General features: G+C 39.1%; 5 protein-coding genes across 5 annotated transcripts; 3 read left to right on the top strand and 2 right to left on the bottom strand.

The window, feature by feature from the left end:
* Positions 1-4,262: 4,262 nt before the first annotated feature.
* On the bottom strand, positions 4,263-11,848 carry srp19 (signal recognition particle 19). The gene is made up of 5 exons (XM_041787906.1): positions 11,656-11,848; positions 8,669-8,744; positions 7,692-7,763; positions 7,489-7,597; positions 4,263-4,772 (listed from the first exon to the last, which is right to left on the bottom strand). Exons 1-5 carry the CDS (start codon positions 11,691-11,693, stop codon positions 4,642-4,644), a joined length of 426 nt encoding a protein of 141 aa, XP_041643840.1. The 5' UTR covers positions 11,694-11,848; the 3' UTR covers positions 4,263-4,641.
* Positions 11,849-14,244: 2,396 nt separating this feature from the next.
* On the top strand, positions 14,245-34,978 carry LOC121509686 (serine/threonine-protein phosphatase 2A catalytic subunit beta isoform). Its single transcript, XM_041787265.1, has 8 exons — positions 14,245-14,682; positions 19,824-19,862; positions 23,328-23,498; positions 29,827-30,000; positions 31,134-31,223; positions 31,353-31,514; positions 34,022-34,140; positions 34,234-34,978. The coding sequence occupies exons 1-8, from the start codon at positions 14,581-14,583 to the stop codon at positions 34,304-34,306; spliced, it is 930 nt and encodes a 309-aa protein (XP_041643199.1). The 5' UTR covers positions 14,245-14,580; the 3' UTR covers positions 34,307-34,978.
* A 1,494-nt stretch (positions 34,979-36,472) lies between these two features.
* On the top strand, positions 36,473-49,310 carry zgc:101664 (uncharacterized protein LOC450064 homolog). Its single transcript, XM_041786471.1, has 3 exons — positions 36,473-36,555; positions 39,853-40,539; positions 46,438-49,310. Exons 2-3 carry the CDS (start codon positions 39,919-39,921, stop codon positions 46,642-46,644), a joined length of 828 nt encoding a protein of 275 aa, XP_041642405.1. The 5' UTR covers positions 36,473-36,555; positions 39,853-39,918; the 3' UTR covers positions 46,645-49,310.
* Positions 49,311-50,825: 1,515 nt separating this feature from the next.
* LOC121509697 (phosphatidylinositol 3-kinase regulatory subunit alpha-like) lies at positions 50,826-86,763 on the top strand. The gene is made up of 17 exons (XM_041787286.1): positions 50,826-51,002; positions 56,581-57,063; positions 57,471-57,600; positions 61,408-61,500; positions 61,735-61,806; positions 62,263-62,379; positions 62,472-62,670; positions 63,085-63,167; positions 73,816-73,921; positions 74,271-74,369; positions 77,293-77,473; positions 77,561-77,686; positions 79,688-79,830; positions 80,476-80,652; positions 80,732-80,806; positions 83,274-83,447; positions 83,677-86,763. The coding sequence occupies exons 2-17, from the start codon at positions 56,872-56,874 to the stop codon at positions 83,864-83,866; spliced, it is 2,157 nt and encodes a 718-aa protein (XP_041643220.1). The 5' UTR covers positions 50,826-51,002; positions 56,581-56,871; the 3' UTR covers positions 83,867-86,763.
* Positions 86,764-88,444: 1,681 nt separating this feature from the next.
* On the bottom strand, positions 88,445-118,964 carry LOC121509852 (protein mono-ADP-ribosyltransferase PARP14-like). Its single transcript, XM_041787580.1, has 23 exons — positions 118,760-118,964; positions 115,753-115,835; positions 114,566-114,596; positions 113,327-113,410; positions 113,057-113,224; positions 110,535-110,660; positions 110,340-110,441; positions 107,953-110,128; positions 104,520-104,759; positions 104,128-104,203; positions 101,715-101,951; positions 99,779-100,000; positions 99,540-99,654; positions 99,284-99,433; positions 99,106-99,168; positions 98,796-98,981; positions 96,695-96,898; positions 95,469-95,587; positions 92,290-92,525; positions 91,917-92,188; positions 91,491-91,633; positions 90,483-90,657; positions 88,445-89,066 (listed from the first exon to the last, which is right to left on the bottom strand). Exons 1-23 carry the CDS (start codon positions 118,944-118,946, stop codon positions 88,786-88,788), a joined length of 5,676 nt encoding a protein of 1,891 aa, XP_041643514.1. The 5' UTR covers positions 118,947-118,964; the 3' UTR covers positions 88,445-88,785.
* Between the last annotated feature and the right edge of the window lie 2,932 nt (positions 118,965-121,896).

Genomic DNA, 121,896 nt, shown 5'->3' with positions numbered 1-121,896 from the left:
ATATTTTTAAGGAGCAGGGGCCCCCCAGTATTGTATTTTACTCTATTTTATACTAATTTCAGTCTTTTGACTGATTCATTTAGTGACTTTTGATTCAATAATGACAATAAATGCTAAGGAAAAATAAATCAACAATGGTTGATTTATCAACAATGGGTTAAAATTGGTTTAAAAGTTGCAAAACATGTTGAAAAAAGTAATAAAAAAGGGGTTAAAAAGGGAAAAATATCGATAAAAGTGTGGCAAAAATTGATGAGTGGCACAAAGGGGATAAAACATGCAGGAAAAGTGGTTTAAAGGGGGTTCAAATCTTTCAAAAATTGGGTTCAAGAGGCTAAAGGCGGCAAAAAGTATCCAAAAAATAAAAAGGGTTAAAAGTGTCAAAAATGGGTTAATATTGGTGCTAAATGACAACTGGGGAGGGCCCATTCTCTGTGATTTTCAGGCCTGCTGTGTTATAGATAATAGGGATAGATCTCACTGGTAATGCCTAAAATAATATAAAACATTTCTTTAATTTTTGTGTATTTGAAAGTCAGGCCCCCAGAGTTTCTGTTGAGACTAAATCTGGCCCCTGTGCAGATGTACTTGATGACCCCTGATCTATAGGTACTATCTGATTTATTCCTTTCTGACCCACTCTGCTCTCTCATTCCCTCCCTTTCTCTGTTTGCTCCTCTCTTTTACTCCTGGATGGAAGTTTGCTCCACTGAAAGAAAGAAAAGTAAGGTCAGACTACATCACCCTAACACAAAAACGAACCATCTGTTAGAGTCTAAAAGCCACAGTATATATTTCTGTATACGATCTCTGATAAATGAGAGAACACATCCAGGCATATTTTTATAATAGCCAATATTTGAAAGAGTCAAAAAGTGAGTGTTTCTATCTGATTTGAACCTCTCCAGTCTACAGTCAGAAACACAGTAAAGCACAGGTGTCAAACTCAAGGCCCGGGGGCCAAATCTGGCCCTTGGAACAGTTAAATCCGGCCTGAAAGATGATCTCATATTTCTGTTTTAACTGTCCCATCAGTCTGAGGTCTGCAGATTTCCTCAAGTATGAAAATGTGATGAGTTAAGATATCCTTGTTAAGTCACAAAATCTGAAAAAGTAAGGAGTAAAATTATTTAGATAAGAAGTAAGGAATGTGGGAAAAGAAATTAATTTGTGGTTTAATTTCACATTTTCAATTTAGCATCTCACAATTTGGACTCAAACTTAGGATTTTGGCTTTTTATTTCATACTTTGAGCATTAAAATTCATAATTTTGACTTTTTACATATTTTGAGCTTTAAGGTTCAGAATTATAATTTTTAAGTGATATTTTGACATTTTTAACTCCAAAGTTTGACTTCATAATCCCATTGTTTGACCTTTTAGACTCACAATTTAAAATTTTGATTGATATTCTGACTCTTAATTTCATGATTACAAATTTTATTTCATGTTTTGACCTTTTAAACACATGGTTTTCACTTTCTTTATATATTATATATATTTGCCATTAAAAAATATTATTTTTCAATTTCCATTTCATGTTTTGACCTTTTGAATTTACTTTTCTCAGATTGTGAGCCTTTAAACTTATCTTTTTAACCTTTTAAAAGTCAAAATCATATATCATCGTCACCTTTTTAAAAAAAAAAATTTAATATGTTTAATTACCAGTGAAACAAGGTTGACAGTTTGTGGTTAAAAAGGTGACTCTGCTAGGCCCTCGGGTTAGTCCTGAATCTGCTGCGGTTGAGTTTGACACCCCTGCAGTAAAGGGTGGACCCAGGCTCAATCATGAGTAGAAGTTCCACTTCTTCTCTTTTAGATCATCTTTTATTCCACATGTTTCATGTTTTAAACACAGCTGTAACCAAATGTTAAAGTATATGCACATGAGCGTGTTCAAAATGACAAGAGAGTTCTGTTTTTTTCTTCTTCTTGTTTGTTTGGGGGTTTTCTGAGACAGAATGAGATTCTTCCCCCCAAAATGAGTGAGACAGTATTTAACACCTCTGCTGTGCAAAGTGTGCGATTGACAGACTGACCCAGGGTCATCAGCAGCATCACTGCGCAGACTCACAGGATCAGATCCCTGTTTATCATAAATATTCAGAGCTCAGAGGAAAACTTGAAGAAAAGAGTGTTGTCTGAAACGTGGAAGATGTTCTTTATTTTCTCAGTTATAATCTAACTGGTTCATGTGACGGACGTGTCTGTGTGTTTAGATGTCTGCTAAATCAGAAACTACCTGTATTCTGAACCTTCATTCAGCTTTGGTTTCACTACTGCAGCCTCGGCATTTATCAAAGATTGCATATTACCGACAAGAGCACACACTTCATCCCCAATTAATGCACAATCATTAACTTAACGGAGGAGGGGGTCGCTCTGACACCAAAAAGGTTCGGGGTTTTCATGAAAACATCGAACATCGATCTTCGAATCAAACGTCACGGATGTTACCATGGCAAAAAGTGACGCACGTGCATGTGAGTGCGCGAAACACAGAACATAAAAAAAAATAAAAAAATTTAAAAATCTATATTCAGAAAATGAATTTGAATAATTGGGTTATCCACCTTATTCCTGGGGCCGCTACTGCAAATCCGAATATGGGCGAAACTTCCGGTGCTAAAGCGGAAGTATATTAAATACATGTATACTAGTACAGTAGCCAACGCTCGATGCTAGCAAACAACAACAGTTGTATCGATATGATTTCACCTTGAATTTGTAAATATTGATGTATTTTTGTAATCACATGTTCACATTGTTTGTGTTGTAAGCTCTGAATAAGTAAATAAGGTGTATACCACGTTATTCCTGGGGGGTCTACTGTAGCTAAAACTGTATAGAACTAAACTAAAATAAAAATAGGGACAAAATATCCTTTGCTTTAGTCTTTGACACAGCCATACTGACTGGCACCTACACCTAAGTCTGGGGAATGTAAAATTGCCTGAATTGATTGGGTAAGACTTCACAAAGTGGTAGTTTTATGTCTGGAGTTGTATCCAAACATCATCTTTAACCAATAAAATGATAAGTGAAGAGTAGCCTGTTAGAGTATGTTTCTAAAAATATATGATGTTCACTCAGCCCTGACCTCTAGCCAAAAGACTCAAACTGACACTAAAACTAATAAAAATTAAACTAAAAGCATTTTTGCAAAATAAAAACTAAACTACAAAACTGGCAGTAAGAATTAAACTGAAATCGAACACAGAAAGTGAAAACGAAAAAACAAACTAATGAATAATCCAAAACGATTATAACCTTGTTCTCGACCAACTCAAAATTCAGACCACACAAATTTAAACAGCGTATGAAAAATGATTCCTGATAAAGTAACATAAAAATCTACCATCAGAGGGAAAAAACATATTTTGACCATTCCATAAATCAAAAACGTTAAGGGTCTTGAAATCATGCCTTGTAGGACCCCTCATTCAATATTATCACAGGAAATGTTCAATGAAATTTAGCAGTTTGCTGCAATTCTAGTGTTAAAAAAGTAGACTGTAATTGAAAGGTTTTAACTCTGATTAAGGGACATGAAATCCATGAAGAGGTCACTGTTGACTCTTGTTCATTGTAAACTTTTCTCACTGTTTTCAGAATAATCAGTTTATGGAGATAAAATGAGCAAATATACAGCTTCAGTACTACACACACAGGCTTAAAATAACCCCTAATCAAGTAAAAATGTGCTTCTTTATCATGCGTTCCAATCACATTTTTAAAACATATTTGTACGCTTACACTGGGAAGACGTGGGTCTATAAAATGGGAGTTTTAGCTGGGAGCCAGGACCAGTCCTAAGGATGTTTTGCTACTTTTGTTTTTTTGCAAGTTAGCCCATACTTTCTCATTTGGACTGGTTTGGTTTGAAAAATAAAGTGGAAGGGGAGTTTGGCCCCACAGAACCAAATGGTCCCAAGTTCAGACTATTTTTTCAACATGTAGTGGCCCAAGAAATTATCCAACTAGAAATACCAGTGAACTAAAAGCAACAAAAAACGTCCTGAGAGATGGTCCTGACTCCGGGCCTCTATTGTGACGTACCCGTAACATCACTGTATTTCCAATGATCTAAAGGGACACCTTAATAGCTCTCTGTGATAATGTTGGACATAACTTAACAATCAAAGCAGCGTATATTAAACTGTGATATAAACCTTCATTTACTGAAACTTCACCTAGGATGCTTCTGACAAAAAACTGACTTTTTCTTCAGTTTGTGTGAATGAAACAACTCAAAAAGTGAGAAAATGAACTATTTATTCATCTTGTTTTGATGGAAAAACAATGATGTAATCTTGTTTTTTAATATAACAGAAATCAGTTCCTTTCTCTGCTTCTGCTGCTGGAGGAGTTTTTAGAAACTACATGATGAGCTGTGTGCAGCTTCCACAGATCTCCAATCAGCCAGTGAGGTCAAAATATATGAAGAAATAAAGGAGAACGGATGTTTCACTTCGGTAAGCCTACAGTTGAATCAGTTCTGAGGTCACAGTGTCATCAAACCCTTAAAAAACAAAAACATCTCCTGTGTACGCTCAGGGTTTGATTCTGGCCGACACACACGATGACCTAAAATTAAAAATGTATTTGAAAAAAAAAAAAAGTCTACATCTGTGGTTCTACTTCTTCTTTTTCTTGCTCTTCTTTCCTCCTTCTCCCTGCTGAGAGCTTGTTTCTCCTCCGCCACTCTTCTGGGTCCGAGTCTTTAGTTTAGGAATCATCTCTGCTACGTAGAACATCACGTCTTTACCTGAGGGAATCAGGGGGACAGGAAACATGTAAAAAACTACAATTAATACACAGACATTACAAGAGGGAAGCAGGTTCTTCAGAGATAACATGTTATGCTGCAAAAGGAGATGGTTTACTTAAGTACAACCTCAATTCAAAAAAAAAAAAAATAGGGCATTATAAATGAAAATTAAAATAGAATGCGAAAAGTTTTTAATCTCATAAACCCATATTTAGACCATAGACCATCAACAACATATCAGATGTTGAAACTGAGACATTTTACCATTTCATGGAAATATTAGCATTAACACATCTCAAAAAGTAGGGATAGGGCTATGTTTACCATCCAGTAGCATCTTCTCTTCTTTTAACAACAGCCTGTAAACATCTGGGAAGTGAGGAGTAACTAATGTTTTCTATTGGTGAAAGGTCTGGACTGCAGGCAGACCAGTTCAGCAGCAGGACTCTTCTATTGTGAAGCCATGCTGTTGTGATGGATGTGGTATGTGGTTTAGTATTGTCTTGCTGAAATAGTCAAGGCCTTCCCTGACAGAGACGTTGCCTGGATGGGAGCATATGCTGGTCTAAAACCTCTCTCCACTTTTCAACATTGATAGTTCCTTTCCAGATGTTAGAGCTGCCCACATCATAGGCCCTAATGCAACCCCACACCATCAGAGATGCAGGCTTTAGAACAGAGCCGGGATAACAAGCTGGATGCTCCCTCTCCTCTCCCCTCATCCTAAAAGATTGTCAAATTTTGATTAATTTGACCACAGAACAGTTTTCCATTTTGCCTCAGCCCATCTTAGATGCTGCCCTCAGGATCTCTGGATCCTGTTCACATATGGCTTCTTCTCTCCATGATCCAGCTTGAACTGTCATTTGCGGATAGCGCAGCTAACTGTGTGTAGACAGATGATGATTTCAGGAAGTGTTCCTGACAGTGTTCCAGGGCAGAATTATGCCTGTATTTAATGCAGTGGCCCCTGAGAGACTGAAGATCCCCAGCATCTAATACTGACCTTTAGCCTTGTCCCTTGCTCATAGAGACTTCTCCAGATTCTCTGAATCTGTTGATGATTTGATGGACTGTAGAGGGTGGGAATCAAAGTCTTTGCAATTTTACATTAAACATTTTTCTGAAATTGTTCCACAATTTTACACACAATTCTTCTCAGATTGGTGAACCTGTGAACATTTTTACTTCTGAGAGGCTCTGTCTTTCTAAAATGCTCCTCTTATACCCAGTCATGTTACTGACCTTTCGCCAATTGACCTAATTAAACTTTAAACAAAAAGTAGGCAATTTGTGTTTGGTACATTATTTCTTTGTTGTAACAATGCTTCTTGGTAATAAATCTTATATCGTTGGAAAGCCTGTTTATTACCCTTTTAAATGGTGCCACATTTGTAAGGAACATGAAAAATGTGCCAAATCTTCTCTGCCAATACTAAACAGCTGATTCTGCCATTGACTCTTGTTTGGTGTTTGGTGGATTGGATGATTGAAGTTTGAAGAAACAAGACATATTGACAATTTAACAATTAATTCATTTAACAATCAGGAGCCTCAGTAGTGTGTGGAAGAACCATACACAGCCACAGCAGCCTGGCTCCTCCTCCTCATGCTGGTCACCAGCCTGGTCACACACTGCTGTGGGATGGCATCACATTCTTCAACCAGCATTTGTCTCAAGTCAGCCAACATGGTTGTGTAGGTCACTCTGGCACCAACAGCACACCCAAGCTAATCCCATAAGTGTTCAGTGGGGTTAAGGTCAGGACTGCTGGCAGGCCATTCCATCCTCTCCACTCCCAAATTCTGGAGGTAGTCTCTGATAAACCCCGCTCTGTGGGGGCGAGCGTTGCCACCTTCGAGGATAGAGTTCTTGCTGACAGGGTGAGAAAACAGTATTCTTGGGGTGTGGTCTTCCTGGGACGCCCACTTCGCGGCCTGTCTCTGACATTCCCCGTTATATGGAACTTGGCCTTCAGTTTGGAGTTGGTACTAGGGCTCACTCCAAACAATACCGCATCTTGGTTTTGTGGAACACCAGCTTAAAGTTGCCCAACTGACGGGCGCTATCCAGATCAGTCAAACATGGCATGCCGATTCTTGAAGCCGACATCTACTGACCACTGTAGCAGGGCCCATGCTCACAGGTGCTGCCAATCAGGCACCTGATTGGCAGCACCTGGGGGTACCAGAAGCTCAAAACAAGAGTCAATAGCAACAGCAAAATAAGCTGTTTGGCATTGGCAGAGAAGATTTGGCACATTTTTCATGGGTGCAACCCACATACTCAGCTCTGCTGCTCATCCCACAAATGCATGATCCTTACAAATGTGGCACCATTTAAAAGGGTAATAAACAGGCTTTCCAACGTTGCCCCGTCCCTACTTTTTTGAGATGTGTTGCTTCCATCAAATTCAAAATGAGCTATTATTTTTCCTGAAATGGTAAAATGTCTCAGTTACATTACCTGATTTGTTGTTTATGTTCTATTGTGAATAAAAATATGGGTTAATGGGATTATTAAAACGGCATTCTGATTTTTATTTATATTTTACACAGTGCCCCAACTTTTTTGGAATTGTACATTATAAAGTATACCCTTTGTTGTACTGGACTTTGGTATCCAGTACATTTATTTCCCATGCCTCTGGCATCTTTTTAAAATAATTTCCTCACACATAGCAGTGTGTGATTAAGTATGCGTCAGACTTACGGGAGGTGAATTTCTCCTGACACAAGCTCCCGTCCGCCTGCTTGATCTGGACTCTGACTCGGCCTCTGAACTGGACGTCCCTGTTCCACTCCCTGGGGTGCATCTTGTTCTGTAACACATCCAGAGATTCACACATTTGTAGACTGATATGAAGTGTTTTCAGGTTCTGATAAATTGTGGATTTGTGTTGTTGTTGTGAATACCTCCAAATAAACATTAAGCCCAGCGGCTGTCAGGACGTCTCTGATCTCAGTGCAGGATGGATTCTCCACAGCCTGCAGACACAACATGACACCATTAGTTTATTCATCTCATCAGTTAAATTAAGACATATTCTCAATACTCTCGTGGTGTTTTGAAACCTTGTCTTGAAAATACATAGGATGAACATTTCACCACAAGGGGGCTCTCAATCAAAAGACTAACAAAAGATAACTTCTACAGTAGAGGGGAATCACTACCCCTCAAAACAAACTACAACTGGACCGTAGTCAAGATGTAGGGTTAGGGTCAGCTCATCTTCAGGTTTGTATGTTATGGGAAGAGCTTGGGTGACAGCACAACCAGCTGATGGCAGAGAATAATCTTGATTCTTTATAATAAGAAGCGCACACAGCAACTTCACGGCAGCTTCAGTTTCTGCTTCCTTCTTTAGCAGACTTTGTTGTTCTGTGGTTCAACAGAACCAAATAGTTTAGGAGCTGTGTTGCTGAATTTGTTTCGCATAAATGGTAGGTGTAAAACTTCAGCCTTTTGATTGGCTCAATATCTTACTGGATTTTATTTGTAATGAAGTTTAATTAATTTCACTGGGGGTTAAATATGCAGTAAATTCTAACTAAAATAAAACTACTACTACTCTGATGTAACACCCAGTGTTGCCACAGCAACGGTGAACATGCCCCTTAGATATAATTTGGCTGTCCCTGGTATTTACTGATTAACAGCAGAAAAGAGAAACAAACTTAAGGCCATTTATCCTATAAATATAGAAAACAACTACAGCACTGTGCTGGTAGAGAATGTAGTGTAAGCCAGAGTTTGAGTGTGTGTGACATCAGTTAAATTTTTTTATTGCCAAGGAATGGGAACGTTTGCCAAAAAATAGAGCTGCTAAAAACAGATCTTTTAACAAACTGAAGAAGAAGAAGAAGAAGAGGAGGACAGTTAAATGTGTCACCTTTTCTGTGGGGATTCTTCTTCCCTCAGCCAAAGTCTTCTTACTGTTGATGTAGACCGGATACAGGCAGATGAACCTGAAACACATCCAGCACATGATGGAGTCACTGCAGCACTCACAGCAAGAGCTGAGCATTAAACCAAAATATTATCAGAATATAATCACTGCTAACACTGTCTAAATATTTTTGGTATTCTGGCTTGTGCAGATCAGAAACATCCCAAACAGAAAACACGTGGGATTTTTGTTGATAGTCCACCAGAGGGATTTATCATTTGCAAACAAGCCAAATAAAGTGTCAGCTATTTCATGTGAACCACAGAAGTGTAGCTCATTTTAGAGCCTTTCTCCTTTTCTTGATATTTGATAGACAGAATAAAGGGTTGACCTTTTCCTCCACACCGCTTCCCCACAAGCACTCTACACTCGTTTTAGAGCAGGTGTGTCATACAGTTGAACCAGCGAGCCAGTTTCATACAGCCTGCAAAATGTTTTGGGGAGATTGAATGTTTTCAGGGATGCATGATTTTATCGGCATTATATCAGTATCAGCAGATGGGAACATTTCTGCTGATATTTACAACCCATATTTTTTCTGTAAAAGTCTGCCTATGCCTGCTGTAAATATTGGCCATATGAACAAATAAATCAATGGAGTTTCAGGCTAGCTCAACAGACCTACAGCAGCTGAAGTCTTTTTTCTTTATTCATCATCATTCCTTCCACCACAGGCGTCAAACTCAAGGCCCAGTGCCAAATTTGGCCAGTGGTACAGTTGTATGTTGAAGTTCGGGGAGATATTTTACTTGTTTATTAGTCATGGACAGCTTGCTACAGCTCTAAAAAAAAGTTTAAATATATATAGAGACAGGGTTAAAGCACTTTTTGGTGTCTATTATAAACTCTGGTTAACAGTCTGTACAGGACACACGAGGCAAATGTCACCTGCAAAATGTGACGTGCACAACACTGCATTTTTGTATGAACTTTAGAAGCAAAATTTCACTGCATATTTTAATTTCTGCAGCAGTGCAGATTTTCATGTTTTCCTTCAGAAATGTCTGTAAATTCAAGTGCATTACAGAATTCACTCATCCTGTGTGAATGAGCCACACCTAACACTGACATCAGGGAGTAATTCACAAATTATCAGAGCATTTTTAGTCATAGTTTTAGTCGACAAAATTGGTGGTCACAAATGTAGAATAGTTACCAATAGTTCAAAAAATCATCCTCCTCCATGGCAATGACTTCTCTCGCTAGGCTGCTCTCTTGAAAAGTTTATAAGTCACACTCTTGGCAAAGGCCATTATGCTACAAGGGTAGGATTGTATGATCTCTTCAACTGAGGATGTTGGTGATTTTACCAGATCAGCATCATGACGAGCTGAGTGAGGCAAAAAAAAAAAAAAAAGACTAAGGCCATTATTTTAAGAAGATGGCGGTATAAAAATGAATGACCCCATCCCTCCTGTGAACTGACAGCTTGAATCCAAAGATGGACAGTGACTAAAAACCTTTACTTCAATTACTGTAATTGAGTAGCTTTTTGTTTACTTGTACTTTTTAAAACAGTAATTTTACTTTTACTTCATTATATTTTGAAGTAAGTATTGTACTTACCTAATTTTTTAAATCCACCAAGTACTGAGTAAAAAAATCAAAAGCCAAAACAAGGAGGTCCAAGCTTTCTCAAACTGGACAGTTGTTTGACTTTGACAGCACATGATGTTCAGTAGCAGCATGTTTTCACACTTAATCACAAAACAGCTGTTGCTTTTCACTTTGGGTTAAGGTGCAATTTATAATACACAACCTGGTTAAAGATTAATATTGTCTAGTTGTTATTGTGCATAAAGAAAAGATCATATTTTACTGTACATTCCCCTGGGTATCAAATCTAACCTCCCTGTACTCTGACTAAACTCTGAATGATCTACTTTATACTTTTACAGGAGTAGATTTATAGACAAGTACTTTTACTTCTATTGAATAAATATCAACCAAAGTGACTGTATTTTTTTCTTGAGTATGATGGTCTTAAGTTCTTCCACTTGTGCTTGAATCCATCTCTAAATCAATGAAAACAATCACCTGGCTTGCCCTTTATACCACCTTTCTAATAAACCATATGCTTAACATTAAAGGACATTTAAACACCTGCCAGCAGCTGCAAAAGTTGCCATGTATTTGTTGATTTAGTCAGTCAACAATAGTCACTTTTCGACCCTGAATTAGAAGTAAAAACAACCCTGGCCTGAATGAATGGCTGGCCCTCTATATCTGCACTAGTCCAACCTAACTGAACAGTAAACCTAGCGTTAACTCCGTTTATATCCCTTTATATAAAATGATACCAAACATCAATTATTCCTCGTGTTCATTTGCCTTAACTTCGCTTTGAAAAAGTTGATAGGATCAGTATTTGAATGGGAAAAAAACTCGATTAAAAGGCCGTTTTCATACACGTCATGCTAAAGCGTTAGCGATACTACGCCACTGTCGTACAGACAGAAAGGAGGACCAAACTTCATGGAAAAATTGCGCAAATTTTACATATGCTACAGTTTCTTCGAAATGTTCCTTAAAACGTTGGAGCCCGTTGGAAAATGAGTTTCTAGTGTGCCACAATACTTCACAGGATTGTTAAAGTAGACATTTACGTCGGGTTTGTGATAGTTGAATGCTCACATAATTTATATTTTCAGAGCCGTTAATGTAAAACTACCGAGGTTTGTCGTGTGCAGTGTAAACAAAAAAAAGTCGTTTATTTCTTCATCAGAAGCGTAAGACTGTTTTAAATGTAAGCCGAAGTGTACAGTGGTGTTTCAATTTTAACATTCACAAAAAAGAAAATTATAAATCTAACCAGGTTTTCATATTTTCGCGTTTTCCTTAATTTTCCAAAACATCTATGGGGTTTTTACGCTGCACGAGCTATGCTTGTTTGAGGCTAGGCTAACATGCTAGCTTTAATGTGAACTTACCTCTCTTTGTCGGCAGGGTTTTCAGTTAAATGAGCCATTATTTACTGGTTTTGTTGTTCATTTGACTGCAGACAATCGGATCTTGGTTGGATAAAGCGACAGGCTCACAAGACGGGTTGATTTGTGCCGTAAAACAGGAAATCATACGGCTGATCCACATGCACGGTGACTATTGACAACCGAGAGGTGCGTTTGATTGAATGTACCAAGTGTGCCGGTGTCCCAGTGGACCGTGCTCTGTAGGCAGAGATGGAAAAAGTACATGAATGTTGTACTCAAGTAAAAGTACAGTTACTCTGTTTAAAATTTACTGCAGTAAAAGTAAGAGCGCTGGTCTATAAATCTACCTTTGTACAAATAAAAAATATTTAATTTAAAGTTTACTTCAAGCACTGAGTTAGCTACTGAGGAGATGTACGGTAAAATATGATCTTTCCTTATTGGTAATTACAACTAAAGAATAGATCTCAGGCCAGGCTGTTAAGGTTACACCTCTACAATAAAGTTAAATTCACAGGAAAAAATGACCCCATTAATCAAACTCACATAGGATTAAATTTAGCACTTAAAACTAGTCTATATTGGACCACCACTGTAGTGAACCTATGTTTTTGAAAGTGTTTAATATTTTACACTATGACAGAGCTGCAGTAATGCTTGAAAATCTATGGCAAGGTTAGTTGCCTCTGGCAAGAACAAAGCAGAGTCAACTTCATAGTCAACAATGCATAGTGAATAATGCTTTATGTCTGTCAGGAAAACTTTAAGTCAGACTTTAACTCAGTGAATAACTTCACTCATGGTGTAGATGTTTCTCATGTCAAAAACAACAACAATCCACCAGAAAACATCATCAAAAGAACCTCAGCAAGGATCACTGCACAAAACAGGCAATATTCAGACACAACTCAACACATCTAAACACTCTGCCCAAGGGCATGATGGGGAACTCTGCCCACACACCCCAGATTTGAGATCACAGAGTTTAGATCAGTTTGACTCTACAGAGTTGAACTAACACTGGTGGATCAGCACTAACACTCCTGAATTACTCCTGAAGACCATTTCACTCAGAATGGAGTTAAAATTACACTTTGAGAGTAAAAATCTTGCACAAAATGTTTGACCCTGAGATATCAATGCTCCAGTTTTTACAGCTGTTTTGCGATGTGGAATCAATCTCTCTTTATGTGCTACTGTGCAGTCAGCAGAGGTAGAAAAGGTACATGAGTACGGTATTCTAGTAAAAGTACAGCTACTCTGGTTAAAACTTACTTCAGCAGAAGGAGGTTACCACTGCTTGGGTTTTTTGCACATTTGTACGAGATGGTCTGTCAGATTTACAGGACACTGATGGAAATCCTTTAAGTTTTGAACAATTTTGAATTAAATATAGTTTAAATCTTTCAAAGTCAGACTTCATCAAATGGCATCAGGCAATTGAGATTATGTTTCTCTTGACAAATGCTCTAACAGATAGAACCACACAACCATATTTGACTCCCCCATCAATGAAAGGGATTTTACTACTCAAAATAAAAAAAAATAAAATAAAATTAAAAATAAATAAATAAAAAAAACTTTATGACTTGTCTCACTGATATTTTTTTCTTTGGAAGACATAATAAAAATAATATCCTACACAAATTTGATAAAAACTCAACATGCAAACTAATGACAGTGTACTTAAGGTTCCCTGCACACCTAACGCAAAGGAGACACACTTTAAAATCTTTAACATTTGCCCTACAAGGAATTACTCAGAATATGTTTTAATGTTGCTAATGAAACTACAACATGTTTTTTTCTCATGCAAAGTTGTCCATGCACTTTGAGTAGATATTTACAAATGGATTTAAACACAAGATAATATCATTCTCGGCTTGTGTTTTCAAAGACGATTAAATATATGATATGATCTTTAAAAAACAAACCAGATGAACTTTGCTGTAATTCAACGACTCCAAAATTAATGCTCACAAGAGTCGAGTTTTGAAGTCATCTCCATTTCAAATGTTTAAATTATATCTGAAATCCTTACAACTATTAAAACGAGTCAAAGTACTAAAGATATGTTATTCTGTTTATTTTTCACGTTTATATGATTGCTGCTTTTTTCGTAATTTTTTCCTCTTTCTCTCTTTCAATTTATGTTGCATGTCAAAAATAAACCACAACAAAGAAGCAAAAACAATTAACTCTTTCTTTCTTTCTTTCTTTCTTTCTCCATTCTGCAGGATCACCTGGCTTTTAACTGGAGGTCGCCACACATGAACTCATGGAAACATCTATTCAAAAACAGCTATTCAGTACCTCGAGTAAACTCGAGTAGCCCTTACCCTCACTTTTGACATTTGATTGAGTTGATTAAGCAGTGATTTTACTTCTACATAAGTACATATTAATCCCAGTAACCAGTTGTACTTAAGTGCACCAGATGAACTAAACCAGATGACCTGACTGGCTGTACAGAGCTACGTTTCCCATCACTGCTGTCTTTCTGCATCGGTACATTACGGTTTCTGTCCAGGCGGTGTCATTGGTGCGCTGAGTCTGCGCGCTACTGAAATTCCCGGATGTTGTTGTAGCTAGCTCTTTTAGCAAGTCGGCTAGTCGCTGCGACGCCGCTGCCTTTTGCCGCTACGGTCTGTCGCATCGGGGACATTCGACCCTTTTGACTCCCCCGGCCTGTATTTACTATTTTTTAACGTCGGTATCTTAACAACAGTAGTTTAACATGGTAGAACTTGAGTGAGAGACTCGTAAATTGTAGGTCTTACCCTTGATTTTCCAACCGATTTGGCGGGACTAGATCGGGTTAACAATACGACGAGCTAACAGCTAAAGCAGCTAGCATTCAGACACAGGCCAGTTTGTTTTTTCAGGTAGCTAACACAGCTAGCTTAGCAAGCTACCGCGGCTGTCATGGAAGACAAATCTTTTACTAAAGAATTAGACCAATGGATCGAACAGCTAAATGAGTGTAAGCAGCTAACGGAAAACCAAGTCAGGACACTGTGTGAGAAGGTAAGTCTGCTCCCGTATTCAGTGTTTTATGAACACACCGGCCTCGCGTTCACTCTGGCCTAAATTGCAAAAGCGGCACCGACTACTTTCTGGGATGAAGTTACGGCAAGGTGCCTATTTTCGCCCCGTTTTCGACCAGTCATCCCGATGTTGACGGTTTTCGGCAATATTGTTATAGGTTAACAAATCAATGTCATGTTTTATCAGGTGTAACATACCACTGGTCAAAACTGTGATGCCATTTACGGGTTTATTCAAACGTTTCAGGACTGAAAGGCCGAAAATTTACATCTTCCCTAACGGCACCAGCAAGTAGACGGAGCCCATTTTACTCCCAGTTCATTAACGCGGATTCATTCTGTGCACAGCTCTGGCTTTTGGAGTAATTAATCTCCATATGTGTGCTCTTGTTCTTAAATAAGAACGTATAATTGTTGTTATAATTGTATGTAATGTGATTTTTCACCGCACCCTGTCTTTATCGATCAACCGTTTTATTGCATAAACCTGTCAACGCGTTTTCAGACGTCACTGCAGGTTTGTAGCATTATAAAAATAACCTTCACTCTTTCTGCTCAGTCGACCCCCTTTCATGTCAAGAAACGCGTATTTAACATGAATTTACTATTAACCTTTTATGAACATAAACCTCCATGCTCCCTATTTGTGTAGAGCTGTAATAGAGCTTCATTGTGAGGTGAATGAATGAAAATACCGAATTAAAACCCCACTAAGAGCAGCAGTGCTTTGTTAGGGGTGAATGAGGGGAAAAGCAATAGTTGGCCACAGCTCATGTGAGCTTCATCCTGCAACAGATCTGCAAATAACTAGTACTTCAACTGGAGAATGTATTTTATGAGCAGTAATCCGCATAGCAAAGTCATGTGAACTTAATTCGTATAGCACACAAAACTACCAAGGATAACCAAGCTGTTTTATAGAGTAAAAAGTTAAGTATGGCCTAAAGTCAGTATTGGCAGAGGACAGATAAAATAGATGATTATTGTCTTAGATATAAGCATTTCCCTATACATTTGGCTGATTGCTGCGTTAGAGGAATGCATGATTGCAGTGTAATGTTTAACTTTTATAAAATTAAGTTTGAAGTTTGTGGAGTAAAGCAGAGCCTACAGACATACGGACAAATGTGATCAAAGGATTGTTTTAAGATTAAGAGCTACAGCTAATGCTGTACAATTTGGCAAAAATGTGCGATTGCGGTTATACGAGACAAAACTGTGATTTGCGATTGCAATGGAATATATTAACAGTATCATTAGACTGCTTGTTTGGTTATCAAGGAAAATGCAGAGAAAAAATGTGTGTTTCTCAACTCCAAACATTCAAATATTGAGTAACTGAAATAAGAAACCTGAAGTTTTTTCTGCACTGCCCAAAAAATAAAAGTGGGAACTTATACAAAATGCATATGCAGTGGCACTGTTGTGACATCAAATGCACTCCTGCTTACATTTTTCTTAATGTTTTAAGTGCAGCTTCATACAAGAATAATTGAGGCCTTTCTTGCAATTATGAAATTACACAGCCTGACATCACAAATGTGATTGCAAGCAGATTAATTGTACAGCACTTACTACATATAGTTTCATTGTTTTGCTCTTGGGGAGAGTATGTTTTCTGTGTAACTTCAAACACTTTGTTGGGATTGTCCTAGGACATCACCTTGCAAATCTGTTTCAAATGTAATTAATTAAATCATACATTTTAAGATACATTAAAACAAGCACAGTTTATTTTGTGCAGTACAAAGCTAATTTTCAAGCAGCATGTTTTTATAGTGCTGTTTGTAGTTTTTTACAAGACTGATGATGCTCTGTTTTACTTTGGGATTTTTGTTGATATCCTTTATGCCGAAATTTTCAAACTTATTTTAGCCAGTACCGATATATTCACGTCTTCTTGCATTGTTAAGAACACCAAGTGTCTCCTGTTCAAAGAGAGGTTGAGTCAAGTGGAGCTGAAAGAGAAGTGGGGAATTAGCCAGTCTGGTAGCTCTTAACTTAATTCAAAATGTTTGAGGCTCACAGTCGGTCTTCTTCAGTGTGTTGGGCCCTGGACAACTTTGTATACCCAATGATACACTTTTACATTGTACCAACATTTAGGGCTGATAGGATTTATACTACTCTTATGTACAGCCAGTATATCAGCTGTAGATATCAACAGAAATGTTCATATCTGCTAGCGTTGATATGCCAATAATATCATGCACCCCCAGTTTTACTGTTAGTGTTAGAATAAATTTTACATATAGCAGTGTTAATTTTGTTGACTAAAACTATGACTAAAAATGTTTGTTGACAGCCTTTTTTCCCATGACAAAAATTAGACTAAGACTAACAAAAATAGATCTGTGATGACTAAAACTGACAAAAACCTAAGTCTAGTTTTTGTCAAGATGACTAAAACTAGATAAAATGTAATGTAGTTCTTGTCAGACACTCAAAACCCAAGATATTTCTCCACTGTAGGTAAATCTGTCAAAAAACAATGCATCTGTATTTATTCTGTCTCTCAGCTGTAGAAAGCAGGGACCTCAGGGTTGGCAGAGTGTAGAGAAAACACTACCATGATTTGGTACCAGATTTAGGCTAGAGAATAAATGCTTGAACTAAAAGTAAAAACTAAAATGTGAGGACTTTTTATTGACTAAAACTAGACTAAAACTAAAAAGGATAGAAATGACTAAATGGGGACTAAACTAAAATGCATTTCATTTAAAGACTAAAACTAAGACTAAAATTTAAAATAGCTGCCAAAATTAACACTGACACATAGTGAACAGTCTTCCAAACAAACATTGTTCAATTTTATTACTGATTGTCTATGAAAAAGAATACATGCAGCATTTATGGTAGAACCGTATTGTATTTGTCTTGCCCCTCCCACCCCACCCCTGCTGTGATTGCAATTTAACATGCAATTTTTTTGTTCCTCATCTTGTGTATTTCTCAGCAAACAAGCAAGAAATTATTTGACTCATTAAAAATTAGATTTTAATTGTTGTAGTGAAAGGAATGATGATTTTATGTCTTTGCCTCATTTTTGATAAGACCAGTATATACAAAAATGACAAAAGTAGCCTTTTTTGCAAACTATTCTGGATAATAATGAACTTAAATGTTGTCATGATGCAGCAGCATGCAAACGTGTTCTCTGCCTCAAAAGATGTTTAAAACGAGTTATGACACACATTTGAGGTCAAAGAATGTTGCACCTTCTGTGATTTGAAAATTGTACTAGGGTAATTTGTGATTTATCTAAACGTTGAATTAATTGCCAAGCCCTAATTGTAATCAGCAAAGATGAGTTTTTGAAATATCAGCCACTGGCAAAAATCCAGTGTCATGCATCCCTATCAACACATTAAAATTTGAATTACCTTCATATGGAGAGGGATTTATGAAAATACACTGAGATGTGTCACCCTGCTGCTGAGCATATCAAGTTGACTCACCCTCATACTAAGCATTCTGTACTGTGTTCAAGAATTTTGTTTGACAAGTACCAGTGCTTCAGGTGTTGGTACACTTCCTTACTCCTGGCATGGATGGAAGAAGCGTTCTTCTGGACAGTTTGGTTGCTAGGTATGAGCAGGAACTCAATCCGTCCTACGATTCTCTGCTATCCTCAGCATCATCTTTTGTTATTGTTGTGATTGAGAGCACCTTTATGGTAAAATTGACATACTGGGTGTTTGAACAAGTAAAAAAAGCAATAACTTGCAAGTAGTGAAAAGACAATATACATTTTCAAAACAAATGTAATTATTGCCATCACGAGTTTATTTAATGGTTGTGTTTATTGTGCATGTTAACCTCACAATAACAATGATTATCAGTTATCAGAGTCCTTAGCCTCTGATAAACAGTCTTTAAGACTCAGTGGATTTGTGAATTTTAATGGACTATACATAACACTAAAATAAACTTGGTTCATAAATGATAAAGCTGTACTACGCCTATTAGTGAATTTTCTACATTTTTCTATAAAAATAGAAAATTGCACCGAGCTCAATTTATTGTTATATAAAGCTAGTTTTAAAACTTGAACTTTTTAAAAATTGTGCAGATTTTTCTTTCATATTTTTGGAATTTTGTTTTATTTTAAGTTATTGATTGAACTCTCTGATTAGGGCTGTTTGATATTGGATATTTGCTTATATCAGAGGTAGTTATAAAGTAATCTTAGCTAATATATGATATATAAAATTTAGTTCAAAATTAAAATTTCAGTCCTTAAAACACACTTTAAGAAGGAAGGATGATTACAACCAAGAAAAAGATCTCAGCTGACATGGCTCTGTTGGTCTAAACTACTGTAACTTATTTGTTTCAATCAGCCAATATTTAGAGATGATAAAGGCGGGTATTTAGAGCCAAAACATTGGTTGTAAATATAGCAGAAAATTTCCTATCTGCTCATACTAATAATTCACTTTTCATTTAATTTGGTACCTGTAGATACCAATATCATGCCGGTGATAATGTGCATTCCCCTGATTAAACATATCAGAAGTAAAATAGGATGTTTCCTGTAAAACTGGGGCTGCTTTATTTATAATTTTATCACAGAGGGGCTCACTCACATCTATTTGCCAGTCAAATGACTTTTATTGTGAAACATGTATTCATGCATTTCTGAATACTTAAACTTCAGTTTTAGAAGTATTTTACTTGTTTTAAACATCCAAACTTGTAGAAAAGAAATCAGGAAAGCTACAACACCTGCAAATGGCTATCTGCAGAGTCTTTGACTTTTGAATTTGTCAGTGGTAAATGAATTCAGTTTGATCTTCTGTTTGAAATCTTCAACAACAAGATGAAACATTAAAAAGACATCTAACACAAAGCTCAGGAGAAATTAAAAAATGAGGACACTAACAAACATTTTCCACATTTGAGAAACGCTCTGCTTGAGTATCATTGCCCCAAGTCATTTGACGCTCCATGGTGGCCTGTAAGGCCATGCTGTCTCCACACCTCAAAATAACTGTCACTGCGGTGACACGTAGATACGTCTGACCTGATGTACGGCTTGTCTGTTGGTTTGACGAGTTTTATTTATCTGCATTATTAAAAAAATGACTAAAATAATTTGTGTACTTTTCTTCTCTCCAGGCCAAGGAGATCCTGACCAAGGAGTCCAACGTTCAGGAGGTGAGATTTCCTATGGTGTCTTGATAGATTAAACCACTGCTAATTGATTTCCAGTAGGGCACAGCTGTCAGAGTGTCACACACAAGCCTTTATTTAATTAATCTCATTATAGAGCCGGAGGACATAAAAATCTTTAAATCTTTAAGACAGTGAGAGAGAGGGTATCTGCTAAATTGATGGTTCTTTTGCAAATTTTCTAATGGAAGCAACAAAGACATTTAACAAAAACACATAAGATAAAATTCAGAAATTATTTAGCATAATTTCTCATCATGTAAAGTGAACTGATTTCCACTTTTATCCCTCAACATGCTCCTCTATCAGTCCTTATTGAAAGCAGTTGACACGATTTTTTTGTATAGTAAGATAAAACTGCAACGCAGTGGCTGTACGTAACAAAATGGTGACAAAGAAGGTAAAGTAAACTTTCATGTAAGAGTGGTTGCATATTGGGAACCCAGACTAGGATCCGAGTACACATTACCCCTCTGTCTAGTTCTGTTTGGTCTGTGTGAATGTAAAGTGGGGTACACAATCAGGCTAGAACGGTTTTGATCGTACTGTGTGTGGTGTGCTCCGATAATCTCAACACAGCACACCACACACATCATGGTTCTGTCCCACCACCAATCTAGAATCTCGTCCTCCAAGCCAGAAATCTCGCGTGATCACACGTGATCTAACAAAAATGAAGAAGAAGAAACATAGCAACAACCAGAGAACACAACACACAACATGGATGAGGACATACAAGAGGAGGGAATGATGGTGTTCTTGGGACTATTTTTAACGGAAAAATCCCGAACTAAAAAAACGAACTTTATGATGCCTCAGCAGGTCAGTCATGCTTGGTTTTTATTTACGCCTGCTTCCTTGTTCCTCAGTCAGCTCGCTTCTTGATTGGCTACATTCTGCCCCATGTCACAATTCACGATGTCATGACTCAGGAGCCGTCAGCTTGCCTCACACACACACAAAGATTTTTGGTCGTAAATATTGAACAAGTTTAATATTTACAATCGTTGGCCCCGACCGTTTGTGGAGCCGATTATCGGGACAAATTCACTTTGACACACCTCAGACCACAGGATAATCTTATAAGGCATAAGATAATCGGGCGTTGGACGTCCTTGGTTGGGAAGGGGGAAAATTGGGACAAAAACAGCCCAATTATCTTTATGTGTGTACCCCGCTTAAGTGTGCCAAATTTAGGCACTAGGCTTGAGTCTGCTGCAGAGCGATTCATGTGTACACAGAAATGGTATGAATGCATCAGGACCTGAGTGCTGAGTACTTGTCAGCAAGTAGATTGGAAATTTAATTCTAAACATCTCGTGTCACCTCAAAAGACATTATACCTGCACAGCCCACAGCTGCACAGTAAATGTGAAGCTGGAAGATGGTCATTCTTGGCTTTCTAAAACGAATTAAAAAAAAAAAAAAAAAAATTAATGGTAGCCTGCAGGAGGAACTCCATTGTCCATTAAAACGTCAACCTGAGTGGTTGCCTTGATTTTCTCTTTTTTTTTTCCTTCTTAGCAGAGTTTCAAACCAACAATCACATGCTACCACTCACTGTATCACACACAATATGTAGACAGGTGTGCTTCCAGGGATGGTACAAAGCATTTGTGCCCAATTTGAAAACGGCCTAAGGTGTAGTTGAGCTTGGTTTATACTTTTGCAATGATTCTACGTCAGAGCTTTGCTATAGTGGGATATGTTGTTGTGAGCATTACATACTTGTGAGTTGGTGTGTCTGTGTGGCTCTGCAACACTAGCTAGCTGTGTAATTTCTATGCTGGATAAATCACCAGTGTCTGGTCCTGCTGCAGTCGTTACTTGTTTGTGTATAGAAAACAATGGTAAATGAAACTGGGGTGTTATGTTGGAGTTGGAGCTGATCAAAGATGAGCAGCAGTTGATTATAATGCAACACTTGCAAAAAGGAAAGGAGTCAATACATCAAGGAGTTGAGATGAAATGAACAGCTCCAGAATCAGTTTAGGAAGAGGACGAAGAAGTGATTTCATGTGATACTTGAAGTATTGTAAATGCAGGTAATAAGATCCTACCCAGCTGACCAACCAGGACTTGCGATCTGCATCATTTCAAAGACTCGTTTCAACACATGGTTGGGTTTTTGAGGAGGCACACTCTAGGCTCTGCACATAGGCTTTAGTAGAGGTTCAGGAAACAAGAGCCTATGAACTGTGGAGATTTGATGCTGAAGTATAACTCAGGTTTAGGCGCTTTCAAGCAAATATTTTGGAGGAGAAACTTTTGACTGTAACAGTCGCTATGGTAACCCAATCTTTAACTTGCTTATGCCCTCTTCAACCAAATTCTTTTTTCATGGGAATGATAACACTGCTAATAATGCTTATAATAATAGCAATAATAATAGTAGTAATAATACATTTGATTCATGAAGGGCATTTCAAGAACTCAGACACTGTACAGTAGCTAAAAAAGACACATGAAGAGCAACATTTCACACAGAGGCAGCCAATGCAACAAACAACATTAAATCTCATAATAAAAGCCTGTTTGAAAAGGTCAGTCTTGAGCAGTGATTTAAATGTATGTCAGTGCAGTCTTGTATATGTTTTGAGAATGAGTTCCAGAGGGAGGGGGCAGCTATGGAAAAGGCAGCCCCCTCCTCAGTATAAAAAGTGTGAGGAACAAGCAGCAGAACAAGAGTGGTGTAGAAATGTTGGGCTGCTGGCAGGTTTCCAAACAGAGAGGGAACTCAGAAAGTAGAAGCTTTGATCTGTGAACACCCACAGGTGAACATGAGAGCTGTTCCCTCTTCTGACGAGAACATCTGATGCTTCAGTATTCACTGGGTAGCATTGAGTAGAGGTTATTTTTTGACTACAGTTGTTCTCTATAATGGAGGTCTTTATTACATTGAGGGGGAAGTAGCAACTTTATCAGGATGCTGACTCTCTCTGTGTGTTGTCCCCTTTGGCTGCATAACTTGAACTTCAGCCGCCTGAACAATATAAAACCTTGTTTACACTGCAAACTGTGCGTCTGCTGAGCAGCAGGCTCTCTCTCTCACACATACACACCCATCTTAAAATACCACAGAGTCTCTTAAGAAACAAAAACGTTGGAAAAGCACAAATCATAAAGTCAACAATGCTCTTAGATACCTGCTGAAAAGACATTTTAAAGCTCAGTGTGTTCAGCGTTTGGAACAAATGAGAATTCACAGAAGAACATTGTTTTCTGTGTGACTGCACAGTATCCTCTTTTGATGATGGTGGAACATCTTTTCTAAGCTGTTAAACGTGGAAGAACCACATGTGGTTGAGGCCCAGATAAAGCTGTCTTTTAAAGGAAATCTGTAATATGATTGACATTTTAATTTGTACAGCATATAATAAAAGCAAACAACAATTTTATAATCCTCTCTGTTGCTTTGTGCATCTCAGTGACATTGTTTTCTGTGTTTAGGTGCGATGCCCGGTGACGGTGTGCGGCGATGTCCACGGTCAGTTCCACGACCTGATGGAGCTGTTTAAGATCGGAGGAAAGTCTCCTGACACCAACTACCTGTTCATGGGAGACTACGTTGACAGAGGCTACTACTCTGTGGAGACGGTCACGCTGCTCGTCACGTTAAAGGTAACTGAGCTGTCAGTGTTTGTATGCAGTGAGATCTCTGTGTGCTCTAAGAACTTATTTCTGAAAATGTTTCAAAAATTAGATTTCACACATCAAATGTTGAATCTTTCCTCTTAAAAGCTGACATTATTTGGACTTTATTGAAAGATGCTGGTACTCACTCTCATTCAGAGTTCCAAGGATTTACTGTCTTGAAATTTGTGAAAAAATGGCTCAGAGATGAAACATTTATTCTCATTTGTATCATTTAGAAGAAGTACAGACTGATGTCTCTTTAAATCTTGGCAAACAAACTTTTCTTTAAAAGTGTTTACAGCAGTCGTGCATCTTGAGTCATGCTGACACAATATGCCTTTGTCCCAATTTTAGAACCATTCTTAGGAGCTGATTTGTTTTATATTGGGATTCTGAGGTTCTCATCCGTGCTTTTTCTTTTCCCTTTTTAAACCAAAGCAATAATGAAATCATACAGAGAAAAGGTTATCAACAGTAATATTTCCAAAAGCAGTACATATGACATGCCAGTCGGTCAGACTTTGCGTTTTGATCCTTCATTTTTTTTCTTATCTATCAAACGCTGTGTTATAGCTGCCTTGCTTGTGTTTGACCTTGTCAGTACCTCAGAACAAATCAATTAGGGACCAGTAGGTAATTACAGGGGTTGTGCACAACTAGCTGACAAAATGATGAAACATCATCATCCTGGCTAGTGGACACCAGAGTTACTGGCTGGCTAGAATAATTATTTGGGCTCAAGTCAACCAAAGAAAATTTTGTTTTGATTAAATGACAACAGAATTATGAACCAACGGATTGATTTTTGGGTTTAGGTAACAGCCTTCTCCACTCTGGTACCAGTGACGTGTGATAACAGTCCCTTATGAGTCGCATGTCGTTTTAGAGTTACTGAAACCGTTATCAAAGCAGTTCTTGATGTGATCTGGCTCCCAGTGCTAAAAAACCCAGAGCCAAGGCTTTAGAAGTTATACCCCTGCTTACAGTTTCTCACTTTCTTACTTGTTTACATTCTTCACAGAATATATAATTAGTAAGTTCAAGTTGACATGTAACGCTAAATCAAAGTGTTGTAGCTTAAAATGGCACGTTTGCAAGTAACACTGTGCAAATGAAGATGCCCACTATATCTCTAATGTAAGAGACATCAGGTATGCATGTAATCATTAAACTGGAGCAATGTGTAACCACATTCAGCACAGGCATTTGGATTTTAACTTTTTAACGAGGACTACAGTTGAGTATCGTTTGGATTTTTCCAATTCCAGTACTAAATTGATACTTCTAAATAGTGATGCATGATCAGTATTTCTTTGAACCGATATCGATAACTATTGATTTCCTACTCCTGGCCAATAACTGATCAGAGCCGATAATTTTTTTTCAGTTGTTGATTTAACAAAAGAAGTTTATTTGATGTATTTATGCTCATTTGGGGGTAAGAAGGGGTTAATCTGTAGTGAGCACAGATATTTCTAACTAATTCTAACTAATATCACTCTTGTTTTTCAAAAAACAAAGAACTATTCTGACTTTCTAACTGTTATTATAGTTAACTTTTCTAATTAAACATCTGTGTACCAAGTACAACATACACAAACAGCTGACAGGTTTTCCCCCTTTTCCCTTGAAATGAATTAAAGTATCTTGACAAGTGGTCAAATCTGACATTTCAGTAAACTAAAAAAAAGAATTCAGCAGACTCATGTCAAATCAGACATAAAACCAAATGATAACAAGCTAGAGCTGGGCAATTAAATCGAAAAGAATCGAAACCGACATTTAGAGCCTCTAACCAACAAAAACCTGCCATGTCTATTATTTCAATTTTTTCCCTCTTTCTTTGAAAACTTTGACTTTTTACAAAAACATTTTCATTTTAGTGTTTGTTTTGATTTCAGATGTTTCAATAAATACACGTAAATTGTTAATCTGTTCCTGTCAGTTTCAGTTGTTTTAAAATGATACAAATATTTACAGAACAAACAGAGTCAAAGGTTGGGGGTAGAATAATCATTCATTAATCATAATCGAGGTAAAAAGTTCAATTAACCGTGATTTGATTTTTGCCATAATTGGCCAGCCCTATAACAGGCTGTCATGCTTAACAAATGGAGATAATGGGGGTCTGTTTTTTGTTTTTGTTTTTTTGTGCTGCTTAAGTCAGAATCAAAGAGAGCTGATTTTTTACATAAAGATTAAAAGTATGCGCTGACATAAGTCATATCAGAAATAGGTTAAAAATGTTAAGGACACCGTGGTTTGTGGCTAAACTTCTGTTCCTAACGTCGATCAGACTGAATGAAACCACATCATCAGAGCAGGCAGGGATACGTCTATGAAAGTAGCGGTGGAACAGGAGACTCAGACTGGTTTTGTTATTATAACATTGCCTTTTGGCTCTGGCAAACTTTCTGCAGTTTCCAATGCCTGCTGAATCCACAATCTGCCTGGTATCAGCCTTTGGCTTGGTCCTAATTCCCGCGGCTGAGGCTAGTGGCTACCGCCGCTTCATTTTAACATCGTTAGGATGATGACTTTTAAGGAACTTTTAAGATTCGTCGAGGACTTCTTTCCGCTCTTTGGGCAAATTCTATAAACACTGTCATGTCATCCTCCCTGTAAATACTGAAAAACTCCACGGTGTTGTTAGCCTCTTATCACTGAGGATGTTTCCTCTTCTTCTCTGGTGCTTAACAGCGGGTCATCTACCGCGGCGCCCCCTACTGTTTCAGAATGTGTAGTCTCGTGAGAAAGAAAACAAATGCCTCTCTTATCAGATTTTATTGGTTATTATTTTGTTATCGGGATAATAAAAATATGTAAAATATATAGAGTATTGGCCAATAATTTATCGGTACTGATGATTATCGTAATCCCTACTTCTAAATGGTGCTGTGCTTAAAGGTACCTGAATCAATACTTTTTAGAGAAGGAGAAGTTATTTAAGTCACTTAATGAGTAAAGTCTGTCTCTGATTCAAATAAATATCTAATAAATATGCCACTAGAGTGTAAGGATAAGAAAAAGAAACAGGCGTTATCTATTTATGTATAAGGCTCAAGCAAAACTCGTATACTGGCATTTAGTCAATAACAAAGTAAATGTGTCAGCCAGTGTGGCTGAGTTCTCTGTAGGAAAACACAGGCAGCCAACAGATGTTCATGCTCTGCTGAAACTATTCAAGTTACATAAATCACACATATTCCATAATGTATTTTCGACCCTTTCATCTGACGTGGCAAAGGGTTATTGGGGTGTTGAGGTATCAGAAAAAAGCGTGAAAGTCTGTTTATTATTTAATTCCAGTAGGTACAGAGGAGGTGTGGCGAGAATAGATCAGATTAGATGGATATTTTATTGATCCTGAAGGGCTAGAACTGCTGATGTTTGCAAACTTAAAAGGCCAGTTGATAACATTTACCTGCAGATGCCTTGATCTCAAGTGTAGCTGTGTTGAATATATAATGCTTGATTCTGCCTTTTTCCTGAGCATTTAATTAACCTTAGACTAGTTTACTAATCCTGGTTTAGATGGGCTCTTAAGGAACAAGGAAATAGCCGCTAAGAACATCCGTATCAATTACCAGTCTGCTCTAACCTTACCTCCCTCACAATGAGCACATTTGTTTACAGACTGAGGTCCTTTTCACAGCCGGTCATCTGTACCAACTCTGCATGCTTTTTGTGTATTATAATGGAAATAGTTGCCTACCAGAGTGAAAAATAGTCTGAAAAACAAACAAACCATGGTTCAGTTTGTTCTTTTCATCAGAGTTTTGTCTTGGCCCTGGTCTGAAGGAGGTCCCATGTCTAATATTCTAGCCCACATGAAACTGAAAAGTTTTGACCAGTCAGTGTAGGTGTGTTCAGGGCTGTTCTGGAGCAGAGTCCTTTTTCTTCAAGGCCACAACCCTGCTGACATTTTATTACTTTGTCATGATATGTCTGATAAGGAGGAGACCAGAACTGAGCCTGGAGATACAGAAACAAGGAAAGCACTCCGCTTGCTCTTCACTCAACCAAATAAAATCAATCTTTTTCTGTGTTTGTATCAAAAATGCTGCGAGGATTTAGACCTCAGTGTTTTTGTGTTGAAAGTTTTACCGTTTTCCTCTTAAAGTTTTATTGCATCATAAACATGCTGGTAGTAACATGACTCCATGATGTGTGAGCTTGCATCAGCTGACTGTGAGGTCTGGTTAATCGTTGGTTCCCACACCTCACTGACTCGGTGACTATATTAACGACACTGAGATATTCCAGTGTAACACCAGAAGGTTGAGCTGTTAAACCATTAAACACAAACACACATGAAATATATCTGATTAAAACACTAACGGGACATGGAGTTTAAATTGATTTCAGCCCAGATTCAGCTGATGTTTGATGCTAGCTTTCAGTTCTTAGAATTAGTAATAAAAAAGCAATAGAGGTTTAATACTTCAACCCAGTCTACATTTTTGACTCCATCTAGATCAAAATTGCAGTATTTAATATTTTATCCAATAAACCTTTTTTCCTAAACAATGAAACATATTAATTATCCATCTTATATAACAAGTAAGTTGTTTGAATTGAATTCTATACCTATAACATTACAAGCTGCAACAATGCATGCAACATTACCTCAAATGGAGCAATACTAATTGCTTTTATTGTAATGGATGTGTCTCCTCATGGTAGCTGCCATGGGCTACAAGTTCATTTGCTCAAACTCACCCCAAAACGCCACTGTTACTGTTACTACTTATGTTCTGCATCACACCCTTTCTCATGCATCTGCTACCAGTCGGCTGCCTTGAGCATCATGCCAGTGTATCTGTGATGGCAGCAGCATCACCTATAGCCTGTACGTTTCTACATGCAGGGGGCATACGTTACCCTTTACTTTGACTACCAGTGCTGATATCAGACAGATTTTTTATTTTGGATTAGTCAGAGAAACCAAAGATTGCTGGTTTCTGTATCCATTAAACAAGACAAGCTGTCAGCATTACCTGCTTTACATCCTGCAATGTAACAATCATGCACAAGCAGAAGGAGTAAGTTTGATAGTGAACATCAAAACAGTCAGAGTATGAGATGGTTTGTTATTTAATTTATAGATGACATAAATATTATAATGGTAATAAATAAGTAGTTTTGAGTAAATGTGTCAAAAAGCCCTGTTTGTTTAAAAAAATAAAACCCAGATAAATGCCAGAAGCACAACCACTATCCAGGGAAAAAAACATGTTTTGCAGCTGCAGTTGTGTTCATACAGTTGGCATTCAGCAGTTCTTCAGGGAAAGTTTTCCTCTGTAAATCTTTCACCTTGTTTTTGCTCCATGTGAACTTGATCTATCAGCTGATTCAGAGACTTTATGACCGCAACAGAAGCTAACCAAGAAACACTGTGTACTTCCTCTTTTGTATATTTTTACTGCTGTGATCTCTGTGACTCAGCCGTGTTTTACTAAGCTCAGCCTGTTGCGTTTTGAAGATCATGTTTTACTGGCATTACACGAAAAACCAGCCAGCCAGCCAGTGCTAAACACTCAGTATTAGAAGCTATGCTTAAGTTTTGAATTTATCAGAGTTAAAACAAGTAAAACTAAAATTAACCTTTGGTTATTCAGATACACGTAATGTGTTTTTAATTAACATTACTACATTACATCACTGCTGCATTACATTTAGAGCTTGTTAATGTTTGCAGATTTTTAGGATATCTTTATGCTTTGGATTTTTTAAGGATATGTTTGGGGTATTTTTATGCCTTTATTAAAAGTGAAGGACAGTGGATGGAGTCAGAAGTAGGGAAGAGTGATAGGGGTGAGACATGCTGGAATGAAGCCACAGACCAGACTTGAACCCAGGCTGTGTAAACATGGGGCAGGACCTAGCCTCAAGGCCATCTGAGTCCTAGGATTATTTTAGGAGAGTCATAAAAATAGTTTTTCTTAAAATTTATTGTAACATATTTTACAGACTGATTTTTCAGTGAAGACAAATGAAACATTCATAGCTGTGGGAAGTAAGGCATCCTCTAACCCCTGATGTTATGAATTTGTCCTACATTCCCTCAGTCTTCTGTCAGCAAAGACAAAAATGAAGTGAAATATCTGTAGAATTTTCTGAACTATAATGTGCTGTCTTTAGATATTTTGTTGTTTGAGCATCATCACAAACAACAAAATATCTTCTGTATTGATTGATATTTACTTGTATTTAGAAACTAATTTTTTGGGCTTAAATGAGAATAATCATAGTTTGTAAATAGTTCCTGTCTGATGAATGATTGTTTTCCCCTCTTTTTTTTTTCCCCTAGGTTCGTTTCCAGGAGCGAATCACCATCCTGCGAGGGAACCACGAGTCACGGCAGATCACGCAGGTCTACGGCTTCTACGATGAGTGCCTGAGGAAGTATGGCAATGCCAATGTGTGGAAGTACTTCACAGATCTGTTCGACTACCTGCCTCTCACTGCGCTGGTGGATGGACAGGTGGGACACTATATTGAGGGAGCACAGTCAGACTCTTCTAAAGAAATGGGGATACAATTTGTGTTTACTTTATGTGCTGATTTTATTCCTCTGATGTTGAATTTCCCAAAAGCACGTTACTCAGTATGCTTGCATGCAGTTAAAGGCTGGCTCAGACTATACGAATTCGGCCAGATCTAAGCCAGACTGCAGCGTCGCAGCTCATTGTCAAAACTCTGGCCCAATTTAGCGTGTCGAGGACAAGCAGTCTTGTAGTGTAACATAGTTAACAACGAGTCCAAGACCACAATTGAAAAAGACTTGCATGTCAGAATTTTTTTTACATTGTCGTCTAGTCTGACACCCTGGCCTGACGTTAATGACGTGAATCCTGACATCTACCAACAGGAGGGCATTTGATCCTTATCTTTGCATCATCATTTACAAGATTTACCACTTTTATCCCCTTTAATTCCCTAAAATGAATGTGTACATTTTATTTTATTATTTAATTACATGCATACCCTCAGTCCTATCTGAAGGAGAGCCACTCCATATCTTATTTTTCTTTCTACAAGCAAAAGTCCGCCACAATCACATATAGCGCTTCTGTTGTAGTGTGATGGACACTCTTTGACCCCCCCCCCCAGGTCAGGATCCCTCTTGTAGTGTGGCCAGGTTGACAGCCTAGACGGGACAAGATTTTTTTGAATAGTCTGACATGGTGCTGTCGTGAGCGACCAAAAAGATCGTGTAGTCTGAGCCGGTCTTTAGTTGAGCTAGTGGTTTTAGGTGATTCAGAAGGACTACTTTCCTTGTCCATGTATATTTTTTCAAAGGAAAAAGTGATTAATTGATGAGAGCAAGTACGACACCGATTTTGGAGGTGGCGATGTGCCCCTTTCAGCTGGTTGTTTTTGACCTTTTTCCAGTTCACCTTGTTAGCAAAGGTGGTAGTGATATGATGTTCGTGAACGTGCCGACTATTTCTGCTGGATCTTTTATGTGAATGAAGGAAGTTCTGGGACATCTGACTATTTCTAATTGCTTTAAAACAGTCTGAGGGGAAATGCTCTCACAGAGTGTGGATTGTTTGAATAATGAATATGACAACATAAACTTAGTTAAATATAAGTTTGTTGTTCTTATTTCAGATCTTCTGTCTCCACGGAGGTTTGTCTCCTTCCATAGACACTCTGGATCACATACGAGCTCTGGACCGCCTGCAAGAAGTCCCACATGAGGTAAACAAACACAAGCCAACACAAACAAACTTTTAAGTTTTAGGAACAGGAACTTCTCTGACTCCTTGTATGTGCCTTTCTTTGCTCTAAGCCTTTTGGTTAACAACCCTCTTTACCTGTTTCCATCAGGGTCCGATGTGCGACCTGCTGTGGTCGGACCCTGATGACCGTGGTGGGTGGGGCATCTCCCCCCGAGGTGCCGGTTACACCTTCGGACAGGATATCTCTGAAACCTTCAACCACGCCAACGGCCTCACTCTGGTGTCCCGCGCCCATCAGCTGGTCATGGAGGTAGGAGATCCAGATAGTTGATAAATGACCAATTATGCCCTTTGATTAATAAATAACCTATCATGCTTTCTAATTAATGATCACAGCACAAAACTTCATTTTAAAGTACACAGTACAGACTCGTTTAAAGAAATGAATATGTCAGGAGAACATTCTGAGTCCAACTCTGCTAAATTTTAGTTAATTCATTTTTTTTAGTCAATTTTTCTACTTAAGTTAGAGATAGCTGACCTGTCTGTATGTACAGAGGGCATCTTTTATCTGGTTGTTGTTTTCTAGTTTGTTACTACACAGGCCTTGAGCTTTCTGAAGCCCATGGACAATATATTAGCTCTACCTGAAAACTGTATTAGCTTCTAACAAGAGCAGAATTCGTTATTGTCATCCTTCATAAATCATTAATTTTTAAGATGTAATGAGTAGAAATAAACAGCCAATTTTTTTTACTTTTACTTTCAAATCCAGAATTCATTTAATGGAAATACTCCTGTTCAAATCAGCTTCTGGTGGTTTCAGGGCCACAGTTTATTGAAGTTAACCTAATTTTCAGTGAGCATTTTTCCACTTCTGTCATGGTCAGGAATTACAAAGGCTAGGATTGGAAAGAGTTGAAAGTTAGGGATGCATCTGCAAATAATGTTGCATGAATGGATGCCAGTGTTTGCCTGTTGTCCACATGAGAAAATGTTGGAACAGCAGTGTGCACCAAAAGAAGTATTTTTAAAAATCTGTGGTTTTGGCCCTGATTTTCACGATTGCATCGCTCATAAAAGTTTTAATGTCATTTAAACATGTTAGGAGACTATTGGTCTGCACAGTGTCAGAGTCAAAGAAAGGGACTCTCAAAGGCCTCTGAAGAATGAAACCTATAACTGATAGATGAATTAAATGGCACTGCTCAATAACGAACATTTCTAGATTATTTACAAGCTCAGCAGTTGTGACTTGTGTCCACATGTGGGGTTGTTTTTGTGCTGGCGGCACCAACAACCTTGACTTTGGGCATTTCTCACTGTTAACAAACAGTGACTTCCGCTTTCTTTGGTAGTATCTGTAATGTTTTGAAATGGCTCAGTACACTCAATGTTTTCCTTTTTTTGAGGAAATATCACAGAAAAACTGAACTGTAGAGCTGGGGACTTAAACCTTAAAAAGAAGAGTGTGATCATTTTCTCCTCCATGATTGCTGTTGATCAGACTGGTATAATCAGCCCTGCCTATTCTTTGTTTGATTGGCCAGTGAGGGATTTAGAATGAGGCAAAAGTATAGCTGATGGTGAGGGTGTTGCCGCATCATGGGGTAAAAACTAAACCAACATAATGCTTAATTACAACATTGGTTTTGTATTGAAAAAGAGTTTGCCAGCAAAAAAAGGCACACAGGCCTCTAATGTTTGAAAAATGTTAGTATCAGAGAAAATCTACAGCTTTAAGCCTAAAGATAGCCCCTGGCACCTGCAGCAGGTGTGTCAAATCCTATGGACCTGCATGGATTCTGACAATCCATGTTAAATGTTTCAAACCAGTACATCCAAGAAAACTTCTGAGAGATATCAAGGACAATTGGAGCAACAGTGTGGCATGCAGATTGAGACAGACAGACAGACAGATAAGCTGCACCTTTAAACACATTTCAAACACCAAACGTTCAGAGGCCTTATGAGAAATTTGGACCTGTGATGAAGCTCTATATTCAGTGTTAGACTGGTGTACAGTGTTCTTTAGTTTGATCTCATTTAGAAGTTGGACCCTGTATCTCAAGTTTGATGGTCATTTAAAAGGCAAATATCAGTCTGAGCCTTGACATCAGAATTTCATATTTCACTATATTCAAGGTGCCATACTGCACCATAATGCACATTCCAAATAAAGGTATTAAAGAATTTAAATGCTCTTCAAGTGAGGGAAGTTTTCGGTAAGAAAAATATGTTACTCAAAGATAGCTTTGAATTAAGGGAGCAAAATGGACACGCAGGGAATTAGTGGAGCCTTTTATTCACTTTTGCTCAGATTGTCTTACAAACAAATGTAAACAGATGCTTGAATCATCAGAAATGTAGCCATAAAAATTGTTACATTTCTTTTCCCCCATTTTTTCTGATTTTAAGCTTCAGTTTTTCTTGCTGTTTTTCATCACATGTGCTGAGACACAAGTGGACTGAGGCATCCTACAAAAATCCTCATGTCTCCATGGCAACAAAATAGAAAGTAACTGTAAGGGTCCCTGCACCCGCTTCACTCCCACTGTTGTTCTCTCTGAGAGTCTCTTCACCTCACACACTCACACTGTTAAAATTCTGCAGCAAACAAAATGAATATTTTAACCTACTTCACAGTAAAAATTGAGTAAAATCTCTTTATAACCAGATGAGACCAGTGTTAATTTTGCCGACTAAAACTAAGACTAAAAATGTTCGTTGATGGCCTTTTTTTTCCATGACAAAAACTAGACTAAAACTAACAAAAATAGATGTGTGAAGTGTAACTTGTGTGTTGTTGGTCTTCAGGGCTACAACTGGGGCCATGATAAGAATGTGGTGACCATCTTTAGTGCTCCAAACTACTGCTACCGCTGTGGAAACCAGGCAGCCATCATGGAACTGGACGACACTCTGAAATACTCGTTGTAAGTACAAAAGAAACCACAGAAGTAAAATTTTAATTTCATTCAACAATCGGTTGGACTCATAACAATAACAAACCTGCTCTGCCTCCTCAGCCTTCAGTTTGACCCCGCCCCCCGCCGTGGTGAGCCCCATGTGACCAGACGCACTCCTGACTACTTCCTGTGAATGTCCAAAGCCACACCTGTCAATCATCCACGAAGCTTCACCCTCTTACCCCCCGCCCCCACCCCCACCTCACCCCTCTCATCTTGGATGGAAAGAAGATAAGAATAATATTACTGTACCAGGGAGAATAGAAACAAACGATTGGCTTTTAACAAAAAGAGAGAAACGTAAAGAGCTGCCCCCTCTACAGTCTTGTTTTCGATATGCTGTCTTTAATGCTGTGCTTCTGGGGAAAAACAACACGTACAACTATGATCTGTTTTCTTTATTTTCTTTTTTTGTTTCTTACATGTTTGAAAACGAGATAATAAAACTACCAACGTGGACCAAATGTGCCATATTCTGATCCTTTTACAACATGTACAACGCATTGCAATGTTTCTTTCTTTTGTTTTTTTTTTCTGTTTTTGTTTTGTTTTTTAGACCAGCACTATAACCCTACCTACCTGACGTCACCACCACACCACACATCTCATGGCATATGTGCTTTTTTCTGTTGCAAGATAATTTTAAAAAAGACGAAAAAAAGAGGAAAAAAAGTTTGCTTCAAGTAGTACAGCTGTCAGTTTTAGCTGTCCAGGCTGCAGCCGGTGGTCATCTCAGCAAGTATATTACTGTAATTTGAATAAAGACAACAGACGTATGAAATAAAAATGTCCTATTGACAAACTACTGGGCTGCGTCAGTGTCATTTCTTCAGTGAATTAATGTAGATTAATGTGCATTCAAACACCCTTTACAAAAGCAAGAAAAGCCTCTGTACCAGGGTGGTAAATTGGCAACGGCCACCAGCTAGATGCAGGTACTTTTGAATGTTTATTTATTCAACTTACTAGACACTGGGGCGGTCAAATAAAAAGTAACATAACCTAATGGAGGGATTTTGTTACAGTAAATGGCATAAATGAGACCCCATTTTTCTGTTTGTTCCTACTTACAAAGGCTGAGTGGATCTACACACTCACTGACTATGCCCATTAATTTACAGTGCCCCAGTAGCAAGCACAGCAAATATTTGCATGACCTGATAAAGGACAAAGTGGTCATTTGGATAATTTATGCACCAAATTAAATAGCCTATCCCTTGAATACTGTAAGTCTTGATTAATATTTTATACTTAACTTAAACAATGCTGCGTGTTAAACCAGAGTGACTGGTAAAAATGTTTGCGAACCCACCAGCTAAAGTGGCAGGTAGACGAAAAAGTTAAATTCTAACCCACAAAGAAGAAAGTTTAAAAAAACAGCTTTTTTTTTTTTAGAGGTTGGCCTTTTTTTCAGTGTATTTACATCAGCTTTTATTTTACTGATTGGCAGTAAAATCAGTAGATTTAAAAGTGTGCTACTTGGCCTTCACTGCAATGTGAATCCTGAAGAAGCTCGATATTATCACTATGATTTTGGTATCTGCAGAAATCAGCTTAGAAGATGAATTTTTTAAGTGGATGGGAACATATCAATATTGATATACCAATATTAATGTTACCAATATTAACAACTGATATTCTGGCTATAAAATCTGCCTATATTAGCTGTAAATATTGGCCGTAGGAACAAATAAATGGAGAAATACTTCTAGGGTTTAGGCTGGACCAACTGACATACTGACTGAGATCTTTTCTTTATTCTGCATACTTTCTTACACATTAAAGTCCATTTTAAGGACTGAAATTTGATCATTTGTTCAGCCTCAAACTTTAAATTGTGTGTTTTAAGGACTTAAGTTTCAGGTTTGAGCTACATTCAAACATTGGTATTGATGTCGTATCTGCAAGAATTATTTTGTAATATCAGCGTATTGTATATCAGCAAAAATCCAATATGTGCATAGTGCCCTCCCCCCTAGCTCTATTTTCAGTCTCCACTTTCTCATCTAATGCCTGTCTATTATCTGACTGGACAGATGCTGCAAGGAGTCTGTAATCAACTCTAAAGCCATGACGCAGAAAAATCAACATTGTTCAACACCCACTTTTTAGCTTGTGTAGTTATAAATTGTTGAAAATAAAACAGCTAAAAGAAAACGTTTAATGTAAATCTAAATGTACCCAGAATGTTTGGGATCAGCTTCTGGCCTAAACAAGACTAACCCGTAGGACCAACCTCAGAAAATTACCTGGCTCTGATCATCCCAACTATCGCGAGACTCTCCGTGAAGCGCTGAGCTTTACGTTAGCTTGAAAGTTGTTACCTACCGGTTGGTCCTCGCTGGCTGTTATGAAAGGGGACCGCATTTCGCGGACACAAAGGTAAGTTGTCTGTTTGTTCGGGCTCTTTCTGAATGATTGTTTTATCTTTGCTTGTTAGTCGTACCTGTTTTGTTAAACGTGTAGTTACCAAATCATCAGTGTTTAGCTAACGAGAGTTAGCAAGGAGTCGCTAGCAAATGAAGCTAAAAACATTAGCTTTACGTGTTACGATTAAGCAAGTGACCGTGTTCATTGGTGACCTTCAGCCTGAAGCTTCTGTTTGCCGTTGTTATAAAAGATGTAAAAATCGCAAAGCATCCTAACAAAAGTATCTTTGTTTTTAATCTTTATTCGGAAAAGTGATGATGTTCGTTATTCGGTTGTAAATCTGCAGTGACCACGACACCAACAGACGCTGATCAAAGTCTCTAGTTAACACGGTAACATTTCAAAGCAGTGCACCAGTGGTTGTTAGAAAACAATGGCTCTTCAGACTCAATTTATCGAGTAATCTTTTTTTTTTTTAAATTCATAACTGAGGAATAAACTTTATCAGGTAAACATGAACTAAAGGCCAGGTAGGTAATGAATGTAACGTACTGAATGATCTTTCTTAGCTACATAAAATAAACTTTCCAGTGGTGTTTCCCGTACATCCCCCCACACACTTACGGTTATTTTACATTCTCAGTTACTGGAATTATTGAACAAACTTGCTAGTTGTATGTTAAACTGCATGGAATTGCTATTTCCTTCTTTATAATCTGATAGGCATTAGTAGATGACAAAAATCTGATTCCTCCTAAACTTTCGGTTGCATCTCAGTCTCAAGGTGGCAGCAGTTACCTGCAGACTGACTGTTTGACACTATAGATATAGAAGTAAAATTATTTGATTTAAATTAAGACAGTATTTCAGTCTTCAAGTTGTCTTGACTCGTAAGTCCAGACCAGGGGCGGGACGTAACTTAGTACATGTTCTCAACTTACTGTAATTGAGTAGCTTTTAGTGTGCTTGTAATTTTTTTTGAGTCATTTTAAAGTATATAATTTTAGTTTTACTCAGGTTAAATATTTCAGGGGAAGAATTGTAATTCACTACAATTTAAACAGCATAAAGTTGAGTAGAAAAATAATCACTTAAATTCAAAACAAGCTTTCTGTCAACAACATAATAGACTGTCATGTATAATCTATGTTTGGCTTAGATTACACGTGACAGACAGAAGCAAACAACAAAAGAGGGAGAATGATTCCACATTTCCCAAAACAGCTGTTGTGTTTCACTTATGTTAAGTCACACCTTGTAATAAACAACTTGGTTGGAGATTCATATTCTCTTGTTTTTGCACATTAAAGAAAGATTATATTTCACTGTAAAAGCCCCTTGTGTATCAAAAGTAGTCACCCAGTACTGATTTTTCACAAAGCAACTATACTTTACTTGAGCATGATAGTCTTGTACTTCTTCTCTGGTTCAGACCTTTGAGTATCCAGTGTGGACCCTTGGGCAAGGTCCTTAACACCATGAATACCTGTCCCAGATGTATGGCACTTTGTACAGAGCGCCTGCTAAATGACATTCTAACATTGCAATTTATTTTGCACCATTAGATTGTTTTATACAGTTAGATTGGCAATATAATATTTGATAATTGAACAAAGAAATAAAGTTGTATTTGGAACCTGGAACTTATATTCGCTGTTGCATAGAAACAGGTATTATTGAAATTTAAATTCTGCAAGAGTATTATAAAATTTAAATTTCATCTGACATGACAAGCCTGTTCTTTACATTATAATACAACATTGACTGATGGTAAATTTCACAAGGTCTGCATTTATGGGAAATAAAGACAGAAAATAGCGCTAATTGCGCTCATTTGTTCCTGCGCCATCTTTTGGTCCGGTTTAGAAAGCACATAGCTCTAATCGTCTTTAAGTACCCTCACCACTATAAAGTTACACAGTTTCCTGCAGTTTGCTCTTGTTTTGAGCCTGAATGTGGAGATGAGCTGTCACCGTGGAAGATACATCTTTTCATCCCAGGCAGGGGTGGATCTAGAGGGGAAGGCCCCCTGAATTCTGAGTGGCAATCCCAAAATCCTTAACAGTTATGAGCTTTTTATTTTAAAAAGCTTTTAATGGAAAGCTGTGGTGTAGGATATTTTTCTATAAATATTTTAACGTTGTATTCACTGTCTTTAACACATTATAAGTAGACTTTCTCAATGTGGCCCAGCCAGCCCTCAATTACTCCACATGCGGCCCTCCATGGAAAAAGTTTGGACACCCCTGCCCTACAAGGGCTGCTGAGGATAAGAATGAATGGGGGGATTTACCATTAGCTCAGAGGCTAAAAGTGCGTCTTTAAAAGCGTTTCTCCCTTATTTTGACATAAATGAAAACTCAGGGGCTCTTTGTGTGAGTGACATGAGTGGGTTCACGTATAAGAGACATTTTCCCCTTGTTTTTACGTTTTATTGTTGATTTGAAGACATAAATAATGAAAAATGTTACCAAATGAGAATCCATTTGGGATATGAAATACCGACTCTTATATTTTGAAACAAACGCAAGATACTTATGCTCTACAGAATGGATAAGTGCTCAGCGAAGAGCCCTGAACCCAGTTAAATCCTGACTGTTCCCCTCCACGAGTCAGCCGGGCCAACAGATGGGCAGCAAGAAGCCAACACTTTGCCAGGGTTGTTGGGTGGAAACCCCCCTTTTCCATTGTTTTGTTCAGTTAGTCCTATGAAGCCTCCATAGGGCTGAGCAGTGATCTCCAGCATCCCAGAGCCACCCCCCTCCATGCCAGCTCTCACTGCCCACCATGCCAGTAGAGGACATTGTCTTACCTACCCTACCGCATGGCCATCACAGCCCGAACAGCATTGCTAACTCATAGTTACAGTTGTTACTGAGCTGAGGCAATAATCCTGATCTCTTTAAAGAGCTGTAGTTCCCATCATTCCAAGGAAGGCTGACTGGACATAAATAAAGCCTTGCTTTTGTTTGGAAGTGTAGAAAACTTCAGTTGTCTCTAATGCGTGCTAGCATGCATTGCGCCTACACAACTGATGCAAACAATCTGAAGTGATCCAAATGCAGTCTGAGCTAACATTTAAAAACATTTTCAGTATGCATGAAGGTGCATCCAAACAAAGATTCTAGGATTATCACTTTGTCTCTCAAAGCCCAAATTGTTTACAAATCCCACTTAATGCATTGCAACTGGATGTTACATTAATATTACACATCAAACAAATCAAGATGTTTAGCTGTAGGCTAGTGTTCATTTTTATTGCTGTTAGATTACGTGAATTGTCTTTTTATCATCCTCTTCATTGTCTAGCTAAAGCAGCCTCAGGATGCGTAGCAGGACGAGAAGGAGGAGGAGGGTGATGGAGTTGGTCCTCTGATGGAGGATGTTGTCCTACACTACAAGCCTGGATCAGCTGCTGGGCTCAGCTCTCTGATAGAGACCACTGAGAAGCTTCTGGAGCCTTTTCCCTGTCGGACTCCTCCAGTATTCACACCCTGGTTTCCTGCGGTTGCAGACCGCCACCTGCCCATCAGACCAGCCAAACCAGCTCCTATCATCACCTGCTCTGGTGGTTTACTCTTCTCTGGCAGCAGGCCTCACACTCACTCTACACAAAAACAAGAGGCTGAAGTTCTTGATGAAAAACCTAATGAGAGATCGACGACAACATCACAAGTAGATCCACAGATACTTGAAGATGGCATCTGCATCTCAGAAACCCCACACAACCTCCTCCCGGTGTCGCTCTGTACCAAACCAGAGAGAGGCATCAGCAGCTTGTCTCCTAAAAAACACAAAGATGGCGTCACCTTTACAGATTCACCACGTAAACGGTCCTGGAGCGTCTTCACGCAGAGAGGATTTCCTCTGCAGAGCTCCCCATCACTGTCCAAACAGTTTCATCACACAGTGTCCAAACACCAGCTCCACCTCCGCCAGAGGGCCAAATGGGTGATCAGTCAACACAACTGTGGGGGGGACAGAGACATTGAACAAGTAAGTGTTTATTTAACTTAAGTTACCTTTAACTGGAACATTTTATTTGAGGATTAAGGATCATTTAACCTGTGTATGCAGATATTTTAGTTATTCACACTGCTGCTTTATCTGATGTCATTATGGATCGTTAGGGTCTGTTGTGGGGCTTCTTTATTATGGCAAAATCATAATCACATTTCTTTCTGTTGACATTGAGGTCCTTGTTCTAGGTCTGACTCTTCAAAACCAGAGATGTTCCATATGACAGAAGACATTACTATTTATTTATTTATTTAACCAGATAATATTTATTAAGATGGAGATCACTTTTAACAAGGGTGACCTGACCAAGAAGTCAGCAGCACACGTCACAATTGATAATACATTTCAGAGACAGATTACAACAATAAGTAAAAACGGACAATAATTTGGAAAGTGCATAGGTAACTGCAGATAAAGTGCTCGAAAACTGACTCACAATAACAAGGTTATAAACACAGGCACTGTTCCGTGGTCTCATGATGTCTGTCATTAAGGAAAGAACAAAAGGCTCCAAGTGAAATGAGTTCAGACAGTTTCAAATCAGTCTGGAGAGTTTTCCATGCAGAGAGGGCAGCAAAACGAAACACTTTTGTCACCCAACTCAGTCCTGACACAAGGAACAAGCAGATGAACAATTTCACTAGAGTGCAAGGCATATAGGCTTTCAGTTCTTTGAAGGAGGGTAGAGAGGTAAAAAGGAGTTAAGCACTAAAGAAGAGCCTGGTAAAGTCAGAGTCAGCCAGTGAGTATACCTGCGAACACTCAGAGAAGGCTTGCCAGATCTTGTGTGAACCAACAGCTGCCTTTCTGTCATCTTCTTTAGCTCTCTCACTTTGTAAACTTGTTGGACTATGTAATGTGGCTCCCTCTGCTCCTCACTTAAATTAAAGTGAGAGCTGTTTTTGTGGGAGGAACAGAGCACCAGTGTAAATTTTGGCAGCTATTTTTAATTTTAGTCTTAGTTTTAGTCTTTAAATGAAATGCATTTTAGTTTTAGTCACATTTTAGTCATTTCTGTGCTTTTTAGTTTTAGTCTAGTTTTAGTCCATAAAAAGTCCTCACATTTTAGTTTTTACTTTAGTCCAAACATTTATTTTCTTGCCTAAATCTGGTACCAAATCATGGTAGTGTGGTCTCTGCTGAACCTGGGGTCCCTGCTTTCTACAGCTGAGAGACAGAATAGATACAGATGCATTGTTTTTTGACAGATTTACCTACAGTGGAGAAATATCTTGGATTTTGAATGTATGACGAAAACTAAATTACATTTTAGTCTAGTTTTAGTCATTTTGACAGTTTTAGTCATCACAGGTCTATTTTTGTTAGTCTTGGTTTACTCTTTGTCATGGAAAAAAGGCTGTTGACAAATAGTTATGGTCATAGTTTTAGTCGACGAAATTAACACTTTAGAGCACACGCTGTGCTGTTAAAAAAGTAAAGGTTTGCCTCATTTACCACGCATGACAAAATGAGCGCAACACAGCACGAGGCACAGTTACTGTTTGGTCTAGATTACACTGTTCTTACACTGTTAGATTAAACTGTAGAAAAATGAAAACGTAATTGCAGTTACAGCAGGATTGATTCTTCTGCACAACTCTGCTCACATCTAAAACATTAGAATATCATGGAAAAGTTCATTTCCCTTGTAATTAAACTCTAAATGTTAAACTCACACAAATTCTGTATTTAGCATATACAAGGTGAATTTTTAAAGTGTTTTTTTCTAATCTTGATTAGAGTTTACAGCCATGAAAATCAAAAAATGCTGTAGCAAAATATTGAAATATTGTGAAAAAATCCAATTTCATCATGGAGAAGACTGCTGACTCACCAATTTTAGTTACGTATGAAAATACTAACAACCAAAGATTTCATAAACCAAAGATTGATGTTTAGAAAGAAACTGGCTGCATAAGATTTAAGTATTTAGTTAATTCAAATGACCATGACTTAAGGCAAGTAAACTCTAAAGAGAACTTCAAAGAAAGTCTAGAACCTTCTCTGGGTTCATGCAGGTTTGATTCTCAGTTTGAAGGACGATTTATTGATTTAGTTAAAAGCCTGACTGCAGAGTTCTCTATTGATTGTATTTAATGTTGGTATGGTCACTTCAGTTCATGTGTAGTGAACTCAAACTGCAGCTGAGGCTGATGGGAATGCCATTTATTTTATTCTCCAGTCAATGGTTATGGACCAAAATATTGGACACAAAAATGTTAACCTGACGATGGATCTAGGTAAACCTGAGGAAAACCAAAGTTAATGGATTAACATCAAGAAAAACACCAAGACTCTCCCATTAAACAACTAAAGGCCTTTATTTTAATAACATGGGTCTGTAGACCAGTGGTCCCCAACCTTTTTCCCAAGGCCCCCCTTACATCTATCTAAGAAAAGTCAAGCCCCCCCAGGACAAACTCAGAAATTGCAAATTGTTCTTATGAATTTCCAACTTTTAACCTCTGAAATTCTGACTTTGTAAATAAACAACTTTATAATCTAAAAAAAAATGTATTTTCTTTCCTTAAAATGTTAACCTTTTTGCTCAAAAATGAACCATTTCTCTTCATTTTTCAATCTTTTACATTGACCCTAATGTTTCTCATCAGGTTTTTATACATACATATCTAATTTTGACAACGTCCAGGCAGACAGGGTTCCATGCCCCCCTTGGGGTGTCCAGGTTGGGAATCAGTGCTGTAGACCTTAAAACACATTCACGTGTTTCAGTAAGGCTACGTTCACACTGCAGTTACCAGTGACCTGAATCAGATTTTTTGTGTGACTCATATCTGTTTTTTTTTCTGACAGTGTGAACAGCCCAAGTCACATCGAATCTGACCTTTTCGAATCAGATTAGGCCACTTTCGTTTGTGGGTCTAAATCAGATATGTATCTGATCTTTTGGATGTTGGCTGCAGTGTGAACAGACAAACAAAAAATCAGATCTGAGAAAAGATCAAAATTGAGCGTTAAGGCCTGCAGCCTAAGTCAAATAAACACGCTAGGAAACATTAGGTTCTTTTAAAGTGGTACTCCACCTATGGGGATCCGTTGTTCAGCATGAGAGTGCAGGCCTGCAAAAGGTGTCGGTATACAAAACCTCCAGCAGATGGGGCTATACAGAATGGAGGAACAAACTTTTGTACCACGTTAAAAGAAGCGACTGTTTCCTGGCACCTGTTTGTTTGACTTCCTGATGGAGGCTTGATGCTGAAACGTGTCAGTGTGTTTTTAAGGTCTACATGACGATGCAATGAAAATAAAAGAATTTAATTGTTAAAAGAGTGTGTGTTGGGTTTATTTGTGTTAATTCATGGACTACACGAATCCCATTCTAAAGAGCAACTCAGACACTCCTTTTTGATCCCATTAAGCACTACTTTTATCACTAAAATTGTTTTAATTCATCATAAAGGGAAGATGGCTGTGTGGGACATGGGAACATCTTTATCTCCCTCATCAGAGTTTACTCAGCTCATGGGAAATGCTGACACTTTGTAGTTTGTGTTGATGTTTCTGTGAATGTTGATCTTTATCTGAGCCACCATCGTTTACTGTGTTTTTCCACTCAGTCAGTCCGACCACCACTGTCCATCGCCAGATTTTCACTGCCTAGAGAAGAGCTACATTAACTAAGTTTTTATTTATTTATTTGTGTTACGCAACTACAAAACCCAATTCCACACCTATGCTCAACTGAATACAGCACAAAGAAAAGATATTTAATGCTTAATTGCTTGCAGCTTTTTCCACAAATATTTAGACAGGGCAAGAAAAGACTAGGAAAGTTGGAGGGTGCAAACAAAACACACAGATCGGGTAAGAAGGTTGATTGGTAGCTGGTGATAGTACCATGATTGGGTATAAAAGACTGTGGGTCAAATGGTCCTAAAGTTTATGGTCAATGTTGTACAACTGCAAAGAATTTAGAGATTTGACCATCTTCAGTCCATGAAATCACTGCACGTAGAGGGAAGGGCTGAAAACCAACATTGAATGCCAGTTGACCTTTGACCCCCCAGAACGCCTTTCATTAAAAACCATCACCACTCTGTGATGAATAATACAACAGGCTCAGGAACACTTTAGAAAACCACTTTCTGTTAACACATTATGTTACTGAATCTTTAAATGTGAGTTAAAACTCTACCATGTAAAGCTAAAGCGCACACTCGCTGCCTGATCTCACCTGAGGTGGCAAAGTGATCTGACAAGTCCGCATTTCAAATTGTTTTTGGAATTAATTGGTGTCCAGAGAGGAAAAGGCCATCCAGATTGTTGTCCTTGTTCAGCTTGCCAGCATCAGTGCTGGTGTGGTGGGTCACATGAACATCTGTAAAGGCACCATTAATACTCAGATATACTGTACATACAGGTTTTTGAGCATCATGTGCTTCCATCAAGATAATGTATTTGTAGGTACATACCTTTTTTTTTTTCCAGAGATACAAGGTCAAGCCACATTCTGCATAGATTACAACAGCATGGCTTCACAGTGAAAGGGGGGAGGGCCTAGACTGGCCAAGAATGCAGCCATTGATCAGTGATATCCATTGAGGGCCCACATACAGTAATATGTCAAGATGGTGGGGCCACTTTCATACACCTCACTACCAGGGTATTTAAGTTAGTAAAACTTGTCTAATGTAGGTTAAGATATGCTTAGTGACTGGGTATGCTGAAATGGCTAATTCATGACTGACAAAGGATATAGCCAATCATTTTCATGATCAGATTGCTGGGCCCTGGTTGGCCCTGGAACGTCACTGGTGCTGCTATTTGCTGCTTTAATCCATTAGAGTGTTATAAATGAAGATATTTTTATTAATTTGATGGCCAGTTTGTTTACCATGTACAGTTTTGTCTCAATTTAGTAACAAAAAAAAAAACAAAATCAGGAAATTCTTCTTGTCAAAATGTTTGTTTACAGAATCAGAATGGTAGCACATCCTTGTGCTGATACTAAGAAGAATAAGCACAAGTTTCATGCTCTAATGTGGGCCATATTTCATTTCAGTTTGATATTATTTGGTTGTGTGACGATCAAAAGAAGATTGCGGACCGCATTTGGCCCCTGGGCCATAGTTTTGACACCTCTGCCTGTCCTAAATGTTTATGCAGTATTATGAAGTACAAAATATAGCACCAGAAACCCTGCACTGTTTAGCAATTTAGATATAAATCAAGCAAAAATGTGAAGTAATTTCACTTTCAGTAGTGTAATAGTTCGTATCTTCAGTCCCCAGACACTTAAAAAATGTTGTTAAAAGAAAAGGAGATGTAACACAGTGGCCAACATGGCACCAATAAACCTACTTGTGGAATTTTACAGGTGTTTTTGGTTGTATTGATTGTGTTTTATTTTACAAATTTTCTAGTAATTTGTTCCATGAATGTATGCCTCAAACAAACCCATTTAAAACTTTAACAGCGTGTTTAAAACTTTATAAACTAGACAAACATTTGGAACTTTTGGCATCTTTTAAAATTTTAAAGGTAAGCTTATTTATGAAGGTTTCTTTACAAAAATGAGACTTTCTTCTTGAAGAGGGACCTGATGAACATGACAGTGAACAGATTATTGGTTTTGGACTTGTGTGTTCTATCTGCTTTAAAGTTATGCTGTTTGTTTCTTACACATTGACAAAGAAGATGTAAAAACTAGAGATTTGGCCCCCACTTTTCCCCCCATGAGGTGGTATCATTTTCTTCTTATCAAAAACTTAAGGCAGATATTTGAATTAATCTCTGCATCTTTTCAGTGCTCTCTTCCTTTTCTCCATCATAATTTTTGTCTAATTTTCTTACCTCTCTTTGTTTTCTGTCTCTTCCTCACCTTTCCCATCCATCACTGCTCCTCCTCTTTAGGTGTGGCGAGCTCTGAGCCGGTGTGTCCGCAGCTCCTCCACTCTGCCAAGCTGTAACGCCAACATCCAGAGGGAGCAGGCGGAGATCTGGGTGTTCTGTGACGTTCTCCAGGCCGAGCAGGTGGGCCAATTCCTGAAGGATGAGCTGCAGCTGTCAGGGAAGATCAGCCTGACGGTTCGCAGGCTGGGAAACATCTTCAGTATGTAGAAGAACTCCAGGACAAAAGGAAACAAGCAGCAGTCTGACTTCAGACGACAAAGACTCAGGGTTTTATAAACATGTTCACACGTCCAGGTGTTGGACCAGATTAACATCAACAAAATATACGTTTATTTAAGATGATTTCTAAATCTTTAATGATGGGCCTCTTTGCCCATCCATGTCCACAAAAAGTTTTTATTTATTGTGAAGAATTTGAACTTTGATGTCATACTAGTAACAGTCAAACAACTTAAATACCTGTTTTTATTCCATGGCAACAAAAGGAGACGATCTCAGCCCAAAATGTTGAAAACTCCTTTTTTTTTTTTTTTTCTTTTTCTTTAATCATCAAAAACCAAGGGTGTCTATTTTTGTTGAAGTCATAATTGTAAGATGGACTCTGGGGACAGATAGCAGAAGAAAATTATGTGGCTGAGTCACTGAGGGAAGACTTTTGCTCCCAGAACTTTTCACATAAATAAGAGTATGATGGAAGCAGGTTCAGTAAAACCTTATAAATAAGGATATGCTAATGATTTAGCCTAGGTGTTGTCAGTGAAGGCCACCCACCTTGGTCACTTAAGATTCATTATAAATATCAGTGCCCCATAGTAAACAGTATCCATGATTTAATACATTGAGAAGATGCATGCATGTTCAGAGCATCACTGTAAACAATCGGAGGCATAAAAATGGCAGCAAGAAGTCTTTTTTAAGCAGTAAACAAAAAACAAGAAATATAAACCCAGTCACAGCTTTAACGTCTTTACAGCGTGTTCAATATAAAGCTTAAAAGACAAAAGACAGAGACTCATCAATCAGATACCAAAGGTATTTATAAGAAGACAGATTTAGTCACCCTGAGTTGTAGTAGCAGAAAGCCTGGGTACAGCTACAGCAGCGGTTCTGTCAGAACTGGACTACATTTCTTTATTAAAAGAAGAGCAGAGAACCAAACTAGAAGATTTTCTTGGTGGAAAAGATGTTTTTGCTCTTCTCCTGACCGGCTCCAGTCAGAGTTTAATTTACCAACTGGCTCCACTGATAGTGAACAATCATGGGTTGACACAACAGCTTCCTGTAGAGCATGCGTGATTTAGTTACCCCTCAGCATTGGCACACACCTACTACGTTGTATGTTTCTTTGCTCTGATTGGCCTGTAAAGAATGTGATGGACAGAATATTCGTCCAGTCATCCTCCATGTTTCTCTTTCAGAAGATTTATCCTTCGTGAACACCGTCTATGGGGTGATGCCTGGATGAATGTGAATTGTATCTGTGCATAACCAGTCCATCTGGTATAAATAAGCCAACTTTAGCTGCATTTGACCCTTTTTTGGTTTAAAAGTTATCATGTTTGATTTTACTAGTATGAGATCAAAGTTTGACATTCTGGTGTTGTATCAGTCCTTCTCTGTAGGTCATTTATGTCATTTTTATTTGCAGAACACAAAAGTTACTCAACTACTAATATGTCAGTTGGCCAGTTTTAGTTTTTGTGCAGATTTTAGACCCATCCAGCAAAATGATCTTTTTGTTCATTGGTTCCAAGCTTTGGGTCCAGGACTCCCTTTGGGGCGCCTAAAGATCTCAGGCTTTGTCTGCTCTGAGAATGTCAAAGTAAGATTTGCACAAAAGAACTAAAATCACAATAAAACACTTCCTAAATTTTTCATATAAATATCTTTGGTAGGAAAAAGCTTTTCTTAGATACACATAGAGGGCTCAGAGGCAAAAAGATGAGGAACCGCTGTTGTAACTCACAAATTTCTTAACAAATAACTAGAAATGGAAGGTATAGGATTTCTGCCAATTTGCAAATGCTTCCAGATTTATTGAAGTCGATACTGTTATTGATCAGGATATCAAAATGAGGTTCAGACCTAAGACTTCAATCTTTTAAACATGCTTCAGATTTTTAGGATTAACAGATATTGTGCAGTGCACAGGAATATTTTAGTCCATATATTTAGTGCACAGTGTGCACCCCCAAATCTAATTATGCCTGATACAGCATGTCATTTACCAGAAGCTTCTATGTTTAAATGAATTGCTTTTGTCACTGGAATCTGGTGCATTTAAAGACAGCAATGTAACAGCTTTTTTGACTCCACAGGGCCAGGGTTTAAGAATACAGAAGTAACCTTTTCATATGAATTAATTTACATATTTAACCTCAGCTTGGAGCAATTAATGGTCTATTTTCCATTACATTTACCGTGTATTTTTGGACCCCTAGAGCATGAATCTTAATTTTAATGATCGTTTGATGCTTTCCTTGAATTTGTGCTTCTTGACTACTGGGCCTTTCTGTGGAACTAGGTCATAAGACTGATAATGCTTGGAGAACTTCTGTGTCTGTGTCGCAGTACTGGCTTTAAACATGATGAAACATTTCATCATCAGAAATTCATTTTAAAGAGTTTTAAGTTAGAGAATACACTATGAATTATACTACATTCTCTAGAGCTTTTTGTATTTGATATTCTGTTTTTAAACTGCAGAGCTTCATTAATATTTTATTCAAATCTGCTTCATTAATGAGGTGAGCTGAGGGGGATTGAACCAGTAAACACTTGCTGTGCCAAATTTCTGCCTAAATTGTACTTTTATGAATTTATTGACACAATGATGCCGATTGTATTTTCATTTTTGTGTATTTTTTTGTCAATCTCTGGTGTCAATAAAGGTTTAATATATTTTTTAATAAGCTGTTTGTGGTGGTGGATGGTGGGTGGATGGTGGATTTACAGCCTTGCATTTGATGTTCAACTTGTTCTGGAAAAGCCTCAGCAGCAGTCACGTGATGCGGGAGTCACCCTGCTTTTGCTTTTAACTCATAGGCACATACTCTTTTTTTAAATGGGCCTCCATCAGACGCAGACTCATTATACTTTCAGACGATGCTGCTTGTGTAAGAGCTGAAAAAGGAGGACAGGGTGAATACAGTACACCCCCACCACACACACACACACTCACTCACACACATCCTTTTGTTGCTATGGTAGTCTGCCTTGACAGCTCTCTGCACTACTAAAATCTAGGTTACCGGATGTGACGTCATTGTCCTGCACGTCTGCTCGGCTGTAATCAGTAGTATTCCTCTAAAACCGTCTTGTCTACCTGTCAGCGACACGAAAATGTGAAAGAACGAGAGAAAATAAACATAGGAAGAAGCTGCGTTTCTGTTACCTCTCAAAACCCCGTTAGTCAGTGGTGCTGTACAGCGCATTAATTTTGCATCACATGTGCTTTGGTAGTTTTATTTTGGAAACCACCCGGAAGTTTCCACGTCTGTGCTCTACTGTTATATAACGTGCTGTAGGTAGATGGATAGGTATACTTCTTTCAACCCAAAAGAAATTGACGTTTCAGGTACTCCACGAACGCATATAACTTAGCCAAGAAGTGTGACTAAAAGTCAAGATAAGATAAATCTTTAATGATACCCCATTGGCGGATAGTTGGTTATTATAGCAGCTCAACTGGGGATAGAAAAGTTATTTGCAATACATAAAAGTCGAAGAGAAAATGGGCCAACAATACTTGTAATACATTACAACAGAGTAAATTTCCAGATAGCTTCTCATCTGAATATGATTATAACATTAAACACTGAATATGCAGTTAAAGGGCAAAGAAAATGCCTACTTACTTGATTACAAAAAGAATATCTATTTAAAAGAACGACATTTAGATATACCTGAGCAGAAAATAAAACAACAAGACTGTAATTTTTAAAAAAGAAAGAACTGAGGAGTGTCAGAAAAGATTTTAACGACTGCAAAGGAATATAATCTTGATTTAAAGCACAAATTATCCCATAAATCACAGTCATAAAACTGACCTTTACACCTACCTTTGAATAAAATCAAACAAAGTAATTATTGGTTGTTCAAACGGGTTAATTATGAGACATGATTTGGGGATTTTTCATACTTGGAAAAATGATAGAATTGAAGAAAGTGTGGGTGACCACTGTGGACTGAGTTGATGCGTTCTAGCATTTTCTATTTGTGTATTTATGGCTTATTGTAATATTTAAATGTAGCTTTAAATCTATTTAACATTTTTTTCCTTTAAATTTAAACATTATTTGAGATTTCTTTGTGCTCCCCTCCTGTAAAGCATATTTTACTTTGAAAGTCTATACCGGAAGTGCTATTCATAATCGCTAACCTAACAGAGAGCCATCACTAGGATTCAGACGGCCGATCCACGAGTGTCTTAATTTTGGAAATAGTCGAATTAAATCGTGATATTTTCTATCAGGAGGACACATGGACGTCGCACTGGCCTCTCCATCAGTAATGGCGCCCACTGTTTGCTGCTCTCGAGGCTTTACCTGGTGAAAAACTGTAAGGTGAGACGTTTGAGCGACTGACACAAGCTAACATGCTAAAGCTAGCGCTGGCATGCATTGTCGTTTCCCGTTTCCTGGAGGGATTCAATGCGACTGTGTGACAAGTCTGTGCTTTTATTACATTATTAAACAACATATTTTATTCATAGCGCACTGGACTACTGTGAGAGTTAGTATCAGGATGAATGCTAACTTTTAACTCGTGTTTTTAAGGCATTTAGTTTGAAAGTGCTTCAAATTTGATTCAGATAAGCTCCTCATCCTATTTAATCGCTTACTAAAATGGGTTTTTTGTCAGCTATAAATCTCACATTTCTAATCTACAGTCCAAAAATTAACGCCCACCACGACATTAAGGCCTTACTAACATTAATACATTATACACATCAATGCTTTTCCAAACAAATGCCTGGATGGTTAAATACCAAACAACAAAGTGTTAAAAAAAACATTTCAATTTTGCACATTTTTCTCAAACGACTGTAAGATTATTTTCAAACCCTGGAATTTGTTTCCAACATTTCATTTGTTCGTGAAGAATGGAAATAATCGCTGATTTAAATTCATTCCCCCATTTTAAAACTGTTTATGAAATAAATGTAATAATATAAGGCGCGTTTTGCAGACATTGTAGTTTTAATGTTGATGCTTTAGCTGCATTAATGCTTACTGTATCTTTCAGTGGTATAATTTAGTATTAAAACGCATTATTTGTCTCCCCGTTGACTGTCAGATACCAGAAATCTGAAAAGATGTGTGCTGAATGTATTCTCCCTAAACAGTTAGTTTAATAATTTAAGCCTCAGACATTTGGTGTACAGACAGTTTTATTATTCTTTTTAATTATGAATTGAAAGATTTAACATCTGTTAACTAATTTAAACGGTTTTGGATTTATACTGGCTTCCACATTCAGCCTAGTTTAGATAGTCTTAAAATACTCAGAATAACATAAAATTCACTTCATCGCTACTACAGCCTTCACACAGGGATCGATGGTTCAGTTACATATCAAATGTTTGAAACATTATTCCTTCACAAAGTTGAATATATCAAGTCACAAAAAGGATTTTTTGACATTTAAGTTGTTTTACACTGGTGAATGGAAAGTTCTAGGGATGCACGGTATTATCGGCAAAACAAGCTAAATATCGGTTTCAGCAAATATCAAACTTTTTGCAGATATTTCCATCCGATATTTTGGTGGTCCATATCAACATGTATTAACTGTAATTTTTGACCATGTATACTAATAAATTAGTGGAGTTTTAGGTTGGACCAACAGACCAATGTAAGATGAGATCCTTTTCTTTTTTCATCCTCAAACCTTAAATTGTGTTCAAAGGACTGAATTTTTAGTTACGTAAAATATATTTAAATATCGGTATCATTATCGGCTAATACAAATCTGTAAATATCGGCGTATCAGATATCGGCAGAAATCAAATATCATGTGTCCCTAGTAGGGATGGGTGTTTGGAAGAAACCTGGCAACTCAAGCATCTATAATGTTAACGATCAATTAATCGATTAATCATTCTGTATGTATAAAAACATACATAGAGAAGCGTGGTCTCTGAGACAAATATGACAGGTGGTCTAATAAATTTGTTAAGCACTGTGTGTTTATATATGTGTGTGTGTATATATATATATATATATGTGTGTGTGTGTGTGTGTGTGTATATAACATTTCCCTACATAACAAAAACAGGCAACTAATGAGTGTGTTTCTCAATGATTAAAACCCATTCACAATGTCATGACAGTAGATATTGTTGTACAGTGCAGAGTAAGACGTGTTTAGTCTCTTTATTAAATCAGATCGACTAAATTCCCTGTGATCAGCCAAATTCTTAACGACCAATTATTCAATTATCGATTAATTGTTCCCATCCCTAGTCCCTAGAAAGTTCTTTAAGAAATTAATCTTTGTATTCAAATAGAGGAATGCAATGTTAGCTCTTAACTTCTATTTGAGATGCATCTACAGTTAGAAAGTCAGAGGTGTAGCACAGCAGTATTTTTACTCTTTGTATGTTTTTGCCTGATTGATAAAGTCTGAAAATGCTTGATTCGACATAAGATACACCTCAATGATTGAATATCAGTGAAGCTTAAAATAAATATCAGATTGAAACGTATGACTTTTGCTTTTGTAATGCTGAACAAACTATTTTTGAGTAATTAGATTATTTCAGCTAATTTGTTGAATGGAGATTTTTGGTCTGTTTTGCGATTGTTTCTTGTCATTTCCCCCGGTTTTTAACTCCTTACTCATCAGAAGCCGGTCAGAAACTGAGTACAGCATTAGGGATGCACAATTATTGATTTTGCCAATACCTGAAATGCTGATATTTACAAAACTATTTTAGCTGATACCCAAATTGCTACCAATAGACCCAAAATGTCTGTCCTTGAAACACATTTTAAAGATTAAGGAATGAGGATGGATTAAAAAAAGACTGAACCTGACAGAGGTTTGTCAGTTCAGCCTAAAACTCTACTGACTTGTGTGGTCAAATGTCCACATAAAAGGAAATATTGGTGCTGATACTGATTTTTTCTCCCAAGCTAATATCTGCTGATACCAATATTATACCAGTTATATCGTGCATCCCCGTATATTTTATGTGCATTTGACCTTAAGTCTGCAGACTATGCATACTTTTAAAACACAAATGGTGTTGCCTGTAAGGCCCTGTGTAGATATAGGCTATTTGAAATCTTGTTAAGAAAGTCAGAAAATGATTGGAATTAGTGTTTTTACCCTGGATTTGGTCAGATTTCATTACTCTTTTTGTCTGTTTTTTTTTTTCTATTTTTAAGTTACCTCTTATTTAAAACAGAGCATGTCCTGTTAGGATTTTTGTTCAAATCTTTAAAACACACCTCGCTAAATATATCAGTCAATTAATAAATAGATAAATCTACTGTACATTGCACTAAACATCATGACTTTACCTTCAGTTTTATTATTTAGAGTCCTTAGATAATTTAGATCAATGTTTTTGCCTCATTAATATCTTTATATTCATGTCTTTGTTGAATAAAAGTATCCAGATTATTTGGTCTATCTTATTATATTATTGATGTTTTTCTCTCAGATAAATCTTTAAGGGATCACTGATGGCTTGATAGTATAAAATGCTGTTTATTGATCTGCTGTTGTGGGTTATTTGGTTGTAAAAATAGCTCACCATAGAGGTACAGGTAATCAAAACAGTAGATGATTGTTTTCTGTTTTATCTGATATTTATCACATTTCAGAAAATAGTGATAACTGAAAAAACGTCACAGCTAGAAAAGCAGAAATCACATTTGCTCCAAAACAAAGAGTACCAGACTGAGATGAACAAACACATAAATGTTTAATGTTTCATGAAGGCAGCTTCCCCTCTGGGTTTTACAGCAAGGGAGAGACAAAACATGACAAAAATACACAGTAGTTCCTTCTGTAATTCATTTATACCTGAGAGTTTCAGAGTTGATTCAAACGTTTAAGATTCTTTGGTTCATTTTAGTTTCCTAATGAAGGTCACTTAAACGTCACTCAGTCTAACTGCTGCATTAGTTTTGTCTCTTGTGTGTGCATGTTTATAACTATTTTAATAACTATTCAACTATTTATAACTGTAACTAATGAAAATACTGCAAAACCCCATTTCACGGTAGAAGTTATCAGGACTGAAGTAAACAACAGAAAAACTTGGTTGACTCAAGTTACACCCATGTACCGACAAGTGGAAAAAAAGGGAAAAAACTTTAGTTATCATTTTATCAACCTAGAAGGTGTTGTCATCTTAACATAAAGCTTAACACCAGCTAGTTTTTTGCATCATAATAAATAATATTTAACCTTTTTATGTTGCACCGATATAACAACTGATTCAGAGCAGACCAGAGGGCTCCAGTCTGTGATCATATGATTTCTGTGAGCATAATAACTATTTAGAGTTATGGACAAATACCTTAAGGTAGTTGTTTTTGTCTTATTTTGAAATGATAACAGGTAACAGGACCCACTTGTTCCAGTCTGTGCAGCAAAATTTACCAATTTAAACACTGTCCAGACAGCATGCAAGGTATATCTACCAAGGTGATGTAAAGGAAAACCTTTAGGAGACATCCAGGAGACATTGCTGTTTCTCTCCCCTGCTCTCTATCAGTCTGTAGCAGACAGTAATACTAACATCCATGGTTTACTAAGATGATAAATGGGCTTAATTAAAAATGTATTTGCCAAGTGATGAATGAAACAGGTAGCATGGGTAAAGGATGTGATGGAGGTAAGGTTATCAAAAAACTCGGTTCTATGATACTTCATTCATTACAAAGTTCTTTAGATGGTGCAGCATCAATTATTTTTACATTTAACTTGAATCCAGTGGACTAGGGGAGCAAATTAAGAGGCTAAATGTATGAAAAAATGTTTTTTCTCTTTTTAACAGTTTTGTGCTCTTGTACTTAAACCAAAGATGCAGCAGTTTCAATTCAATCTTCCGATTCTAACGTCCAACTGTTTCCTGGTCTGACCTCCTGATAGAGATTTTGGATGATGTCAGGTTTTGTCCTTAGTAACATCAAAAAGCCCCCCCATCTTTAATGGATGTTAAATTTATGTCCACAATAAAACACTCAATATGAACTTTTCATTGAAAAATCCTAAAATCTGTCCATGAAGGTCATGTGAGCTAGATGACCACTGCATGTAGTGCACTCTGGAGCTGTTTACTAGTTGCGTGTGCAGCATGCAAACTTAAGCATGCGTGTGTATGGTTTTGGCCTTATGAAAGTGTAATTTTAATGGAGCCAGTTAGACTTTTCAGGGGGGAATTAAACTTTGGTGAGGCACCATCATTTATGTAATTAATGGGAAACTCTATAAAGTGTTCACTATTTGAGAAGACACTGCTATAAAGCCATAAAACACAACAACTTGACACTGATAGGATTTAATGCTCATTTAGGAGAAACTGGACATGCTTTGATACAACAGAAACATTATTACCTGTTTGATTATCCATGAAACACCACCGTGAAATATGTAAGCATCTGTTGTAGGAAAGTTGTGGTTCTTTTCTTCCTCTTGGCAGTTTTGGCAGCGACCCTGATGCACTGTTGCTGATTCTGCACCCACACATTGGTGCAATACTGCAATTGCAGTTAAAAAGGACGTCCATCCTAGTGCAATGCTTGTGACGAAAGAAAAATATATATACATTTGTATTTTACCTCAAAGATACCATTGAGAAAGAGAGAGAAAGAAGTTAAAAAGAATGAAATGTATGAAAATAAAGATAGTATTATGTATAATTATATGTAAATAAACATAGATAAACCATGTTTTTGAAGTAGTCTCATTATACTCTTGGGGTTAAAATATTCCAGCATAAACTTTGAAACATTGACCACACATGACAAAACCCATGGTAAAAAATAAAGCACAACATGGCACGTAGTAAAGTAATTGCTTAATCTTGATTTTTTTCATTTATGGTTTTATTCTGAGGTGTTTCTGTCTCCAGCTGCTGTCAGTGCCCTCTTTGGTTAAACTTTCTCTCCTCTGGTCTCACAGGTTGACCTGTCACCTCCCCAGATGTGGCCGCTACCTCTGTTGAGACTTCTGTTTATGAACAGCGAAGATGCTCTGATTGGACGTCTGTGGCTGGGCCTGGAGGGATGACAGGACTTTAGCAGACATGGAGACAGGAGAGACACACCAACAGCTGGAGTATTCACGTAGTCTAGACTCTGCACGTTAATCCACTCAGGATAAGAGAGAAAAAAAACTATTTTTATATATTTTATTTGAGCAGTTTTTGTTAGTTATTGTTAAGCCATACAGCTGTCAGCAGCAGACGTCAGGATGAGCTCTGAGGGCTTTCAGTACCGAGCGCTCTACGACTACAAGAAGGAGCGGGACGAGGACATCGACCTGCATGTAGGAGACATGCTGCTGGTCAGTAAAGGAGCGCTGCTGGCGCTTGGCTGCAGCAACGGAGCCGAAGAACGGCCATCAGAGATTGGCTGGCTGCCTGGCTTCAATGAGACAACACAGGTAGGACCGATCTCACCTGGATTTAAAAGTTTGTTCATCCTGGGCACATGCTCAGTCTAATAGTATTACACAAGACCAACAAAAAGGGTTTATAATTCTGACATGTTTATTCCCTAAGAAGGGTGTTTATTTATACACTCAGTACTTGGTCGTGGCTCCTTTTGCAATAATTAATGCTTCAATGTGACACGGTTTGAAGGCAGTCAGTTGCTGAGTTGTAATGAAGCCCAGTTTGCTTTGATAGCAGCCTTTAGCTTGCTGGGATTTTCTGATACTCACACAGCCATACAAACACATTAACAACATTTACAAATGTCTTTTAATTAGCTGTGATCATTGTCGTCATCATACAGTTTTGTGATATTTCTTTGTCTGACACTGCTGAATCTTTCCCCTCTGGCTGACAGGAGAAAGGCGACTTCCCGGGGACGTATGTGGAGTTTGTCGGCAGAAAGAGGATGTCACCGCCTACTCCAAAGCCCCGCCCACCGAGGCCTCCTTCTGCAGCGTCAGTTAGGACCGACTCAGAGTCAGAGGGTGAGTGTGGAAACATAGATCTTGAAACCTTGAGCCTCCAAACTAACTCTGATTGGCTAAATCTTGAACGGAGATCCCCATGCACAGCCGAGGTAGTCAGGTGCTGGTCAGGAGCAGGTCCGAAGTAAACAAAAAGAAATGATCCGCCGCAGTTTGTTGTTTTATTCTTGTAACTCTGTTGTACTATATATTCCATGTTTGTTGTTTAACTGAGTGGTTTGGTTGTTTATTGGTCACATGACCATCGGTATTAAACACACCTGTGTATGCCTGTTTAATTATGCTGGGCGAACCTGAGTAAGCTACAGGCGAAACCCGTTGTTCGCTCTCAGTAAACAGTAAAGTCTATCTCAGTGTCCGGCAGATCATTTCTTTTTGTTAACTCTGATTGGCTGTTTGATTCAGACGAGATACAGTTTAATGTAAAATAGAAATGATTTTATTGAAAACTGTGCCCCCTTTTTGCTCTGGCAGCACTGGTTATCAATACAAAGCCAGTGCAGTGTTCAGCGTTCGGTGTCTTAGTTATAAAAAACACCCATGACATGGTGGTGTTTTTTGTTGCAGCACTTTAAATTTCTATTAATTTCCCAGCCCTAGTGAGAAGTGCTCTGAAGTGGAGGTTGTGCAAAAAGTGCCGTCCGTGAACACAGAACTAAAATAGACTAAAGCCTGACTTTTTGTGAAGAAACTGAGCTCAGAGTGACTCACGTCTCAGCTTCCTCAGCAGCAGCATAATGTACAGAGGCACGCGCAGAAACAAACACAGAGGGGCAAAAACTCAAGTGAAATGTGTTTTTTTTTCTTTGTATTTTCTAGAAGTTGAACCGCAGGATGGAAAACACATTACAGAGAAAACATTAAACGCTCATGCTGCAGACAACACACACACTCACAGAGCCGGTGTTTGGTTGGCGCTGTGGTTGCTGACTGATCAGATCTCAGCCTCGCTCTGCTGCCACCAGAGAACACAGGAAGTCTGTGTGTGTGTGTGATTTTCACTTGTGTGTGTGTGTGTGTTGGTTGTTACCTGTGTGTTTGACACCTCTTTTTTTAAAACCCTGTTTTCTTCTGCACCTTCACATAAAACCCCCTGAGCTCGGTTAGACCCTCGGAGAAATGACGTGAAATCACTGGAGCTGCTGGATCCTGGTAGATTTCAACATAGCAGTTGTCTCTTCATTATCTCCTTCATATTCATCATCATAAGCTTCTCTCTGGTCAGAATCCCTTTACTTTAAGCTGACAGCTCTCTGCACGTTTTCACACCTATTTAATCCCCTGAATCATGTTTACTGAAAAGCTTTACCTTTCTAAACTCATGGTTTGGACTTTAAACATCCCTGAAACTCTGAACATGGCACAAGAGAGATAAAGGTGTCCTATTATAACTAAATTAACTCTCAGATAAGGCTGTCTTAATTTTTGACACAGTCTGTTGTGTAAAGATCCATATCATTATAAGATTTTATAGCTTTTTGGTTATTTTTATTCTTATTTTTTTTTAATAAAAGCTCCCATGAAAAACACAGCCAACATTTTCATTCCTTGCTGCTGTTTTGTGCAATTCAGACAGTCACCACATATGCACATAAAGAACATGGTCAGTTAAGTTTCACGTTTCAAGTTATCTCTAAATATATTCCCTGGATCCTTCACACTTAAAGTAGAGAATTTCAGCCTCACATGGGGGGAAATAAAAATGCTGTTAAAAAGAATTTAAGTTAGCACATTATTAACATGTGAACTTTGGCAGCCCTAAAAAAAAAAAAAATATATATATATGTATTAGTCAACTTCTAGATGAAGTCTGACCTCCACACCTCCACCTCTGTAGATGGCGCCAAAGAGCCACTTCGCTATGTTGCGCTGCAGTATTTCCTGCGGAGTCAGTTAAAATGGCAGAGGTAAACAGAAGTGAACATGGCTGACAAAACAACAATGCCTGTACAATTCAAAGCTGATGTTTGGAAGCACTTTGGCTTCAAAGTTAAAAGAGGGAGTACAAACAGCGAGTTAAGAGAAAGGAAGAGAGAAACGATGCTGAAATATTGGCACATAACTGAGACAAACTCAACTTTGCTGGATAACTTTCTTCCGTCTTTATCTTTATCACAGTATCGCCATATGGTCTATTGCAATTTTCAAATGCAATTGGTGCAATATTTCATTAACCTTAACTGTGTATCAAATACCAGTTTTAATGCTTTTTTTGCAGCAGAGATGGCATTAATAACTCATTTTGCATACAATCTAAATAAGGGTCTTTTTCAGAATAGTTACCAAAAAATCCTACTTTTGTTGTTTTTTTACGTTTGTCTTTATCACATTAAGAATAACATTAAATGATCATTCCCCTCAATACCATCCATATAAAATATTCAATATGAGTCAAAATAATCACAATTAGACCTAGTTTGATCAAATATTGTGCTGGATATTATCTAGAATAATTTATTGCTCATGGTCTTTGAAAAATACACAAGATGAGGAACTGAGGAAAAATAATTGCACATTAAATCACAATCGCAATATTGGGAATCAAGAATGCAATTAGATTATTTTCTTAAATGGTTCAGCCCTGGTGCACAGGGGATCAGAGTTAATAGTTCATTTCATTTTTAAAGATTGATGTTTTTATACATCGCTGCGTCAATAATTTTGCCCCAGGTTAGGATGCTTTCAAGTGAGTTTTTCAAGGCAAAAAAATTATAATAACTTTGAAACCTTAGTTTAATGTCACAGGAGTTAGTGACAAACCTGATGCACTTTGTGTTTTCAATTCCAGTGTGTAACGCTGCATTTTATTTCCATAATAACAATAAAATGGTTAAAGTTGTTTTCCATCAAATAGTTTCAATTTGTTCTTTGGATAATCAGTATTGTGTGGTGTACATATAAAATAATCTTTAAGTTAATTTAAGTCTCAGTTTTAGTCTTTAAATGAAATGTATTTTAGTTTTAGTCACATTTTAGTCATTTCTACCTTTTTTAGTTTTAGTCTAGTTTTAGTCGACAAGAACTCAAAATATTTTAGTCTAGTTTTAGTCCATTGAAAGTCCCCACATTTTAGTCTTTACTTTTAGTCCAAGCATTTATTTTCTTGCCTAGATCTGGTACCAAATCATGGTAGTGTGTTCTCTGCACTCTGCCAAACCCGGGGTCTCTGCTTTCTACAGCTGAGAGGCTGAATAGATTCAGATGCTTTGCTTTTTTTGACAGATTGACCCACAGTGGAGAAATATCATGGACTTTGTATGTCCAATGAAAACTAAATTACATTTTAGTCTAGTTTTAGTCATCTTGACAAAAACAAAACTTAGTTTTTGTCGGTTTTAGTCATCACGGATCTATTTTTGTTAGTCTTGGTCTAGTTTTTGTCATAGAAAAAAGGCTTTCAATTAACATATTTAGTCATAGTTTTAGTTGACAAAATTAACACTGGTTGAAATAATAAGTAAAAGCATGTTTTTTTCCACCAGGAAAAGCTTTCAGTGGGGTTCTCTGCTCCCCTTTTCCCAGCATCTTTTCACATCTCTACCAACATGATTTTTTTCCAGTGTCAGAGTTTTTGGCTCCTTCCAGAATTGAATGTGTGTATCTATGAAAGTTAAAGAGAGGGAGAAAAAGCTACTTGGTGCATTTCCAACCTGCTTGCCTGCACTCAATCGTGCCACCTTTAAGGGACGCCACAGAGGAAGTTCAAGAGAAAATCAAGATTTTTAATTTTCCACAAAAATGATTTATCGATTAGATTGATTTAATGCCCTGATCTAAACACTTGATATTTATTGTGGTTGTTTACAGGCTTCGTGCTGCCTGATCTCCCAGAGCAGTTTGGACCCCCGGACACGGCCCCTCCACTCCTCAGCAGACTGATGGAGGCTGTAGAGACCAAAGGTACCAAATACAGACAGAAAATACACAGCAGCTGCCATCTCAGTGAACATGATTTAGCTTTAATGTCAGTGTTTCATGAGAGTAACCTTGCCACTGCTCATTTTTAACATGTATATTCTTGATTCTTTCCTATAAAGCAGCAGATTTTTAATGCTTTAATCAGGATATCTGCTGTCTAAGATCGTGCTGCTTTTGAGTGACTGCTCATAGGTTGTGTTGTTGGTGTTGCTGCAGGTCAGGATAGTCCAGGTGTGTATCGCAGTATGAGCGGAGGAGGGTTGGACACCCGGCAGTTGGCCGACACCGGTAAGGAGGCTGCTTCATCTTGGTTTTGTTCTTTGTCTTTGTCTTCCTGTTCATCATCCCCTTCCTTATCTCCATCTTTGGCATTTTCGTCTTCACTTTTTCATCTTTATATCGATCTTCTATTTGAGTTATTTGACCTTTAGTGTTTGAATCAGAGAGAACAGTTGCAGAGGTTGTGGCAGGAAGTGGTGAATGAGAGAGAGAGAGAGAAGGAGGGAGGGAGAACGTGGATTAGTTCTTGAATTTTTCTAAGAAAAGCCCAGGGTTTATACAAGGAACTAACAACCCAAAAAACCCCTTTTAAGCAGCATCAGTTCACTCGGAGATTTGGTTATTCTTTGTCTAAAATAGTGAAGGGAAATCATGATGATCCTTGTTATTAAAATTTTCATCCATTCCAGCAGAGAGTCATTCTTTTAGTCCAGCTCTTTAAATGTGAGGTGTTTTTATTCTCAGACCTGGAGCAGCTAGAGGTGTCGTCCCTGTGTGATGGGGTCGTCCGGTTTCTGCAGGATCTCCCTGGTCCAGTTCTCCCCACATCCCTGCAGGCAGACATGATGCAGGCAGTACAAGGTCAGACTCGCCCTTATTATAGCTAAAAATTCCTCTCATGAAGTTTTCTGACTCCAGCGTTAACATGTTTCTCCTCCCCTGCCGGTCTGCAGAGGTGCGGGACCTGGAGGACTGTGCTCAGGTGCTGCGGGGGGTGGCTAGCTCTCCATCCTGCCCGGCTCAGTACGGTCTGACCCTCCTCAGCGTGGTCCGACACCTGGCCCGGCTCTGTCTGCATGGCTCCAGGAACCAGCTGAGCCCCCGAGTCCTGGCTGAGAGCTTCAGCCCGCTGCTGTTCAGGCAGACTGCAGGGTCAGTAACAACAACACATTTGTCTTTTTTATGTCTGTTAAGACCCCATTTGAAATGAGTTATCCTTCTTCAAATCAGTCATAATCATACTGGGACGTTTAAACCCAGGGTGCATGTTCTTGCAAACTTTAATCTTTTCGATGTATTTGCCCAAGGGTTATAATAATACCACTGTTTGAGACTTTGATGTGATTCTTGTAAAAACCAAATGATATCAGTATGCTTTACTACCACCACAACAAAAACAGAAGTTCTAGGCCCTCTAAACTGGGTTATTGCTTTTATATTTTTAGCTCCCAAAAGATGCAAACTAACTTTAAACAGTCTAAAATGTACAAATGTATTAACAAGGTTTCTGCGCCAAAATGCAGCCAATAATATTGGATTTGATGTTGTCTTTCTACTCCTGTTCAGGTCAGACTCCAGCCTGGATCCTCTGGTTCAGGTTCTAGAGGTTTTGATAACCAGTGAGCTTAACATGAACCAGGCTGCGCCAGGTAAGAGAGTTGTTTTATTTTTATTTGTTCAAAAAGTACAAGTGTACTATGTACCAAAACTTTGATCAGGTTTATCAATCTAAAATAAACTTTTTAAAACATGAGATGCCTCAAGAACCATGCACAGCTACAAAAACTGAACACCTAAACTTAGGGCACATTCACACCAGAGCTGTTTGGTCCACTTTAAACAAACTCTGACCCGTTTCCCCAGATAGTCCGGTTTGTTTTGAGTGGTGTGAAAGCTCACACGAACTCTGGTGCAGACCAAACAAGCGGACTCTGGTCCGCTTGAAACAGGGGTCTCGGTCCGCTTCCTAACGAATCCTGGTGCAGTTCATTAGAGGTGTGAAAGCAAAGCAGACCAACTTGTGAACCAAAGGCAGGAAGAGGCATAAACCGTAATGATATACGGGTTTATTTGTGGTTTAATATGCTCAAATACATGTCAGTACCTCGCTTCGTGTCTGTGTATCCATGGCAACACGTCGTAGTCCGTGCTGATTTATTCGTCTCGTGTAAAGGACGACATGCTGGACAGCTCACCACCTTGCTGGCTGCTCATAATGCTGAAATGCAAGAGCGGAAACCACACGACAACGTAAACTCTGTGTTTTTTCATTGTTTATGTGGAAGAAAAGACCGGCGGAAGGAGTTTCGTCTTCTTCTACGCCTTCTTTTCTTCTTGGTCGCCATTTGTTTGTGGCGACAGTGCCCCTAGCGTGCAGAGGTTGTAGGTGTTCAGACGGTTTGGTCTGTTTGACCAAAGAGAGCAGTGTGAATGCGAGCCAAACCAAAGGAAAGTGCAACAATTTTGACATTTCTCTTCCAAAACGGACTGAGTCCCTGGACTCTCAGGTGTAAAAACGACCTTAGTAAACATGTTTGAAAGCTGTAAAACGTCTCCTTTGTGAAGACCAGAGGATCTAGTCTGTTATATCTTGCAGAAAAACTTTTATTCATGGAAACACATTCAGTTTAAATACATTCAGTTCACCCAGAATTAACATTTCAGTTCAGTTATAAAAAGGATAAATATAGTGTTTTTGCTCCTGTGAGTTGTACAATCCACATTTAAGACAGCATGATTAGTTATGATGAATAGAGTTGTCATAATAGGTTGTTTGCAAGTACCTGATCCCAAATTTCCATTGAGGGTCAGGAAATGGGAACAGCCATAAAGGATGAATGGGAACGGAGGAAGTTTATCACACAGTTTTACTGATTTACCTGAGATAGAGGTGATCAATATAAGAAATTACTCTGCTGAACCTCCTTAAGTCTATTGTTGTCGTTCCAGATGAAGGGAGACGAGTCTAGAGGAGTCTTATACTGAGCTAAGAGGCTAGCTTAGTCCATTTAATACATTAAAAAAATCCTCATTATGTCCCAAACATGCTTTGAATTGAAACGGTGATGCACTATCAACCGAGTGAACCTTATAGGTGAGCAACTGAGTAAAGATTTGCCATTTACGAATGAGCCTGTTCCACCTATGGCTCTTTAATGTGAGCTACAGTAGCTGTACCATTTGAATGTCAGTTTCCCTTCCTTCATCTTTTGTCGTCATTTAATCCATATTAAAAAGCTGAACTGGTACCAAATGAAGAGCCATTTGGGAGCCAAAACAACCAGCTCTCCTGAGCGGAACCAAATGAGCTGGATCTCTCAAAAGAGACCGATTTCACGCCACAGCAGAAGAGAGGAAACAGAAATCAGATGAGGAAGCACAGGCAAGATCAGAGTTTAATGTACTAAACTGTGGCAAACCTTACTGAAGCAAACCAGACTGCTTTGCAAGTAGGTTTTTTCATTCAATATTAATTGACAAACATAGGACACCCTACATTTATCTGCTATGATTTCTATTTTAAAAAGCATTTAATTGTCTGTTTTATTTCTCAGAATGGTGCTGCTCTGACTGAAAATAGCAGTTGCAGTTGTTAAAGCTGACTCTTGATCTTTCAAAAGCAAAAATCAAATGTTGAAGGTTCATCGTCAGTATGACTCATGAAATTACACGCCTCTGTTTTATCCATTACTTCATATTAATCAGGATGATTCAGGTCAGTTTTCTGCTGCTGTAAACCCTCAAAGATCACTTTCATTTCCTTAAACAGCCGTGAAACGACGTCAACCATGATCTGTGTCACTCTCACAAGTCACAGCTGTTGCTCAACTCAGAGGGTTAAATGTGAAATATTTCCAAACATTAAGGTCATGAAGAGATGAAAGAACGAATGGAAAAAAAGGCAGGGTGAAATATTTTAGGATGTACATATATGTCCCTGTCCTATTTTATAGTCCGACTATGTATAAAGAGATTAAATTGTGTGACTTCTCAAGATTGTATGTCTAAAATATCATGGCTATTTAAAGTGTTTACACAGAAACTTGTTTTTATTTTTGGGGCATGTCTGTTTATTGTTAAAGACGAAGAAAAAACGTCATCAGGTTTGAGACCTTGATCTCGACAAAAATATTGAAAAACTTTTTAATTAAAACCAAGAACATTTGTGTTTTTTACAGAGACAAATATATTTATTTCGATAGTTTGAATTATGGGTGCAAATTATTATTTTGACACTCAACAAGCCATGGGTTACTGGACTGGTTGACTAACCCAGTCATATTTCTTGAAGCATGATACTGTTTTAATGTGGAGCCTGTGATGATATATGATATGTTTGCTCTGCTGCTTTGTGGAATGAGTGAAAGATCTTTTTCTAAAGATGGACATCCATCCAGCCTTTTATTTAAATGCTAGAACATCAGTGACATGCTCTCATACATTGAAGATTTTTTTTTCTCTAACTCCACCCCTGAAAGCACAACATGTACCTTCACGGCATGTTAAAGTCCTTTGCACCTCATTTTGCCATCAATTTTTCTCATCAACATCAACAAATCATTGAACTTCTAGCTTTAGATATGTTTTTTTCTCCTGCATCCTCATGTTTGGTTTGACTAAAAATAAATGAACATTTACTGGATGGATTAGCATCAATCCTTAGAAGCACTGGTTAACTTCCATCTTCAATGTTTGCCTAAAGGTTTGATTTCAGACAGCAGCAGCAGGAATCTCCAGCCAAATTTAACCTTTTTATTGATTCAAATTTCAGGATTTTATGTTCTTGTTTACCAGAGTTGGCTCTCACTGTAGAGCCTCCTGAAATCTGGTTGTAGTTTGGCCAAAATGTTGCTGGAATATAAAATAGGTTAGCTCTTTTTGAAGCCAGATCTAGTGAATATGAGCTGCAGATTTACCACAGGGGAAAAATTCCTCTGACATTGCTTTAGTCAGACAGAGATACACTAGAAATGGGTGTTCATGCTCACAGTGACTCCTCAGAGTCATAACTCAAGTATGTATCAGGCTCAGTCTGGTTGTATGTAAGTCTAGTTTGGTCTTTTCCTCATTGATCTAAATAAATTTGGTATTTGCAGCAGATTAACAGGTGATAGCAGATAAAGCAGAAGCCTTGAGGCTGAAATATGAAGATGCAAAATTGTAGATTCCTTAAATAGTCACTTGAAGCTAAGTAAGAATGTGGCAAATTTTACTCTTCAATATGTAGAGATATTAATCAAAAGACTAATACTTTATTATTTACATTTATGTACTTTTATATTAGTTGAGATTTTACTAGGGATGTTGCTAAACAAATCATTTCCCATTCGAATAAATGCAAATTATAATTCTGTTTAGCCAGCTGGTTTAAAGTCTAGGCTGTAACAGTTCACAAAGGTCTAGGCTCAGTTTGTATCTTGGTTTTGGGTTCATGGTTCTGTATGGGTTTGTTTCATCAGTTACTGTACGATACTGCCTGTAAGGGGAAAACAGGAGAAACAATATGCAACATTAAAAAAAATCCTGACTCATGAATGTCAGTGAGGGAATACAGACTGGCTCATGTAAACACAGGAAGGGAAGTTGGAACGGAGTCTGAGCAAAGTGCTTAAAAACACATTTGTGGTTGTTGTTCTCTACTTGTATCGGTTCGTGAATGGTCTTTAAAATGTATGAACATTGGTAAAATCTTTGACTTGGAGGCTTTTTAAAAACAGCGCAGAGATGAAGAGGTGAGGAAAGTGCAGCGAGACTCGCTGCTCTGCCTCGCTTGCGGCAGGAGCCTGGAGAAAACGTCCCTTCTCTGTGTGTTTTGATACGCCTGCTGCTTCATCTTCTTCGCTGGTGGTTTAATAGCAGTTAGCAAACACTTACCAGGATAACTGCTACCAAGATTAGTGGGTAAATACTGTCATATTTTTTTTCCATTTCTTTTATTTTTTAATGGTTTGGACGTATTCTTCGTGGGACTACGTGCACTGAGCCATGACCTTTCATATACAATAAAACATTACACCCCTACTAAAGTCACATAAATCCTACTTCACACTACAATTAAAAAAAAAAAGTCACACTACAAAGTTGTTTTACAGAATGTTGTTAACAACATCGTTAGCACTGCCCGCTTTTAATTCTTTTTGCAGGAAAAGGTCCTCCACTCTCCTGAGCTAAGTACATTCATGATGGGCCATTCAGAGTTACAAGACAAAAGGAGGCAGGAGACATGCTCTGCCCTAGTGCTAACCTCAGCTATAAACAATAGTGCTGCCATAGAGAATGGCAGAGCTTATCTGTGGCTGAAATTCATGCTGAAAGCTATCAGGAGATATGCATAAACATCTTCTTTACCAAGAGAAGCTTTCAGTGTGGCTCTTTGCTCTTGTTTCATAAAAAAATACGGTCTCTGTCTGATTAAAATGCCACTTTTCTACAACTAGATCCAAGCTAATGGCTTACCGGTTTACAGTACAAGTCAATCCCCTGTCACGATCCCAAACACACCTCAAGCAGGCTGGTAGAAGGCCCAGTTCTGATAAACCTGCTGCTATACTAAAGCTACAGTGCTTAACAAATTTATTAGACCACTTGTCATATTTGTCTCAGAGACCATCCAGCATCATGAAGTGCTTTAATGCGGACTCTCTCATTTTCAGTGAGCTCTCCACGTTTTACCATTTTGAACAGGAATGAGGGATTTCAAACTGACTTCACCCAAATTTGAGCCGGCTCACTGGGCTTCTCTGAGAAGTCAGAAATGCATCAAGCATGACATTCAACCACTGAAACTCATTTTTCTGTTCAGGAATGCATGTAAATAACTTTAATTTGACATATTCATCAAGAAATATTAATGTGCTTTACTATTTTTTCAGTTCTTTTGTAAATCAGTACATTTGAAAATTCATGGACAACAATAATAATTATATTTTAGCATTAAAATATCGTTTATGTTAAAGAGCTCCTACATATTGGTGTATTAACCATTGCAGAAACATAAAAAATGCTTTTGGTAGTTGCCAATGCTGTTAATTTAGGGCAGCTGTGGCATAAACCTTACTTTGGTTAGGGTTAGGGTGGTCTAATAAATTTGTTAAGCACTGTACATCCAAGCTAATTGCTCCACCAGCAGCCATTGCAGGCTCATTCTTCAATCCCAAGTAGCTATCGCAAACTCATGCTGAAGCAGGTCGGCAGAAGAGTGAACATGTTTTCTGTCATGGAAGCTTTGACCGTTGTTTTTTGCTCTTTATTTGATAAAGAAATGTGGCCCGGTTCAGTTAAAACTGCTGCTGTACTATAGTGATGGCAGCCATTGCCAGTTGGTGCTTTTCAAGATGGATTTGCCTGACGACTGACAGGGCGACCCATCTGCTTTGCAAGGTGAAGTTGTGCTAATTATCAGGCAACTCTAAATTCGGGCTTTAAAGCAGTGTTTTGAATACACTGTTCCTCGCCTGACTGATGTGTTGATTTGTGAAATAATGAGATTTTAAGAATACCCACACTGAAATATGTGATGATACTTTTCTAAGTATCCACGCTAAAATTTATGCTGAGCTTTTACTAAATCCGTTTTGAGACAGAAACCAGTGAGCCATGTTAGCCGTCTGTGTGTTTTTTTGTTTTGTTTTGTTTTTTGCAGTCTTTGCCTGTACGTCACAGTACAATGCACCATTAGCCACCAGTGACCAGTGCAGCTAACGGTACTGAAACATGAACCCAGGTGTGGTGCTGTGAGATGTTAAGGCTCTTTCTGGCTCTAAATCGGCTTTAAAGTCAACATATGTGTGTCCCAACTTTTTTAAAGATATGGAGCTGATAAAGTTAGCTACATATGCTTGTGTACGTTATCTATAGCCAATTCTTTATTTGTTCTCTCATGCCTTGATAGTAGAAGGCAGAGGCATAATTGCATTATCCATTTTAATCTCTGAATAGCTCTAATAGTCAGGATTATTGTTTTTGAAAATGCTGGCCTGACAGAGGGCACCTAAAGTCACACCCAGAAATCATGCAAGGTATCATGGGGGCTAGGAATGAGGTGGGACAGCCTAAGCAGTATACCTGCTACACATGCAAGCATTGTTCTCAAAAACATGTTAGCATTTAGCGCCAAGAATTTATGTTTCTAGGTGCAGCGATGCAACGCTAACAGCATGGTTGCAAACTCTCTGTTTGGTTGATATTAAATTTGCCAAATTACTAAATTAACACATTGTTGTAAATCAGCAGTTTTTTCTATTACAGGACAGCTGTTAATCATCCATCCATCCATCCATTCACTCATCCATCCATCCATTCATTCATTCACTTACCCAGCCAATTTTTCATTCATTCATTCATTGGCTGTTCAGGCTGTGAGTCAGTGTGTTCATCAGTCACTTGGTCAGGCTGAAACGATGACATCATCCATCCACACGCTCAGAGATGCAGCAGAGGAGACGAGGGGAGGGGAGGGGGGGTGTTGCCTCGGTGATATCACTGCCATCGCAGGATTGGCTGGGGGCAACGCTGATGTCACACATCTCCAAGCTGCTCTCCTGAGCTTTGAACCGAGGCTGGTGCTCAGAGAGGGAGAGAGACGAGGAGAAAGTTGCGTCGTTTTAAATCTTCGACACTGAAGGCGGCTGCAGATTTGGATAAATGAGAGAGAGAGAGAGGAGTTTCTTCAGGCTGCGAGTTTCTCTGTGGATGAGTCTGAGCGGGGATGAAAGTGTGAAAGAGCCGAATTCAGGTGCAGAGAGAGCAAAAACAGACCACATCCTGCTGCTCTCTGTTATCCGTGCATCTTTAAAATGAAGTGACAGCCGAAAAAAAGAGAGAAAAATTCCAGATCTGTAAGGAGCATGTAGGCCGGACCCGTTTCTCTCCGGATGACGTCAGTTTTTTCGAGGCAGAATCGGAGCCTTCAGCTGTAGGCAAGGACATCATGAGATCCGAAAAGGGAGGTCTGGTTTCACCTCTGAAGTGTCACTGAGGTGCGTGAAGGTTTAGAGGCAGACATGGAGCGAGAGGAGGGAGGCCGGGCCGAGGCCGAGCCACTGAGAGGACGAGACAAGATCCTGTGCTACATTAACATGCAGAGTCCAGGTAGGAGCTCAGGAATCTCACCTGCTGGGACTCTGCAGGGGGTCTGTAGTATCGATTTGATGCACTTTGCAAAACCGTGTTTTGATAACTACTGATTTTCAAACAATCGCTTGTTTGGGCTCCTCTTTTTTATATAAGCTGGCTTCTTTTAAAACATACATTGTAATACCTGAGCGTTTTTGCGCTGAGTGCTTCAGCAGAAATGTGCAAAGGGTCTGCACTGGCTGCAATCTATTTTGGGGAATGCGACAGGTAGAATCAAGCCAATAAAAGTGGTTTCTTTTGTCACCTTTACACTCTAATTGTTATTCAAAGTATCTGGCAACATTACATAAAGCATCCCTACAGTGATGGACATTTTTCTTTAAGAGAAAAAGGCTCTCTTTGGTACAGTAATGCAAAAAGGTTAACCTACTGATGCAGATTTAGGAGAGTATAGTTGTCTTATCCTATTTGTCCGATTCAGTTCATTTTAATGACGTTTATCAAAGTGATGCACATAAATAAAAACAACATGCATTCGATTTTAGAAAACACCATGAGTATAATACATGTAAAATAAAAAAAACTAAACAACATAGATGGAATTAAGAAATCTAAATAAAAAGTGAAAGCCACTATGAGGGAAATAAAAACATTTTAAAAGCTGGTAAGGTCAGAAACATTCTGATTTCAGGAGGTAGCTCATTCCAAAATCTCAGTGCCTCTGCGGAGACTGTTGCATGCATTTTTTAGTTGAGTTCCTCATTACCTCACAGTTTCACAAGTCAGATGAATTCTTGATTTTATAGTTGAAACAGGATGTGTCTTGTTACGGTGGCTCTCATGACAGAGCTTTGCTGCCTGCTTGTGATGGACGATGATTGTTCTCTGCCATCAGTAGCGAGTTTAATTGCCAAAGCTCAACCCCATAAAAGCAGAACTTAAACCCCCAACCCATAATATTCTGGCTCCACTAGGCTTTTCCAGGTTGAATAGAGACCAGGCTCTCCTCCCAGCCCCATTTACCTCCATGGCTTAATTCTTGTTTTGAATATAGTAAAAGGCTCTCCATGTTTACCAAACCGTTAACAAATTTGTTTTCAACTATGAATTTCACATAGTGAGGGCAAAAAAACTGTTAAAGGGGCCCTCCTGGTCTGTGCTGCAAGCCGTCTCAAAAATGCCTGGTGAGTAGTTTGCATTGCACACCAGGGAGACCACTTTTAACAGATTTTCTCCCTCAGTATGTGAAATTCATCCGTGAAACCAAAACATTGATTTACTGTTAAAGGGATGTTTCCTGATTTTTGAAGTTGGGTGGTATGAGGTACTTGCCTAGAGTAGTGGTGTTAGCCTCCAGTGATTTCTGAGAAAGTTGCTCCTTTGGTTATTACGAGCTTAGAGAGATATGGAGTATAGTGGCTGTAGATGGGAACATTTTATCTACGTAGTTTGAGTTTTACGTAAAAATGGGCAAAGAATATATGTTGGCTCACCTGTACGTTGTGTAAAAAAAAAACATAGCATGCACTTATTTTCTTCCCCAAAAAACCCTCTGTGTCAGGTACTAGTTTACGATGCAGCTTTTGCCATTTTGTCTCCTTCCGCCGCGCACTGATATCCTCTGATCAGCTGTGTGGGTCTGCGGACTTCTACAGGAATAATAACACTACACCAAGCTACAACAACCGAAAGCTGCTTTGTAAACTAGTGCCTGACAGAGAGAGGTTTTTTTGGGGAGAAATGAAGTGCTTTGTACGTTTTTGACACAGCGTACAGGCAAGCCAACATATTTTCTTCGCCAATTTTTACACAAAACTCATTAAACTACGCAGATAAAAGGTTCCCATCTACAGCCACTGTGCTGCGGATCTCTCTGAGCTCGTAATAGCCACAGGATCAACCGTCTCAGAAATCACTGGAGGCGAATGCCACTACTATAGCCAGGTACCTCATACCACCCAACTTCAAAAATCACGAAATACCACTTTAAGTAGGGATGAGCTTGAAACCTGGATATGTAAAGACCCTGGTTTTTGCCCATGAATACCACAATCAAGTTGTGGGTTCACTGATATAACGCCATTTACTCTTTCGCTGGTGGAAAACTATAAATCAGTTCTCACAGAGGGAACAGAAGCTCATGCACATCATCATTGCACATAAGTTAAAACCAGTGTTGAACCTTCAGCTGACAATTTGGTGAAGAAAAATTACTCCAGCTGTGCTGCAGTCATATCACTGGCTTCAACCGTTACAGGACAGTTATTCTCCTCATCAGCTCTTATCAACACATGAAGTTCTCCCTAACTTTGTAAGAAGTCCCTTTAGTTTTATAATAATCCACTGATGAAATCTGTTTTGAAATCATCAAAATTAAAGTTAATTTATTTACTTTGAATGTGTTGATGGTCAGTTAGCAAAAATGGCGATTAGTCAAATGTGAGTAAAGACAAAGAACCTGAATAATGATAGTTGTGAAGATAAAAGCGTCTGTTTTTTAGCAGTGTAAACGAGACCTAACAGAAAGAATTGTGACTTTTTTGATTTTATATCTCAAGCTCTGTGCCCTTTATTCCACTTCTGTTAAACATGTGTTGCCATTTAGTCGTTCCAATAAACAACAGAAAACTATTGGTATTGATAAGATCTGTGATTGATACCCTTATCCCAGTTGATAACAGTATCAATAACATTAAAAATTGATGATTTCCATCCCATTTAGTAAATGTCTTGTATAATGGCATTTTTGCTAAGTTGAGTCCTCGACTCAAAACGAGCCTGTAGCATTGGACAGAGCTGGGCAGCGTATCTTTACTCACCATCTTCTGTTATTGTTTTGGCTGAGAGACTCTTGGCTGCAGAAGTAACGCACTGTGCATTTGGAGATCTCGATGGAGGTAGAGTGTATGAGTGTAGTTGAGCATTTTGGGCTAACTGTAAGGTATTTCTACCTGATGTGGTGCACATTTCCTTGTTCAATGCAAGCTTCTTGAGCTACTGTTTTGTTTCTGGATGATGTATTCTCTTGAACGTAATCAATAAAAAATAATTCCCCCTCTGGCTTTAGTTCCATTTGATGAATGTCGGCTGTAATTTGAATGGTTGACTCAGATGTACAGCAGTCAGGATCTTAATTTAGTCTTCATGATGTCATTTGGTTAAAAAAAAAAAAAAAAAAAAAAACATTTATAGTGACATTTAAAATTTCTCTCTCTGTTGCAGCGTTGCCTCCTAAACCCGTCAAACCTCCGACTCCAGCTCCTTCCTGCAGCTTTAACAACAGCATCTCCCTGCAGGACGCCGAGTGGTACTGGGGAGACATCTCAAGGTAACACATCAACAAAAGCTAATGTAAGACCAAAATATTTGCTTTTCATGAGCATTTTGTAGGCGTGTAACATTTCCTATTTTCATCCTGAACTGTCATGATGCAGACGTCACGGTTTGGTGCATAGACGCACCACAAATATGAGTAAGTGGAGAAAAAAAGGCAGAATTAAGCAGTGCTGATTTTGGTAACTGTTTGCTAACTTCTTAAAAAAATCAAAGAAAAAGACAGAACAGAACATTCAAAGACGCGTTATTTGGTACTTTAATGGAGGCTCTGTTGGATCCAATATAATTATTACAGTGATATGGTGCTCAGATTTATAATGTGTTTTTATCTGTTTGTGCAGAGAGGAGGTGAACGAGAAGCTGAGAGACACTGCTGATGGTACATTCCTGGTCCGAGACGCCTCCACGAAAATGCACGGAGATTACACCCTGACTCTGAGGTAAATCACCAGTTGGATTAAACTGCAGAAACCTCATAAACCCATATTTTATTCACAGTAGAACATAAACAACATAACAGATGTTAAAGCTGAGATATTTTACCATGCCATGAAAAATACTAGCTCACTTTAAATTTGATAGCAGCAGCACATCAGAGTAAAGTAGGGACAGGGCACAAAAAAACTGGAAACTAATGAAAAGGAGCTGGAGGAGCATTTTGCAACTTATTAGGTTAATTTGGAGATTCTCTTAGGAGTAAGGATAGACAGAGACTCACCAATCTGTGAAAAACTGCATCTAAAAACTCAACTTCACAGTATTACATTGAGGAAAAGAATTCTTAAGACTTTGAATATCCCACCATCTGCACTCCATAATATCATCAAAAGAGTCATAGAGTTTGGAGAAATCTCTGTGTGAAGGGACAAGGCTGAAGGTCAGTATTAGATGCTGGTGATCTTGGGGCCCTCAGGGACCACTGCATTAAAAAAGGCATTATTCTGTACTGGAAATCATTGAATGGGCTCAGGAACACTTCCAGAAATCATTGTCTTTCAACACAGTTGGCTGTGCCATCCACAAAATAGTTAAAACCGTCCAGCCTGTTATTCTGGCACAGTTCAAAAGCCTGCATCTTTGATGGTATGGGCTTGCATTAGTGCCTGTAGTATTTTACAGCAGGGGTTCTCAGACTTTTTGGGGCTAGGGACCCCTTACAGGGCAGAAAATATTCCAAGGACCCCTTCATAACACTCACGCTGATTAAACATATGGTAACTGTTGGGGCGTGACGAGACACTTACCTCATGAGACGAGACAAGATTTTACACTTTTTTCAATTTTGGAAAAAAAATACGTGGGTGGTTAACATGTCCTTTATACAACTGAAAGGCATAATTGCAACACATTCAGGTCTATTCAAAAATGTTTGAATTAAGTACTAAATAGGCTATTAATGCTCCCAAAGAGTATGTTTTGTCTTACTTTGACTCAAACTGTACATTTTAATGCTCTTCAAATCAAACTTTTCATTTTAACAGTCAACAAAATCTTTAATTTACTACACTGTGTTCTCATCGCTACAATTACAATAACTATTTTTTAATATTATGCTTAATTATATATAATAAAAGCATTTAGATTATTTTAAAAGTATTTTAAGCACTGTTTACAACAGACTGAAATATAGAGAGCTGCATCAGTAAAATCAAACTATTTTTCATCCTCTTTAAGGACATCCATATTTTAAACACTCAAAATAAATCTTTAAGTCAATAACACGTAATTTAAAGAAATAGATTATTGTATCGTTTTGTGGTCTTTTTTCTCATATGAGCTTTAACAGAGTTGGACATGACGCACAGATGAGCGCGTGTGTTACTGTGTGTGCATTGGTGAGTGAGTGTGTGTCTCTGTCTGCTGTCATACAACAAACAGGGCGCGTTTAACTGAAGCTCTAACTTCGCTTTTTGGAGCTAACAGTGGACTATGGCACTCAAACAGAGTTTGTTTTGCTAAGTTTACCGCTGCAGTATGCAGACCCGTTGCGCTACAGGCGTTATGCTTCTGACTGCTGATAGCACAGCCAACAGCTGATGGATGTGTGACTGACAGACAGTGAGATGAGAAGGAGACATGATAAAGCCGCGACTTAAAGTTACAAAGTCACAAATAGCGGCACTACGAGCGAGTCTGCGCGCATACACAAACTAAATAAACGCTATATTCTCCTCATGGAGACTGCACAGGCTTTCACCAGCAGCATTTCATCAATTCACACCGCTATGATGATGCATAGGTGGATCATGTGCGGCCCAAGTAGCGCACGCGAGGGGGGTGGTTGGAGCGGTCATCTTAATGGATACCGGACAAGCTCCGTTTACTCATTTGCTCTCTCACCAACAGTTTTATAGTGTCCAGGGCACACATTTTGGTCTTCTGTCACTGTTCTCAGTAAAACCAAACTCCAGATAGCTGTCATCATATTTTCTCAGTTTTGCTGGTTTGGGCCAAGCATCACTTGATGAAGTGGATGTGCTTAAATATTCATCCATTGTTGCTAGCTGGACCTGTACACCAAATGCGTCCCGAGCAAAGTGACTGATGTGTGGCGAGTTATAGATTTACGTGATATCTCACAATCATATCTGAGTTTTTTTTTATTTTAAAGCTGACTTAGGTTGGAGTCATTGGTTTAGTTTGTTTGTTTTATGGTGCGGTGGTCCCTGTATGTATTTTTTTATTTTGAATGACATGGCAATACATTAATAATTTATTTTAGATTTTTTTGCGGACCCCCAGTTTGAGAACCACTGTTTTAGAGCAACATGGAAAACTGTTCTGTGGCCATATGAATCAAAGTTTGAAATTCTCTCCTGAAACCATGTGTCCTGTGGACTAGAGAGGAGAGGGAGCATCCAGCTTGGTCTCCTGGCTCTGTTCTAAAGCCTGCTTCTCTGATGGTATGGGGTTCAACTGGCCTCCTCACTTCCCAGACGTTTACAGACTGTTGTTAAAAGAAGAGGGGATGCTTTACAATGGAGAGCATGGCCCTGTCCCTACTTTTTTGAGATATGTTGCTGCCATTAAAACTCAAAATATTCCCATGAAATGATAAAATGTCTCAGTTTCAACATCCGCTGTTGTTTATGTTCTATTGTGAATAAAATATGGGTTATGAGATATGAAAGTCATTGCTTTATGTCTTTATTTACACTTTACACTGCACCTCAGATTTTTTGGAATTGGGGCTGTTGTATGGAAAATTGTGAGGAAAAGAAATAATAGTGTATGGATGTATTGAGACAATGAATAGTTTATCCACTGAGTCTGTAGACTCTTCCAGTCATCTGTGCGGCCTCTTGCATGTTTTCATGTGAATCTGCTTCAGTTTAATGGACTTCGTTCTCTGATCCCTTACAGGAAAGGAGGTAACAACAAACTGATAAAGATTTTTCACCGGGAGGGGAAGTATGGCTTCTCTGACCCTCTGACCTTCAGCTCAGTGGTTGAGCTCATCAACCATTACCGCCACGAGTCGCTCGCTCAGTACAACCCCAAACTGGACGTCAAGCTGCTGTACCCGGTCTCCAAACACCAGCAGGTCCGTAGGCGGGATTTCTCACCACAGTGCAAAGACTATTAGGACATCGGATTAGTTGTTTATGATGTTTTTGCTGTTGCCTCTCAGGACCAGGTGGTGAAGGAGGACAGTATCGAAGCTGTGGGGAAGAAGCTCCACGAATATCACCTTCAGTACCAGGAGAAGAATCGAGAGTATGACCGACTGTACGAGGAGTACACCAGGACCTCACAGGTACACTGTGATAAGCACAGTCTTACATTAAATCGTTCATCATCACCTCAGCTGTCGAGGCAACACTGCAGCTGTGAGGGGCTGCCACTGTCTCTTCCTTGTTGCTTTATTACTTAAAGTGGAGCAGCAGTAGCTGAGGTGTGATTCAGGACACTTCTTTAAAAAGAAATTACCATAAAAAACATGCAAAAATACATTTAAATTACCGAAAAGACCATTTAAGTTGTAAATGAAATATGTGACATTAAAGATTTAAATTTTCATCCAAAAGGCAACTGGACGTGGTCAGGGTTCATGAAGACATTTTGAGAGTCAGAAACATTTACTTCATCCCGCTGGATTAAGCTTTGAATTACTTTGACTAAGAATCTTCACATATTTAAGTATGTATAATCCAGTGTCTATTACAGCTAAGTATCAGGTCAGGTCAGATATGGGAGCATTCTGGCTGAGCACTTGGCCACATCAACCTTGGTCCCGTACCGCTCTGGCCTCCTGATGGTCATCCCCCAGGCCTATGCCCCATCTCTCCATGTTTCCTCTCAGCTGACCCCTGCATGACCCGTTTTCTGGACCAGCCCACCAGGTCCTGGGCACCAAGGAGCAGTAGGCTGGATTTGGCTGAGGGAAGTGCGTAACAGTGCAGCTTAACCCATATCAAGGGGCTCACCCTTCCCATCCCCGTACTCAAAAAACGCACCGAAGAGAAGTCGTCATAAAGGAGTTCAGCCAGCGCCTCTGGCCTGAAGCAAGTTATGATGGCTGTAAAACTGATAAAGATCTGAATAATCAGACTTTAACAGTCATAAATGTACAGGAAAAACTAAAAGATTTACGTTTAAAAAGTTGTAAATTTACAAGAACCAAAACTTAACATTTCTGAGATTTTGACATCAAAATTAGCCAATTGCATGGAAGAGAATCACACCAGATGAAGCTTTTTCCTTGAAAAAGTATTGCAGTTGAGAGCCTCATCAAATTATAATCTAGACTTAGACTATCCAGTAAAATTTAATTGTGATGTTAGCCCAGAAAAAATCCATCCATCTGTCTTCTTCCACTCATCTGAAGCCAGATCGCAGTGGCAGCAGGCTAAGCAAATCAACCCAGACGTTTCTCCCCCCAGCAATGTTTTCCAACTCCTCCTGGGGGATACTAAGGCGTTCCTAGACCAGACAGGGTACATATATAATCCCTCCAGCACCTTCTGGGTTTTCCCTGAGGCTCCCAGCTGAACATGCCTGAAAGACCTCCAAAGGGAGGCACCTTGGGGGCATTATGATGAGATGCCTGAACCACATCAGCTGGCTCCTACAGGTTTTAAAGGGCAGTGTCTCTACTCCTAGTCCCCTCTGGATCTCTGAACTCGTCCGATCTCTAAGGCTGAGCCCCGCCTCCCTCCAGAGAAGCTCATGTTGGCTGTTTGCATTCACAGTCTCATTCTTCTGGTCTTTACCCAGAGATTATGACCGTAGGTGAGAGTGAGGAGATAGATCGACCAGAAAATCAAAAGCCTTGCCTTCTGGCTCAGCACCTTCTTCACCTGACCGGCCCAACGCCTGCAATACTGCTGATTCTGCACCAGTCCGTCTGTCAGTCTCACGCTCCAATTTACCCTCAGAAAAATCACATTATCATTCTGATCTGATTTTAAAAAAGGCTTTTCTTTAAACCACTGTTTTCAGTCTGGTTTCAAGTACATTTTGACCTTTTAACTTTATAAACTTTTACATACATTTATAACATTTTGAACTTTAAAAAAATCTGATTTTAGTTTCCTACAGATATAAGACTTTATAATCTCAAAAGTTTTGTCTTTTTTCAAAACTTAACTGGTCCTCTCTATTTCTCGTATTTTAGGGTGGCCCAAGCACACCATTGTAGGTTTCTAAGATGCACTTTTAATATAAAATGTTCTTTAGTCTATAAAGATGACAGGTGCACCGGCATTAACACTGAGACATTCTCCTCTTTTCTCTCTTCCTCCTCTTCATCCTTCAGGAGATCCAGATGAAGAGGACGGCCATCGAGGCGTTTAACGAGACCATAAAGATCTTCGAGGAGCAGTGTCAGACCCAGGAGCGGTTCAGCAAAGAGTACATCGAGAAGTTTCGTCGAGAGGGCAACGACAAGGAGATCCAGAGGTAGGCTGTTGCCACGGCAACTATGGTGGAGACACACTCACACACAGATATGAAGGGGCCTCAGTTGCCATGGTACCAGAGTCTGCAGGAAAAACCCACCTGATGGTAAATTTAGGTTTGGTGTTCAGGCTGGTGCACTGATGTCATCCTGAATAGCAGGGGTCATTTTCACTGATATTTAATCAACTTCTAACAAAAATTGTCTTTTAAGAGCAACTTTTAAAAATGTATCTGTTAATTCTTAGAATTTGTGTTTGTTTTTGAAGACTTTAATCACCAAATTCTGCCTGTAATTTGGGTCAGGACTTTCAAACCATAAAAGCCCTCACTTTTATTTGTTTTCATATATGAAATAAGCCTGTCTCCCTTTGCTTATTGAGAGTTGTGCTGTTGCTGAATGTTTATTTTAAAAGTCCTCAGCGTTTGGTTTATCATCAGGGTTGGGTATCTTGTAAATTTTTATGACACTGGTGTGAAATCAATACTTTAAAACCATAAACACCCAAAGCAGTGTTCTGATTCGGCTCCTTGATTTGGTCATCACACCTGGGCTTTTCAAGGAGACTAGAAGACTCTCAGCAGATGTTTAACTCCAACGGCTCTGTGTTTAAAGAAACACTGAATAGTGTTATTTTATTTTGAAAGGATCATGGAGAACTACGACAAGCTGAAGTCTCGGATCAGCGAGATCGTAGACAGTAAGAGACACCTGGAGGTGGACCTGAAGAAACAAGCGGCCGACTACAGAGAGATTGACAAGAAGATGAACAGCATCAAACCAGACCTGATCCAGCTCCGCAAGACCAGGGACCAGTACCTCATGTAAGGAACCAGGAACAAAAACACAATCAGGCCGTCTGATGCTGACACACCACACTGATGTTTGTGTTTGATGTTTCAGGTGGTTGACGCAGAAAGGAGTCCGTCAGAGGAAGCTGAACGAGTGGCTCGGCCTGAAGAACGAAACCACAGAGGAGTAAGTGTGTTTCTAAATGTGTCTAGAGACTCCTGGCTTTGCTGCCCCCCTGTGGTAGCGAGAAGAACTACACTCTTACATTTCAGATGCATTTCCACCAGGTGCTCCAGTTTGATTAAGTATGGTTTGGTTTGGTGATCCCAAAAACAGTGTGTGTTTCCACTGAAAGCCGTACCCTCTATCGGCGGTCTATTTTAGGCTCTGCTGCATGTACATTAAATCAGGTCCACATGAATGTCTGAAACATCATCATTATCATCATTTATTTTATTTAAATCCTCGGAAACATTAAGGGACAACCCTCTTTTTCAGTGGTGCTGAGGTTTAGAACAGAGCAGATACAGAAAACACACAAAAACAGATAAGGCCTGGAAATTATGAATAAGAACTGGTTAAAATCATTTATGGATGAAAATATTTAAATGCTAAAAATAAAGACAGGACTAGCTTAACATTAAAAGCAAAAACGGCTCAAAACAAAATACTTAAAGAAAAGACGATTAAAATTGATAGGGTCTGAAATTAAAACCTGGTTAACCCTCTGAGACTGACATTGTTATATACAACTAGAAGAGACACATGTTTTTCAAAGTTGAATAGCTTGTACCATAAATGGTAGCAACTTGCTTGTTTTTTCCTCTGAAAGCCCATTCTTTTGTCTTTCCAATGACGCTGCACGCCTCTGTAGCTCTTAGAGAACGTTGTCTAGTGAGCTCGAGTCTAAAGATTAACTCCACACTATTAAATCCGTCATTAGATGTCTTTTTTTATCCATTTATTATCCATTTCTTAATAGTTCCTGCAGTTAGCCAGTTAGCCTGCTGCCATATTGCCTGTTTGTATCCCAGAATACATTGCAACTGGGCTGTGACAACCAATGGCAGGCTGTTCTATTGCACATCATGCTTTGCTGAACAGAACAGACATTGAAACTGAAGCAGAGAGCCTGAATGATTTATAATAGAGAAAGGGACACAGAGAGGCTTTGACGGGTCCCTCAGAATCCCTGCACTTTAAACAATGAGTCAAATTTCCCAAAACACAAGGGCTTTTTTTGTAAAAATATTAGTATTTTTAAGTGTTTTTGACACAGAATGACTATTTTTTAATTCTTTAGTCCCAAAGAGATGGGAAAGCAAATTTGTGCAAAAGAACTCATAGCCATTAATGTTTACTGTGTTAAATACATAAAAGTCTTTGAGTTTTCATTTCCAATTTTTTTTTCTTTTGTCTTAATAGTCCTCTAAACTTTTTTTTCTTTTTGTTTCCTTTTTTTTTTTTTTTTTTTTTTTAAAATTTAAGTGGCATTACTGCAGCTCCTTCAATATTTTTATAGCCCAGGTTGTCCTGTAGACAAAAGACTTAAGACAAAAGGTCTAGACGAGACACAATGGTTAAAAAATAGCCGAGGGCTCAGGATTAATTTTGGGAACCTTTAGGGGTAAGCCATGGGAACAAGTTTGGTGGTTTCCTTTGTTATTGGAGAGATTGAGATTGAGGACAGTATTTAAAAGGGATTTATAAATAAATGTTGATATGTGGTTGACTTATGACCATATATAAATGTCCACGGTCCAGGAAACAGCATGGATCTCTGTCAGGTCCACAACTCCCTAATTTAAGTAGATATTTGTCTGTTTTTTAGCCATTTTCACGAATTCATCATAGAGCAAAAAGCTGTGTATTGGAGCCTGGCTGAGCAGCCATGTTGCCACTGAAAGTGACATCTTTGTGTGTAGCTCCACCCTTTAGGGACAGACAGGTAAGCTTGGCACCCCTACAGAGGGTGCCAAATGAGTAGGGCGGTACAGGTCAGTAATTTGGGGACCTTTCCAATGTTTGATAATGGAAACACATACCATTCCATACCAGACTGAACCGGACCATTCTGTGGAAATTACCTATTTGAAAAGAAAACACAGCTTTAAACGTCTGTGTGGCGATTTTATAAAAGGAGGGAAAACAGTTTTTTAGTTTATATTGCCATAATAGTTACTGAAAGACTCATGAGACAAACTATTTTCTCCAATAACTAAAATTTGTCAGGCTAAAATAAAAAAGGGCTTTGGCCACCAGGGGGCGTCATCAGCCTCTAACATGAATGTTTTCTAAGGCCCTGATAGTTACTGGAAGTTTTTAGATGCTTATGTGTGTTTAGGCTGAGATATTAATTTAAAATTAGATTAAACTGAAATCTGACTTACTGCCGTTTAAAATCATAGAAGGTGCAATAATATTTAACCTGAAATGTGTCAAAATACCAGTTCATTATTATTATACTGCAACAGAGATGTAATGCTCTGCAAATCAACAGAACAGTTAAAAACAACATAAAAATAATGATTCCTTCAACGCAGTAATTCTGAATTTGCGATATCAGTCAGAATAATTTGAATCAGATATTTTTCACAGTCATTCAGTCCTTTTGTGTTTTATCCTCTGCTGATGTCCTCTGTGTCATCCTCAGTGAGTACAGCATGGTGGAGGATGAGGAGGACCTTCCTCATCACGACGAGCGTCTGTGGCGTCTGGGGAACATTAAAAGGGACCAGGCGGAGGCTATGCTCCGCGGGAAGAGGGATGGGACGTTCCTGGTCCGAGACAGCAGCAAGCCGGGCTGCTACGCTGCCTGCTCTGTGGTGTAAGAGTCGCCTGTTTGTCTTCATTATGGCCTGTTTTGTAGGGCAAATTTTCTTTTTTAAATATTTAAGTCTAAATTGTGCAGAAAGCTACAAGAAAATTTGGTCTTGCATCAGTAGATTTTAAAAGCTGCTTCCTGGAGTGATTGCAAAATTTAAGTTCTTTTTTACATTTTTTTTTGGCTGTTTTTAAATAACTTAAATAACCTTTCTCCTCTCCTTCTCTCTCAGGGTCGATGGCGAGGTGAAACACTGCGTCATCAACAAGACCAGCACCGGTTTTGGTTTTGCCGAGCCCTACAACCTTTACAGCTCTCTGAAGGAGCTGGTGCTGCACTACCAGCACACCTCGCTGGTCCAACACAACGACTCACTCAACGTCACACTGGCCTATCCCGTCCACAGCCAGCAGAGACGGTGACTCCAGCGCTGCCTCCTGTTTCAGCGTGGACCAGATCTCGTTTACACACTCGACCCCCCAGAGAAAAACACGACTCACCGTCACCGACTCTCTTTACTGATCACGTGAGCTGCTCAGGTGCTGCAGATCAAAAACACAAACCATCACGCTGAAAACAAAGCTTTATGTTGTGTTAGATGTTTCTCATATCACAGAGGAGTTGACGCCATATTTCACTGTGGAGGGCACGGCGTGGAGCTTTACCTTGCTCTGAGGAGACAAACTTTAAAGATGGCTGAGATTAAAGCCTAGTATTTAAAGACTGACATGTTCTACTCACAGCAGAGATGAGGAGACACTTCAGGACAGGATCACATGGGAAATCCTCTTTTTTTTCCTAAAAGATTTGAGCATTTCTATGACAGAAGAAGCTGACTCAGCTTATAAAGCACCTTTAATCCTTGAAAAGCATGCAGCCTTCACAAAGCAAATAAAAGAAAGTAAAAGCCACAGTTTAAAAAAGTAAAGAAAATGCAATAAGGATTAAATTAGCAACAATGAAAAATACAGTAAATAACTATAAGTTCACTTTAGGCTAATCTTAAATAAGACACATAGGGTGTAGTTATAGAAAAACAAATACTAAAAACAAGGAGAGCTAAAAGAAAGCAGCCTATTAGAATATGTTTAAATTGACCTGGGGCTCTACACTACCTCCTCTCCAGCCCTGGGCTCATCTGGCCCTGTGATAAATCCTTAGCGCCCTACATGCCTAAAACTTTAGCACATGACTGTATACAGACACTAAAGGCCGGCTCAGACTAAACGAATTAAGCCAGATTTATGCCCGACTGCAACGTCGCTGCTCATCATCAAAACTCAGGCCCGATTTAGAGAGTTAGAAATCAACAGTCTTGTAGGGTGACATAATTGACGACGTGTCCAAGGCACCCCGCGACCGCGATTCAACAAGACTAGCATGTCAGAATTTTTCTCACATCGTCGTCTAGTTTGACACTCTGACCTGGCGTTAACTATGTGAATCCTGACATCTACCATCAGGAGTGTTTGCTCCTTATCTTTGCATCATCATTTACAGGATTTACCACTTTTTATCCCTTTTTTATTTCCTAAAACGATGTGAATTTTATTTTATTGACGTTATCACATGCATACCTTAAGTTCAATCTGAAGGAGAGACAGTCCATATTGTCCTCCTCTTGATACATCCATACTTATCCATAATCTAATCCATGATTGTGTCTTTATTTATTTTTCTTTTTTTGAGCTAAAGTCGACTACAATCACACAGACCGCTTCTGTAGTAGAGTGATCGACACTCTTTGACCTGCCCCTGGACAACCTCTAAACTCACACTCAGTCACAGAGACAGTGGTGACGGCAGCATACGGTGAGCAGTCAGGATCACTCTTGTAGTGTGGCCAGGCTGTCGGCCAAGACGTGACAAGATTTTGGTCGCATAGTCTGACATGGTGCCATCGTGAACGACACAAAAAATTGTGTAGTCTGAGCCGGCCTTTAGGCAGTTACACCCACAAGACTGCCTTCTTATGTGGAATTTAAGAAAGAAAGAATGTGCAGCATGTCATTAACTGTTGTTGTAATGCTGCACCTTTATGCTTTCCACTGTAAATGTTGAAAATGTTATCAAGTATGAAAGCAATGAACAGTGACTTCAGAGTGTAATTCATGAATTATCAGAGGCCCCACGCTGCTGCTGGATCAAATTTAAAAAATCATGGAAACCAAAATGGGATAACCTGATCTTATATTTATTATTTTTAGGTAAAAACTGCAGGACTGAGAGCTTTATTTGATCAGATTTATTTATTCAAAGTTCATAAATAGACTGACTGATAAATATTTCCCATGTGATCATGACCGGACCGTGACTCCGTCCTGAGAGTGCTTGTGGTTTCTGTTCTCTGTGGAGGAGCGATACTCCGAGCTGTTAAACGTCTCCTCATTTCGTCTCGTGGAGCTCAGGCGTCACCAAACCGAGGTTGTCTGATGAAAAAAATGACTGATTCTTCCTTTAGCATGCTTCAACTCTGGACTTACGATGATGTCAAAGGAAAAAAGTTGGACAATCCAGAGAGACTTTTCTTGTGAGCACTGTGAGCGACTTTGAACGAGGTTTAAAATGAGGGCGACTCGACTGACCCGCATTTTCACATCAGGAGAAAAATCATCCAAAGACTGGACATTCCCCCTCACCATGGCTCAGATAAACCTTATCAGCAGTGTTTCCTGGTCCAGTATCTTCAGGTTTGTTTGCTTTGCTGCCTCAGAGTGTTGTTAAAGTTTGCAGAACTGATGGACGATTCTTCGGTTTCATTTCAGTCAAAGTCTGACGGCACAAAGATTCACTCGTGCTGCATCGAACAGTCACACAGAATTTAGGACAAAGAAGAAACTGTGGAATTATTTTGGACTTACTCAAAGAACTCGTCTGATTTTTATGGATGAACTACAGCTCAACTAAACATTCACTCACTGATGTAAAAATACAAAATCAGAATCTTTTTTTTTCCTCTTTGTGGATTATTCCCTTTTTCTTCTTTTTGTGCTTTAAGACAATTGAAACCAGGTACAGGAGTTTTAACAAACTGCATCTGGACTTCCTGGTGATTTCTATTACTTTGGATTTGATGTTTCTCTCACAGTTTGGATCCGTTTGTCCTCAATTTTCAAGCTCCTTATTTCCTCTCATATCTTTGGTTAAACGGCTGCTGGACTCAAAGAGGGAGGAACAACTCAGAACATTCGAATAATTTAACTATAAGTCTGACAGATGTTTAACAGATAACACAAATCTGTATTATTAGACCACAAGAAGTGACGTAAAGTGAATTGTTCAGGAATTCTGCAAAATAAAACATTCACTGAAATGATCATGTGACCAAAAACAGACTTTCTTTCTTCCATGGCTTTTACTTTGTGATGTCTATGAAGTATCTTCCTATTTTTAGTCATGTTTCATGATTATTTTTGCACTCAGCGATTTTGCAACTCTTCCAGATCCTGTGTACTGCTCCACTAGCTTTGCAGACGTTCTCACATTTGTTCTAAAAATGGTCACAGCTTCCTGAAAAGTATTTCCCCCTTCCCGATTTATTGTTCTTTGCATTTTTGTCACACTCATTTCAGATCATGTGAATATCATCAGGCAAAGATAACCTGAGTAAACACATGGTGCAGTTTTTAAATGATGTCATTTATTAAGGAAAAAAGCATCCAAACCTACCTGACCCTGTATGAAAAAGTCAGTACCACCTAACCCTGATAACTGGCTGTGCAGTTGCAAACAAACATTTCTGACATCTGGCAATGAGTCTTTCATACCTTTGTGTGAAATTTTGGCCCACTATTCTTTGGAGAATTTTGTTCTGCCATTTTGGAGGGTTTTCTAGTATGACTGGCCTGTTTAAAGTCACACCACAGCATCGCAATTATTTTAGTCCATTCAGAGGTGGACTTGCTGGTGTGTTTGGGATTTTTGTCCTGCTCCATAACCCAAGTGTGCTTGAGCTTGTGATCCTAAACTTGACTGGACATTCTACTCCAGGGTTTTCTGGTATAAAGCAGAATGCATGGTTCCATCAATTATGCCAAGTGGTCCAGGTCCTGAAAGCAAAGCAGCCCAAGACCATCACACTGCCGCCACCATGTTTGGCTGCTGGTCTGATGTTCTTTTGATGAAATTTTGTGCTAGTTTTACTCCAGATGGAACGGGACACACACCTTCCAGAAAGTTCAACTTTTGTCTGGTCAGTCCTCAGGATATTTTCCCAGAAGTCTTGGGGATCATCAAGATGTTTTTAGTCAAATGTGAGATGAGCTTTTGTGTTCTTTTTTGTCAGCAGTGGTTTTGGCCTTGGAAATCTCCCATGATGCCATTTTTGCCCAGTTTCTTTCTCATTGTTGAGTCATGAACTCTGACCTTAACTGAGTCAGTGAGGCCTGCAGGTCTCTAGATGTTGTTCTGGGGTTTTTTGGGACCTCCTGGATGAGTTGTCCATGCGCTCTTGGAGCCATTTTGGTAGGCCGGCCACTCCTGGGAAGGTTTACTACTGTTCACAGTTTTCCCCAGTTGTTGATAATGGCTCTCACTGTGGTTGGCTAATATATGTCTTTGTAACCCTTTCCAGACTGATAGATTACGGTGACTTTGTTTCTGTTGTGACTTTGATGTGTTGTTGATCTTTTATGCCACTTCACTTTGTCAGACCGGTTCTATTTAAGGGATTTCTGGATTCATCAGGTCAGGAAGTAACCAGGCCTGGGCCAGTTTTACAAAAATGTGGTTAATCACAGTTAATTCATGATTCAACTGGGGAGGGCAGTGACCTTTTCACATAGGTCCAGGTAGGTTTGGATGGCTTTTTCTCTTAATAAATGAAGTCATTTAAAAATGTTATTTTAGAAAACAATCAAGGGTGACCCAAAAAAAAAAAAAAGGGAATAGAGAAAATACTTTTTACAGGACTGTATCAGTGAGACTCAATGCTAACAGCCGATCTAAAACCCTGGTGACAGCATTTTATAATTAAAGACAAAAAAAGAGACTTAGATATGAAGGTAAAGAAACATTTTTGATCTTTATTTTTTCAAATTGAATATTTTTCAGATATCTACTGAAATTTTAATCTGTGACAACATGGATGGTGAATGTGAGATTTATTCAATAGTGTTTACACCCAAATCCAAGACCTTTATATCAGTGCCTATTGAAAATATGAAGCATTATCAAAATAACACAGCTGAAACTGTCTGTTTAGTGATTAAAACCTTTACAAACTATTCACTACAACAATAACTGCTATCTTTACCCTCTGTGGACTGTTAGATGAAGCTTGAGCACATAAAAAACTGAGTTAATATCATCAGAGCTGCTGGACTAAGAGAATCAAGGCTGTCTATGTAAATGTGATCAGATACTCTGGGTATGCATGCGAGTCGTTGAACACGATGAACATGGTTGGAGCATTTGGGTTATCGGTGACGCTGTCGTACAGATCTGAGGCTTTGCCACTCTTAGCTGGCGGCGTGAGCATGCCCCGTGCTCCCCCGGTGTAGTCTCCCACCAGGACTCGCGCCAGGTACATGCGCTTGTGCCCCTTAGAATCAGGGGCGGCGTAGCCTTGAGCCGAGTAGTGCGGATCCACAGCGAAGTAGGTGCCATTTCCGTACACAGCAGCTACAAGAAAAAAGAGAGACAGTGAGGCTTTGTTCACCCTGTAGACAGCCCAGCAGAGTTTGAAACAAGCGTGCATGGTACGGGAAAAATCTGCAAAATGTGATGCATCAAACGTTCCAGAGTGATATCAGTAGTTAATATGAGCTAGAACTCAATTTCTACAGCCCATCAGCTGTTCTTAAGCTCAGTTCATTTTATTTCCTGTTATTTATTTGATAAAGTTAATTTTCGATATTTTTTTAAATCCACAACCTCTTAATATTAGATTACAAAACACAAATCAAGAAAGGATTTATAAAACATAAGCGTTGACTTGAAAATTCTGTTCATTTTTGTACTCAATACTCGGTCAGGGCTTTTGCATACTTTTACATTTATACATGGAGCCGATCAGTCCGTGGCACTGCAGGGGTGTTCTGAAGGTTTCATTGATGACAGCCTTTAGGTCATCTGGATTGTTGAGTCTGGTGTTTCTCATCTTCCAGAGATCCTCTGTGGGATTCAGACCAGTTGGCTGGCCAATAAAAACCAGTAATACCAGGGTCAGTAAACCAGATTCTGGTAGTTCTGGCTTCACTGTGGGTAGGTGTGAAGGAAATCAGTATCTTCTCAAAGCTTCTCAGCAGATGGAAGCATAAGGGTCTCTAAAATCTGTTAGACAGCTGACAGGGTTGATTCTGGACCAGTGGACCAATAGCAGCAGATGACATGGACCCCAAATCATCACTGAAACTGAGACTGGAAAACACTGGACTTCAAGACCTGAAGGATTCTGGGCTTCTCTAGTCATCCTCCAGACTCTGGGATCTTGATTTACAAGTGAAATTCAAAATTAACTTTCATCTGAAAACAGGACTTTGGTCCACTGAGCAAAGTCCAGTCTTTTTTTCCTTTGTCCTGATGAGAAGCTGATGATATCTATGGTTCAAGATTTGATTAACAGAAAGAACACAACACTTGTAGTCCATTTCCTGGACCCGTCTGTGTGGTGGATCTTGATCCTCTGACTCCAGCCTCAGTCCAGTCCTTGAGAGCTCCACAGCCTGAGACCAGCCTGACCTTTCAGCAGTGACCTTCTGTGGCTTACCCTCCTTATGGAGGGTGTCAGTGATTGTCATCTGGACAACAGTCTAGTCAGCAGTCTTCCCGATGATTGTGGTTTCATGTACTGAACAAGACGGGAAAACGAAGGCTCAGGAAACCTCTGCAAATTGGACTTATTTTTACAATATTCTAACATTTTGAGATAGTGGATTTTTGTGAGCTGTAATCACTGAGAATAAAACAAAAAACTCTTGAAATTATTTCACAGTATATGATGTGAATCTAGAATATCTGGAAATGTAACTTCCTGAGGTAAATCACAGGGAAAATGAACTTTTAAATGATACAATGTATGATTTTCAGTGTTTATACCATGTTTTCCAGCGTGGCTGCGGTTGAAGCCGTGTTCATTGATCAGATCGATGGAGCTGGCTCCAGTGCCGTGAAAAAGTTGCTTCTCATTGTTTTTGTGATTGTTCTTCTTCTCCAGTTGTTTCTTTTTTATTTGGTAGCCCTGCCACAGTGTTGGATTTTGGACTCTTTCAATCTGCAGCACAGTTAAAATACAGCATGTTAGAAATGGCAAAAATTGGATTAAAATGGCCAAAAAAGGGCATCAATAGTGGTAAAAGGGAGTTTAAAAAAGTGGCTGGAATGGAAATTTGGTGAAATTGGATGAAAAATTGATATAAACTGGCAAAAAAGAGAAAGAAAAAAATAGGCAGAAATTGGTTAAACTAGCGAAAATGGGCATATCAAATGGTGAAATGAGGTTAAAATGGGAAAATGGGCAGAAAAAGTGATAAAAAGGGGTTAATAGTAGCAATAATAGGTCAAAAGAGGCAACATTAAGCTTAAGTTGCAAGAATTGGTTTAGAAATGGCAAAAAGGCAGAAAAAGGGTGTTTTCAACACCCCCCCTTCACACACAAACCCCCACACACCACACACACACAAAAAACTCCTGATCCAACACCTCTAAACACGATATTCTACCTGACCAATGTACCACTGTAGCATGTCATTGTCTTGTCCTGATGTTTTGTGTTTCTTGTTCACTATCCTGTGTCACTACTTTGTTGTAATGTTTTTGCATAGATTAAAAAAAAAAAAAAAAAAAAAAAAAAAAAAAAAGGCAGAAAAAGAAGTGGTGAAAAGAGTTTAAAACCGACAGAAATAGGTGCTAAAATGGTGGGAAAAAAACGTGAAAAAGGGGTTACAATTTGACAGAACTGTTTAAAAGTGGCAATAGTGTAATTCAAAAAACATTTTTAGTTTTTTTAGGGCATCTGGAGACCCCCTCTCAGTGTCGTGCAACCCCCAAGGGGGTCCTGACCCCAAGATTGAGAGCCACTGCTTTAGACAATCAGAGTGAACATACGCTGATGATGTTTGCATTGAGGCCGGTCCTGGTCACTTCTGTCTCCACGTCCTTATATTCTTTTGTTCCTGCGGTCAGAGGAAACAGCTTGAGGAGGTCTCCTTTCATGTCCTCCCAGTGCGACGGCAGAGGGGCACTGTCAGCTATGAAAAAACAGTGGGAAACACTGAGTTAGAGTCTTAAGATTAGCTGTATGACAATACAGACTAAATCACATCATAATAGAAAGCTGGCTCAATGACTTTCCTTTGAGTTTGAAAACATCATAATTTTGGTTTTATCAGGATCAATTCTAACTTAAAGAGCATCCTGTAAAATATTAGAGGCTTCTTATAAGCGACAGAAGGTCTGATGCTGTAGGAGCATACAACCAAGTTCAGAATTACCAAAATATTCCTTTAAAATATAACACAGGTTAGCCCTTACCTTTCAGGTCTTTTCTTAACAGCTCCAAGAATTTATGTCCTTTCACCGCCGTGGCTTTCTTCATCCTCACATCAGCCAGGTACATTTCATTGTTGATCTTGATCTTCACATCTTCCTTTTTCTGGAGGGCCTCCTCCAGTTGGAGGTTGGTGAGGGCGTCGAAGGGCACCATCGTCCCATCACGACGCTGAAACTGCCACTCCACGAGTGAACTAACCAGCATGGCTTTACTCTTCCGGTTCTCCTGCCTCTCCACCCGTTGTATGATGACTCTGTTAGGCAGAAATGGGGCAGAATAACCCAACGTTTAGAAAACTGGACTGAGACTTTGTGACATATTTTCTCTTTCTAACTCTATTATGAAGCTGCTGACCTGACTGCTGACTCAGCAGTCAACACGTCCCTGGTCAGACCCTCCAGGTGGATTGTGGGCTCCTCATCCTCCTGTCCTTGGTCCAGACGGATGCTGACTGTCAGATTCTTCTGCAGGTCCTTCAGCTCGTCAATGTCCTCCTGTGACAGCTGACTGATGTACTGGTCTTTGATGGTTTTCTCCCCCTGTTCCTTCAAAATAAGGTCCTTAATCCTTTCCTTAGCCTGACTCAAAGCCTGTAGAGGAGGAGGAGTTTGGTTACTACATGGTAATGATTTTCTGAGGTTGGCATAAAGTCATGCTGAGATGTTTCTACTCCTTGACTGGAGTCCCCCTGTACATTACTGTAAATTAAACTGACTGGACGTGATTTGGGAAGGCACACACCTCTCTATAGAAGGGCTCACAGCTGACAATATCAGAGCAAAAACCAAGCCATGAGGTCAGAGGAACTGCAGAGCTGCAGAGCTCAGAGACAGGATTGATTCGACTCAGAAATCTGGGGAAGGCTACAAAAACTTCTGCTGAAATGAGGATTCCCAAGAGCACAGTTGCCTCTAGAATTCTCACATGGAAGAAGTTTGGTACAACCAGGACTCTTCTAAGAGAAGGTCACCTGGCCAAACTGAGAAATCAGTGAAGAAGGGCCTTAGCAAGAGAGGTGACCAAGAACCTGATGGTCACTGACTGAGCTCCAGAGATCCTGTGTGGAGATGGGACAAAGTCCCATCACTGCAGCCCTCCACAGATCTGGGTTTTATGGCGGAGCAGCTAGACTGAAGCCTCTTCTCAGTGCAAAACACATGAAAGTGCATTTGGAGTTTGCAAACAAAAAAAAAGGCCCTGAATAACTCTCAGGCTGTGAGAAACAAGATTCTCTGGACTGATGAGGCAAAGATTGAACTGTTTGAACTAGGGCTGTCACGATATCAGATTTTCACTTCACGATTATCGTGGGCAAAAAATTTCACGATAACGATATTATCACGATATTGATAAAAATGTAAATAATAATGAGACTATCAATCAAATTTTTCTTTAACTTTATTTATGTTGTGTTCCCTCTTTTGGCAGATGAATTACACTCAAAATACCTGTCTAAGGAGGTACTGCAGCTGTTGTCATTGCAGAGGGTCATATTTCTTAAAAAATGCAGAAATATTAATGTAAGGTTTTTATTTATTCTATACCATGTGCTTTTAAGCTTTTCAAAGTTAAAAAAAAAACATCTGATTTGTTTTTTTTTCAGTTTGGCAACAAGAATGAAATTTCCATGTTGTGATCAGCAGGGTCAATCTGTTTATCAAAATCCGAGATATTTCTTTTTACATTCATCAGTTATTAGAGATAACGCACTTTCACCAGAGTTAAAGATTCAGGACTTTTGAGTTAACATTAGGGGCATAGACCCCACAAGACCCCACATGGCTCCACCTCTGACTTATGAACTTATCCACCACACAGGATTTACATTATCATAATGCCAAAACAGTGTCAGAAATGTAGGGTTATAAACACATTAGGAAATAATTAATTACAGACATATTTCAAGAGCACCTGCAGCAGTTTTTAACCAGAATTATCCTGTTAGCTATACTAAAAGAACTGAGTTAGATGGCTGTGTTGGGATCAGGTCTGAATTTAATTTTTGCACTAAAATTGTTTAAGGTAGTAAACAAGGCACAGTCTAATTTCTTTAAATGCGCACAGAAGCTTTAACGCTCCTCACAGCGCTATAGACAGTATGTCTCCACTGCTCTGATGCACGTCATGACGCACAGGAAGGGACACTGGCACAGAGATACTGAGCCATAATACTGTTATTTGAGGGGAAATTCTTCTATCCATAAAAATTGGCCTCTTTTCATAAAATTGTGGACAAGGACAGGGACAGAGAGGAGCAAACAGAATAAAAATGAACTCTCAGAGAGAGCTGATGGAGTGTTGCGCTTTTTGGCACTCCTGAACAATGATCAGGAAAATAATTCCACCTACAGCTTAAAAAACAAAGGATGTAGACTGTAAATATCACCCTGATGTTACTCTTATCAATATTGCCCAGTTAATTAGTCCAGGCTGCCAGCTGTCGATGTTTTTGGAGTGTTGTAGCTGACGAGGATGTGAGACTTTTCTTTCATGCTTCATTCAGTGAGAAAACTTGGTTTAGTGAAAAAACCTTACTTGTTAAGGGCAGTGCTTAAGTGAACACAATATTATAATTTCTTAACCTGAACACACCTTCTGTCATTCTGTGCATTACATGGATGGTCAGACTTTAGGAGGAATTGGACACGCACGTTGTGCGTTAAGGTGAGAGAGAGGGATGGCACACACCGCACCAGCAGGTGTTAATGATCAGGAATTCAGGGGGAATGGGCAGGTAGGGTGTTAGCTGCCCGATGCAGGTCTCTATCTCTACATCCTGTCCGTTAAGAGCTGTGTGAACAAGGAAAAAGAAAACTTATTTTCTGTAAACATCTTGCTGAGCTCACAGCATGCGTACGCCGGGGGTGCGCATGGAGAGAGAGAGAGAGAAAGAGAGAGAGAGAGAGTCGAAGTGAGGCTGGACGGTTTCAGAACAAGGGGCGCAGAGGTTAGAGGAGAGCAGGAATTGATGATCTGTTACATTGATGGGCTTATTAAAAATGTTGAGGGCTTGTGACGGCGCTGGAGTGGCACTGAATCATTTACACGATATTATCATATGCACATTTTTAACACGATATTGAAATTTTATTTTTTAATACCACGGTTATCGTCAATACCGCAACAGCCCTAGTTTGAACTCAGTTCTAAATTTTATATCAGGAGGAAAACAGGCACCCTTAATCAGCTGCCCCGTACCATCCCGATGGCGGTTTCTCAGCAGCAGGGACTGTTGGCAAACAATGTTTCAGTTTTGAAAACAACAGGAATTTAAAGTTTTACGTTGTGAATTTGTGGTAGAAATCTGACAATTGACAGAATAAACCAGGTTTTTACAGAGAACGGATTATTGAAGGGCATGTAAACGTGTAAAACAGATTAACACCATAACATGATTATTCCCTGTTATCAGTTTAATGTCACTATGTAAATTGTTTTTCAACTACAGGCTCAATGGCTCGTGTTATGTTTTAGCTCAATGCAAAGGTATCCTTGGGAATTAAATAAAAAACAATAAGTATTTCTGTGTTTACCTTTTGGTTGGCGGCACAGAGCTCAAACTCTGTCGGCTCAAACGCCTCCGTCTCCAGAACCAGGTTAGCAGAACTCACCCGCTCGTCCCCGAATCCAGAAAAAAACGAAGTTAAAGTGTCTGAAAAGCATTTGAGAGAGCACAAAGTTGTTTTAGAGTAGTATTAGAGGAGGGCAGAGATTTTAAATAAGACGGTCTTATAGCAAACAAGTTCAATACATGCAGCAGTTTTATGGATATGACAGGTTGTTCTGGGGATCAAATTCTGACATATAATATCTGTTGAAGTATTTAAACATGAAACCAATCCTCTGCTTTTACAGCTTGTGACTGAGAGTCACAGTGTCATGATCCAGGTTCTAATTTGTTATGTTTTTGAGATTTCCAAGTGTTTTCCCCTGTTTTATTCTGTATAGTTCAGTTTAGTTCTTGATCCCTCGTGTTTTCCTTGTTCTGTGATTTCCATGTTTAGTAATTCCCTGTGTTCCATGTCTAGTTTATTCCTTGTTTCATGTCTAGTTTTACTCCCCGTTTTTCATGTTTAGTAATTCCCTGCTTCATGTTAGTTTTACATTCCCTGTGTTTAGTTAATTCCTGTGTCTCATGTTTAGTTTAACTCCCTGTGTTTCTTGTGTAGTTTATTCCCTGTGCTTCTTGTTTAGTTATTCCATGTTTAGTTTTACTCCCTGTGTTTCATGTTCAGTTTTCCTCCCTGTGTTTTAGTTTCCCTCCTTGTGTTTGGTTCTTTGTATCCTCCTGTGTTTCCTTTGTTCAGCTTCTAGTGTTTAGTCATTCAGTCATTCTATCATTCAGTCCTCGCGTGCTTCTTGTGTTAGGTTCCATGTTTCCTGTTTTACTTTGTAGTTTGCCTTTCCTTGTGTGTGATTTCAGTTTTGCTTCCTGCCTGAGTTTCCCTCCACTGTGATTACCTTCACCAGTTCCACCTGTGTCTGATTGTCCACACCTGTCCTCTGTTGTTAATCACTCCCTGTGCATTTAAGCTCTGTGTCTCTCTGTGTCTGTGTCAGTTCATTAGATGTCTTCCCCGTGTTCTACTCCTTGTGCTCCTAGTGGATTTTGTTTTTTGGACTTTGAGTTTTGATTCGATTCCAGTGTTTTAGTTTAGTAAGTTATTTTGTTTAATTAAATCTTTGTTTTATCTGCATTTGGGTCCTCCGTTTTTGCCTGAACCTGACACACAGATAGATCTGATGAAAGTTCAGATACCTTTGAACTTGGTGAAGATGCTCTTCTCCTCCACCACCTCTCCCTCTTTCTTCTTCATGCTTTTGTGAAACTCTGTCACCATAGACGTCTGAAAGATCAGGATCTTCACACTGCACACCCACGTTGGGCGTTTCTTCCTCACAAAGTCCACCACTGCCTCCACCATGGCATCAGCCACCAGCGATGGGTCGGCCCCTCCTTGACCTAACAGGCAGACAAACGGCAATGATGATGATAGTGATGATGAGGAGGAGGATGATGTGTGGATGGAAAGTGATTCTGTAGAGTCTGTAAAGCTAAAAGCTGCTCTGATAGCTACTGGCTGTGTTGAGTGATCTTTAAGTCTCAATGTGAAAATCAGCTCATCACTTGGACATCACCCTAAAAGGAACTTTGTCTAATTTTGCTGGGGCACGCTAGAGGGCACATTGTCAAAAAATGTTTATCCTTAAGGGCACATTGTCAAATTTGGCCCACTTGGAGGGCACCCTTTAGGGCACTTGATCAGTTTTTTAAAGTAAGAGGGCACCAAAAGGACGCTTTGTCAAACTTTGCCCATCTGAAGGTCACCCTTACAGGTACACTGTCAAGTTTTCCACTAAGAGGGCTGACTAGGAGGCACTTCGTCAAATTTTGTCCACTTATAAGGTGCCCTTACGGGAACTTTGTCAGTTTTCCCACTAAGAGGGCACCCTTGAACAGTGGTTCCCAAAGTGGGGGTCGGGACCCCCTGGGGGGTCGTGGGACACTGGGTGGGGGTCGCGAGAGACCATCCAAGAAACAAAGAGTAGTGTAAGTGGCTTTAAATCATTTTAAATGGTGTATTCTGCACATTACAGTAGAAATCTATGCATAAAATTGGTTAGATTAAAAATAAAAACATAGTCATTTGTTGAGATTTATGCTGAAATCAATGTTTAAAAAGTCCTCCACATGATGATTCTTGAATGTGCATGGCTGTGTTCAACTATGCCACAACCAATCTTCAAGACACTGGGGGTCCCCGGTCTTCGTGACCATTATTTTGGGGGTCACCAGCTGAAAAGTTTGGAAACCCCTGCCCTAGAAGGCAGTATATCATTTTTTTAAAAGAGAGGGCACCAAAAAGGCACTTTGTCAAATTTTGCCCGCTTGGTGGGCACCCTAGTGGGTACGTTAATAAATTATGTCCACATGGACAAAACTCTCAAGGGAACTTTTTTCCAGTTTTTTCCCACTAAAGGGCACTTTTTGCCCAATTGTAGGGTACTGTAGAAGGCACTTTACAAAATTTAGCCCACTTGGAAGGCAATAAAGAAGACATTTTATAATCATAATCTTGCTCACTTGAAGAACAGCCGTAAGGGCACACTGTCAAATTTGGCCCACTTGTAGGGTAACAAAAACACTTTGGCAAATTCCTGGGCAACAGACAGGGTACCCCTTATCTCCAGTGAAGGCCAATCTTAATGCTTCAATATACCAAGACATTCTGGACAATGCTATGCCTCCAACTGTGTGGCAACAGATGGGAAAGGCCCTTTTCTATTCCAACATGACTGTGCCCCAGTGCACAAAGAAGGACTATAAAGACATCGTTTGATGAGTTTGGTGTGGAAGAACTTGACTGGTCCACACAGAGCCCTGACCTCAACACCCATTGAGCACCTTTGGATGGACTGGGATGGAGATTACAAGCCAGGCCTTCTGGTCCAACATCAGAGCCTGACCTCATAAATGCTCTACAGAATGAACGGGCACAAATTCCCACAGTGGAGGCTGTTATAGCAGCAAAAGGGGGCCAACTCTATATTAAAGTAGATGTATTTGGATATAATATCATCACAGTCCCTGATACGGTCAGGTTGCCCTATATTTTTGTCCATATAGTGTATCAACTCAGTGAATCTTTCAGTATGGGGAACATGTGAAATAAAAAAAAAGACAAACTGAATTAAAAAAAACACAAAGCGAAATGGACGTGTTGGAGAGAAACCAGTCCAGTCCCTGAGGGAAAAAAAAATCTCTTAAAATGCACACAATCAGACTTTAACGATTTCTCTACCAGAGTTGGATAATAAATTCATGAGGGGAAGGTCATATTTTTTTGTTTTGCACTGACCTGTCCCCAGAGCTGGGAAGGCCACCGACTTGAACTTGTGCTCCTCACAAAACTTCAGCACAGAGTAAACTATTTCTTTAATCTTCATGGGGTCGTTCTGCCCAACAACGTGGATGATGTTCGTGCACGGCAGCCGACCAGCCGAGGTCATGATCATTAAACTAGGCTGGTAACCAGGAGAACTCACTGCAGAGAGGAAACAAACACATTATTCCCTCCTAGCTTTAAAATGGTATAAATTACATTTCCGGTGCAGTCAGGTGATATATAGACATTATGACACAAGTTCTAAAAAACTCCAGCTTCATACCTATTTGTGCACACTCCAGCTGAACGCTCATCCCAGCACTGTCTAAGATCGCCTTAGAAACTCCTGAGATTTCATGAAAAAGAGCAAAAGTCTGATTAAAGATGCTGCTGTGAGCCAGATGTTACATTTAGACAACAAGTGAGTTTCACTGTGAAGAATCAAGTGGAGGAAAAGTTACCTGATTGAAGGTTGAACGTTGAATTGGAGGAATTGATAATGACGTCACACGTCTCCTTGGTGATGTCTCCAGACGACACCTTGAGGGTGAGCGTCCCCATCTGCATCATGTACACGCCGAGGGAGGGAGACGACACCTGACTGAAGGAGGCTGACACACAAGCAGACACAGAGCTCATTGTTCACATCCCAAAACACTTATGTGTCATTAACACTCAGTTTAATACATTTAATATGAAGTGTTTGAGTCTTCTTACCTGAGGACTGCTGTGATTGGCTGGCTGAACGCCCACCTGAAGACACGTTAAACTCTTGGGTTTCATCTTGGAAGTTTCTCTGACTGGTCTGACCTTTAAAGTCTCTGGTGAAACGCTGGAAAACAAAAGATATGAAACATTAACAGCTTGAAAGTGTTCAGAGCCACTTAACCCTTAAATATTCACAACAGTTATACCCACTTATTCATGGTTGTAAATTCCAGAAGATAAAAACTCACATCAACAGTTTGGATGTCAGTCGGGTGAACTACGATGACCACCTCTCTCAGATAGCGTGGAGTTTCTCTGCTGCTGAAAGCGTGCATCTCATTCAGCAGGACTCTGGACACCACGTCCCTGGGGAAGCACAGGTTTCCAGTACCGATGGCTGGGAAGGACAGCGACGCCATCTTGAGGTTCTCGGCCTCCGCAAGACAATATCTGATGATGGTTACCAACGTCTGAGAAAAAAGTCAGTGTAAATGAGTCAAAGTGTGCATGGAGCAAAACAAGGTGCAGACCAGCGGGGGAGTCAGGTTGTCATTAGGAGCCATAATGAAATGTTGAAGTAGGCCCTAAACTGGCTGAGGAAGCAAGAAAGCATGTAACATCTGATTACATGGTTTCTGGAGACTCAGTTTTGGAGTCCATGTGTTTGGGATCAGTGAACATGAATGATGTTGCTGAGATTATTAATAACTGCTGTAATAAAACCTCCACTGACGGGGGTGGTATTGATATGTCATTGGTGAAGCTCACTATGGGGGGTATAGTTGAGCCACTCTCTCACATATTCAATCTCTCTTTCCAACTAGGAGTGTTCCCTGAATAAATGAAGGTTGCCAAAGTCATTCCCTTACGTAAATCCGGAGACAAACATATCTTTACAAATTATAGGCCAGTGTCTTTATTGTCACAATTCTCAAAAATTCTTGAAAAACTGTTTATAAAACAGCTAGACATTTTTATAGAAAAAAAATAACATTCTAATGGACAGCCAGTATGGTTTCAGAACAGGTAGATCTACCTCTATGGCATTATTAGAGCTTGTAGAAGAAATCACCACCAGCATCTATAAGAGACAGCACACCCTAGGTGTTTTTGTCGATTTAAAGAAAGCTTTTGATACAATTAACCATGAAATTCTTATTAACAAGCTGGAGAGTTACGGTGTAAGAGGGGCGGCTTTAGCCTGGCTCAAGAGCTACATTCGCAATAGAGTGCAGTTCACCCAGTTGGGTCACCACAGGTCCAATGCCTGGGAGGGAATTTGACAGATGTTAATCCGTACAACTCAAAAAAGCATGTGCATCTCAGTCTGTGGGGTTACTCTTTGGAACAGCTTGGATGTGAAACTTAAAATGTGTAATAACATAAAGAGCTTCAAACTTTGTTACATGCAGGTATTATTAGATCAATACAAAGAATATGAATCTAAAAAGTAGATGGGCAAGTATTACAGAAGATGTAAGTTGATGTAGGTATGTTTGGTTTTATATATATAGACATGTTTTGAGGGTATATTATTTGCTCAGGTACCAAGATCTCATCATGAAGTAACATAAATTGAAGTGTACATGGAGCAAGTATAGACTTGTACTTTTGCTCTTCTACATTGTATGTTTGGGTATATAGGTAAGTATAGATGCATGTGTGCATCTATATACAGTATATGTGCATTTTTTTGGTGTGCGTGTGTTAAGGTAGGCTATGTGTATATATGTTTTGTTTATGTTGCATTGTTACAGGTAAGAATATAGATTACTGCTCAGGTATCAAAAACACTTTTGTTAATTGATAAGGTAATGTAAGGTAGGGGCAGAACAAGATAAGCATTGAGCTTCATTCTGCCCTGTCTCGAACAATGTGGCGTGTGCATATGTGTGTATATATGTATGCAGATATGTATAAATGTATATGTGTGTGTGTGTGTGTGTGTATTTATATACATATGTATATTTTTATTTATGTGTATGAAATTGGACTGGCAAGTTGACACAACCATACTGAGCAATATGTTTTTCTTTTGTTGTTGTATGTTTGAGATAAATAAATCAAATCAAATCAAATAAAATCAAATTTCAGAAGCAACAACCTTCTAGTCTCCAACAAATATGTAAACAAGAAAGAAAGGTGTAAAGAGAACCCTAAGCTTTTTTGTTTACATCCTCTCACCTCCTCTGCATCACCGTCTCCATTGTCCCACCCGGGGCAAACCACGTGAAAGACCTTCCGGCACATGAGACTGAAGCTGTTGGTGGTGATGACATCTCCATACTGCAGAGTGGTCACACCAGCTTCAGACCGAACAGCTTTCTGCAGGCCAGGTCCGGCTGCCAGCAGGATGGCTTTGGAAACAGCTCCATGTGACAGGTCCATGTCTTCTGCGATGGTGTTGACGATGACGTGAGTCTGCAGATCAAAATCCAGCAGCATAAATGATGGGGAAGGGTTAGAGATTGGAAGATCTGTTATTACACAGGTCAGAAATGCTGAAAGCTGTGTCAAGAAAGCAATCAGATTAAAGGTAAATACAGCACAAACTTAAACCCACATTGTTTCACATACAGAACTCTTCAAGCACTAAATCTGCCAATGAGTTAAATTTAGCCCACCTGTGTTTCAGTTCTAACATTCTATTAATGCAATTTTAAAGTCAGTCAGTCTTTGACTTTTTCTGTGAGTCTATGGAGCTATTATTGTTGCAAATGTATTTGCAAATGCGTACAAAGATCTGCGCTCAAATCCACAAATGCGTGCACAAATCCACAAATGTGTGTACAGATCGGCAAATCCATGTAAAGATTTCCAAATCTGTGCAAAGTTTTGCGAATTTGCACAAAGATCCACAAATGCAAGCACTAATCTGCATATATGTAGACCAATTTGTAATTGTGGACTTAGTTCATTTTGGTTCAGAATCTGCCTCTCAATTGGCTGTCATATACACATTAATTTTGCAACACTTGTACCGCGCACGATTTGTACTCAGATCCGTAAAAGCATGTACTGAGATCTGTAAGCGTAAAGGCTGGGTCTGTTGCCCTCAGCGCAGGCTCACAGGAAGGCTGCCTTTCTCATCACATGGGCAGAAGTTAAGACTTAGTAACGGCTCTATATTGTCAGTGTGGGAGGAGAAATGTTATGGCATTATACTTTCATTGTTATTATTCATATTTTCATTGAAAGAGTGAAGGAAAAAACAACTTCCTTATCTCCAAAATGGCATCACAGCTGTGGTTGAATTGCCATCTCTACAAGACAGGTGTTCATTGTGTTGTATTTAACAGAAATCCCCATTATGACGCTGAATGAGCCGGGTGATGTTAGCAATAAGATCGATAGAGTGGTCTGTATCATTTATATTTATATAAATAACAGGGGAAGAAAAAGATTATTGGTCTGCCATGGAGCTAAATGGCACTGACCAATATTGACATCTAAATCACATTACTCTGCTGATAGTGGATGTGTTGATCAACTGGCTGAGTGGCAGTATCGCGGGCTTTCATTCACCTAGTCCTGGGTTCGAATCTTGCAATGTTCTAAAAATTTATTTCTTATTACCTGGCCAGGAAACAAATAGGATTTGAAAATTTGCTTCAATGTTTGATCAAAATGACCGGCCTGACGCAATATTCATTTCAGTCCATTACAGTTCGCACTAAAGAGTCATTTTAATATTTTGATTATTAGCTCTGACATCATGCTGATAGTTCCGTCAGCTGCCCTTAAAAAGAGAAAATCACTCTGCAGTCCCGTCAGCAAAGGAATCCCTACATAAAAACATAATCGATAACTAAAGCTCTGCTGTGGCTACCAGAAAAACTTTGAAATAAGAGACCTCAGAGTCACCTGGCTCTGCCCAGTGTGGTGCTGATCCTGCACCTGCAGCACAAACGGCGCCAGCATGATGACTCTTTGTCCACTGGTGAAGACTCCCTCTACCTGTCATCTACTCCCGCCCGCGCATGCGTGGATTCTGGCCTGATGCTGATTCAGCATAACAAAAACTGCGTATATTTCCTGGCCTGAGTGATTAAATCCATGATCAGTGCGTAAGAGTTACCAGCAAAAAAACAAACCAGTAATAAGAAAGTCAAGTGTTCTGAACCAAAATGAACTAAGTCCACAATTACAAATTGGTCCACATATTTGCAGATTAGTGCACGCATTTGTGGATCTTTGTACAAATTTGCAAACCTTTACACGGATTTGCAGATCTGTACAGGCATTTGTGGTTTTGTGCACACATTTGTGCGCAGATCTTTGTACGCATTTGCAAATACTTATGCAACAATATTAGCTCCATATGAGTCCGGCATGAAGTACCTAGTGTTGTTAAAATATTTGCATACATTCAAGTGTTAAAAATGGTCATCTATATCCAGATCGACTGTTTTAAATTTTTATTTAATTTTATTTAACCAGGAAAACCACATTGAGATCAAAAATCTAATTTACAAGAGTGTCCTGGACAAGAAGGGCAGCAGCACAATGAAATATCCACTGCATGAATGTATTTCACATTCATCTGGGAAAGGTCCCATAGAAAGCATTTGATAGATGGCCCAGATTCAGCACTCACCGTCTGGTCCTGAATGTTCCCCTTCAACAAAGAAATCTTCAAACCTTCAGGAGTGGTCTGCTCCATCCTCCCAGGCCTGCACACAAACCAGGAATGAAACATCATCACTATGAGTTTACTTTTACAAGCTCTAAAGTGTATTTGTGTCTTTTGTCTTCTTTTGCATTCCTCTGCAAGACTTCAGAAAATAATAAATCATAGAATGCAGATAAATTCACAACTGTCTCTCACATCTTCCTTGCACCGGTTTGAATTTTTCCCCAACCCTGAGACAGAAATAAGCTGAGCTTCCAAAATGAAATCTAAACTACTCCATAAAAGGTCAAATACGACATTAAGATGTACAGACATAAATAAAAAATCCAGATATGAAGGAGATGAACAAAAATTACCCTCCATGGCCTCCATGTCTGTTGTGCCCCCTGGGGCTCTGACCTCCCCTGGCACCATGGGGATCTCTCTGAAATCCAGCCCCTGCCTCACCAGCCCCTCTTCCTCCTCCTTGATATCCTCTTCCTCCTCCTTGATATCCTCTTCCTCCTCTTTGATATCCTCTTCCTCCTCTTTCACTGAACTCATGGCCCCTTGGTGACTGCTTTGGTCCACCTCTGCCTCGTCCCCGTTGATATCCGCTGAAAAGTAGAAAATAATGTTTAAACAGATGAACCCAACTTGTAATACATCGCTTTGATATTTGAAATAAAAACATAATAAATGTGCCCTTCTAAAAGGATAAGTTTAGTGGTCCCTAAAGCCAGCTAAGCCCTCAACACTGGCCCATACAACTCAGCCATGCAGACTGATGGGCAAAAAGAAGCCAGATCTTGGCCAGGGTTGTCACCAGTGTTTCAATTAGTCCCACAACACCTCCAGAGGTTTGAACAGGGATCTTCAGAGCCGCCCTGTCTATACTAGTGCCCACTGCCCATCACGCCAACATGGAGACATTCTTTATCTTACCTACTGTATCACATGTTGTACACCGAACAAAATGTAAAGAAGTCATGGTTTTGAGGGGGTCTACCTTTTTTGAAAACTATTTGTTTCTAAGATAATAAAATTGTTTTTAATTTCAACTTCATTCAAAATCAGTCAGGCAGTTAAATTTGTGAAATAACCACATTGCAAACATTACAGACTAAGAAACACCTCATAAATAAAACTGCTAAAAGGTCAAATATCTAATGTGCAATTTGATCACCCATTTCAGAAGTAGTTACATTAGCTTCATTAGCTTTAGCTAAAGCTGACAAAAGGTTCATGTAACTAATTCTATAACTGGTAGAGCTTTAGCTAGATAGTATAATCTAACCTAGTTTACATAGTTTCATTTGCTGTAGCTTAAGCCACAATAGTTTGGTAGCATTGTTATGTAGCTATGTTAGTTATAGTTTTGGTATGTAGCTTTTATATCTGTGTAGTCTACATAACTTCATTCTGTTTAGCTTAAGCTCAAAATGTTTTATAGCTGTTATCTATGTAGCTTATGTAGCTCATGTAGCTTCATTAGCTTCATATTTTGCTGGTAACTCTGTAGTTACATCTAAAGGTAAGAAAGCTACATCAGCTTTAGCTAGGTTGGTTATGTAGCTTCATTATCTACATAGCTTTTGTAGCATTGTTAGCTAATGCTACCAAAGCTACATTAGCTTTAGCTATGTTGGTTATGTAGCTTCATTATCTACATAGATAATGTAGAATTGTTAATTGTAAGGCTAACAAAGCAACATTAGTTTTAGCTACATTAGTTTTGTAGCTTTGTTATCTACATAGCTTATGTAGCTTTGATTTCGTTAGATTTAGCTAGGTCAGCTACATAAGCTGTGTAGCTAAATTAGAAAGCTAACAAAGCTACATTAGCTTTTGCTATGCTTGTTATGCTACTTCCTTATCTACATAGCTTATGTAGCTTTTATTGGTTTAGATTTAGATACATTAGCTGTGCAGATTAATCTAACACTAACAAAGCAACATTAGCTTTAGCTATGCTATGTAGTTTTGCTATCTACATAGCTTACGTAGCTAATACAGCTTCGAAATCTATATAGCTTATGTAGCTTTGATTTTTTTAGATTAAGCTACGTAAGCTACATAAGCTGTGTAACTAAATTTAAAGCTAACAAAACTACATTAGCTTTTGCTGTGATAGTTTTGCCGCTTCATTATCCACATAGCTCATGTAGCTTTGATTGGTTTAGATTTAGCTAGGTTAGTTGTTGCTTAATCAAAAGCTAAAAAAGCTACATTAGTTTTAGCTTTGTTGCTTTCTTATCTACATAGCTTAATTTGCTAATGTAGCTGTGCTAGCTTTTGATTTAGCTGCATTAACTATGTAGCTACATTACCTATGTAGCTAACATAGCTTAGATAGTTTAATTTCCTTAGCTACATTAGAGTATTTTCATGAAGGATAAGCTTTTGTTCCTATAAGGAGACTGTTTACTTGGCTTATTAGTTGTTTCGTAAACTTGTTTATCGGCTCAGGTTTTTGACTTCAACTTTTGATAGCCTAACCTTAGTGTTTCTGAGGGCATCTTATCTTATCTTTATCATTCTTTTATTGAAATCTTAAAATTTTTCTTTTGTTTGCTGGTTTAATGGATTGTCTGTAAAGGACAGGAACAGTCTACACCAGATTGTTAAAGTCTGCTCCAAGAATACTGGTGTCCAGCTTAAGGACCTAAGCTCCCTCTGGAAGAAACATGTGGTCCAGAAAGCCAGAGGAAAAATAGATCAGCCTGACCAGATTCTCTCCTCTGACTTTTCTCTCATGCCCTCTGGGTGGCGCTATCATGCTCCCCAAAGGAAAATTAACAGATACTCGAACTCATTTATCCCTTCAGCTATCAGGCTGCTAAATGCTGAGAGGTGAACTGAAACTGATCGGCGTATCTTACTTCTTAATGCATCCTTGACATGGTATTTATTGTACTTATTGTATTTATTGCTGATCCTGCAGATCTGTTGGTGCTTACATTTGAATGTGGTTGTCTATATGCTGCAGTTAATGTTTTGGATTTGTTTGTTTTTGTTCCCTAATTGTTTAGATTGTTTCAATAAGGCAGGGTAAACTGTAAACTGAATTGCCCTTCTGGGATTAATAAAGTCGTCTGAATCTTATGCTTACCCTAACCAAAAGTATAATCCGATTTTATTTTGAAAGTTTCCCCATGTATTTTCATTGTGACAGAGGCGGCGTCTCATCATAGTGGTGTGCAAGGGGTCTGAGATCTGCGGTCTGCAGCTACACTGTCTTTTATTAATTTGCTAGCAGTAGCATGCTTTTGCCAACAATTTTACACCCAAAAATTGACTCCCTTTAGCCTGACATACACTGTTCAATTTCAAGTCGACCCTGTAGCAGTCATGGTGTAATGTCAGCATTGCTTATCAATCAATCAATCAAACTTTATTTATAAAGCACTTTTCATACATGACATGTAACTCAAAGTGCTGTACATAGACAAATTAAAAACATTCCCTTATGATGCACACCCTTTTCACAAAATTTATTTCCTTACAATAAAAAGTCCTGCATGGCCTGACTGCTCACATACTGAGGTTAAAGTCATACCCTCTCTCACAAACAGCGACACAGTCACTTCTGCTGTCATGATCAGTTAGGGCATTATTTACAAAGGAAAAAAATGACCCATAGTTGAGGAGTCTGCTTGTGGTTCTGTTCTCATCGTAGGAGTGTATTCAGTCATACCACCAAAATATACAATGGCTCATGAAGGTTTAAATTCAACATGAACAAAGTTGGGACTTTTCTGTCTTATAGTCAACAAAATTGAATCTACTATTAAAAACTGTCAAACTTACCCTGAAGCTCCAGGGCTTTGTCCTCCAGCCTGCTGCGGTACTGTCATTGTTGGTCCAAGATCGCTGAACTCCTTGTTGATGGCTGTTGCCAGGACCTTCACGGTGTTGTCGTTGTTGTCTACCAAGTGAATCTGAGTCAGTGATCCTTCATTTCCTGGACTGTCGCAGTACTCCCGTACTGCCTGAGCGATGGTCTCACCACAGAGGTCCACAGGAAAACCAAACACACCTGAGCTAATGGCTGGCAGTGCGATGCTGGTGCAGTTCACTCTTTCAGCTTCTTGAAGACTTTCTTTAACAGCACGCTTTAAACGGGACACTGCGGTCTTTCTGTCAAAGTCAGAGAACCGAGGACCAACTGCATGCACGATGTACTTGCAAGGTAGGTCACATGCATCTGTAACAACAGCATCACCGGGACTCAGTTTTCCATGGTTGGAAACGTAGTCGTTGCTGATTTTCTGCAGCTCTGGTCCTGCAGCCTTAAGCAGTGCCAGAGCCAAGCCACCAATGTGCTGCAATTCCTCATTAGCTGCATTAACCACCGCATCAACACGCAAACTACAGATGTTTGCCTTGCTCACGGACACCAGAACCCCACCAGCAGTCCTCACTTTGCAGTAACAGCCATTTCCTTCTTCATAGATCTCTTCCTCTTCTTCCTCTTGATTCTCAGGACGAAGCATCACCACACAGCTGAACTCTGACATGATGGTGGCCTGAAACCAGCTCTCTTGAGACTGGAAGTACTTCTTTGCTCCAGGCTTGTTCACACTTAGGCTGTCAGTGAAGAGAGAACTGGTCAGTTCCCTAAAGCAGGATTTAGCTTTCTGGACATGAAGACGAGCCCCTCTGATAGTGATTCTTTGCCTCAGTGGATCCAAACTGACTTTAACATCGTTGTCTTTCTCAATGCTGGTCCATTCTAGTGTTTTCTGTTTGTCAATGAACTGAACAGCAGCAGACTTTACACGAACAACTTCTTGAGTTCGAGAGTAGTTCCTGATGAATTCCATCAGGTTACGACTGACTTCTTTCACTGGATTTTGGAATCCAGCCACCATTATTTTGTCTTTTTCTTCTGACCAGATCTGAATGGACACGGTTTTCTTCTTTGAGGAGTTGTAGCTGTCCAAAAGTTGTTTGTTCAGGTTGGCCCAGGTGGGAAGATTCAGAACCCCCTGGTCTTCCACATCTAGAGTACTGGCTTTCAAAACCTCCTTCATCTTACTCTCTGCAGCAACAAGGGCACCGTCTGAACTACCCAGCAGTAGAACCCCCTTGCTTTCAATGCTGAAGATGGCACTGATGCCTTGAGATGTGAACAGATGCTGTGACATATCCATGGCATCCACACTCTTGAGAAAGTCCAAAATACCACAGGTAACTTCGATGTGTTTCTTAACCATAGCAACGTTTTTCTCCAAGATCCACGCCTTGGCTTTATAGACTTCTGCAATGAGGCCTGTAATGGTTAATCTCTGGGAGTTTTTGTTATAGGCGAGGTTCATCTCTGGGGAAATGTCCTGTGCAGCTTTCTGCAGTCCAACCTGTTGCAGGATGTACAACATTGAAGGGGACAAACTGACTTCCTCAGAGATACCATTTGTCTGACGGTCAATGTGATTGACGGCCTTAAGGATGATGTTTTCCACAGGAGCCCTGATCTTTTTGATACTGTCAACTCCACCAGCCACAGTCAAAACCCCTCTGGATGAATCAAAAACCAGTAAAGCATCATCCTTGACAACCAAGCGGACATCTTCTTCTGCAGCCTTCCATGCTGGTTCGTTTGCTGGACATTCGAATGCCGTGTACTGAGACATGTGCTGACGGAAGGCGTCTAGAGCAGTGCTCTTCCACATATCGACCTTTTGGGCGGTCAGATCTTTCTGCCTCAAAAAGTTAGGGATAGGGCAAAGCTTCGCCTCAGGATGGTCCATGTTAACTCTGCAGAAGTATGGACGCATCTGATCGCTGATGCTGTTCAGGAGTTTCTTCTTCTGGAGGTATTTCCAGATAATGTGGTTAACGCTCTCAGTGAAGGGCTCAGGCATCTTCCATGCTGGTCGTTCTTTGCCATAAAGAGCGGTACCAAGGGAGTCAAAGTATGGGTAAAACTTGACAGGAAAGGATCCAATCAAATAGTCTTGTTTGGTACAAATGAGTTTCACAACTGCAGATAAAAACAGAGCACTGGGGTTAGTGAGCAAGTTTAAAACTTTAAGATATAAGCAATTTTCCAATTAATCACGCAGCCCTTTCTTCTGACAGAATAACATTCTAAATTTAAATTTTTTGTAGGGTTTCTGCAGTAGTGTTCTTTTTTTCTATTCCTTGTTCTTTGGGCTGACATTAACACTGAGCAGTAAAACTGATGCGAAAACCTTTGGGGTCACTGAAAGTGACGATGGCAGCCTCTTCATCAGGGATCATGAGGATGTCCTCTGGCAGAGCCCAGTTCTTATCAAAATACAGCTCCAACATGTCTGCAAAGAAAGCCAAATATACAAGTTTTAAAAAAACGCACACAGAGAAAATTATGAAGAATTTATTCCAAAATTACAATAAGGGGTTTTTACCTTCAATCACCGTAGCAGGCAGCTTCTCCACTCGAACACTCTTTCCCACCTCCAGTGGTCTGGCAGTCAGTTTGTGTTTTTGCATCATCTTGTTGGTCGGACTCCCAGAAAGGAACTTCTCCACATCTGCAAAAGAGAACAACTTTATTTATAAGAGTGTACCATGCAGCAGGTAAAGGCAGCAGCTTTTAGGCTTGCTGACCCCTGGTAGCATAGACTGACTCTCTAAGAGAGCCTGACATTGATAGAAAAACTGGTACAGCATCAGCAGTATTACAGATCCACTGTGATTAGAAGGAGCTGAGCTGGACGGCAAAGATACCATTCGATCTACCTCCCAGCCTTCACCTAAGGTCATGAGATTTGGGTAATGACAGAAAAACTGATACAAAAGCAACCAAGATGAGTTCCCTCTGGTGTCTGGGCTCAGCATTAGAGATAAGGTGAGTTCAGTCTTCCAGAGAGAACTTGGAGTAGTAAAGCTGCCACTTTGCATCAAAAAGAGCTAGCTGAGGTGGTTCAGGAAATAAATCAGGAAGCCTCCTGGGCATTTTACCTTTTGAGGTCTTCCAGCCACATTAAACTGCAGGATGGATTGGGTCTACCTGGGTGTAGACCCAAAATACACTGAAGGGACTGTATATGCTGTGTGGTCCTGGAACAAAATGGAATCCCCTCAAAGGAGCTGGGTAATGTTGCTGGGGAGAGGGCGCCTGGGTTGACTTGCTTAGCCGGCTGCCAGTGCAATCATGCCATATAGTGGAAGAGAAAGAATGGATGGATGGATGGATGGATGGATGGATTGATAGTGAATGGATGGATAAATGGATGGATGAAGAAGGATGGATCAATGGATGGATCAGTGATTGGAAGATTAATGGGGAGAAGGATGGATGAAAAGATGGAGGGAGGATGGACGAATGGATGGATGGATAAATAAATGTATGGCTGGATGGAGAGATTGATTTGAAGAAGGATGTATGGACAGACAAACAGATGGAAGATGGATGGATGGATGGATAAACTAATAAACTATATTACAAAAATATTCGCTCATCTGCCTTGACACGCATATGAACTTAAGTGACATCCCATTCTTAATCCATAGGGTTTAATATGACGTTGGTCCACCTTTTGCAGCTATAACAGCTTCAACTCTTCTGGGAAGGCTTTCCACAAGGTTTAGGAGTGTGTTTATGGGAATTTTTGACCATTCTTCCAGAAGCACATTTGTGAGGTCACACACTGATGTTGGACGAGAAGGCCTGGCTCTCAGTCTCCACTCTAATTCATCCCAAAGGTGTTCTATCAGGTTGAGGTCAGGACTCTGTGCAGGCCAGTCAAGTTCATCCACACCAAACTCTCTCATCCATGTCTTTATGGACATTGCTTTGTGCACTGGTGCACAGTCATGTTGGAACAGGAAGGGGCCATCCCCAAACTGTTCCCATAAAGTTGGGAGCATGGAATTGTCCAAAATCTCTTGGTATGCTAAAGCATTCAGAGTTCCTTTCACTGGAACTAAGGGCCAAGCCCAGCTCCTGAAAAACACCCCCCCACCATATCCCCCTCCACCAAACTTTACACTTGGCACAATGCAGTCAGACAAGAACCGTTCTCCTGGCAACCACCAAACCCAGACTTGTCCATCAGATTGCCAGATGGAGAAGCGCGATTCATCACTCCAGAGAACATGTCTCCACTGCTCTAGAGTCCAGTGGCGGCGTGCTTTACACCACTGCATCCGACACTTTGCATTCCACTTGGTGATGTATGGCTTGGATGCAGCTGCTCGGCCATGGAAACCCGTTCCATGAAGCTCTCTACCACTGTTCTTGAGCTAATCTGGAGGCCACATGAAGTTTGGAGGTCTGTAGCGATTGACTCTGCAGAAAGTTGGCGACCTCTGCACACTATGCACCTCAGCATCCACTGACCCTGCTCCGTCATTTTACATGGCCTACCACTTGGTGGCTGAGATGCTGTCATTCCCAATGGCTTCCACTTTGTTATAATACCACTGACAGTTGACTGTGGAATATTTAGGAGCCAGGAAATTTCACGACTGGACTTGTTGTACAGGTGGCATCCTATCACAGTACCACGCTGGAATTCACTGAGCTCCTGAGAGCGACCCATTCTTTCACAAATGTTTGTGGAAACAGTCCTGCTTGATTTTATACAGCTGTGGCCATGGAAGTGATTGGAACACCTGATTTCAATTATTTGGATGGGTGAGTGAATACTTTTGCCAATATAGTGTAAGTGAATGGATGGATGGATCAGTGGATGGATGGCTGGATGGATGAGCCTTCAAGAATTACCTTTTCAAGGCTCATCTGGTGACCACTGAGCTGAGTTTCATACACCTGCAGCTACACCAGGACTATTCAACAGGCTTTAAATTCTCATAAAAGTTGTTGATTTCTCTAACTGTCTTTTTTTTCTTGTGTTGATGTGGCTGTTTTGGACCTGCAGGTCTTCTACTGTAGTTTTTTTGGAGTCTGGTGTTTTTCTCTTACCTGCAGGGCTGTTGAAAGTGACCACAGCACTGTTGCTCTCATAGATGACCTCCAGACTGTAGGAGCTGTCGTCCAAACCAGAGATGTTCTCCACCAGCATGAGCAGCAGATCTCTGGGCATGTTATCTCTGACGTTATCCAGAACCACAGAGATGCTCTCAATGGACTCTGAGAGGAAATAGACAACAAACATTTTCACTGTCTCAATATGAAATATGAAATCTAGAGGACATTTGCATCAACTTTCTGGATTTTCTAAACATGTTTTACCATCTTTTTTCTCTGTTTCCTCTGCAGAAGCTCCAACTTCAGGCTCAGCTTCTGCTTCTGGTGTCTTTGACTCCTTCGATATGTCTAACAATCAAGACAATACTTTTGGTTTAGTTTGCAGAACACACAAAACATCAACATACATATGAAGTTATTGATAGAAGAGAAAAAAATCATTACTATTTAGTTAAAACAACAATTCTATCCAATATGCGGGAAATGGAAATAAGTAATTTAATCCACATTTTACTACAGATGTGCCACAAAAACATGAATACAAATATCAATATCAGATGGAAACAGCATCAATAAAACTTAAACTTAAGTTTGGTCAATGTTGATCAATTAAAATCAGTGTTGATCAATCACAATCGCAGCCTCTAATACAGACTAGGGCCAGGGGTCTCAACTGGCGGGCGAGACCCAAAAGTGGATTCTCCTGGGACATGGGTTATGAATGTGTGAATAAAAAAAATGATAGATGTCCCCATGGACATATTGCCATATTAAACTTCAATGAATTGATTTCAATGGTTTCCCAATATTTCAATAACCCAAGTTCCAAAAAAGTTGGGACGCTGCATAAAATGTACATAAAAATTGAATGTCATGATTTCCAAAACTGATAAACCCATAATTGATTCGCAATAGAACATAAACAATTTATCAGATGTTCAAACTGAGACATCTTACCATTTCATGAAAATATCAGCTCATTTTTTTTTTTTAAGATTTATTTTTGGCCTTTTTGCCTTTATTTGATAGGACAGTGGATAGAGTCGGAAACAGGGGAGAGAGCGGGGAGAGACATGCAGGAGGTAGTGCCACGGGCCGGATTCGAACCCGTGTCGCCTGTGTATATGGCATGTGCCTTAACCACTCGACTACCGGCGCGCCAAAATATCAGCTCATTTTGAATTTGATGGTAGTAACACATCTCAAAAAAGTAAGGATGGGGCCATGTTGATCATTTTAATTATATAGAGAAAACAGACAAAACTATAAATCGCTTACAGCACCCATGTAACAAATGCCCTCAGTGTTTTATAGACTCAAGAGTTCTGTAAAAGTATTGAATGAAGCTTGAGTATAGGTGCATGCAATGATCACGGTGCTTGTGCGTGCACACCAGTAAATGCTTGGTCGATGTTCTTGGGAAAGTTTAACGGTATTAAAAAACAGATACCGCCCAACCCTGGTTGACACTATGACAATAAATATCAACAAAAGCAGACTCACCTGGGGCTTCACTGCCTTCATTTGTGGGACTCTGAAAAGACAAAAAAAAGAAAGATAGAAAAATACATTTACAGCAGGAACCCTGAAAAACACTTAAAATAAGAGAACAGCTCCACCAGTAGTAGCTCTAAGAGATCAAATAAACTGTTGAACAAACCAACCATCAATACTCCTATGAGGTTTTTCTGTTTAACTGTATTTTTTTTTCATCAGCATACAAAGGAATTTTGTAAAAGGTGAATTTAGGATTGTGCTGCACTATTAATCAAATTGCAATTGCAATGACAAAGTCAGGCTGTGCAATACATGATTACATAAAAAGCTCTGTTTATTTCAGTATTAAATATTATTTAGTAGACTTATAAAAATGCCTGCAGAAAAGTCTTTAAGTCTACAATAGTGCCACTACTGCACTTTGCATTAGCACCTTTATTACCAAAGAAGGAAAAAATTACTTTTTGGAAAAAATTAAATTATTTTTAAATATAAATAGAATTAGACATTTCAAAACTATCATCAGGCATTTTTTTACAAATAAAGACATGAAATTGAATAAACTTAAACATCTGAAAGAAGTTAATCCTCGTTTCCTTTTCCTGACAAACTGTCTGATATCTGTCATCTTTTTAAAGAGTGAACGGAGAGCCCAACCTGAAACTTTACAGTCTTTACATGCCTGTCCTCTTTCATAATGCTCATAAAGCTGAGGCGTAGTCAGCTTCAACTCAAAGATTTTTCCTGTTTCACTGAATCATCAAGACTTTTAAGGATTTATTTCCCACATTAAGATGAAGACAGGTTTCCTTGAATGTTTCCAACAGCTTTGACAGTCAGAAAACTCATGATCTTAAACTGTAATGGGACATGTCCTGTTACAGTGGTAGCCATGACAGAGCTGCTGTGACAGACACTGGACATACTGGATGTTGACTGCTACAGAATGAAGCATGAGCTGAGATTGGAAGCAGCTGTTCTGTTGCTGTATCACATTCAAGTTTTGTGCTGCTTACTTATGATAAACCAGATTATTTTCTGTTGCTGTGAGTTCAATCACCACTCTTCCTTTTGCCACATCCTACCTGGGTGACATGGGTTTTTCTGCATACTATATGCTTATGTGTTGATGTGTAAGGTTGAGGGTGGGGGTTGAAACCGTCTTTTATTAATCAATAATCAGTTGTACTCACTGGTTCAGAACTTAGGTGTAACTTCACAGTCTGACCGTCAATGATGATTTTGTGGTTTTGACAGGCGAGGACTCTCTCTCTCACTGGAATCACAAAAAACATTTCTGTTAGACTCAATATCCCATCAGAAAAAAAGCACTTCTATAAACTTATATCTACCACGAGGCTTTAGTAGGAATGGAGAGTTTTGTGATGATTTAAAATGAGGAAATGCTGTTTTGTTGTTAATGTTAAATATTAATTATTTCATAGATTAAAAACACTTAATTAATGATTGGCTGATGAAAGTGAGTAAAGACAATTACTGTACACCTTTCTGTTGAAAATGATAGAACAGGGGTCTTAAACTGATTGGGGTCATTTTTGCTTGCAACAGAGCTCTTTATTTCTAAAAATACAGTTTTTCCCCATTATTCATTTTTTTCCTTGCATTAAACAAAAAACACAGTCAGCTGTTTGATGCATCACAGTTTGTCACAACAAACTTGACTTTTTCAGTTTACACTGCACACTATAAGCAGGTTTACACTGGGAATTTTTGCACTGCAACAAAGGTACTTTTTTCAATACTTAATATTGTTTAAATTAGGGAGGCAAAATATTGGATTTTTGCCAATATCTGATATGCCAATATTTGCAGATTCATTTCAGCCAATACCGACATTGATACTGATAATTAAATCTGTTTCACATAACTAAAAATTCAGTCCTTTGAACAAAATTTAAGGTTTGAGGATGAAAAAGAAACAAACGTTTTTTCTTAAAACCCACTTTAGAGTTTAAAGAATGAGGATGAATTAAAAAAAAGATCTCATCTAACATAGATCTGTTGGTCCAGCTTAAAACTCCACCAATTCAATAGTATATTTGGCCAGATTTTACAGTTGATATATGCTGATATCCACTGCCAAAGAATTGCACGAAAATTTGATAACTGCCCATACCCTTACCAGACAGATAATATATCCCTAGTTTAAATACTTTTTTGCACTGTAGGGCTGAACAATTAATCTAATTGCAATGGCAATGTCAGGCTGTACAGTTACATAATTGCATAAACAGCTGCAATAATTTTTGTATCATTTTTGAAAAGTTTGCAAGAATGCCAAAAAAAAAAAAAAAAAAAAAGGACAGGAAAGTTTTTTAAGATTACAGTGGGGCCACTATTGCACTGTGCAGAAGAACATTTATTTTTATAGAAGGAAAACTTTAAATTTTTGGAAAATATTGAATAATTTTGAAAGCAGTGCTGTAAAAACTCCAGGTGTTGTATTTTTATGCTTCTGAATATTTGTATGTTGAGCAATACACACTTAATACACACTTCAAAATGATCATCATTCTAAACAATTTCCTAGATAACCAAGCAGGTAAGCTCATGATGCATTTATAGATTATATGCAATCTTATCCAGTATAAATGCAACCACACATTATTACCAAATCATGCAGCACTAGTAGCCATTAGGAATGCATAATATTATGGGTAAAATATTAGTATCACCATGTATGAAAGTTTCTGCAGATATTTACAACTGAAATTTTGGCTACGATAATCTGCCATTTTGGTCATCCAAGCAAATAATAAGATGAAGTCGTTTTCTTTATAAATCATCATTCCTTACTTTTTTGAGTGTTTTTTTAAGGACTGAAATGTGTAAATTTGTTGATCTTCAAACTTTCAACTGTATTTGTCATCTCCAATTTTGTAGAAAATAGTTTATTTATCATGGCAGCAATGTTAAAAAGAATCAGCAGTAAGATGTATTTTATCAATGCCATGCTAGCCTTGTTTTTGTCAAGTTACAGTACTATCCCTTTTCTACCATCAACTTGGCAATTTAGCTGCTGGAACAAATGAAGTCACAGACTACATGTACGATCAGAGCACATTTGATCGTACAGTTATTCATGTAATAAATAGTTTTTGATCAGATTTTTGTGGTGATACAGAAAGAATTTTATCAATAACTTTATGATCATTCTATGAGGGTGATGATGAGTTTCATAATCTAAAAAAACTCCTCAGAGTTATATAAAACAGATAAATGTGAGCAGGCATTCCCATATATAGTGTTTTTCCATTTCCATACATAAACACAAGCATTTCTTTCATTACCAAAATATTTTTGTTGAAGAACTTTTTACCACAGTTGCACACTTTAATGTCTGTTTTTCCATTATTTTTCCTAGATTTCCGCTTTCGGTTCTTTTTATAAATTAATATATCACTAAAACTGATGAGAATCAGACGTAAAGCCAAATAGTTGATTTTGATAATCTTAAGCTAACAACCAGCCCTTTAAGGACAGAGTTAATGTTGATGTGGTCCAGGCTGAAACTGAGTTTGACACTCCTTTTGTAGACTGATAGAAGAATATTATCACTCATACTATAATTTACAGACCTTTGACCTAAGAAGGTCCCCTTGGCCCCACTTTAACTTATCCCACCCTGAATTTTTGCTTGCATGGTTTCCCAATAACGTACAAATTTAGGCTCATTATTCCGGTTCAGTACTTCAAATAAGCTAACAAAATGAGCACTGACGCAAATATGTAAAAGTGGTTTGATATGCTGACAGTGAAAGTATTGGGGTAAATTAGAGGCAGCTTTCTGCTGTATCTCCTCTGAACTGTGCGGAAAAGGAGTGGTTAGTAAGAGCTGATAAGATTCGGGTGTTTATTAACATACAGCCAATCACAGTGAATAGAGTTTCTACTTAAGAACGGTTATGTTTAGACCCTGAGGGGTTAACATGTGAGTCTGTGGTGGAAATAAGTCAGTGGGTTGAAGTTTTAAGTCGCTGCTTGAATGTTCTGCTGAGTTTCTTAACTTTCGTTTCTCTGTCAGCCCTGTGTCGCAGTTTGAGGCTGTTTGTTAACCCTGCACGTCCAGAGACGTTAAACCAAAGTTTCACACTTTGTTAAACTTTCTCAAAGTTCATTAAAGTCAGAGTTTCTCACAGAAACCTGAGCAGTAAGTCAGAATCTCAGACGGAGACTCACCCTCCTCTGCTCTGAAGTAAACAGCCGCTCTCGGTGCTCCATCCTCGGCCTCCACTCGACACTCTCCTCCCCCGCTCTTCTTCTTACTCTGGAAATAAACCTGGAGTTTGTTTTTCACGGTTTTATTCTGAGCTGGGACCCAGTCTCCCTCCACGGTCACCGGCAGACACTCCTCGGTCTCCTCCATGATGCTGACCGTCCGACAAACACCAACAGACTGACTGGGAGAGGCGGGGAGGATTCTCACCCATCAGGCTGCTTTCACTTTCGTTTCTGCTCTCAGTTACTCTGAAATGAAGCTGACTCACTGTAACACAACCAGGGGATAATAATAACGGCCTTTGGTAGTGGTTTAGTCCAGGTTAAGGGTGTCACTGAGTCATTATACAGTTCTTAAAGGATAAAAGAAGCTCTGTTTTAATCACTGTAGGAAAGATAGGAATAGGGGAGACCGGGGCTGGTTTTTACACTTTTTTACTCCGTATAACTGACAGAGCTCACTCCTGATTGAGAAGGAAACAGAGGCCTAACTCACACATTGAAGAGTATTTCCAAAAACGGTTTTGCCACTCTGTATTAAAAATCTTCATTTTAGCAGAAAAGTACAACCCCAATTCCAAAAAAGTTGGGGCGCTTTGTGAAATTTAAATTAAAACAGTGCAGTAATTTCCAAATCTCAAAACCCTTAATACCTATAGAATATTTTGGTAAACAACATATGGGATATTGAAACTGAGATATTTTAACATTTCGTGAAAAATACTAGCTCAATTTGAATTTGATAAAAGCAACAGAAAAGTAGGGACGGGGCAGCAAAAGACTGGAAAGTAAGATGGACTAATAACAGCTGGAGGAGCATTTTACAACTAATTGGCACCAAGTCAGTAACATGACTGGGTATAACAGGAGCAATTTAAAAAGAGGCAGAGTCTCTCAGAAGTAAATGTAATCCTATAGAAATTAGCACTGATGTGGTCTTTATCTCATGTTTTGACTATTTGTCTCATCGCCTGTCAATCAGGTTAGCAACACTCAGCTCCAGCTGCTATTGGCTGAAAAAGTAAATATACAGACTCCTGATTGGCTGGAAGTTAAGTCCGGCTACTTACCAGGAAAAGTTTGCTGAGGACAGAGAAGGAAAAACAATAGGAGCAGCCGAGTGCCGTTCATAGTAGAAATACTAGTCTGTAAATCAAGAAAAACATGATTCAAAACAGTCTACAGTACAGTCAGACAACAGTTGGAGAAGACAGAAAGCCATGGAGCCTTTTACCAGGAACAGAAAGCTTTTAGCAGCGTCTCGGTGAGTTAGCTGATAAAAGCTAGCATGGCTAGCTATGTTAGCTCTTAGCTCTGTTTGCTATTAGCACCACAAGGATTTACAGGAAGCTAGCGTTTTCTGGGCAAATATGTGAAGTTCATTTATAATTCGGGCTGGGATATTTTCTGTTTAAAAACCTTCAAAGAAGAATATTTTATGCAGTATTAAGTGTATAAAATTGATAACCTAAAAGCTTAATACTTTTTATTTTGTCCTGATTTTATACTGATGTGAGTGAAAAATATTTGTAGTGTGCTGTTTTGTGAAAATCTTGCAAAGCAGATGGATTCACCCATTTCCTTGTTTCTCACTGGTGAATCCATCTTACAAAGCTCCCGTCTGAACCGTATGGGCCCGGTTAGAAAGTAACAGGACCAATCAGTGACGAGGGGCAGTACTTTCAGGTGCAGCGGAGTGATGTAAACAAGCAGCAACAAGAGGGGGGTGCAATAATGGTGGAAGACCAAGCGGCAACCTCCAGTCCTGAAAAATGAAGCCAATGTGGAAGTGCAAAAAAATTGTAGTACCGCAAGTGTCCACTTGAGGCTGGCTGCAGGAACACTGGAAGTCCCGCCTGGACACCTGTTCAACAGCCAGTTTTTACACTAGAAATAAACTGGTTTACAGCCTGGTTCAAAACAACAAATGTGTCTCATTAGCTAGTGTCTTATTGTGCTCTCACTGTACGGGGGGTGAATTTTTTTTATTTTTTTGTACCACGATCATTTGGATTATATTTAGGATAAACCTCACTTCACACTGATTGGCGCGTCTCATTTGATTGACAGAAAGCCCGACAGGCAGAGGCTACGTTTTTGTCAACCAGAATGCTACCTAGCTAGGAAGTAGCACTTAGTGGGCGGGCCGTTAGGTTGGTCCAAAGTTCGGTTGAGACTGCGATTTCAATATGGAAGCCTCCGCGGATTGGCTTTAAGAGCTGTTTGAGTCTGCCTATTGTAAGCAGATGGCTGACATCACACAGGGTTTGTCCAATTCTTTCTACAGTCTATGCGGAAGAGATTAGCGTGGATGCTGCTAAAGCACCAGTTTTATCAGAACTTCACAACATTTCTTCGTTAAAGAAGAACAAAGAACAGCAGTGAGTTGTTTTCTTTTAAAAAAACGACAAAAGTGGTGTACTGACATGTCTACAGTCGCCATGTTTTGCTTTATTACTTGGTAGCTGCGCATGCGCACCTCAGTAGCGGCTACGTCACGTGTTTTGTTGCTCTGATTGGCCTGTAAAGATGTGACAGACAGAACGTTCATTCAATCACACGCCCAGTTTTTTTCAAATCCTAGGCTCTGCCCTTTCCCAAACGCTCACAGTATTGAAGGTTTCCCAGATGGATGTGTGAAACACATCCATCTAGGATGTCAGGTCAGTTTTGTGATGATTCAAAATAAAGAAATGCCGTTTTCTTTATTACAATGTTAAATATTAATTATTTCATAGATTAAAAACAATTAATGATTGGCTGATGAAAGTGAGTAAAGACAATTACTGTACAGTTAAAATATTTTATTGAATTTCTGTGTTGCAGTAGAAATTATGAGAACTTGGAATGAAACCCATTATGACAATATAGAGATAGAAATTGATGACTTGAAAGTAATAGTCCTGTTTCTGTACAGGCTAGGTTTTTGAACTACCCTGGAACTCCCTTTACCTTGTAAAGAAGATGGATACGCCCGTTTCTGTGTTTCTCACTGGTGAATCCATCTTGCAAAGGTCCCGTCTGGGCCCAGTTAGAAAGTGACAGGATTAGGGACGATGCACGATACTATCGGCTGTCTATCGTATCGGCCGTCAATA

Source organism: Cheilinus undulatus, linkage group 5 (genome assembly GCF_018320785.1).
Source record: "Cheilinus undulatus linkage group 5, ASM1832078v1, whole genome shotgun sequence".
Lineage (NCBI taxonomy): Eukaryota > Metazoa > Chordata > Actinopteri > Labriformes > Labridae > Cheilinus > Cheilinus undulatus.
The sequence above is the reverse complement of the archived record's forward strand: the minus strand, read 5'-3'. Positions and strand labels throughout refer to the sequence as shown.

What these genes read in the sequence shown, in the direction of transcription:
- srp19 (XM_041787906.1), bottom strand. Translation starts at nt 11,693, where the DNA reads ATGGCTCATTTAACTGAAAACCCTGCCGACAAAGAGAG. An exon ending in AACCCTGCCGACAAAGAGAG is followed by an intron (nt 8,745 to 11,655) that starts GTAAGTTCACAT and finishes GATGTGTTTCAG; the next exon opens with GTTCATCTGCCTGTATCCGG. An exon ending in GGCTTAATGTTTATTTGGAG is followed by an intron (nt 7,598 to 7,691) that starts GTATTCACAACA and finishes GATGTGTTACAG; the next exon opens with AACAAGATGCACCCCAGGGA.
- LOC121509686 (XM_041787265.1), top strand. Translation starts at nt 14,581, where the DNA reads ATGGAAGACAAATCTTTTACTAAAGAATTAGACCAATGGATCGAACAG. An exon ending in TCAGGACACTGTGTGAGAAG is followed by an intron (nt 14,683 to 19,823) that starts GTAAGTCTGCTC and finishes TCTTCTCTCCAG; the next exon opens with GCCAAGGAGATCCTGACCAA. An exon ending in CGCTGCTCGTCACGTTAAAG is followed by an intron (nt 23,499 to 29,826) that starts GTAACTGAGCTG and finishes TTTTTCCCCTAG; the next exon opens with GTTCGTTTCCAGGAGCGAAT.
- zgc:101664 (XM_041786471.1), top strand. Translation starts at nt 39,919, where the DNA reads ATGGAGGATGTTGTCCTACACTACAAGCCTGGATCAGCTGCTGGGCTC. An exon ending in GGGACAGAGACATTGAACAA is followed by an intron (nt 40,540 to 46,437) that starts GTAAGTGTTTAT and finishes CCTCCTCTTTAG; the next exon opens with GTGTGGCGAGCTCTGAGCCG.
- LOC121509697 (XM_041787286.1), top strand. Translation starts at nt 56,872, where the DNA reads ATGAGCTCTGAGGGCTTTCAGTACCGAGCGCTCTACGACTACAAGAAG. An exon ending in TACTGGGGAGACATCTCAAG is followed by an intron (nt 73,922 to 74,270) that starts GTAACACATCAA and finishes CTGTTTGTGCAG; the next exon opens with AGAGGAGGTGAACGAGAAGC. An exon ending in AGTACACCAGGACCTCACAG is followed by an intron (nt 77,687 to 79,687) that starts GTACACTGTGAT and finishes TTCATCCTTCAG; the next exon opens with GAGATCCAGATGAAGAGGAC.
- LOC121509852 (XM_041787580.1), bottom strand. Translation starts at nt 118,946, where the DNA reads ATGGAGGAGACCGAGGAGTGTCTGCCGGTGACCGTGGAGGGAGACTGG. An exon ending in GGAAACAGAGAAAAAAGATG is followed by an intron (nt 113,225 to 113,326) that starts GTAAAACATGTT and finishes ATTTCCTCTCAG; the next exon opens with AGTCCATTGAGAGCATCTCT. An exon ending in GGAACATTCAGGACCAGACG is followed by an intron (nt 101,952 to 104,127) that starts GTGAGTGCTGAA and finishes TTTGATCTGCAG; the next exon opens with ACTCACGTCATCGTCAACAC.